Below are 144,179 nucleotides of genomic sequence, written 5' to 3' on the forward strand. Positions count from 1 at the left end.
TATGGATCTTACAATGATGAAATGCTTTGTTTAACTTGATATGACCTTGAAAACCTAGCAAGAGTATGTCAAAATGATCAATATGGGCATTGCTAATGATGGTATGGTTGCCATCCTTTGCTAGCATACCATGTGAGAGGATCATAAATACATTTTTCTCATAAGCATTGCAATCAAGGAGGAAATTTATAAGATGTTAATAGAGAAAGATGTAAGAGCAATTTGATCCATTCCATCCTCCTTGCTTATCATGAGTCTAAAATTGACAAGCTCAAGCAAAAAGAAAATTTCCATAGTTCCATCTTAAGATAATATTACACACATAAGGTTGAGAGTGCTTGTGCAAGTAGTTGTCTCATATTGAATGATGAACAATTATGTCTGTTGGAAGAGAGGGAGAGAGACAGAGTGGAGCGGAAGATGAGCCTCGGCTCATTGTTGTTCTTCTTCCATTATTCTTTCATCATACTAACTGAAAGAAATTTACACACATAGGTATGACTAATCGAGACTAACTGTGGTTAAGTCACTGACTACACCAACTTATTGAATGTCACACACATATACAACTATATCCAGCTAATGTCGCTCACATACATAAAGATAGACTGATTGAAGAGTAAAGGGAGCTTGATATTCTAACACTCCCCCTCAAGCTCAAACCATCTGATAAACTCCAAGTAGTTGTCTGAAGTATATAAAATTTTCTTTACCAAGAGACTTGGTAAATATGTCTGCTACCTGGTCTTCAGTCTTCACATGAATCAAGTCAATCTGCCCTGTAAGAACATTTCTCTGATGAAATAGTAGTGAACCTCAATATGTTTGAACCTAGCATGGTAGACAGGAATGCTAGCCAACATAACACTACTAAGGTTATCACAATGCAATCTCACTCTGCTTTCCAGCTGAATTCCCAAGTCTTTTAGCAATTCCATCAACCAAACTGCTTCACAAGCCGCTAAGGCAGCTCCTCTGTACTCAACTTCTATATTAAAAAATGCAACAATAGGTTGTTTCTTACTATGCCAATTGATCATACCATTGCCCAATCCAAATGCATAACCAGTGGTTGACCTCCTGTCATAGGCACAACGAGCCCAATCAGCATCACTAAACCCTATAAAGTCAAGGGATTTTCCATATGCATAAAACAGCCCATAATCTATAGTACCCTTTACATATCTCATGATCCTCCTGGCTGTATCTAAATGTGATTTGCAAGGCTTCTACATGAACTAACCAATCAACCCCACTGCATAACATAAGTCAGAATGGGTAATAGTCAAGTATATCAAGCTGCCCACCATTTGTTGATACATGGTCACATTCTCTATGTCATTCCCAACATCAATCTATAGCTTGACATTCTGATCAAGAGGTGTCTCCATAGGCTTGCATTCAGCCATACCATACTTCTGTAACATGTCATGAGCATACTGCTTCTATAGCAGCCATATACCTTGAGGCATAGAGACTACCTCAATCCCAAGAAAATACTTTAGTTCACCAAGGTCTTTGACTATGAATTCAACCTGTAAACATGAATTAATTTCAGCAATGCCCTCTTCATCATCTCCAGTGATGATAAGATCATCTACATAAACCACTAGAAACACATATCCATAACTTGTCTTCTTTGTGAACAGACTGTGATCTACATCACCCAATCTAAATCCATGTTGCTGTAAAATAACTGCTGATCCGAGCATTCCATGCTCTAGATGCCTATTTCAATCCATATAAATCCTTTTTCAACTTACATACATGTGTAGAAAAGTCCGGGTGAACATAACCTTCAAGCTGCTCCATATATACTTCCTCAACCAAATCACCATTCAAGAAAGCATTCTTGACGTCTATTTGCCATAATTTCCAGCCTTTGCATGCTGCCAAAGGAATAATATTTCTGATTGTTGACATTTTAGCCACCGGACTGAAAGTCTCCTTATAGTCAAGGCCATACTGCTGTGCATACCCTTTTGCAGCCAGCCTGGCCTTATAGCATTCTAATGAACCATCTAACTTGCACTTAACCATGTACACCCATTAGCAGCCAATGGGGACTTTGTCTTTAGGTGACTCAACCAATTCCCATGTCTCATTTTCAGCCAGGGGGATGCATACTCCTCATCCATGGCAGCACACCAGTTATCATCTATAACTGCATCATCAAACTTTGTAGGTTCTTTGTAACCTATAACACTAGCCATATATGCATAATGGCGGGCTGAATAACTAGTGTATGTAAACCTATCAACAGGTTTTCTAACTCTCTCAAATCTCTATAATTGTGGCTCACTTTGAGCTCGCCTCTCATGAGGCAGTACATAATGGCTTTGCCTTGCTCCAGGTGTCATAATAGCCGGAATGCCCAACTCACTATCCAAACTATCGTTGTTAGATGACTCATAACCTGATGTAAGTGGACCTATCACATCCTCAAGCATCTTTTATTTTCCCTTATCTAATCTCCCCCTCACTGACATATCCATGTCAGTGGATGTAGGAGTACGACTCCACAAGCATCCTGACAAAGGACTTACTATAGTAGGTAACCCATCACCTATAGGAGCACTCATAGATGTACTCGCTATAGGTGAAATTTCAGAATTACTAGTGCTGGCTGATTCATCAATAGCCAATGCAACAGCATTACCATACCATGATGACAACTCATCAAAAACAACATCTCTGCTAATCAATGTCTCATGTGTAGATGGTACATAACACTTGTAAGCTTTCTGGTCTTGTGCATAACCAAGGAACACACTCTTGATAGCTTTAGGATCCAATTTCTTCCTCTTTTCATCAAGAACATGCACATATGCAATGCTACCAAATACCTTCAAGTGTGAAATGTCAGGCTTATGACCATACAACTTCTCATATGAAGTTACATCATGGATCCCTACTATAGGGGTTTTATTCAGCATATAGACAACACTCACTACTGCTTTAGGCCAATAACCATTTGGAAAACTCTTCTCATTCAACATAGCTCTTGCCGATTCCATCAGTACCCTATTTTTCCTTTCTGTTGCTGCAGTGTATAGCTGCAAGTTAAATGTCTTATAATCCCATGTTTACCAAGGTACCTATCAAAGTAATTAGAGACATATTCTCCACCTCCATCTGATATAAGACATGAAATTTTACAACTCAACTCATTTTCAGCATGCTTCTTGAAGTCCTTGAATGCATCAAACACATCATCCTTATGTTTGAGTATGTAAAGCCAAGTATATCTGTTGAAATCATCAATGAAGGATACATAGTAACGAGCTCCACCAAATGAAGCATTATGAGATGGACCCCATACATCTGAATGTACCAACTACAAGGGTCACGAGCTATTCCGTACATGTCTCATAAATGGAAACCGTGTCTGCTTTCCAAACTGATGCATCACATACATGTCCAAAGTCATGATACTTGAATCTAGGCAGTCCAAGCACAATCTCCTTCTACTGCATAGATTTCAGCTTTTGTACATTCACATGGCCAATCCACTTATGCCATATCTCAACATCCTGTATAGCACCATCATCATGTGCAAACATGGCTGCTTTCAATTCTGAAATTGATGCATCAAGAGTAAACATTCTGCCATCTCTTCGGCCTCTAGCAATCAATTTACAGCCATTACCATATTCTTCAACAAAGCATCCATCTCTATTAAATCTCACTTGCACATTCTGTTCTGCCATCTATCCAACTGACAAAAGATTCTTGGTTATTGTAGGTACATGTAGTACATCATGCATGCTCTTTTTCTTGCCATCAAGCATCAACAAAGGTACAACTCCTTTATGCTGAATAGTATGTTGGGTGTCATCCCCAGTACAAACATGTCCATGTGAACCTGCAACCATCTCATCAAACCATTATCCATGGGTTGTCATATGATTTGAATCCCTTGAATGAATGTACCATCTCTCATCTCTATTCTGCCTAGATGCATTCTTAGACACATGTTGCATGGCAAACAACTTATCAACCTGCTCATCATGAGCACTGCTAGAAGATGCATAGTGCCCATGATGTTTGCCATTTACCTTCATATCTCCCTACTTCTTGTAACAATCATTTGCAATGTGTCCATATCTGCCTACAGTAATGACAATCCTTATCTCTGTTTGGCTGATCATTTGACTGCCATGAACCAAATCCACCAACACTACCATGGGGTGATCTCCCCCTACCTCTAAAGCCACCAGATCCACATTGGCCCTATGTATTTGTGACATGCCACGCATTCTGCTGATGCTATCCATAAGTGTTTCGAGTGTCTCCTCGACCTCGAAAAGAGACATGGTCTCTGCCACCTCTACCACACTGGCTAAAGTAAAGAACAGTGTCTCTGCTTTGAGATGTACTAGAACATGTATTCATCCCAAGCTTAACTTCCTCATGCAGCAGCAGAGCAATCAACTCATCCCAATCACAGGATTCAGCTCTCACAAAAATAGACGTATCAAATGCTTTATACTCTTTGCCAAGTCCATTCAATGTTACTATAATCATATCATCCTTGGACGCTGAAGATTCAATGGTGGCAAGCTAGTCCGCTATGTTCTTGATCTCTATAGTGTAGGCATGAATGCTTCTGTCATTCCTAGACAAGTTATTGAATTGTTGCATTAGCTGAATCTTTCTTGCACGTGTTACATTTCCATAATTCTTCATGAGTATGTCCCATGCATCCTTTGGGGAACTGAATCCAGTAATCTGTATAACCATAGCATCTGATATACATAAGGGAAACCAATGTAACACCTTGCGTGCTCTCTCAATCCATAGCTTATGAGCCCTTTTCTGATCATTTGTCGGATTGCTTTCATGCATTTCTGATTCAGCCTCATCACTTGTACATAAGTCCCAATAACCTCTGCCAACCAAAAAATTCTTCATACGGAACTTCCATAAAGCAAAAAAAAAAAACAACAACAACAACTTTCTCCCACAATTTGAGTGATATTTTCAGTGCCTTGAGCATTTTCCATAGTTGCAGCTTAGGTATTCAATTATGTATACAACCTGTAAGTATCTGATTCCTTTTCCTACAGTTTAGGACCAGATTTTTGCTATTCATGACAGTTTTTTGCAATTCAAGATAGTTTTCTTGACAATCTGTTTGCTATAAATTGTATTCCAACAATGAAAAAATATAGTCAATTGAGCATAAATCAAGCTCAAATCAGTTCAAAACACTCTATGGTAGTGGCAAAACATCCCAGCAACAAACTATGTCCATACAAGTATAAATGTTTGTAGTGTATGAAAGTAGCAGTACCAAATACAATCATCCCACTGTTATAATCAACAATATTTTCTATGTTAAAACAAGAGTATTCAAACCTTAAAACAACCCCAAAACATCTCATTCACTTGCCACTCTATGCAGGAGTTGATACATATCCAACCGGTCAGAATATATTGCATGTATGTCAAGTGAAGATGATAGGTATCCTTCCTACAGACAATAACCAGTCAATACCCTGGTATAACCAGCAACAAATCAGTCCAAACTTTGGACTTTCAGCACTCATAATATCCCAAAAAGCATCTACCACTCAAGTGGTATGATCCAAGCATTTGTCTCTAGCAAATAAGCATCACAAATACTTCAACCATGAAGATATATTGTTTCCAAATTCAGGGCAGCAACTAGTTCACTGCTTCCAGCCCTACAAATAAGCTCCAAAACTGAGCATTTAACACTCCAATATCATGCTCAAATGCATGATAATAATGGCATATACATTGTTAGGATGAAAGCCACCAATGCCCTAGAATCACCTCCTATTTACTACAGTAAACAGCCAGTCTGCATAGGTATGTGCTAAATATCTCAACATTTGTGAGGAATTTGAAAAAAAAATTCTTCTGCAAAGTTGTAGACCACATTGAAATGGTCGGGACTCGCGAGCTCTTTCTCCAAAAACTATTTTTGTAGCAAGATATAGCTTCCACAAAAAAACGGGTTGCATGCACAGTCTCCTTTGATGACGTTTTCTTTATATCTAATGTCTTGATGTCAAATGGCCACTACCAAGCCTTCACACTTTAGGCATTCAAGCTCTGATACCATGTTGGAAGAGAGGGAGAGAGACAGAATGGAGCGAAAGATGAGCCTCAGCTCATTGTTGTTCTTCTTCCATTATTCTTCCATCATACTAACTGAAAGAGACTTACACACGTAGGTATGACTAACCGAGACTAATTGTGGTTAAGTCACTGACTACGCCAACTTATTGAATGCCACACACATGTACAGCTGTATCCAGCTAATGTTGGTCACATACATAAAGATAGACTGACTGAAGAGTAACAGGAGCTTGATATTCTAACAATGTCAATTAGGACATTTAAGTACAACCTCACATACTATGAAGGTCAATAATCCTTGCAAGAAATTTGTATTTTCCATCAGGGCTTTGACATCACCCACTACTAGAAAAGGTTATTGCATGAAGAATAACTAAATGTAGCTAATCTAATATCATCACCTATCTCTACATCTTAGCATGGCATCCATTCAATCTAGATCCCCTAGTAGAATTTCAATACAATCATAGAAGAATTGTATTAAAATGCTCAAAGAATGTGGACATGGACAAAAAAGAAGAGGGATGGATGTTACAATCACCATGATGAGCTTTGGTAGGGTGTTAGTTCAAATCCTCAAAGAGGCCCTGAATGATCCTTAGACTTGAGTCTTTGATTCATCATAGTCCTAGCATAGCAAAGAACTACCTCATCATAGAAGATTAAGATTAAAAGGAATAAGCTATTAAGGAAGGAACTAGAGGAGGCCTAGAGGAAGAAGACCTCTGATACCAAAAAGAAAGAAGAACTTGAAAGAGTAGGAAAAGGCAAAAACAACATGAAAAAAGTAATGCATGATAGGTGGACAAGAGAAAGAGAAAGTGAGGCCATTGTAGGAGCAATCAAGCACTACACAAGAGGCTATCCAAGCCAATTGATAGAAAGTGTAGGAGGCTATGAGCACACCATTATAATCTTTTTTGAAGAAAAAAAGAAATAGGATTTCCACGAGTGGCTAGAAAGAGTCTAGGAGCAAGCAATTACAAGCATAGGTTAGGGCAAGGAAAAGCATATGAGGGGATGCCATTCTTTAGATATAGCTAGTCTTAGCAAATTTTGGACTTTCTAAAAGGCAAAGTAGCCATAATGAAGCATATGAGGGGGTGACATTGTTTGCATATAGCTAAACTCGAGAGATATTAGATTTAGTGCAAGGCCAAGTAGCCATGATGAAGCAACTACCTACAAAGGTGGAAGGCATGACAAAGTAATCAACATAATTTACCATATTAGCCTTCACAATCAAAAGATTCATTACTATAAAGATAACAACAAAATGACCCATGAACTTGCCCAAAGTGGATGTTCTTGCTTTTTTTTAATAAACTCTATCAATAATTATAAGAAAATAAGGACAAATAATTCAAGAAGAGGTAGGAATGATAAAGGTTTATTAGGGATGAGGAGACAACTTCACACCAACAAAATAGGACAAAAGCATCCCAAGAGATCCTTGAGGCAACTAATGAGATCAATCTCTTAGAGAAACCTTAGAGGAGTAAGAACAATTGCTCAAGGATGAGTAAGAAGAGATTGCATGCCTTAAGGATGAGTTGAAGAACCAATTAGCATTGGTGAAGCAAGCTATTAGAACTAGCTACAAATTTCTCAAGAAAAAAAGCCAAGACTACCATGCTCACTATTAGCTCAAAAAATCTCACATGCTGCCATGAATAGTTGAAGCATATATTGGATCTAGCTTGCACTATCACAAAAACACTCATCCATACCACCAAGTCCCTAGAAACTGAGTCTAGAAAGGTACAAGATAAGGGAAGATCGCTAATGTGAAACTTAGTCTCGAAATTGAATCAAGTAACTCTAAAAAGAGACTTATTGAAGGAGAAAGAGCCAATGACAATCCATTTCATGTTTATTCAATAGGATATGTTTTAAATGGCTATATAAATTGCCACCAAAGGAGGATGACTTGGAGAGCTTGAGGTAGAAAGTAGCCATAGTTGAAGCTACTTTGCATCATGAATTTGGCACCACACTATGTAGGATAGAGGTAGAATATGTCAAAGAGGATCATAATTGAACCTAAAAGATGAAAAGCTATATTGGGTAAAGATAAAAGGCATCAACATCATAGTGATAGAAAAAATAGGAGAGCCTTTTAGCTCTAATGTCAAACTATAGGACCTAGGGAAAAGCCTAATAGAGGTATTCAAACCACCAAGGATGGCTTCTCCATCATGATATTTGACGATAGATGAGACATAAAGCCAAAGGATAGATCCCAAGAGCAAAGTGAGCATTACATTTGCTAGAGATCCCCCAACCAATCTATTGTAATCAAATCAAAAAGTAGTCATATGTATTATTAGAATGTTCAAATCCTCAACCCAAGAAATGTCCAACAAGACTCCCTTGGAGATGGTTGAGTCATAGAAAACTAAAGAATTTCACATGCCCATTAAGGAGTTCAAATCAACATAAGTTAGGAGGGTTAACCTATCACCTTCAACTTTGTGATCTTTCAAAATCACAAGAAACTACTTCATGTATCCATCATTGATAGGCTCATCACTAAAACGAGATGATTTTGTCAAGGGTAGTGAAGAGAACTTTTTATAGATCCAACTATGAACTTAGAACAAAGGACTCTTAAGAGCCTAGTCAGCATGGAAGGGCAACATTTTGGACATGAATGGCCACACATGGTTTGGTTTTTGTGACACCATTACTAAAAGAGAAGGGTGATCTAACATGCTAGCCATATCTATGATGGCATGGAGCTTCATTTGACCTTGGTTTGACTTCTCAAATATTGCGAATGTTAACACTAAGGAACGTAACTCCACCTACTTTTTTCAACAAGGGGACTTGGTACCATCTTTTTCTACCTTTGTCTGAGCATTCCCAAAATGTCCAAATCCATCCTTCCTAGTAATATGTAATATCTACATCTATTAATGCATTTTCTAAGACAAAACCCCATGGTGTTTGAGAAATAGCTGCCAACCCTATTCTTTGGGAAGTGAATGTTGGAGTTGATTGAAGTGCAATGGCTATGCTTGTCTTTTGTTCTATATTCTTATTAAGATATAACTACATAGCTTGCCCATTACTTTCACCCTCCCTTCCATAATCCTTCCAATTAGGCGTGGCTACTCATAAAAGATTATCCAATAGTGAGGCTAGCATTGATCAAACCTTACGACTAATCTTTGAGATATAAAAGTCACAAAAAAGGTAGAAATGAAAAATGAAAATAATAAGAAAAAAAGAGAAATGAAAGTAATAAAAGAGAGAAAAAGCTCCATCGGTAGTAGATAGATGCACACAGTAATAGTGCACCAAGGGGCCCTCCACTTAGAAATGTCAAATAGCCTTAGTCGATGGGCTCCATCTCTAAACTCTAGACCTTTTTGCACATGACACAATTTAACAGTAGAACATCCTAGGCTCACTTGACAAAAATGTCACCTTCAATGTCATTACACATCCAACTTCTCGCTAATTTGGTCCATAGCTATAGAACATATCTAGGAAGTTTTGACTTGCCTAGTTCTAGACCTATCTCCTAAACACATCCAACTTCTCAGTACTTCAGTCCCTCCTTAAGTGTGGAACATACCTTTGAATTTTTTACTTGCCTAGTTTTAGACCTATCTCCCAAACACATTGCACAAGCACCCATGGTTAGCATATTGCATTAGGCACTATCCTCAAGAAGAGTATGGAATCTTGTCTTAGGTACCTCAAAAACACCTATTGACATTAAAATCCACCTCCTTTCCTTCAATATCTCCCAACCCAACCATTACCTCTTCATTCGTGTCCTACAACTAACTCCTTGATGCTACCTCATATGCTACACACATCAACATGCCGTGGAACTAGCACTCATCTAGAGAGTGGAATTCCAAATAGGAAAGGTATTAGAATGACTATGAAAATTTTTGGTCCAAATCACAAAGGATTGATCGAAGCAATCAAAGAGAGGTCGGAGTCAACAAAGACCAATCAATAACAATGAGAAGGAATCAAAGCCCGTTGTAGCTTAAAAGGATAATCCTACAGTTGCACATTATAATATCACCCAAAGTCATATTTTGTGTTTCAAAATTTCCATTCATATGTTCACATAAGGCATACAAAATGTGGATTTGCAAGAAATTCTATATATCTATACCAAAATTATCGTTATCATCATCACCTTGGACACACATACACAAAGAAAGTGATGGCTAAAGGTTCAAAAAAAAATTCCATACCATCTTCGATGCTCTCTTAGCCACCACCATCACCTCCTAGCCTTTTCCACTGATCTTGCTATCTTCACTTTATGGGTTAGCCTTCTCTACCTTGATTAGCTCTATTCTTTTGGCTACTATGGCCTACCCATCTATGAAAAGACCAAGGAGATCAAGGTTTTTTTATTCAAATTTTGAAGCATGTCAAATATTTGATGATTAACATGGCTCCATGTAGACATTCAAATATCACTACACCATCCTCAATCTCACAAAAAATACATTAGCACACCCATATGTAACTATGAGTCTAGAGATACCTCCATTGTTAATTCTTTAAATCCTTCCAATAATATTTAGGTTCATATGGGTTAAAGGTCGATTAGAAACACTTAGCATCATCTTAATGATAGCCTAATGAATAGGAATTATGGCATGTTTTTAAACTAAAATCTAGGCTCCTTGGTTAAATAAGGAAGGATACATCATGGGAATCAACTAGAGATTGGAATCTTAACATGAACATCTAGCCACTAAAGGTTCAAAGAATACATAAGTCAAATATAAATCTTAGATCAAACCTAAGGGCAAAGCTAAAAGAAGGAACCTTATTCAAAAAAAGGTAAGTCAATTGTTACAAGAATCTACATTGACTTAAAAAGATTAAGCTAAACTTAGATCTAGTTAAGAGAACACCAACTAAATCATTTATATTGATTGTTAGAGGTTCTTACAACATTACATGTTCGCCTCATATCACAACCTAATGGACACCCTATAAGGAACATGTCGATCTAGTTAAGAGAACACCAACTAAATCATGTATATTGATTGTTAGAAGATCTTACAACATTACACGTTACCCTCATATCACAACCTAATGAACACCCTATAAGGAACATGTTGATCAATTGATTCAAAAATTTATTAGTGAAAGTTCCAACCTTATCTAAAGAGTTAGGAACTTTGATAGATAACACCAAAGGACTTTAGATTTATTCTCTTAGCATAATTATTGAATTCTTGATCCAAAGTGGACCTTACAATACCCAAGAGACTTTAGATAATGCTGAAGGACTTTAGATTTATTCTCTTAGCATAATTATTCCATTCTTGATCCAAAGTGGACCTTATAATACCCAAGAGACATTATAGCTAGAATATCCAAGAATTGATATCTAACGCATAACTAGAGTAAAAACTAAACCCAACCTAGCAAACTAATAAATCAAGTAAGAATTCAAACTCTAGGTAGATAAAGTCTAAATATGATTAATCATCAAAGTATTGCATGTAATCTACATTAATGTATCCTAGAGATTCAAAATAGACTTCAAGACCCTAGGACTATCCCTACTGCTCATAAGAATGACAATAGATCAATGGTCAATTCTAGATCGATAGGTTGCTCAAGACCAATTGTTGTTCTTGACCTTAAAAAATTGATTATCAAACCCAAAAAGGAGACTCCATAGCAATGAATTAAAATTGATCCTTGGAACTAGTGTCAAGAATGGTTGTAATGTATTCTCTACCACAACTATGAAAAGTGTTAAGAATCTTTCTTTGAAGGTTTTCTTCTCAAGGTTTCATTAGAACTTGATTGCCATTATTCTTATTTTTAATACACTAATCAACATTTGTGTAGTCTAGCCACATAAGATAAATTAATTATAGCATTGTGTCTCACCAAGTGCTCCATCATGCCACTAAAAATTGAACAAGTTGTTAGCAAGAGTTATGAATGAACTACTCAAAGCATTGTGTGTCCAATGTAGTAGGTCTCCACGAGGGAAGGATTCACTCCTATGGCAGCTCAAGAAGTAAATCTCTAGTTATGGTTGTTGTAATCCCCTTACTAATCTAAGGATGTAGAGGGATGCCTCTATGATCCCAATACATCAAGCATTAGAAGGCACAATTCCAAATGAGGGTGGTGAATCTAAGAAGGGTTTGATATTAGCTACCAAGAGAGCAAGTTGTACAAAGTTTTTTGTTCAATAAAAATAATTTTATAAAAGAATCATCTTGTAAAGAGTGGTTTTGAAATTGTACTATGTTGAGAAATATATTTGCAAATTATCAATGTGTTTGATATTGATATGTTTGTGTAAAGGATGTGATATTTTGAGTGTTTGGACATTAATCTCAATGGCTCTATTGGTCCATCAAGAGAATACCATGGAGCATACAAATAATGTATTTGTACTACTGACTCCCTCTAACGCTATTCTCTGCTATGCCATGCATTTTAATCAATTGTATATACTAACACTTCTCTTTGAGCAATAGACTTTCATCATAATTAATAACTATGGTAGAGAATACATTACAACAAAGTATGGATGTACATATACCACATCCTTACGCACCTTGTATATTCTTTTTGTTATATTTTGATAGTAATGTGTGAATAGACTTAAATCTCCAAAGCAATTTTTTCTCTTTAAATCTTTTTCTCGCAACCTTGTATGTATACATATTTGCTTTAGCACTACTACTCAAATATTCGATCCTTCTCAACAACAATCAATTCTACAAGCAAGAGCCCTTACAATCTACTCTGTCTTCTTCCATGTAGCACAAGCTATTTTTGTGCATACTCTCCTCCATATATACCACTTTAGCATCAAGTACAATCAATGGATGACTGACAATAATGATGGATTGTGTGTATAACTATTGAGGACAAGCTGAATGGAAACAACTATCCACTGTGGACTTACCACTATGGGCTTACAAGGCTTACATGATGCATCATATAACAATTGCAAAGGAGCTTTGAAACATTGTGCATGGAATTTAAAAATGTCTTAGTGGAGTTTTAGAAGCCACGAGTACAACAAAAACAAGTATGGTTAATGATATTGCATGTCCTAGTTTTGCTTCAATTAAAGCACCACCCACCACTTACCCTAGAGCAGATTTATTGGGATAGCAAAATACAAAGGCTTATGCCTTGATTGCAATGTGCACCATTATCTCACATATGAGGCGGCTTGGGATATACATATACATTTGTACCAACGGAGAAATGTGGCCCAGATGCACAAGCAATTGAGTAAGGATATGAATAAAGGTGATTGTATGGACAAGAAATATCTAAATTTTGCTTTTTGTTTTTTTTATAAAGTTGCAAAGGGTATTTCCTTTATAGTTGCACAGAAGAACTAAACTAAACTAAACCAAGACGCATGGATGAGCTGTAAAATTATATGCTCTTAAGATTATTGGAGTTCAGACCATACCCTACATACAGTAGGTCAAAGCAGTGTGGGAATTATATCCCCTTAATTCAAAGCGGCATGGGAAGTCCTGAAGGTGAAGCTGAAATACTGGCAGAATGTGAATGCAAGAAGCTTTGAGACCTTCAGCATTAGCAAGCCCATTCATGGCATACACTCATGCTATGCTGCAAATACATCTGCATTGTAAACCATGTGATCCCGTATTGGAACTACAGACCAATAATCTCCTAGACTGGTACAACTATACTGCTCATAGTTATTTGTAAAACGCATATAGGGAATATACAGGCAGGTCTGAACAATAGGTGTGCAATCTCAGATCAGAGCTCAGGCTGGATGTCTTCACTACTGCAGTTACACTCCATCATAAGTGTAAAAGCCAGGGCATCTATATGTCTAGCTCTGCTGCATCTGGCCCAGCTGGTCTGAACAACAGGCACACAATCTCACATCAGGCTGCAAGTCCTCACTACCACACTTACACTTCATTAGTGTAAAAGCCAGGGCTTCTGTATGTTCTCTGACTGCTCTTAAAGTTGCTTCTGCGAGCATATGTGTCTGGCTCTGCTGCATCTGGCCCACACTGCCAACGCTGATGGTGGTGAGGGTATCTATGCCAACCACCCTCCCTGTCCCGATGTCGCCCGCCATGGCTCTCATTTTGAGATCCATACCTTTTGGAAGAGCTTGCGCGACTTCTTGCACGATTTTCTGCTTTTAGCTTTCGATCCTCTTCTTCCATATCATATTGGGACCTCTGCAGTTGTGATAAGATTAAAAATTGAACACAAGCTATGCATATAATTTGTAATGGCATTTGCTGCAGAAAAATGAAAACCAACCTTTCCTGTGTCTGATAAGATACCATAAGCTTCACCAATCATTTTGAACAACCTCTCAGCATCCCTGCAAACCTCCTCGCCCACCTTCACTACACTTGTATCACCTCCGTTCTCACGTGTCAAAAAATGTCCTGCCTGAGAACACACGCAAGTGAATTTTGAGCTTTCACAGCAATCCTCATTATCATATGCTTTGATCAAATCACTCTTTTTCTCTAATTCTAGCTATTTCAAACCTCTTAGAAGCATGTAATACAACTCCAAGAGACAAAAGCAAAAGCCTCAGATTCTCTCCCTAAGAGCTTTGGAGCCTAGGTACCTTATCTGGATGATGCTTAAGAGCTGCCCTACGATAAGCTTTCTTGATCTCATTAGCAGATGATGAGAAATCAACTCCCCTACAAGTAAAACAGATAATGCCTTGTTAGAGCTGTTAGTTCATGTGACCAAAGTCAGATCTATTAAACTTGGCACTTTCAACATCTTGATAAACTCCAGCCCTGAAAAATGAAAATCAATAACCTACTTAAAAACATTCCCAGGTTAGGCCTGAATATTCCCCAGATTTACCAATAAGAGAAAGATGCCAGTTTCTCACATCATTTATGAATCAGCCACAACATTCCCATCTTTGGCTGTGGCAAGAGCAGCTGCAAGCTCTGGTGATGGAGGTGTTAAAGCATGTCTTATAGCAGTCAAGACAAGCTGTGGATCTTTTCAGACATTCCTGACACCTGTTGCAATCGGGATGACATCCCTACCACCTCACTCAAGTCACAGCTGTTCCCCTCTTTCAGAACATGATGAGTTGTTTGTGACATTGACACGGACAGATTAAAAGTCACAGTACCCCTTCTTGATCCCCCTTCCTTCCACCTCTACCTTGCAGGTGTTTCTGCCACTGCACACACCCCCCACCCCTCCCCCCAAAAAAACAAATGGCCGACTATATTAATCACATGAGAAGTACAAGAGTCATAGCACAATAGCAAAAGAAACTGCCACATGCCAAGAAACTAAATCCTCCTGAGGGAGAAGGCCAACGTGCTGAACAAGATCCAACCGCCAATGGAGAAAACCCTTCAGCCTAGTAACATGACTTTGTACCCCAAAGGAAGAATCAAAGATGAAGGCATTCTTGGTAACCCAATTGTGCCACTAGCCCCAAAATCTAAGAAAATGAAACAATATCTTCATTTGTGGTGCACAAGAGTGGGATATTTTACCTTGCCGAAGACCCAATCAGAGGGATGCAACACACACACACACACACACACACACTCTCTCTCTCTCTCTCTCTCTCTCTCTCTCTCTCTCTCTCGTGAAGATAATTGAATTTAGTAGTAAATATTTACGTCAGACCATCAGGTCAGCAAAGAAGTAACAGACATTAACTCTCTCACTGGAAATATTTACGAGGCCTGCAGGCTATCAGAACCACCAGAAACCTATTACATGAATAGTACTAATAAATCACACAGCACATCTCCCATTGGAAGACCCCATGATTTAGTGCATCATCGTCATGTTTTGCTTGTGTTCCTAAGTTTCTCTTCTCTCTGTGTTTGCCGTACACACTTTGTTTTCCCCGAAAATCCTATTGTCTCTCTACATCATCGCATATCTTTTCCTGTTATCTACTATGGTGTCAAAGCGTAGGAGCTCAAAGAGCTAAAGATCCTATTCGTTAGAGAAGGCAAAGACAGGTTGGGGCTTCAACATCACCTTCTGATTTCCCCCTTCTGCTGGATCATTAGGAGCTCTAGTCTCTTAGTGATTTTTTGACATGGTATCAGAGCATACCTGTTATCTTGAAATGCTATCACAGCACAGGAGCTCAAAGAGCTAAAGACCTTGTTCATCGGAGAAAGCAAGGACACATTTCGGGTTCTGCATCACCTTCAAATTTCCCACTTCTGTTGCATCACCAACAGACAGAGATACCCTTCTTTCCTCTCCCTCAAACCCTCCCTTTTATAGGTTGACACTCCAGTGCTATGACTTCTCCCCAAGCAGATGGATAGACCATTGGGTGCTCCTCTTCTAACATCACCAAACTTCCCATAGATACTAGCTGACATGGATCTTTGCTCCCTACACTACTGAAGCATATTCATCTAACCCCAGGCACTCGTTGTGCCACCTCTACCTTCTAGCTCACAGAGTTTATTTGGCATCGGCTTTCCGATTTTTTATGCTCAAGGCAATAAGATGCATCTGATATACACTAAGCCCTATCAAGCAAAAAGAGGCTCGTCAAGCACCACGGCCTCCCCGCGACCACTACGATGCGCTATGAAGATCGCTTCTACTTCTTCTAAGGTTTCAAAAATGCCACCTCGACAACCCGTAGTTCTACATTCCGCTCCTCAAATAGAGAGTGATTGTTGGATACTATCCCTTTGGCAGTCCGCTCCTTCGAGTGATAGTGGTTGTTTGACACCTTCTGTTACTTCACTCCACAATCCACTCCATTGAGAGATAGTAACTATTGCCCACACCCTTGGCTCAAGATAAGCCTCATCTTTCCCCACCCTCAACTACTCATGTTCAAGAGGCCACCTCTGTAAGCTCTTTGATATCTTCGACACCCCAGATAACTTCTTCGGCTCGAACGGTGACACTTCCTTTGCCTCATTAGATGATTCCAAGTCCATCATCCATGAGTTTCTAGATTTCCTTTCTCTGACAGAGGGGGATATACTTTCTTTGCCCTCAGAGGGGGCTTCTACTTTTTCTTCGGATTCAAAAGGAGCCCCTCCATCTCCACCCTAAGAGAGGGCACCTACTCATCATGAAGTTCTTCACCCACCATTTACTCTTTCAGGATGGCAATCTTCAAGTAGTCATTTCTCTTATTGATTCCCAAGATCTTCAGATACTGCCTAGATCACGGTCTTACAAGTTCAACCGTGACTTGGTGACAAGGCCTTCGAATTCCTTCCAGCATGGAGATATGGAGCTAGTGGCTTCTCTCCCGAGGTGGAGTCAAATTCTACAGTTCATCTCGTCTACTATTCCTTACTACTAGTTACTTTTTAGGTGGAAATCTTGGATCTCCAAGATCCTCTACATCTTATTCTTCTCTCTCTCTTTGCTCCTCTTTCTTTCTCCCTTTTTGGGGACCAAGGGGGCGTGTTGAGAAGCCACTTCTTCAATTTCTCCACTTCAATTAGGGTTTCACACTAACCCCCCCAAAAAGGGTTGGTGTACACATTCTGATCATTTCGTGATTGGACGCCCACATAATTGTGCGCCACCCTAGATAACTTTGGCCTATAAATAGGCCATCACTTCATTCATTCTTCACCACCACACCACTTCAGTCATTCTTCGCCCCTCTTCTTCCATCACTCCAACACTCTTTTCTCTCTACTCCACTATTGCCTATATCCCTACTAGAGGGCATTGCAGTTTGTGGTCACCCTTCCTCTTCTTCTTCAAGCGCCTTGTTCTCATCAACAGGTTTGCATTTGGAGGTCTTCTACAGTTGGCAACCTCCCTCCATTGTTGTTGGCGACATCTCTCCCATCATCAAGCATCAATCGTCTGGATTTGGCAACAGCCTCCACCCATTAGGTGTCATATGTATCTTGTGTTTGGCACCTTGGAGGTGTTTTCTATAGCTGGCTACATCATTGCTACCTGGTGGCACTTTTGCAACTTGTGTTTGTTGTGATCAAGGGCACCAAGCCTCAATTTCCCACACTGGCATCAATCTTCACCAACTAGCGTCCTCATCCACCTTGCATTTTGCACATAGGTGTCTTCTACAATCTACATTTTCCATCATCACGCATCACCTCCACATCTGGCGACCTTCCCCTACACAGGCATCAACATTCAAGCTCTTGAAATTTGTGTTTTCAGGATTCTGGCCTCTAGGATTTGCGTTTGCTGCCCAAGCCATTTTCCTTGTGTCTCAGGACTGCACTTTGCTCCGTCGACAACTGGTGATCATCTTCCTCATCATCGACATCATCTAAGGACTGCGGTTCGCTCCCTCGATGGGTGTCTTTCACCTTCCATTGATTACTTCAATAGCCCACTACCCGAAGGACTACGTTTCCACTCCCTTCATTGTGTGAATTCCCAGAAGTGCTGCCACCTAAGTTAGATAGGACAGTGCAATCATCTTCTAAGCTTCAACTCTGCTATATCATCTTTTCTTCTCATAGCATGATTTGGTACATCATCATCATGTTTTTCTTATGTTTTTGAGTTTCTCTTCTCTCTCAATGTTTGCCATACACACTGCATTTCTCCCTGCAAAACCTACTATCTCTTTGCATCATCGCATATCTTGACAAAGCCAAAGATAGAGGAACACTATGTATGCAGATGCTCAATGTACTATGAGATCGAGGACACTTCCATTGCCTTTTTACTAAGGGATTCGGACCATTATCCAAGGTGATGGATTTCTCAAAACAAAGATATTTTGGGCTCTTCCTATTGCAACTACGCCAACATAGAGAAAACCTCCTATAAACTTAGGAGCAAGCACCTAGAGACACACAACAACACATGCTCACAAAGTTCTATAGAGCTTTGACCACTCCCTTTACCACAAAGCCCCTGACCACTCCATTTACCACAAAGCCCCCATCTAACCAACTATTGGCCCTGTCCTGGGGAGTCACATTGGATAAAGAGATATAGAGCTCGCCCTCCACTCCCAGCAGGGGTCTACACCCCTACAAGAGGCATCAACTACAAGTACAGAGGATATTACATCCTCATCGAGGAGCCTTACCTCATCGCTTCATCCTCTATAGGCTAGATAGACCCACGAGAGATATCTTGGGATGAGAGTATCCCTAGAGCAGTTCCAAATTGTATTTGGTATAGATATCATCTTGTACTCATCATCTATGTATTGTTTATTCTCCATATAGTTAGTCATAGTATTAGATGACAGCTATTTTTGGCTTGGAAAATCCCCTGACTCTTGGATGTAGCATTTTGGTCTCATAGACTGATTTGGCCTTTTGAAGGCATTATATATACATATACATATTGATATATATGTGCATGTATTACAGCAAGCTGTGACATTTCAGTCCCTCTCTCTCCCTTAAAGACTTTGATAATCCACACTAAATTCGGCATCTTTGTTAAAATTTAGGTATTCTTTAAGTAATATGAATTTTTAAATGCCATCTTAAACCCATCCTAGTCCCCTGCTTTTGGCCATCCCCCGTCCCTGTTCCTGTCACTGGTGAATATAATACCAGCTGCTGTGTGTATTGCTTGCAGAGTGGCACAGGCCAAGTTATAATCTTACAATGCAGATATTGCCTGTGTTAGCTACAAGCTCCCTGTACACATCTAAACTCCACCTTTTATTGTGAGATTGTTATGTATTGTCAGCTTGCTCTATATTCTTCACATGCTGCACCTCTGAACATCAGTGCATTGCTAGCAGACATTGTTTATTTGGAGAACCATTGGTACTTGCATACACCACAGGCTCAGCCATTTTTGCAACAGCTTGGCAACAGGAGACTAGTAACTTGCTGAATCTCGAGGGTTAGGTGACTGTCCCAATTACTTTTATTGGGAAAAGCACAACTTTCAGAGTCATTATGGTTTGCAGGGTTTACACAACTGATTTGTTTCAATTTGTTTTATATTGCCAATCTGAAGGATAAGTCAAACTCATTTAGATGTATTATTTTCTATCATACCAATGCTCGTTGATCTGGAACTGAGTATTTTCAAAACTTTTGACATCAGAAAGTGAAAGTCTTGTCCAATCTCTCAAAACCCAGCCTAATCACATGTTAGAATGGCCCCATGTTCCCTTTCTCCAGTTTCCATTATAACTTGATTCCAGGTTCACTTAACAAGGGACTACTGTGCCGACAGCTCTTAGAATGGTGTCTCTTTCCACTGCACGAATACCCAAAGCATTTAGTACTAGGGACTCGGGCACTTTCTTCCATATTACCCCTCAGATGGTTTGACATTACAGCCCCACCAGATTGGTTGTTCACACAACCATTATATTTGTGATGTACTTAGCTACACTTTACATATTTCCTTGTACTTTGTACATTGCTTCAGGGGGTTTTCCCTGAGGTGTTATTAATAGAATTTTATTTTCTTGGGAAAAAAAGAGCATTTAGTACTAATTTCTTTGTATGCTCTTCAAACTCGATACAAACCTGGATTTTTGTCTCTGTTTACACCATTTGAATATTAGGACCTAAAGAAATGATAACTATCATTTCAGGATATACAAACATAGCAACATTATGTTTAAAATGCCACCTATGAACATTAAACATCTGATTTTGCAAAATAATTACGTACAGCAATAAGTAATGATCTAGTGGATAGTCATTCTTTGCTTCCTCAATTGCCTTCACCAATCTACGACGGGCTTTCTTCATATCCTGTTCAAGAGTCTTCTTGTCACCTACTTTGTATGGAAGTTTTTCCTGCTTATCAAGCTGATAGCCTTCCAGAAGTGTGATTAGTCTTCTCAAGTCATTGCTTGCTCCATGAAAATCTCGAACCATCTCAAACAATGTTGCTCTTCTAGACAAGGCCTTTGTTTTCCAAACAATCATCAATCAATCAGCACTCACTCTCTCTCTCTCTCTCTCTCTCTCTCTCTCTCTCTCTCTCTCTCTCTCTCTCTGTGTGTGTGTGTGTGTGTGTGTGTGTGTGTGTGTGTGTGTAAAGGATATTGAATAAAAGAATGCTCAGATGTACAAAAGGCTGTCTGGCCAACATGAAAAAACCATATGCACAGCTAAAAGAAATAACTTTAAAAGCCACATGGCTACTAAAACAAACTTGGAACTTGTTGAAGCCCTTGAACTCTAAGAGAGTCCTACAGCATTATGCATAGCAACAATCGAAGTTGTGAGAATAGCCTCTAACCATGGAGCAACCACATCATCGATAATAACCCCTGCCAATACCATAGAAGCCACCTGCCACAATAATAAACCTCCGATAGACCAATATGCCCATGAATTCCAAAGGCCAATTCAAATATAAAAGCATTTCTGGTACGCTGCATGTGCCAAAGCCCAATCCAACACAAGAAATGAAACACATAAGAATGTTTCAGCTACAATGTCTCAACTTGCAGCAATCTTTGCAAGATCCATGCTTGATTGGTAAGTTCTCTATAAATGTCATAAAGTCCAAACACTAGAAATGAAAGCCCACATCTATCCAGCAGCTAGGTAAGAAACAAACAGATGAGATGCAATCTCCATACATGTAGTAGAAACGGCACAATGGTCACTAGCAATCTTGTGTTGCCACACTACATCACTAGTAAAGCGACTCCAATCAGAACTCTCCAAACAAAAACCTTACCTTCATACAAGATCTTTGACTTCCATACCTATACAATCCATCCTGCCAATTTGTACACCTATCTAAACCATCTCTATATGACCATACCTTACTAGCCTTCTTTCTAACCCATCTTTTATCCTTTACCATCCTATGACATAACATATTTGCTGAAAGCTGCAAAAAATCTTCAAGCTGGTAAAACCCTAATCACACCAAGCCACAAAGTCCTCAAATTCAAGAAGCAAAATATTGTGCCCACTTTTTCGTTCCATCCTAGACCACACCGACATGTGATTTTTGGGTTTGTGTGAGTACTCTTGAAAATGGTGAAAAGAGTAAAGCCTCACATGGTGAGAGAAAGAAAAATTTCCCAGTCTCTAGACTTAACATAACCACTCTATTCAGTTTCTTTCTGAACAAGGATTGTTCTCATCGCTATAACAATCCAAAGGCAACCAACACTTCAGCTCAAAAAGAATTGGCATTTTGTCTAGACTCGAGAGGATGCCAACAAGCAGAAGACAATAGGTCTTGCCAAGAAGGAACCAAGTGAGATAATAAAAATAAGTTTGAGTAGAATTCAAAACGTACCATCAAGAGGCCTAAACGTGTATAGCCATGAGAAATTTCCACCTCCTCAATAAAATCTTGAGCAATATTTGCCCCGGTTTGCTGCTTTGAACACAACCTCCAAAAGAGCAAATCTAAAGGCCACTATGTGTCTCTTGACATCCAAAAGAGCAACCCCACTCATACACTTTGGAGTGGTGACATGCTCCCAAGATACCCTGGTCTAACCAAGACAATCTCCCACATTTCTTCCATAGCATAAACCCACTAGGCTGCACAAATTCATCTAAAGATCTGAGTCATCGATAACGATGGCAATGAGGAGATAATATTAATCTCAACACTCTGCACGACTTTGGGAAACATGCAAATGAGCACTCTTGAGATTCCAATATACAAATGTATTCCTTACACTATTGAACATCTAGTCCAACAAATTTTTGGGCACCATTTCCACCCCAATGGGATGAATGAAATGTATCATCCATCTAGGGACAATTCTGCCCTACCATCCCATGTCAACCAAATCTCTTTATGTGGAGCTAATAAGAACAAACTATTGAGTATCAACATGCAATCCGGATGCCAACCCAAACAAAGCCCATGCAACCATAGCTATAACCCGATTAATTTCCTCAACTAAGAAATATGAAAGCGTCACAAGCAAGTGACAGAACAATCACTTCGTGTCACTAGAATGTGCCCTAAAAACTACAATAGTTGAGTCCTACAAAAAGGATTCGAGGGCTCACTTGTTGGGATATATCATGATCACCACACCTAGACTTTAGAGTCTAGACCCTAAGCGCACCCATCCACACCGAGATAGTAGCAGCTAACAATATGGAATGTATATCCTTACAATGGGAGCACAAAAGTGAGAAAGCTGTGATAGTAAAATAATAGCAAGCCGAGATTGCCAAAAATGAGACTATATCATGTGAAATTATACAATCCACATTCCTCCATGTATTGCAAAATAAACAAGTCACTAGCTGTAAGTGGTTATAGAATTTTAACCTCACTTGCATAAATGTACAATCTGGTTATGTACAATGTTTGCTCAACATTACCACATGTCTATGATCACATCAGCCAAATCTATGCTCTTCAACTGGAAGTTCAGGACATGTAACTGTGATACACATTAGTTCCGTCAAAACTCAAGAGCCATCCATCACATGAACCGATAGTCATGGTCAACAAGGCTCTCCAAAGCATCAAGCTCAAATGGTCCATACAATGGATCAAACAATTATGGTCAATGGAAGTTGTTCGAAGAAAATCATGACTCAAGAAAAAAACAATAATAGGACAAAATAAGTAAATTCATCATCAAACAAAACCTTACAGTTTTGCCAATTTTTCCAAAATGACCTTAGAAAAATTGAGTGAATCAAACACAATATTACCATCTTGAAAATTTGTGGCTTTGCAAGTATTTCATTGAATAATTCTTGTGATAATAAGAAAATAAATAAATAACACTTTGAGGCCTTGCTTTTTCATAGTGCAAGCAATTTGTGTCTCCAAGGAAAAAGAGTTGAGAACATACCCTCATGTCTCCCATCTTCATTCGAGCCATGGTTGATTGACAAATTGTTAATATGGAGTTTATGCCAAAGGATGATGAATGAGAGACAAAGCTCCACTCAACTCCCGTAATATTGTATTTTGGGAAAAAAAATTTGAGAAAAGAAAAAATGTCTATTAACAGCAACTTGAAGAAAATCCCCTAAGGTAAATTGCATAGTACAAAGAACCCTCAAGAGAATAACTACGTACATCGTACCTTCAATGCTTGTGTGAATAACCAATTTGGTGGATTAAAGTGCTAGACCATCTGAGGGGCTAGGTCAAAGAAGGTGACAAAAACCCCAAGCCTGCAAGAAAGCATCGTTCCTCATCATCCTCAAAGCCACCATGCAATCTCTTCCAACTCCTACACAGAGTATGGTTGATCTTTATTCAATCCTCACGAGTCTCTCCGCAATGGAGACGTACTAGAGTCTATAGCATGGCTACAACTCAAAGTCCAAATGTACTAGGCAATAATGCTAGCAGCCAGCTCCCATCTATGTTAGTGTGACATGTCCATCGGTCCATTGTATCTACGAGTAGTCTAGGGTAGGGATCCTAGGTAGATGTTCTTTAATGATGAGAAAGCAATGGTTTCCTTAATACTCCTTGTATACACATGTAGGGCCTACGTTTGTGACCCAAGCTACAACCTGCCAAGCCATAACCATGGTCTCTATTGTGCCATGAAAGACCATCCTAAGGGCTCTCCATACCTCCTAAGTTGTGGGACAATCCTACTGACAATGTCTCTACATCTCTAGCTCACCACATCTCACTTATGCTACTAGAACCCTGCCATGCCCAATCCATGTACCAACTACTAAGTTCCTATGAGCTACCAACCACAAGAGGATGAATATCTTCATCAATCTGAAGCTATCATCATCCAACCTTCTCCAAAGTCTAACAAAAAATGATATGAAATGCCATGTTTGTGGCATGTGCTAACGAGGAGCAATTGCTCATTGTGATGTGATCCTACTCATCGAATCCTCCTTCCTTGATTGCGTTGCCAAAGAAGGTCACATCGAATGGCCTATCAAGGAATAGGTCCCCTCCAAACCCACTCTCTTGGATCTCAAACAAGTGGTTGGGGCCAAGTCAATAAATCAACTCCTCTTACAATGCACTACTACTTTGATCCTCTATCTAAAGTACCCATAAGTTTTGTTTAGTCCAATTCCTCTCCTTCGAGGCAACCTTCCCCCATGGCAAAAGTGAAAACCGTTTCTCTACTAGTCACAATGATCCCAAGGAGGATGCTTGCAAGATACTTGACATAGCATGATGTTGCTGCCCCCATGGTCACCGCCTTACGGTATACAGCCCAACCATGAGGCTTGCAAGTACCATTATGATTATGGGCTGCCCAAGACAGCTCTCACTACCCATCAAGTGAGTTAGTGGTGATGGTCTGGATTCAGCCCTCATGTGACACAAACATGGCATCCCCTTTTTGTGAGACCAAGGCACTAGCTTCAAGGTCACCGCCCCTCAAGGCTACCCTTGCATGTAGAAGTGCCAGCCTTGCCCTAACCAAGAACATGCCATCAATCAAGAAGATAAAGGTTACAAGGCTTTGTTCATCAACCACACATGCTGCTATGCAACCAAATACTCGAGAACCGCAGACTATGAACCCCTTTACCGATCATATATCATGCAAAAACAACAAAGGACTCGCTCGCCAACACTTCATCTCCTCCTCCACCATGTAAGGCAAAGGTTTCGTTATAGCCTTGGGGCAACAAGTCCTCAATCTTCCTTCATGAATACCTTGGGTGGAAAGAGGAGGTTTTACATAGCTTGCCATGTAATCATGATACTACAGCTAGCACAACCTCCACATAAGGGTATCAAGAAAAGAAAAGAAACTATAACCACTTTGTTCCATGCTCTTCCCACATTTCTCCTGCTAGTATCATCCCATAGCACCCTATTCAAGAGTGGACTAAACCCATTGAGTATGAACCATCACAATCTCATGAGCCTATGGTTGTTATGTGCATGTCAACATGGCACATGGTAGAAAGCAAATTGTTGTTCGAAACAAAATCCCTCTTTGTTGCTCCTTCCATTGTGCAATTTCCAAATCTAAGTCACCTAGAAAACTTAGACCGCTATGACTATGTCAACAAAAATCTCTCTTTGTTGCTCCTTCTATTGTGCAATATCCAAATCTAAATCACCACTCAGACTGTTAAGACTATGTCAATGTCCATAAAGGAGGCTCTAGAGGCAAACCTATATCTACTAGTACACCTATTACATTATCTTCCGCTTCATTTGAGCATGTTATTGGTGCTAATCATTTGCAATTCACTCCTATCCCTCCCTCTTCACATGATAACATAGATTCTCTTTCTTTTGCTTTTAATAGCTTTCGATGGCTATCAATGCGTATCTAGAGCCCAACATTTCATCGAATCCTAAGACTACATGTATAAAATCTATTCAATTTCTCAAATGTTCTTCGAGGAAATTTGAGGTTTTTGTGTTTCACACATCCCAAAGAAGCAAACATGTGCAAGTACACCATTCGGTTGCTGTTTGAAACACGTTTGGCATAGAGATAGCTGAAATTTTGGGAATTTACAGCATTAAAATCCTGACATTGACTTTCTCTACACACATTTCGAGGTACAGCAATGTATTGCTGTTTTAAATGGTTATTGCACACTTTTCAAGGAATTTAGAGGTAAATTTCGCTTTAAGACAATTATGTAATTGCATTATCTATCTTGTATTGGAATTTTGATACTCATGTGATTACGTTTTGCACTTCAGCTTGGAAGTATTTGGTTGCAGTTTGTGCACTTTATTGCAGCAATGGCTCAACAAGGTCACAATGATCATAGCAACATTTTGGGTGTCCTTGGTCTCAGGAGGACAAATTGATGGCACCAATTACTCCTTGTGGAGTTTCAAGGTGCACAATCTACTGGTTGACAAGGTTCTTTGGGATTTTGTGATACCACCAATTCAACTAGAATTGGAGGGTTTACTCCTCAAACACCTCAAAGAGGGGCTAGAGGACAACAAGCTGCCTTAGCTCTGCTACCCATATCCCTCCTACAAAAGAACAAAGGGAATGGAACTCCAAAGATGCATAGACCTTATCTTTGATTGCTCTTTCAACCAACAAAGCAACAATACCTCATATTCGATCTTGTAAGACCTCAAAGGCAACTTGGGATATCCTTGAGCAACGCGAAATGAGGGCAGAGTCTCTTACTTAAGAAGAGAATTGGCAAATCCACACATGGAGAAGGGTCATGCTATGACAAATCACCTTACTTACATTCAAGATTTGAGAGAGCAGCCAACTGCTGAATATTGATGAGGTGATAAGCAATGAGGAGATGGTCAATAACACCCATAACTCTCTTCCAGAGTCGTATCTTGGTTTTCACACTTCATTGAATTTGTCTTTTTGAGGGGGGGCACAACAAGGCGTCACATTCATGGAGTTAACCGACCTCTTGTTGTAGCCAAGCACATCTCCTTATAGTAGTGACAAGTAATGCACACTTTGTCTTCTTGAGAAGGAAAGTCCATTCATACTCTATTATCCAAGTAGCCATGGAAGTACATATCATTTTTCTTCTGTTGCCCACAAAGCATGTCGTGTGATAGTATTTAAAGCCAAGTTAGTGAGAATAATTCTTGTCCACATGTATCCATCAAATTGTTGCTACCTTTGAGAAGACTTTTGCTCCTACATCCCACATGAGTAAAATTAGATGTGTTACTATTGTGGCTGCCCATAATGGATGGAAAGTGCATCAATTGGGCATTAAGACAGATCTTCTTAATGGCGGCTTGCATGAGGATATTTATCGAAAATAACCTCCAAAGTTTGTGGTTAAAGGCAAAGTGCACTTGGTTTGTAAGTTAGACAAGGCTTTGTATGGCTTGAAACAAGTTCCTTGTGCATAGTTTTCAAAGATAGATGCTTATTTGAACAGCAAAGTGTTCAAGAAAAGTCCTACTCCTACTCTATACATTAAGATTGAAGGGGAGGACTTGGTGATTATTCTTGATGTAGATGTTATGCTGCTCATTGAAATTAAAGAGGATAAAATTGTAGATATGAAGGCTGAATTAAAGAATACATTTGCTATGTCAAATATAGGCCTCTTACATTACTATTTGGGGATTCAATTCACCCAAAATCAGCATGGTATTGTCATGTCATAGTCACAATATGTGGGAAACCTTCTACACAAGTTTAACATGCAAGATCATAAACCTATGGGTACTCCTATGGAGCCAAGGCTAAAACATTCCATGCATGATGGTAGTGAGATGACTGATGATGGAATTTACGGCCAAGCTGTTGGATGTCTTACCTATCTTTACAACACACACCCTAGTACACAATTTGCAATATCTCAGATGAGCAGGCTTATTCATTGGCAAGCTGTTAAGCGAATATTCTGTTACTTGCAAGGTACTAAGACACATGCCTTGATATTTCCAAGGGGAGAGACTTACAACTTCAAGCTTACAACGATTCAAATTGGGCTACAAACTAGATACTCGGCAGTATACTAGTGGATATTGTTTCCTTTCGGGTCGTTCATGCATTTCATGGCTTAGTAAGAAACAATCTACAATGGCTACCTCATCTTGTGAGGCAAAGAACAAGGCAGCCTTCACAACAATAGTTGAATGTGTATGGTTGTGCATATCGCTAGCTGATCTATAGGCTTTGTTGGAGGGTCCTACATCCAACTCTCTCATACAATCAAAGTGCTATTGCAATAGCATGAAATCTTGTGTTTCATGCTCGCACAAAACACATTGAGGTTCACTACAACTATGTCAGGGAGAGATCTTATGCAAGAGAGATCAACTTGATATATGTTCTCACATATGAGCCTTGACTTACGTTTGCATCTACAGCAAGTCGCTTTTGTGTTTTCAACACTTTTCTTCATCAACCTCGACTCCAACTAGCGGTTACTACACTCCAAATCCATCTCCAATGGACAACACACGTCAACACCTGCCTCAACCTGCTTCCACAAGAGCCATTGGCTGTTGGACAACTCTGCCCTTGAGCATTCTATACATTCTCTCATTCATTTACAACATTGATTCATTCACTTCAAAGTTCTTTTCTATTTGTGTTTTTGTGTTTTGTGTTTTTGCATTTTGTGTTTTGCCTTTTGCATTCATCATATTACCTTCTGAGTTATTGTGTTTCAACCGTATTGGTACATTTTGTGTTTTCTTTGTGAAAACCCTAGCATATCTTTACATGCTATCAAAGTTGGTGCTCATTTAAAGGGTACCATGTGGCTATCATGGAGAGCTTTGTTTTGTGCAAGATACACCAACAACACATATCTAATTTCGCAATGGCTCAAACAACTCCATCTTCAAATCCTCTGATGCTTTTTCCAACTAATCCTTCAATGGAGGCCCCATGGAGGCATTATGGTCTTGATTTGGAGGATAAAGTCACTTGGTTAACATAACGGCCATCTCCCAAAATTGAGTATGAGCATGTTTTACATACCCTAATGGTGGTTGATTCTTCTTTGGATATTCCGACTAAGAGGTGTCAGATCTATCTTTATCATCAAATTCATCGTGGTTCTTGGCACCACACAATAACTGACATCAGGTTTCTCTTCCTCCTTCGGCTTTGACATCCATGGTTGAGAGAAGGCTCCTACCCTTTCTTAGTATTCTGCAGGTTTTGGCATTTGTCCTCGACACCGACCTCCCTTCCCTATTGTACCTCCCATTTGCATTGCATGATGATCATCTTTGTAAAAGGCTGCTTCCGCAAGTAAACAAATTCCCCATTAGGAACACTATCCAAGTGGCCCATACTGCATGTGCATTCTCATCATGTAGCATTAGCCTATGCATCTCATTGTGCACAATATCCCTAAGCGGATCCTAAGTTGTTTCCACCAACAATTCTTTTACCACCACACCTACATACTTCTTCATCCTGTTCTTCTTCAACACCCTTGAGTGGTCGAGATAGCTTGTCTATTTTGTGATGTGGTGGATCTAACCATCTCTTTCCATTCTCCCCCCAAGGCACAATTACTTGATAGGCCCCAAACCACACCTTTTCAAAAAAAAAAAGTTCAATGCACTTTCATCTGCCTTTACAAGTCCTAGTAGGCCACTAGGACTGGATAGATTCTTCCAAAAAGATGAAGATACAAGCTCAAAATCTCATATATGCACTAATTAGCCTATTTTTTATCTGGGCAATCGACTGGGAAACCTTTATCCAATGCATTGGCCTCTCTAGGGTGCTCACTCGAGCTACCCTGGTAAGATAACCATCACCTCTATAGTCTTGGTAGGCCACAAGCCAACTAATGTGCACCCTTTGTCCTAAGGGTAAACATGGGCTTGAACTTTTCTTCTAGTCCCTCCTTAGTTTCAATTTTGGGCTTGAGAGGGGGTGTTGAGCTAAAAATGCATTACAAACTGATTAGCTCTTTAAAACAGCCCCAAAGTATGTAAATTATCAAATGCTTCCTTAAATAGTACACAATCCTAGTCCCTCCTTGGTTTCAATTTTGGGCTTGAGATGGGGTATTGAGCTAAAAATGCATTACAAACTGATTAGCTCTTTAAAACAGCCCCAAAGTATGTAAATTATCAAATGCTTCCTTAAATAGTACACAATCCTAGAGAGTTTTGGTGTCTCATATACAAAACCCTAATTTGGGAGGATTCTTCTACATCTATAAATAGACAAGCTACCCACCATTCAGCCCATCCCTGTCTTGTAGGTTTTGGCCATCAACCCTTTTCCACTAGTTGTCCAACCCCCAACAACTACTACTACGTGGTCTATAGCTATCACCCAACCTCACACTGCTACCAATGATCATCTGCCATCATCTTCAGGTAGTTACAGTGATGTATTTACCAATTCCAACCCTAGTGACTATTGCATTCTTGTTTCCAACCTACTGCCCTTTCATTTCCAACATTGGCCTAATTTGCGGTTGCATCTACAACATGTCATTTTTATGTTTTCAGCACTTTTCTTCATTAGCCTCTACTCCAACTAATGGTTACTGCACTCCAGATTTGTCTCCGATGGACGACACACATCAACAACTCCCTCATTCCACTCCCACGATCCCCACTCCAAATTACTACTTACATAGTGGACCCAAAGACACTATCATCGATTGGTGTTAATTGCTAGAATTATTGCCTAGCATATATGGATTGCAAGGTGCGGTCATGCTATAGACCTTCAAGATGTATCCACAACAGAGACTCTTTCAAGGATTTAAATAGAGATCATCCACACTCTCCACAAGAGATGGAAGAGGATGCAAGGTGGCTCTAAGAGGGTGAGGAAGAGGAGAGAACCCTTCTTGTGGACCTATGACTCCAACACTTTCTTCCATATGGCCCCTCAAGTGGTCTAGCAATATAGCCCACTAGATTGGTTGTTCATGCAACCATTGTATTTGTGATATACTTAGACACTCTTGATAAAGTTCATTATACTTTGTATTTTTACCTCAAGGAGACTTCTCTAAGATGTTATTTATGAAAATTGCTTCTTTTTTTGAAAAAAAAAAGAGGAAAAGACAGTTGGTTTGGGGTTTGGAGTGTGGAGTTTGAACAATAAAGGTTGAGAGCTGAAGAATGCTGAATAACAATGAATGGATCACCAAAGACTGAGAAGAGAAACATGTGAAGCAAAAATCAGGCCGAAAAGTGCATGTAAAAATGAAGCATGAGTAAAAGTAGGGCAAATTCTTTTCCAAATATCTGTCCTAAAATGCATTTCCCTATTCCCACATTTCATGCCACTATGAGAGAAACAAAGGAAAAGTTAGACCTAAATTGCAGGGGGCAGATAACAAAGTAGTGTGGGTAGAGATGATTTAAGTTGGGAAGGCAAACAATGCAGAAAAAAAGGTTAAGAGACATACACAATAAGGAGAGAAGATAAGGTGGATGACCATTTAGGAAAAAACAAAGGAATCCAAGAAGGGGATGAAGAAGAAAAGGATATTCAAGAGAGGCACCCAACTTGGCTGAGTTCTACTAGCATACACAAGATGTAGCCCCATTGAGGGGATGACGTTTGGAGATCTAGAAGAAATCTCTTAGCTCTTACAATTGTCTACACAAGATGTTGCATGGCTAATGAGACTCAAAGGCATTCCATTCGGGACTGACCCAAAGCAAAGAAGATTTAAAGGAGAGCACTTCAGCTGGTCTTTCAAGGCATTTTTCTTTATTTGTCTAACCAAGGTAATAGATAACCAATTCAATTGTGAGTGGATATATCTTAATAGCACCCAATTAGCACACCCAAGAGAGTTTACTAGGTCAACCAACAGCCCGCAGGCTACCATAAACATGCATCATCTAACTCATCTACTGTCAAAATTTGTCTACTCCCTCATGTCAAAATAACAAGTATGCTATGATACCATGTCAAAATAAGTGACAGTGCAAAGAGACAATAGGATATGCGGGGAGTAACACAAAGTGTGTACGGCAAACACTAAGAGAGAAGAGAAACTCAAAAACACAAGAAGAACAAGTTGATGGTGCACGGAATCATGCTATGAGAAGAAAAGCTTATACAACAGAGCCGAAGCTCAAAAGATAATTACACTATCCTGTTTGGATCAAGTGGCAACACCTAAGGAAAATATACACAGTGAAGGGAGTGAAACACAATCCTCCAGGCAGTGGGCTATCGAAGTAATCATTAAAAGGTGATAGACAACTACCGAGGTATCATACCGCAATCCTCTGATGCCGTCGAAGATGTGGAAGATGATCACCAACTATTGAGGGAGCGAACCACAATCCTCTGATGCCGGGAAGTGACCTAGGCAACAAAACACAAATCCCACAATGTACCAGCTGTCAAGCACAAGGAGAGCAACCCAGATGCTGATGCCAAGTGGATAATGATGATGCCAAACGATGGAAGATGAGCCAACGGGCTGCAAAAACGCACGTCCTAGCAACCTCTGGCAAACGAGTGATGCTAGGTGATGGAGGAGCATGCTGCAAAAACGCAGGTCCTAGCAACTTCTGTGACAAACGAGTGACGCTAGGTGATGGAGAAGGAGCCAAACTGCAAACACGCAAGTCCCAACAGCACCTGTAATAGACGAATGATAAAATCACTGACACTAGGTAGTGTAGATTGCTGGCTGCCAAAGGCTAGGATGCTGATACCAAGCTGGAGATTATGCCGCCAAGCAAGGAGAAGACCTCCAAACTAAAAAACACAACTGAAGGTGAAGCCTGAAGGAGAAGGGTGCTAATGCCAAGCAAATGATGGTGACACCAGGTGGAAGATGCTCCAAACACAAGGCCTAATGATGGAATAAGGCACCTGAAGTAGAAGAGGAAGGGTGAAGGCAGCCACCACGAGCCACAAACTGCAATGTCTTGAAGGGGTGTGAGGGCAGTGGAAGGGGCTAGTGAGAGAAGTGAAGTGGTAGTGGTGAGCAAAGAAGGTGGTGAAGAATGATTGAAGAGAGAGTGGTAGTAAAGAATGAATGAAGTGACTGTCTATTTATAGGCATAAGCTATCCAGGGTGGCACACCACTATGTGGGCGGCCACTGAAAAAGTGGCCTAAATGTGGAAATCAGCCCTTTTTAGGGCTATCAATGTGAAACCCTAAATGAAGCGTGTGAACTGAAGAAGTGGTTTCTCAAAACCTCACCTCTCCTTTTGATAGTAAATAACTTAAATTCTCTTTGTAAACTCCAAGGAAAGTCATATGAGAATATCCATATAGTTCAATATGTTTTCAACTGCAAACATAACAAAGCACACTTTTGTATCAAACTTTGCATGAAAAGCATGAAAAGCACACAGACCTTGGGATACTGCGGGTCTAATGCAATTGCTCTGCTACAATCTGAAATAGCATCTGCAATATGACCTAGGGCTTGTGAAGCAGCAGCACGATTGCAGAAGCATACTGCACTAAAAGGCCAAGATTCCCCATTACGCGCCAAAGCAGCAGTGTAGTGTTCAACTGCTTCAGCATGTTTACTTGCCTGAAAAGCTTCATTTCCCGCACCCTGCATTGTTAAACAAAAGAAGCAAGCTATGAACAACAGCACTGAGTAGGAAAAGTGCAGAATGCAAACTTATAATCATATATAAAACCTTGTGGTGCAGCAGATCACTGATGACTGACATAAGCTGCCTAAAGGAGTCATTGCTTGAAAACCTGAAAATATTCCATAGCACAACAAATCACATCAAAACCACTCAGCTAAAGAACACATCTCCAAAACAACATATAGCTTTGGACAAATCCCTCCTCCCCAAAATTTTATTCTTTTTTTTTAATTTAAAAAAACGTGCCACTTGAATAGAAAAGGTATCTTATCTTTGTCCACGAACATGTAAACAAAATGCTTTTGTAAGCATCTTACAAATAGTATTCTATCAGATACAAACTCGCAGTTCCATCACTTCATTAGTACTAGGGTTAGAGGGAAACTCACATAACTATTTTCTTCGAATCATTCTGCTTGATAATTTCACTCTTTTTTCATTTTCTTTTTAATTTTGAGCACATGGGGGGTTAATCATGGCTACTGTAGGAGTAGTGACCAGATACCTAGGGGATGGTGATGTTGCTCTGGAATAGCCAATGTCGTCCCAGGCATGACAATGGCTATTTGGAGAATCACAATGTTATCTTGACATGGTGACATTGTCATGGGCTTGATTGTGAGGTCTAGAGGCTGGTTTGAGCACTCCTACTAAATCCTATGTTCTTCTTTCTGTTTTCTGTAGCATTCCAAAGAGATTTATCATGCCAAATCTTGTCAAAGCATTTTCTTTTGCATTTATTGGAAAGGATCTTGGCAAGATTGTGATCTCCCATGCAAAGGCCTTGAGGTGCTACATGTGTGATGGTGAAGATCTAATCTAGTGCGGGCTTTCCTAGCAATGCATGAAGAGAATCTAGCAAGATCATAGGTTCAAGCAAATTGGTCTTCTTGTGCATTCGTGCTTTCAGAACAGATGCCCAATCTGGTAATCTTGGCCTCAGCTTGTGAGAGTAGTTGAAGACAAGTTCTTGAATACTGCAAAAACACTAAGCATATGTATTGAAACAGCATATTGAAGACCCTGTAAGCAGCAATTTCCAAACAATTGTACCAAAAATTCAATAATGATAAAGAAATATCACAAGGAGCACCAAGCTTTGGGACCAATCTTTCTTTGTGTCAAGGCGTAAGAGCATTCTAGCTCCATTGTTTTATTTAGATTTATGTTTCTAACTTCAGCACTTGTTACAAGTTAATGGCTATTGCCCTTTGGTTTATAATTCCTCGGTTCCATTGTCAAGATGTCACGATCTTCCTTGAAGGGGTGAGTCCAGTCTTAAATTCAACAAAACAACAGCATTCAGTAGGGATGTCTCACACACAATGGAACAAGGATTAATGAAACCAGTCTATGACTCACATAAAGCGGTAGTTCCTCCAATTAACACCTGGTCTTTTCACACACACAAAAACATAGATCTCACTCCCTTAACTCACAACTAGACTAGCCCCGAAGACCAGCGCCCCTCTCGAATTTTAAATCAATTAAAAGATGGAAAGTTACAAAAACGAAATGTTCCAAAATACATAACCCGAGAATTGTTGGTTTTCATCTTTTCTGAGTAAATCCCAACTGCATAAGGACAGTATAGCATGACCAAAACAACATCCCTTTCAAGAAAGCATTTTCTGTGACCATAACTCAATGATTCATGTGCAGAATTGCAGTCTACAAATCTCTGAATTCACTGTTCTTACTGTCCAGCATGTCCAAAACAACATCCCTTTTAGGAAAGCATTTTCTGTGACCAAAACTCAATGATTCATGTGCAAAATTGCAGTTTGCAAATCTCTGAATTCACTGTTCTTACTGTCCAGCATTAAAATAGTTCCATAAGCAGCACTAAATCAGCGCTGAAAAACCTTGTTCCTGTGTAGCATGGTCATTACTTTAGTTCCTACATTGGAGAAGCCAACAGCTGATCCTGAACCTTGACAATGAGGTTCTTGCCTCAGCAGAAGTGCAAAGAAAACACAGAATTGTACCTTCGATGGAATCAACCCATCATGCAAAGCATTTCCTCTGAGAATAGAGAGAGAGTTGACCAAAGGGAGCAAGCTCTACCTCCGTACATGAGTCAGAGACAAAGAAGTACTCTCCATAGCTAATGAAACTGCAGCAATCTGCCCTCAACTCCTCAAAACTTCATTCTTAGATTTGCCCCTTATGCCTATTGCGTTTTTCTTTAATGCTCTCTCTCTCTTTTGGGAATTTGTGCCACATGGCATACATGTGACAATTTTTCCCGTTTAAACCTTCCGATCTAAAATTCTCCATGATCGGTGCAAAATTTGACCTCGGCTCAAACCAGAGAATTAATCCTCATGCAAAAACGAAGATAATGACGCGAACAGATTTTGGGGTCCAAAAATAGTAACTCTCTAAATTTTAGGGATGGTGACCCTTGCATTCCTCGAGTTGTTCTGAGCAACTTTTATCATTGCAACCACATCAAAAAGTGTAATGTGGCTCAATTACAGTGACTTTTATTCCGTGAGCATTTTCACATGTACATCTTCTGTCTTGGCTAGGATCATTATCCTGCACCATCTCTAGTGCTAAGCACATAGTCCCAAACCATTGGCATTCTATTCTTCAGTGCCCATTCAATATGGAACCGGTCCTAAGGCTCAGACAAACCATTAGTCCAATTTGTCCCAATGGCTACCTCTTCTAGCCATGCAAAGATCCTGGCTTATTCCAAGAGAAATCTAGGAGTAAAGAGCAACAGCAACTAAAAAAAAGAAAAATAAAATATTTATATAAGTAAATAAGCAAAGCAAGTGCAAAAAATATCACCACCTCGTGACAATTAATGTGGAGATTGAGATCTCGACAAGTTCTAACTTAGTAGACAGACACACATGAGCTGTCATTGGATTAAGAAAGCCATTGTTCACTTGCCCAAGCACCCTTTTAAAATCATGCTCATCAAGATGCAAAAGGATAATGCTAAAAAGTACAAATGTAACTCAAACAATGGTGTGTTAGAAGTGAATGCAACAATGAAAGCATATTCATATACTGAAATAGACTATTGAACACGAGGAAGAATAAAAAAGAACATTGGTAAAGAAGAAAACTCTAAAGAATGCTCGGAAAATGAAATCCATATACAAAGACATGAGACAATACAGAACCAATGCGAGCCACTAGCTGTGAAGGCACTGGCACCAGCTTCTCTCTCCACCAAGGACCTATGAATGACAGATGAATGATGATGGAGTGTGTATGAGGAGCCTGAATATATAGGCCGAAAGAATGCCATAAATGGCAGCAAGTCAGCCAACATAAAATCCCAAAATAGCCATCATAACAAGCCTATTAAAATGTCTAAATAATCAAGAAAATGTCTTGATACCCCAACCCATTGAATCGCATATACAAACTCAGACATAACTAACATATCTACTAACATGGTAACCATAATCATGTAAGCACCAAGAGAAGAAGTTGTCTTCTCTCACCACTCAACGATGGAAGGAAAAGCTATGAAGACCATCTCTCTGCATCATCTCAATGTCGAAGGAAAGGGAGCACCCACTCCAATCCTTGGAAGAAGATACTAAAGGATTGGGTGGGTAAGCAATTTGACCAGAATATCTACAAGATTATCTAATGAAGGCGCAAACTCCAAGCAAATGGTGCCCAGCTCCACTTCCTCTCTCATAAAGTGGTAGTACCCACCAACATGTTTTGTCTTTAGATTGATGATGGGATTACCATCTAGTATTATCACATTTTGGTTGTCACAAAAAATCACAAATGATATGCTACATGGAAACTATAGCTCTACCAACAAGCTCCTTAGATAGATGACCTATGGCACCATCATAGAGAGCCTAATACTTAGCCTCCACAATGAAGACAACAATTGTCTCTTATTTACAGCTTGACCAAATAATGGGAGTTGCATTGAGGGAGAAGTTGTAACCACCATGCAAATGGAGAGTATCATGATCTCTTGTCCAATTAGGGTCAATGTACCCTTGCAAAAACAAAACTTTACAAAAATGTTAGCCATAAGAATAGAACATCCTATAATTATACTTGGGTCATCATTGGTGAGATGCCCAAAAGAAATTAAAAGTTTACTCGATAGTCAAATTGACCAGAAAACTCAGATAACTAAGACTTTTACACTCAAATACTCACATTGCCTAGAAGCCCATATAATGAGTGGTTAAAAAGTGAAACCAAATGCTTATGATCAAAGAAACAAAGCATGAACTAATGAACCTTGTTGAGCTAACATATGCTTTACAACTGATTAGCATTTTTAAACAACCCCAAAATACACTTAATTAATGCAAAACACAAATTTGGTGCATAATTCGAGAGTTCCAATGGTTTCCTAAAACCCTAATTTTTTGGGGCATCCTTCAACATCTATAAATAGATAGGCTGCCCACCATTCAACATAATCCTTTTATGCAAGTTTCTCACTCTACCGTGCAAATTTCAACTATTAATCACTTACCATATGCTATCCAGCCATCATTGACTACAAGCCATCACTATCCAGCCCTAGGCAACCTACTTTCAGTCCATCTGCTACGTCATCATAGTACCTAATCAACCTACGTTTTTAGCATCTTGTGCCAAGTACAAGCTGTTGCCATCTCTCCCACCAAGCGACTGTTGCAGTACCTGCATCTTTGCTATCCAACAGGCTATCTACATCAGCAAATACCTCTTCTGTTGTCGCCTCAGTTCCCTAACACTCTAGTGATCAACGTTTGGTGTTTCCCACACTCCGACACTCCAACCGATCATGGCACTTGGGATTCGTCTCCAATGGACGTCACTCTGCAACATTGCACTACTTTGTACTTACATTCATTTACAACATTCATTCAATTCAGAGTTTCATCTCTTTTTGTTTGTCTATGCGTTTGAGTTTTGCATTTTGCATTTGGGATTTGAGTTTTGCTTTGTCTCTGTCAGAGTCTTTGTGTTTTAGTCTCGATCGTATATATTGCCTTTCCTCCATGCAAACTCTAGCATATCTTACATGGTATGAGAGTCGGTGCTCTTCTAAATAGTATCTTGCGATGATTGTGGAGGCTAGTCTTTGTGTGAGACTCACACGCGACTCAATTTTGACTCATAATGTCTCAAGCACCTTCTTCTTCCAATCCTACGATGCCCTATCAAGCTTCTCCATCATTGAAGGCTTTGAGAAGGCATTATGATATCGAGAAAAAGGTAGATAAACCTTCACCTTTACCATCTTCTTCTCGTTTTGGTCATCTTACAAATGAAGAGTTTGAGAAGTACTTGCGCATCACGTACAGTTCCGTTTGCAGAGTGCTACTACTCCATCTAGACTGATTGGTAAGACTAGCCATATCTTTGATCTTGAAGGGATCACGATATTTGTTGCCTCTAGTGATCCATCTCCTTTATCTCAGCTAGGCCTTATGCCAAGTTCATATATAACCCTTTTGAGTCATATAAGCCAAAACCCTCTCTTGTTTCTTCTTCTGTTATGCATTTTCAATATGTTAACTTTAATAGAGGAGCCTTTCAAAGCAGATACCCTTCATCAAGTATGTCTCTATCATTTGTTTCATTTGAGCAAGTAAACCACACTTCTCAACTCCCTCCCATTCCACCACTATATTCTCCACATTCTAATTTACTCACATCCTCATTCCAAATTCTTGGATTACATTCCACTTCTGCCCAAAGCACACTAGGAGTTGGATCTTCCATCTCCACTCCTAACACTTCTCTTTCTCCATCCCACCATCTACCTATTCTCCATTTACTCCATCTCTTGGTGCATTGTTAGAAGGAATGCACCCTTTAACATTGTACCTTCCACCTACCCCCTCTTTACCACTTCCTTTCACTTTGGAACGACTATGATGGGTATCTCTCTCACTACCCCCGAACATCACAAAATCCCCCCCCCCTTCCCACACGATCTTTCAGACACAAGGATATACATCCTCTACTTATGGACTCTCATCACATATCCCTTGGGTCACTCCTACACAAGGATTTCCATCCACTACTTATACTCCCTTGGCAAGATAACCATCGTCTTTGTAGTCTTGGAAGGCCACTAGGCAACCGACGTGCACCCTTTGTCCAATGCCCTAGCTATTTTGGGGTTGAATGCCCTGGGCTCAACATTGTCCACCTTTTCCTTTTAGGCTTAGTTTTGGGCCTAAGAGGGGGTGTTAAGCTAACACAAGCTTTACAGCTGATTAGCATTTTTAAACACCCCCAAAACACACTTAATTAATGAAAAATGCAAATTTGATATGCGATTCGAGAGAGTTTCAATGGTCCCCCAAAACCCTAATTTTTTGGAATACCCTTCAACATCTATAAATAGACAAGCTGCCCACCATTTACCATCATCCTTTTGTGGAAATTTCTCACTCTACCGTGCAAATTTCAGCCACCATCAGCCACCTGCTATTAGTTGTCTAGCCATCATCGACTACAGCCCATCACTACCAAGCCCTAGACAACATGTTTTCACCCATTGCCTTGTTGTTTGGAGGTCTCCATCTACTACGTCATCATAGCACTTGATCAACCTACGTTTTCAACATCTTGTACCATGCCACAAGCTACTACCATCACTTCCACCAAGCGACTGCTGTAGTACCTATATTTTAACTATCAAGAAAGTTGTCTACATCAACAAACACCTCTCCTATTATCGCCTCAGTTCCCTAATACTTTGATGATCAACAGGTGGTGTTTCCTGCACTCCAATTCTCCGATTGGTAGTCACAACACTTGGGATCCAAGATGTCACTCTCCGACACTGCATTGCTCTACCCTTGGACATTCTGTACACTCTTACATTCATTTACAGCATTCATTCAATTTAAAGTTTCTTCTCTCTGTGTTTGAGTTTTGAGTTTTTGTATTTTGTATTTAGGGTTTGAGTTTTGCTTGTCTCTATCTAAGTCTTTATGTTTCAGTCTTGGTCATACATGCTTTATTTCCTCCGTGCAAACCCTAGCATATCTTCACAAACCTATCTAATGAAGCTTTCCAGAAGCTAAATTGGGTAACTTCTAAAATTTCTTCATTTGCAATAAGCTCTCATGTCAAAAATTCCACCACAAGCTTTGTACTCTCCTATCTATCTCTCATCCAAGAAGCACTTTCTAGTTAGCTTAATCTAATCCAAGCACTAAAGAAAAAGATCAACTTGCTACTCAGAGTTTGCAAAAATTAGGGTTTCAAAACCCTGATTTTCAAAATTACAACAAATCAACGCTTTTACATATTGTTCAAGCACTTGGTGCTCATGGTTTTGTTTCAATAAATTCCTGTAAAGGGGGAGGAACCGGTTCCTCTCTCTCTCTCTCTCTCTCTCTCTCTCTCTCTCTCTCTCTCTCTCTCTCTCTCTCTCTCTCTCTCTAATTTTCATGGTGAAATTTGATCAAGTTGGTTAAGTTCAAAGTATTGTCATTCTCACATTCTTCCCAGCGCTTACATTGGTATCAAAGCAAAAACTTCTTCTTTGCAAGAACTTTTCTGGGTGACGATATTTGGGCTCAACTTTCTCACTATATCAAGAGACAAAGAGGAGAATTTTGGTAAACAACTGGAAGGCTCCCGACACTCTATATCTATATGCTTCTTTGATTATGAGAAGATACAAAGATATAAGGAGCTGGAAGCCAATCCAGCAATTCAAGCTTTGATGGAGAGAAGAGCTAAAGCAAAAACTGAAGCGAAGGTCTTTAAAGATTCCCTTACCAAGAAGGCTCTTGAGACAAATGGTATTATGGTTACGAAGGTCTATCTCAACATAAAAGGTATCAATGTTATTGATGCAACTAAGTCTATGAAAGGTAGCACATCACCTATCATTCGAGGATCCACCCAAGCAGTGACTTCAAAGTCTCATCATACACAAGTTGCTTCCTCTTGTCCCAAGAATCCCTCCATGGAGAAGAGCAAGGAGAAAGTCAAAGAACCAACCATTTCCATGATAGTTGAATCTCCAAATATGCTTTTAGCAAAGAAAAGCAATGCTAAAAGAGACATCAAGCCTCGAGACAAGAGCGTCAAGTTTGATGTTTTCTATGGTAAGAGAGATTCTCAAAAAGTTGTCTTTTACCAAACAGTTTGATGCTACTTTTGGTGGTGAAGATTATACAAAATATCAAAAATTAGAATGGTTAAAATGCATCTGAAGGATACCACTTTGAATTTGTGGCTCAAAGTTGCTCAAGAGAAAAAGGAACCCAAGTCTTGGAAAGAGTTTAAGGAGATGAAGTTTCTGCCTTCATCCTTTGAAGCCGATGTGCAACAAGAATGAGATGAGCTGAAACAAAGTCATGGAGACAATATTAAAACATATATCAACAGGTTTGCAACTGATTTCTCTTAAATTTACATCTCTTAATGAAGTTCCTTTCAGATGAGCTGAAACAAAGTCATGGAGACAATATTAAAACATATATCAACAAGTTTGCAACTGATTTCTCTTAAATTTACATCTCTTAATGAAGTTCCTTTGAATTGGAGATAAGAAAGTTTATCCATGGATTACATCCAACGGTATGGCGAGTTGTCAAGATGACAAAGCTTAATACTTTGAAAGCACAACCCAAAAGATGCGGCCTTAGAAGATGAAGATTGTTTTGCAGACACTTTACTTGACGAGTTACCACCAGAGACCAAAGGATCATCACATTGATCTCATTCCTGGGAGCTCACCTCCAAATAGGCCACCCTATCCTGTGAGTCCAACACAACAAGAGGAGATCGTGAAGCAAGTGAATGAGCTCTTGGAGAATGGTCCTAATAAAACCCAATTCCTCACCTTTTTGCTCTCCAGTCCTCTTAGTACACAAGAAAGATGGATCTTGGTGCATATATATGGACTACAAGGCCCTCAACAAAATTACAATTTAGAATAGGATTCCCGTTCCAAGAATTAATGATATCTTGGATAGATTAGAGTGGCTATCATCAGATTAGGATTGCTCCTTAAGATATTCATAAAACACCATTTAAGACAACTTTTGGTTTGTATGAGTTTCTTGTGCTACCATTTGGTCTCACCAATGCTAATGCAACCTTTAATAGAATGATGGAAAGAATCTTTAGAGCACAACGGAAGTCTACATATACTTTGTTTGATGATATTTTGATTCAATCAAAAGATGAAAAATAGCATAAGAAACGCTGGAAAAATAGTGCTTCAAAAACTCCACAAACGCAAACTTTATTTGAATGGCAAAAAGAGTGAATTTTTCCTAGAAGAGATTCACTACTTGAGTCATATTGTATCTAAAGATAGGATTCGGATGGATCCGGAAAAAATCAAGGCTATTGTAAAATGGCCAGAATTGACTAATGTTTATGACGTTTATGTTGAGCTAAAATACGAATTACAATTGATTAGCATTTTTAAACAACTCTCAAAACACACTTAATAAATGAAAAATGCAAATTTGGTGCGCGATTCGAGAGAGTTTCAATGGTCTCTCAAAACCCTAATTTTTTTAGGCACCCTTCATCATCTAAAAATAGACAAGCTACCCACCACTCAGCCTTATCCTTTTGTGCAAGTTTCTCACTCTACCATGCAAATTTCAGCCATCAACCATCTCTCATCTACTATCCAACCATCACCAACTGCAGTCCATCACTATCCAACCCTAGGTGGCCTGTTTTCAATAATCGTCTTGTTATTTGAAGGTTTCCATTTGCAACATCATCATAGCACCTAACCAACCTATGTTTTCAACATCTGGTGCCAAGCGACAAACTACTAACATCTCTCCCACCAAGCAACTCTTGTAGTATCTACATTTTTGTTATCCAACAAGCCGTCTATATTAGCAACCACCTCTCTTGTTGTCGCCTAATTTCCCTAACACTCTAGTGATCAACGTTTGGTGTTTCCCGCACTCTGACTAGTAATCACAGCACTTAGGATCCATCTCCGATGGGAGTCACTCTCTAATGCTACATTGCTCTGCCCTTGGGCATTCTATACACTCTTACATTCATTTACAACATTCATTCACTTCAGAGTTTCTTCTCTCTTTGTTTGTCTCTCTGTTTGAGTTTTGAGTTTTTGGGTTTTGCGTTTTACATTTACAGTTTAAGTTTTGCTTGTCTTTGTCTAAGTCTTTGTGTTTCAATCTTGGTTATACATGTTGTGTTTCCTCAGTGCAAACCCTAGCATATCTTCACATGGCCAGTGCTCTTCTAAAGAGTATCCTACAATGATTGTGGAGGCTAGTCTTTGTGTGAGATTCACAAGCGACTCAATTCTAACTCATAATATCTCAAGCACCTTCTTCTTCGGATCCTATGACACCCTATCAAGCTTCTCCATCATTTGAGACTCTGAGAAGGCATTATGGTCTCAAGGAGAAGATAGACACACCTTAACCTTTATCATCTTCTTCTTTTTGTTTTGGTCATCTTACAGATGAAGAGTTTGAGGAGTACTTGAGCATCATGTATGGTTCAGTTTACACTCCTCCAATGAGTGCTACTACTCTGTCTGGACCCATTGGTGAGACTAGCCATCTCTCTCATCTTGGAGGGACCACAACATTTGACGCTTGCTTATGGACTATCATCACACATCCCTTGGGTGACTCCTACATAGGGATTTTCATCCACTACTCTCTGCGTCCCTATCCCTCCATCTTCGGCTCCATAGACGATTACCATGCACGTACTCCATCTGCCCTTGCCCACATTTTAATCTGCTATGCACACTTCTCACGTACATGGTAGGCACTCTAGGATTACTTCCTAAGTATACTCCACTACATCTCCCTACCATCCCTATCCACCCTATCCCCATTACACACCTTCTCCATCTCTTAGCACTATCACTCCTGTTGCAACGGCCAAGAATACCTTCACGGATAAGACTCGTTTTAACAAGTATTTCACCACTTGGTCGAACTTCATGCAACAAGTGCTTGAATCTCAAGGACTTTGGGACCTTGTCATTGGTATCAAGAGTCTATGCCAAACCCTTGACTAGCTCACCCTAATCACATCCAACAATGAAAAGCCCATAATACCACAGCCAATGTTGAGTTAATGTAGGGCTTGCTTCCTGAGCTCCACTCTCAATTACAGCATTTTCCCCTCGCATTTAAGCGTTGGACTCATCTCATTGACCACTGTGCAGCTTGAGATCGCACTTCACGTACCAATCTTGATTTTGAGCTTCAAGAGATTTCCATTAAAAAGGAGATATTTGAAAGTCAAGTTAGCCGAATATCAATGGTTACTCTCTAAGTTTGCTACTACAAGCTCCTCAAAGTCAGACGACGATCAAGTCACGTTTATCTTCAACAAGTCGCTCAACAAATACTTCCATTTTATCCAGCGCATTATCTCGCTACCTAGATTACCGACCTTCTACGAGTGCAAGTGTCAATTCTTGCATTACGCGAGGCTGCATGATCAAGTCCACAAAAAGTCCTCCATACACATCCATTCAGAGGAGCGAGGCTTGGTTCTCTTTTCTTCAAGAGGGAAAACCAATAGTGGCAAGAACTCACACAGTGCGAAGGCAAGCCAAAACAAGGATGACACCACGTCCTCCGACGGAAACAAAGAAATAGATTTTACACACACTGCCAAAGGTCGAGCCATGTGGACGAGGAGTATCACATCAAGGCCCAAGGTCTTCCTCCTAGAAAACCACAACAAACTGCTATGACTGCCTCTACTCTGACTCGCTAATCCAATGGGGCTACACCTCCTGTTGCTACACCATCCACCCTTGCAACTACTGGATATGTAGCACACAAACAGGCTCAGCAATCTATCTCCTTCACTACTCCTAAAGGATTGGCTGATTGGTCTACTAGTCACTCACCTATTGCACTTTTACACATCCATTTCTAGAACATCCACTACACCTTCTAAGACCACTTCCCCACCTCGCCATACATGATGGTAGCCCCCTCACACTTAGCCTTTCTCTTTTTAGACTTCTACTACATACTTACATACTCATTGCATTGTAGTATGCCTTGCCCCTTCATGGTTCCATCTACTTGGAGTTTTGCTTTTCTATCAGTATGGAGGCTTCCTCTCTCGTGGCGAATCCTACATCTCTCTTGATGCTATTTCGCGACGACTTCTATTCTTGCTCTTCCAGTAGGAATACTTCATCATTTTCATCCACATGGTTCTCAACACCACATGAAGACCGACATCCTCGAGCTTCTCTTCTTTCTTCAACATCGACATCCATGATTAAGAGGGGATTCCTACCGTTCTTGGTATTCTACAAGTTTCAGTACTTATCTCAACATCAACCTTTCCCCCCTATCATTCCTTCCCTATGCATTGCATGATTTCATCATCTTTGTACTAGGGTGCTTGGGCAAGTGAACAATTTCCCCAAGGGACACTATCTAAGTGACACACCACACATGTTCCATGAGCATTCTTCAACATGTAGCATACTATACATCCCATTGTACAGAGCACCACTGGACAGATCCTGAGCTGTTTTCACTCGCAAATTACACCACCATTCTTCTTCACATGATACTTCATCATCTTTCCCTCGTCATCGACATCCTCGAGTGGTTGGGTAAGCTTGTATTGTTTTGTGATGTATTGCATGTACTATCTCTACTTCCATCTTCTGGGTTATCATTACTTAATCCGCCGCCACCCCCTAAATTTCACTTTCCATATTAAAAAAAAAGTGTTCCATGTGGTTTTATCTGCCTTTGTAGGGCTTGGTAGGCCACTGGGCATGCACCCTTCGTCCAATACCTTATCCTCTTTGCGGCAGTGACCACTTGGGCTCCCTTGGTAAGATAACCATCACCTCTATAGTCTTGGAAGGCCACTGGGCAACTCACATGCACTCTTTATCTAATGCCCTGACTGCTTTGGAGAGGGACGCCTTGGGGTAAACATTGCAGACCTTCCCTTTTAGACTCACTTTTGGGCTTGAGAGAGGGTGTTGAGCTAAAAAATTCTTTACAGCTAGTTAGCATTTTTAAGCAGTCCAAAAATACACTTTATTAATGAAAAATGCAAATTTGATACGCGGTTTGAGAGAGTTTCAACGGTTTCCCAAAACCCTAAATTTTTGGAGTTGCCGACCATTCAGCCTTATCCTTTTGTGTAAGTTTCTCACTCTACCATGCAAATTTCAACCATCAGCCACCTACCATCTGTTGTATAGCCATCACCGACTGCAACCCATCACTATCCAGCCCTAGACGGCTTGTTTTCAACCATCACCTTGTTGTTTGGAGGTCTCCATCTGTTGTGTTATCATAGGACCTAATCAACCTGCATTTTCAACATCTGGTGCCAAGTGACAAGTTGCTGTCATCTCTCCCACCAAGCGACTGCTGTAATACTTGCGTTTTTGCTGTCCTACAAGCCGTCTACATCAGCAAACACCTCTCCTACTGTCCCCTCAATTTCCTAACACTCTAGTGATCAGTGTTTGGTGTTTCATGCACTTCAATACTCTGACGAGTGGTCACAGCACTTGGGACCTGTCTTCGATAGATGTCACTCTCCGATATTGCATTGATCTGTCCTTGGGCATTCTGTGCTGGGTTTGACTTCCATCTACGCTCATAGAGAAGTGTCGATGATCTTCAATAGAACACTAGGGCACTTTTTACTCTCCATACAATAGCTTTTTTTCCCAGATTTATTCCTTTTATTTTATATGTCTATATTACACAGTTTGGACACTTATCGTGTTTTACACTCTTCAAGTGTAAACACCCCCTTACAACCCTAAGGTTTAAGGATTATACTTTATACTTGTATCTGTGGGAGCTTTCGCTCAACCACCAAGACCCACGGACCGCTTATTGTTCAAGCGTTCCAAGCCGAGCACTAATGGCTACCTCTCACATAGCCGACACACCATCCATATCTACGGGTGTAGTAAGCTTACCTCCATGCCGATTGAGTTACCTCCTCTCTCGCGCACTCCGGTAGCTCCACGATCCAAGTGCAAGCTTCAAGCAAGCTCCATCCCCGAGCTCCACGCTCCAAGTTCCATTGCTGCAAGCAAGACAAGAGAAGAGAAGAGAAGAGAAGAAGAGAGGAGAAGATGGAGAGTTTCTCCTCCCCGGTCCCTCACCCTCCCACACTCACTCCCTCACACTCTCACACTCCCTCTCTCAAGCACAAGCTCAAGCAAGCAAGAACAAAAAGAAGAAGAAGAAGAGGAGAGCTACTTTTGGCTACACACAAGAATGAGCTTCTCATTCACTTTTCAACTTTATATACAAAACCCTAAATCCCTTTTGGGCGGTCATCCCCTTTTCCCCTTTTTTACATGGCCGGCCATAGCCTAGGCCCTTTTTCCCATTGTCCTTCTATCTCCCTAGCTTCCTTTCCACCGCCCGTCTACATTTACAAATTGCACGGGTGAGAGCCCGGCGCTCCTTGAATTAAACCATGATGCGCTTGCGCTCTTTTACAAAAGTTTGGACTTGCGCATTTCCTTGTGCGCCTTTGTCTTCCGTTCCTCTTTGTCTTGGCCTTTGTCTTTGTCTTTTGCTTTAGCTTTTCCGGATTTTCCACCTTTGTTCATTTGAGGGTTAACATTACCCCCCTCCTAGACAAGTGCCAGTCCCATGGCACTCACCGTCGTAGGTAGCAAGCGTTTAGCATGCACCGAAGACGTGGGTGGCAAGGACGTTTGTGGTTGCCATAGCGGAGTGTTGGTAGTGGTGGGGAGAAAGGTCATTGGGGCACATTGGTGGGTTGAGTGGTAGGTGGTAGGGCAATGGGAGTTGGTGGTAGGGTTGTTCTTTGGGGGGGTTGCACTGATGGAGTACAAGTGGCTGTTTGTTGGGGATTCTGTATATGCGGATTCTTGGCAAGCTTACAAGGTGATAAGGATAGGAATTCAGAGTGGAGTGTTGATGAAGAGCAAACAACACCTTCGTTGGAGTCTTCAATACCTGCAATTGAAAACCTCTCATGTGGTCTCTCCCTAAGGGGTAGTACTAGTCTTTTTATCGTGCACAAGACATATTTTGATTAGTTTGGGAGACAAGTCGAACTCTAAGTAAGCTAAGAGTATTGTCCTGCACTTGAGGACCCAAACTGTGTATATACTTCAGTGCAGATATTATGTGAGTGCTCGTGCATACCTAGATATTACGTAGTTAAAAGACTGCGGGCTAGTTTTTCGTAACAATGTGTTGATGAAGCAAAGTTGTCCATGTTTAGAAGTACACGTGAAGGCATATGAGACATCCTTTGCATTGTGACTACACGACGTACCATAATTGAATACAAGGACACCGCACTTTCGGTAGCTGGAAGCTATTGGACTTGCTTGATGAGGACGGTGTACATTTCCTGGCTAATCGTGCGGTGCTTACCGCAATGGATTGCAATGGTATTAAGGCAGAGTGTAAGAGGGAATTATGCAAGTGGGTCAGGGTGACAGGTCTAACCATAGGCGAGACAAGCTCCCTAGGTATGTTCCGCCCTTGATATGCCCTGAACAATTGTGGGTAATGCTAAGGGCTAGGGGACTAGGGACGGAGCCAGTCGATCAAGGTCACTGGACTTACCTAATTTGAGGACCCCTAGGTGCTACGCTGTGATTGTGGGTGCTTTTTTTTTTCTTTTTTTCTTTTTTTTTCTTTTTTTTTTCGGACTTACCTGAGTACAACCATTGCAATATGTTGAGGCTATCAGCCTTTCAGTGGGTTGAAAAATGTCAAGCTTCGAAGGCACAAGAAATGGATATTACAATGATGATTGTGCCCTAGCCTCATTGTTAGAGAAGTAGTTATTAAGATGGGGAGATACACTTGAGATATTGCAAACCTCCTTGCGACACACGCGATGTTGGTACAATTGAGGTAACGACTGTCATGAGCCAACTATAGAGCTTGACGCAGAAAGAGAGTGTAGCCCATGAATATGCTTTGGGCCATGCAATGTGGGTGGTCGGCAAGGGTGGTTTTTGCTTTCGGCAGCGTGGCTTTGTCGCTGCTCTTTGTGGGGCCAATGGTCTAGCGGTGATCGGGCATTAAACACTTTCGCACAATGACCTGTATTAACCTGCATCCACTTGTCACTTCGTGAGAGTATATGCTCGCTTGTGTTAAGTGCATCGAACAAATGCAATCCTGATAAGATATAATTTTTCAGAATGCTATGATGCCTATTGGGATGCCTATTTCATTGCTTGTTAAGATCGCATAAATTAACGAGAAGTAACGGGAATGTGTACAAGTGGGGATCATGCCCCTTTACGCATCAAAAAACAAAATGTTTTGACCTGCTGACTTGTCGAGCTACTTGTACATCATAGGGATTTAGCCGACAAGTACGAGCTAGGGTGAGTCCGGCAGGCTAGGCGACCAGAGCGGTGCTAGTGCGGGGCTCCCGTGAGGCTGGGCAGGGAACATGTCGACCGGGATATGGATGGTGTAGTTCCGGGCCGCTACCGTTTTCAGAATGTCTTTAAACAATTCATTAAATTCTGCCCTATCCCTGGCCGCCTTTTCACTTCGTGAGCACCTGGTGCCCGAGCGTGCGTTGGGGGTCTGTGCAACTGGCGTAGCCACATTTTGTGTGCCTACCGGAGCGTCCGCTCCCCTGGCCTGCAGATTCTTCAGCCTTCGTCCGAGGCGATGTCGCTTGGGGCCGCGTCTCTTGGCGTACCTTTTAAGAGTGGGCATGTAGCGCATTGGCGGAGGGGCGTGTGCTGCATGTTCCCGTCGGCTGCGGAGAGCATCCTTACAAGCTAGCTGTCCTTGGTTTTCCATGTTTTCCTCACAGGGGGCCTGTAAGATGCAACTCAAGAATTAGGATTTGTCACATGATAAGACCATTCATATGCAAGGGATCATAGTGCAGATTATCAAGCGCATAGGACGAGAAGGGGAGGGGTGGGGCATGCAGTGCTTGTAGAAGGATGGCCCCCGCGATGTATATTTAGCCTCCTGGCATTAGCAGATCTTGGTTCACGCTGAGTTACCTCGACTGGCGGTCATGAATTTAGGCAGGGCTCCTCCTTGGAAGGATAGACCGGAAAGGGAAGAAGGTGTATAGAAAGGAACTATACCCTGTCTACACCATCAAAGTTGTTGGTCAAGGCTTCCTATGGCGGTAATGTGGGTTGCATGCCCTTCACTTGGAGGTGGGGATGGTCACACGGCTTTTAAATGCGTGATGAGAGGAGGACTTGAGAAGCTTAGCCTGTCAAACCCAACTCTTCTCCCTGCGCTTGACTATCATTGCTTGTGTGTGTTGATATTGTTTATACATAGTGACACAAAAATCAGTGTTTATTTATATACATATTTATGAATCCATGTCGCTTCACGAGGATAAGAACCAATTGTAGAACTCAGGGTTGTACTGGAGCGTGCCACATGCATCTAGCACTCGTGGCAGTTTACTTAGTACCGATAGATATTTTGCCACATCGAGCAACATGGAACCTTGTCCGAGTCTACTGGCAATGTGTAACTCCTCCTTAGTGAGAACCTTATCAATCAACGGGCTCTCTAGGCTAGTTCCAGCTAAGTCCGTACCCCAAATGCCAATTAGCACTCGAAGGAAAGTTGGTGCCACATAGGTTGGGTCTCTTTGAGACCGCCATTTGGCTAATCACTCCTCAGAGACTGTCATGATCCAAGCCCCTAGCTCGGCCATTGCAACGCGGTTCTCACACCAATGTTGTTCAATTTGACTTCGGCCCTTTGTTAGTCGCTTTAGTTGCTCTATGTCTACGAGATCAGAGCACTTCATTGAACGTGACAGTTAAGCGCAATTCATCGGCTTCCTCGTCAAAGATGAGTCGCATGCGTTCATGCAGAAGCCTATCGTAGTGCTCGTTAAGATGTTATTGCTCCTCCCAAGATAGAGGGAAGGACAAGTAATCTCCAAGCTACTCCTTGGGGATTGTGCCCACGTCCGCAAGGACGTAGACTCGTGCGAACACCTTGAGCTTAGCATTCAACTCAGATAAGCATTCTGTAACACTTCTATGTTCAACGAGGGCTTGCTCAGTTGCCATCTCATGCAAGGTTCTGGGAATTTGTCTAGGTTTTAGCCTAGCTGGGGGTTCAAGCCTAGATGAGCAAGATTGGTCAACGCTAGGATTGCTTATGCTCTCAGGGATTGTGCGTTTTTCCTAAGGTTTTGCTGCTATTTTGTCATGGTTCTTCTTGGATGTGACTGGTATAGATTTGTCACCCTGTTGTGACGACGTTGTATCCACTCTTGATTGATCGATGTGAGTTCTATTGTCAGTGGATTGAATGTTGAAAGCAACTGTTGATGGCAACGACTGCTTTGATTTTTCAAAGCACAAAGATATGACTGAGGTTTCACCGCTATCAGGAGAGACATCAATGGGTTCATTGGTGGATGGACTTGATGCTTCATTCCCCAGCTCTCCGTCACTCTTGGTCTCAATGCTCTTGGGGTCCACAACCACCTGTGATTGCTGTTGTCTTTGTTGTTTTCTCCTTTTTTCCTTGGTCAGTGAAGGTGCATCGCTCAACGACTCAGGACCCTGGACTAAATCAACCGTTGATGTGCTTGGTTGGGCCTCAGCATTCTCTTTCTCTAGTGTGTCCTTATGGGACATGGTCGTGGCCTACTGAATAGCCTTGCAAGGTTGTGAGAGCACAACTACCTCCCTTTTCGGAGAGTCTAGCTTTTCAGCCAACTCCCTTGTATTTAACTCCTCCAGCCTAGACTTTAGGCACTTTGAAAGTGCTGGAGTTGTCGAGGGATTTGGTTGCAACACCCTCTCCATAGGTAAACTACTAAGGACATGTTCCACAAGGAGCATTGTCACAGCTAAGGGCTGCGACTGCTGTGATCTCTGATTGGAAGTAGTAGCAGCTAGTTTAGTGGGCTGGCTACCCTTGGTGGATTGCGGTGTCAAGTCCCTAGGGCGATCGAAAGTGGCCGTGTTTTTTGTTGCCCTTTGAGCACTCATCTGTGTAGATCGAGCATAAGTTGATCCAATCACATTAGGTTGCTTATGCACATCCTTGGGTCGAGAGCTACAGATGGCATCATGTCCCACCTCTTAGACATTTGGAAGCTCAGATGGAGATAGAGATTGGAATTGAGCAGTTTCCCTTAACAACCGCTGTTGTGCTTCCTGTATCTGTTTGAAAAAAGAGGATGTAGGAGATCTAGGGCTCTTAGGTGGACTTGGCACTGGCTGAATGATTTGCTCGAGGCTATTAGACGATGATGCCATTTGATTTGTTGAGCGATCAGCCTTGCCTTGAGCAATGTTGTGTCTATGATGCTTGTTCTCCCCTTGGGAAATCAAAGGCTCTTTGGACACTAATGATTGTTCTGCATGCTCAATGGCTACATATGACGTCTGTCCATTTAGCATGCTAGACTGAGGCTCTTTCCTTTGAACAATCATGTCTGGTTTCTTGCCTCGAGACCTAGAGTTTCTCTTGGATTTCCTCCTGTGCTTCATTGCTTTTGATGTACCCTGGCCTTCAGCTGATAGAGGCGATTTAGCAAGGGATTTTGATACCCAAATCCATCAGTTACCTGCGTAGAACCCTTGCGCACATAGCAACGCTTTGGATATCCATCGTGGCGGTGTGCTGACCTTCCATCGATGCCTGCGTCTAATAGGCTTGGGCTTCTTTTGGGGTCTTCTACGATATTTGTAAGTCCAAAGGCCGTCCTTGGCATTGTCTCCTGACCTTTTTGTTTCTGGCATGGCCTCACTCACTGGTTCTCGTTGTTCGACATGTGCTTGTATTAACTCTTCCAACAAGTCCCCGCTCTCGTCAGCAGGCTTGACTGTCATGTCAGCACCCTGCTTGCCTTTCCCTCGAGGTTCGATGAGGTCACCCTTGCTAAAGGTCGTGACTATTCTCACACCCGGTAGTGTCAGGTGTATCCTCTGTGCTACATAGTCAGCCTCACACTTGGTCACCCTTTTAAAGGGTCTTCCTAGGAGGGTTTCTTTCCCGCAGCTAGCACTATTTGAAGAAACATGAAATAGGATAGACAAGCTTTCCGTTTCAATTGTCGCAAGAAATTTGCACTTCCCTATAAGTACTTGTGGGTGTCCCCCATAAGGGCTAAGAGTTGCACTAGTCGGTGTGAGCTCTGGTTGGCCTAGTAGGGTCCATGATTCATAGGTCAAGATATTAAGATCTGCTCCTTCATCAATCAAAGCATCGATAGTATGCTCTCTTTTCGTGGTGAGTTTAACCCTAAGATAAGCAGATGGTACTATGTCTTCATCTTCCGGGTCCTGGCTTCTAAATTTAAGCCTTCTGACAGATGCCCTTAAGCCCCCAACTACACGACCAGATGTGGATTCTCCACTGGTGCCTTGGATCATCAGTGTAGTGCTATTCAAGGAGCATCTATCGTCAGGACTGTCATATCTAGTCATTCTCGCGATTGTAGCTTGATGTTGTTGCTTTCCACTTTGACTAGATGCAGCCCGAATGCAACACATGTGTTTTAGCAGTGTGGCCTTTTTGCCCCTGTTGGCTAGATGGACCTATTGAGATTCTAGAGTCTTTGTTTGTCTTTGTTCGGGCACAGGCTTTTGGTTGCTCTTTTGCCAAGAAGAATCCATGCTCGTGTAGAGCTATTGCTACGCTAGGGTCCAATTTCGAGGACCTGTCACGACGCGCGTTTTCTCTCCAACCTACTTGGGGAAGGTGCAGAGGGGGTAGGGCCCGCTCTGCGGGGATCCTCTCCAACTGGTGGGGTTCTTGAGTGGTTTATCTGAGTGAGTTCCTTTATTGAATACAATCCTCAATTTATAACCACTCAACATGTGTGTCTTTTCATGTGCACGTGTGCTCAATCAGGCTTTCAGTTTCCTTAAGTATACTTCAAGTGCGAAAATTCAAGGTGAGTGCAGCAACCAATTTCTAAGCGTCTTACGCACTCTCGCGTTGTTTTGGGCCTGATAGGTTTGTTGGTCAATTTTCTGGTCGTCTTGGCGGGTTCAATTGCTTTCTAATATGTTGCAGCGTTCGTTTTTTGCCAATCAGGTTTTACAACTCAGCGGTTTGCGTCTAAGTCTCTGTGTCTTACAATTGCTTACCTCTGGCTGCTAAGCGGCTGTCGCTACGGTTTTTTTTCTATTACGTGTGTCAAAATCAAGTTCAAAGCACCCGAAGGATTTCGACAAGTTGCGCCACTGCATAGCTGCCGGGTCGGGTCAAATTTCTGACAGATTTGGCAGAAAATTACACTCCGACCAACTAGTCCGAATTGCAGGGTCTGAGTAGATCACTCGGACGGGCCAAATGGCTTGGAATCAAGGGCCAAATCTCCAGATCTGACTCGGACAATTTTTATTCGGACGAGCCGAATGACAGGTTCAGACAGGATAATTCGGACAGGCCGAACGGCAGTTGGCCGAGAGCCGAATCCCAGGTGTGGCCAAGGGCCGAATGTGCCACGTGGCAAAGAGCTTTGACTCGGACGGCTGAGTGGATTGACTCGGACAGTTGCCTCGAACAGTCTGACTAGGGTTTTGGGCCGAGTGGCCGAATGGTAAGGGGCCGAGGGCCGATTCTGAAACTCGGTCTAGAAGCGACCACTCGGACGGACCGAATACGACGCGACGGAAACAGCGCAATGTCGATCTTACTCGATTATTGTGATTTACTCAACCATTCCAAGCACAAACCTCCAGGTCCTATCTAGGATGATAGAGGAAGGGATTTATGTACCTGGTTAGCGCGGTAGGCTCGTCAATGGCTAGATCGAGACAGATCGTGCAATGGCTCTCTCTCTCTCTCTCTCTCTCTCTCTCTCTCTCTCTCTCTCTCTCTCTCTCCCTCTCTCTCTCTCAAACTGAAACAGTCACAAATGAGCTCTCCCTTGGCCTCTTGGCTCTTAAACCCCTTCCCGAGCATGGTGTTGGTGCCCCCAATCACTCACATGCCGATCTTAGGCATCACTAGCAAGCGTTTTACCAATTCTTGTACGATTTTTGCCATATTTTGCAACAGTAAACCCTGGTACTTGTTTTCTTTGTTTTTCCTTGTTTTCTCCTACTCTAATGCATCCAAATTACAAGGTAAATACCTACACTACTCCATCTGACACACAAATCTCAAAAAAACAAAAAACCTACTTACCAAGGAGATCGAATACCATCTTCAACGCCCTCATTTCCTATCTATCTCAAGCACCAGTTCGGAAAAACCCTTACTTTGATGCTCGATTCAAAGCGCGCAAGCGCTCAAGGCTTGAATCCGTTGATCCCGGCAACGGAACCAAAATGTGGGAACTTTCGCTCAATTACCAAGACCCACGGACTGCTTATTGTTCAAGCGTTCCAAGCCGAGCACTAATGGCTACCTCTCACATAGCCGACACGCCATCCATATCTACGGGTGTAGTGAGCTTATCTCCATGCCGATTGAGTTACCCCTCTCGCGCACTCCGGTAGCTCCACAATCCAAGTGCAAGCTTCAAGCAACCTCCATCCCCGAGCTCCACGCTCCAAGCTCCATTGCTGTGAGAAAGACAAGAGAAGAGAATAGAAGAGAAGAAGAGAGGAGAAGATAGAGAGCTTCTCCTCCCCGATCCCTCACTCTCCCACACTCACTCCCTCACACTCTCACACTCTCTCTCTCAAGCACAAGCTCAAGCAAGCAAGAACAAGAACAAGAACAAGAAGAGGAGAGCTACTTTTGGCCACACACAAGAATGAGCTTCTCATTCACTTTTCAACTTTATATACAAAACCCTAAATTCCTTTTGGGCAGTCATCCCCTTTTTTACATGGCCGGCCGTAGCCTAGGCCCTTTTTCCCATTGTCCTTCTATCTTCCTAGCTTCCTTTCCACCGCCCATCTACATTTACAAATTGCACGGGTGAGAGCCCGGCGCTCCTTGAATTAAACCATGATACGCTTGCGCTCTTTTACAAAAGTTTGGACTTGCGCTTTTCCTTGTGCGCCTTTGTCTTCCGTTCCTCTTTGTCTTAGCCTTTGTCTTTGTCTTCTGCTTTAGCTTTTCTGGATTTTCCACCTTTGTTCGTTTGAGGGTTAACAGTATCTACACTTAAGATTATTAAATTAGGTGTCGTAACATCACACTCACACTCTCTTCGCTATCAACTATACTTGCAACTGAGCTCGAGCTTCAATCATTGTGCATTCTCTCACCTCTCACATTTGGTATCAAAGCAACACTCAACTCAGCTCAACTTCTCACCGCTGCCAACTGAGCCATCCTCTCATAGCTCCATCTTTTTCCAACTCATCCATGGGTCTCCACTGCCCTCCTGACCAGCACCACCAAGACCGTCAACATCGCCAAGACTCCTCAACACCTCGACGCTACCCCATAGGCAACGCGTCTTTCCCACAAGCGCCCAGTTCACCAAGACTGCCGCTTGGGCAAGCCATGCCTTCGCCTACAATGCCCCCGATCTCTTTCGCCTCTGCTTTATGTGCCCCAAGCGCCACTAGTCTGCAATGAGCCGCCGCCACCTGAGCCAAATGCCGTCGTCAGTCTGATTGTACCCACCCGTTGATTGCACGACCTGCAAGATCTATCATACACCTGCCGCCCTGCCTGTTCCACCACCTGCAACATACTTCAACAGCTCTGCTACCAAGGGTTAGGTCCACCACCACAGATCTACTCAATCCATATCAAAGGAAACAAAATGCAAAATTTATCAATTTTTTTTTTAATTTAATTCTCTTGAAGGGGCTTTTGCCCAAATAGGCAATCTCTGTTCTAGCATATGTTTGGGACACCATTACTGCAAAGATTTTGTGAATTTTGGGTCAGACATTTGAGGCTTTTGCAATAAGCTCAGAGATTGGCAAATGTACATCTGTGACAGTCTGAAATAGACTAATTTTGTGCATTTTAGAACAAGAAATTTTGGGCCTTTTGCATTTTCAGTGCTACTAAGCATCTATTGTACCTTGGAGGGCGTGGATTTCAGACAGTTTTGACAAAGTGTGACTAAATTTACTAATTACAATAAAGTACTTGCTGTAATTTCTGAAAATTCTAAGATTTCCAAGTTGTTCCAGCTTGAGATATTGCTCTTTTACTCTTTGATCAGTGACATTTATCATGGCAGATCAAGGAGGTGATGTATTTACATATATATCCAAGGAGGATAGGTTGGATGGCAACAACTATTCCGTCTAGTTCTTTATGATGAAGAATGTGCTAATTGCAAAGAATCTTTGGGATTATGTCAACGATGAAGAAGTTAGGCCCGGTGTTGTGACTCCTGTTGCTGCTCTCGAAGAGGACGTGGACAACGAGCAACTCAATCTATTCAACCTGCTGCAGCTTAACCACTTTCCCAAAGATCAACAACACAAAATGCATGGGACACAAGATGCACAGGCTTTGTCGCTGATTGCATTGGCAATTCAACGGTCTGTCATCCCTCACATTTGGTCTGTACCTTCTTCATGAGAAGCATGGCTGATCTCAGAGCAGATGTTTGCCGGAAAGAACAAGACACACATCTCTTTCTTGAAGAAAGAGCTTGAGATTGTGAAGATGGATTAGGGTGATTTTATGGAAGACTTGCATGAGCACCTTATGAATATAGATGACTATTACTCAAATGCGCAATTGATATCTACTATCTTGAATTCATTGCCAACCTTGTACTTGGCTTTTCATACATACTTGCACCTCACCATGAGGATTTCTCCACAGCCACTTACTTTCCTTCAATTGGTTAGTTTGCTCTTAGAGAAAGAGCAAACAAGAAAGAATATTGATGTGGATGTCACAGCCTTTGAGCACTCTTTTATGGCACAGCAGAAGGGCATTGGAACCCAAGCTAAAAATGCTCCGCAGAGCTCTGGGACATCAAGTGCTTCACAGAGCAGCAAGAAATAGGCATACGCAAGCCAAGAAGAGTAAGTGCCACTATTGCAAAAAGCTAAGACACTACATCACTAAATATAGAAAGCGCATAGCCAAGGAGAAGGAGTCGAGGATGTCTGTTTCTAATGCACCTTCTATTGCTACTGAGTTTGCGTTCTTTGTTGCAAACAAGGACTATTGTCTTTACACATGCAGTTATGATTCTTCGTAGGCTGATAGAGCATTTAACTCTACTGAGGATACAAGCACATGGTTTTTCGACAATGGTGCTTCCAAGCACATCACATCTCACAGAGATTTGTTTGCTTTTGTTATTGCAGCCCCGGTTGGCAAGTCTGTACAATGTGCCAACAATGCATCACATCCTATTAGAGGCATTGGGTAGATTGTGTTGACAGCTACTGATGGCTCTATTCACCGCTTGCAAGATGCCTTGTTTGTGCCAAGCATAAAGAAGAATTTGTTGTCTATTTCTTCTTTGGCAAGGTGTGGTTTGCAGGTCACCTTTGATGATGACAAATGTAGGGTCAAAGATAAGGAGCACATGATTTTGGTTTTGATTGGTACTCCATGTCATGGGTCATATGAGTTGGATGCTTTTTTAATTGATTAGTCAGTCTATCTAGTATCCACTCACTCCTGCTATGTCACAGACGGAGTTATGGCATGCTCGCATGGGGTATGTAAACTATGGTAGCTTAATGCTTATGCAACATACATAGATACTTGATGGTTTACCTCTCTTGGAGAGATCCCCTGAGCATATATGCAAGGGATGTATTTTGGGAAAAATGCATAGTTTTTCATTTCCCACTGATGTTGCTTTTAGAGCAACTACTTGATTATAGATTCAGCACTCAGACGTATGTGGCCCTATGCAGGCAGAGTCATTGGGTGGCTATTACTATTTTGTCAATTTCATTAATGACTTTACTCGTTTTTGCTAGGTCTACTCTTTGGTAAAAAAGTCAAAAGTGTATGATGCATTTTTGGCTTTTGTAGCACTTGTTGAAAATCAATCTGGCTGCAACGTAAAGACTCTCCATTCGGACCAAAGGGAGGAATGCATGTCCTCTATGCTGAATTCTTTTTTGAAGCAGAAAGGCATTGTTCATCAATATACTACTGCTTATACTCCATAGCAGAATGGGATTGCAGAGGGGAAGAATCGATCACTCATGGAGATGGCTAGATGTATGCTGAAAGCAAAGAGCTTGCCACACAATTTTCCAATGGAAGCAGTTATGTGTACTTACCATGTCTTGAATAGGTGTCCCACCAAGGCATTAAAGAATGTCACGTCTTTTTAGGCTTGGAACAGCCAAAAACCTTCTGTTGGGCATTTTTGTACTTTTGGGTGTCTTGCATATGCACACATTTCTAAGGTACTCAAGAAGAAGTTGGATAACAAGACTGTTAAATGCATTTTGGTGGGGTACATCTGAAACCAGTCTTTCTCCTCGAATAGGGTGGTGAATAACCTGACTAAGCACTATTTACAGCATTTAATAAATTCATAAAATTGAAATGCTCACTTTACTATATAATCTTGGGCATTTGACACTCTGTTGGCCCCAAAACTAACGCCCCTTTCCGTATTTATTTAACTTAATTAAAGAAGAGGTTGATGTACAATGGGATTCTCCCAATCCCTTTCGGTATTCCAACTTTCCTTGCTGTCCAAAATGACCAACAAGTCTTCAACATGATTTGCCTCTTGATTCGAGCAGTCAATTGGCCTTCACCCACTTTGATGGAGATGGAAAATGTCCCAAATTCAATGATTTGCTCATCCCTCCACTTGAATTTGACTAAAAACAACTTCAATCCTGTTGAATCCAAGTCTTGGAGCTTCCAATTTTTGGCACACTTCCTGAGGTTGCTACTAAACCCTAATTCTTGTTGCAAATTAGGAATTACAGCAAAGAAATCTGAAATTTCTCAGCCTCTAGTGATCTCAATGTTGTAATCTTTGGAGCAAGGCTGTTGAAAGGCTGGGAGATGAGAGAGAATACTGAGGAGAGAGAAAATTCAGACTTTCTTCGCAAAGAATTGAAGAAAACATGTCATCTATTGCTGTTGCACTGTCTCAACAGCTTGTAGATGCAAAGAACTGAAAAAAATCAATCATTTACTGTTGCTGCTTTATCTCAACAGCTTGTAGATGTTGTCACCTACTATTGATTGATCTTCTCCTACCCCTAGCTGCCTCAAAAGGTCCTCCAATGGCTGCAAATCAAACCAACAACATCTCCTCTCTCTCTCTCTTATAAGCTGAATCCACTCAAACTCCTCTCTCCAACCTCCAATGGCGTTTTTCAATCTTGCATGGGCACTTTTGACAAGTGGCAACCTTCCCAAATGATTTTTCTAGCATTATCCGTAATTAAATATTAATTTTCAATCTTTAAATACTGAAAATTAATCTAATAATTATTTCAATGTCTTGAAAAATAATACAACTGGCCAAATTGGCTGAGCAACTTCCATTTCCGAGTATCTCTACGTCATCTTTGACTATCAAGTTAGCGTTAGGTATCATTAAACACTACTTCTCTAGTGTCACTAACTGACACTTGTAGCCAAATGAATGACCTAGGCCAACAACTAGTACAAGATACCACCAAGTACGTGTGCAACATAACTTATAGCAACTTTTTCCTTTGACATCTCGTGATTTCCTCGAGTCTCGAGCTCGTAAATTTACTCTAACCCCAATTACACCTCACATGTGCAACATTTACTTAACCATGTGGTTAAAAATTAATCCACGTGTTAAGTGAGGTTTCAAAAATACATGCCCTCATGATAACAGTAGTGAAAGCAAAGGATATAGATTATATGATCCTGTCTCTAAGAATATATTTGTCAATAGAGATATGGTTTTTGATGAAAAATCAAAATTATCCCTTACTGGTTTTAAGACATATCAAGCTACCAATGATATATTTAAAGGATTGTTGCCCATCTCTTTCAATGATACAACTAGAACTTCAACAAGTGAACTCAATGTTCAGTCAACTGCTCCATTGGGTAATTCAATAAATCAGCCCATGGTTGATCTAAATATTCAACAAGGTACTGAATTTGAAATTCAACAAGAGCTTGTACACAATCAAAAGGCTAGGCAGATACCCAGATGGTATTTCTAGACTATGAAAGATAGTCATTTGGATACTCCTATTGCTAGTCATACTAGAAGGCAAGCTCGTCTGCATGATGGTACACATACCATGGAGTTTATTATGGTAGCAAATACATTTGATGATGAGTAGCCTGAATGTTTTGGAAATGCACAACATAGTGTGCATTGGATGGCAGCAATACAAGCGTAGTTTAATTCCATTATAAAGAATCAAACATGGAATTTAGTGTCCTTGCCTGTTGGGAAGAAAGCCATTGGTACAAAATGGGTCTATAGGCTAAAAAGAAATGCAGATGTATCCATTGACAAATATAAGGCCAGGCTTGTAGCCAAGTGTTATGCACAAAAGAAAGGCATTGACTATGAGGAGGCATTTGCTCCTGCATCCCACATGACTATCATTAGGTCTATGGTTGCTATGGCTGCCCGTTATGGATGGACTGTGCATCAACTTGATAGAAAGACTGCATGGATACATTCAGCGGATATAACCAAGTGCAGATAGCAGAAGAAGACCAGTCCAAAACAACCTTCACCACAGAATGGGAGACCTACGCTTACCGAGTGATGCCCTTTGAACTATGCAATGCCCCTGCTACTTTCCAGCGAGTCATGATGGCCACATTCCAAAATCATCTGCACGACCTTATTTAGGTATATTTGGATGACTTCTGTGTCTATAGTTTGATCCGTGAACACTGGGGACATTTGGAACACTGTTTTGATCGATGTCGAGAGTATGGGATTTTCCTCAACCCCGACAAATGCATCTTTGAAGTCTCTTCTCGAGTTCTGTTGGACCACATTGTCTCTGCACAAGGGATATCAACAGACCCTACAAAGATCGAAAAGATCACAGCTCTGACAGCACCCACCAACCTCAAACAGTTGAGGGGATTTCTAGGCCATGTGGGTTACTACATAAGGTTCATAGCCCATTTTGCAACAAAGGCAACCTCCTTGCACAAGCTTCTGAGGAAAGATGCAGAGTTTGTTTGGACGGAAGAATGTGACAAAGCCTTCAGCACTCTGAAGCAGTGTCTGATTAAGGCACCCATTCTGCAACCTCCTGATTGGACGAAAGAGTTTCATGTACACACTGATGCATCAATTAAAGACTTAGATGCAGTTCTCTGCCAGAAGGGCTCCTCGAAGGTGGATCAACCCATCTATTACGCAAGCCGAAAAAACACTGATAGGGAACGGAACTATACAGTGACAGAGCTCGAGTGCTTGGCAATGGTGTTTGCCCTAGAGAAGTTCCGCCACTATCTCCTATCTACCCACTTTAAATTTTATGTGGATCATGAGGCCCTATCCTTCCTGATTAACAAAGCGGACGTGAAAGGACGAATGATGAGATGACTCCTTCTATTCCAAGAGTTCGACTTTGAGGTGATCACCAAACCTGGTCGTTTCCATGTCCTGGCTGATCATCTGTCGCGTATCCCACAAACTGCAGACGAGGAGCAGGATGATACAGACCTCCCTGATGCTTCCCTATTCTTGGTAGAAACTGTAACCCCCTGCTATGCAGACATTGCCAATCTGTTGGCAACCCAACAGTACCCTCCTGATATTTCTAGTCGAGAAAGGAAGAAGCTTATGTTAGAATCAACCCCGTACACCCTGTTAGGCGGTGCACTGTACAAGAAAGGCAAAGATAAAGTGCTCAGAAGATGTGTTGCAGGAGATGAGATTAAGATTGTTCTGAAGGCTTGCCATGACGAGCCATGTGAAGGCCACTTTGCAGGAGAAGCCACAGCCAGGAAGGCTTTGCTAGCAGGATACTGGTAGACGTCCATTCACAAGGATCCCTATGATTACTGTAAAAGATTTGATGCCTGTCAGAGAATGGGAAAACCCACGAAGACAAGTGTCATGCCACTGCAACCTATCCTTCCTTTGAAGCCTTTCGAGAAGTGGAGCATCGACTTCGTAGGCCCAATCGATCCTCCCATCAAAAGGAAGCAGAACCGATACATCCTCGTATGTACGGATTATGTCACAAAGTGATGTGAAGCTAAAGCCCTAAAGCGGGACGATGGTAACAGCGTGCCCTGTTCATGTACGAGAATATCATCACCCATTTTGGCAGTCCCTTAGAGCTGGTAAGTGACACAGGCACTTATTTCATTAATAAAGTCATGGAAGAGTTGACAGAGCTGTATAAGATCCGCCATCACAAGTCCACTCCTTACTACCCCAAAGCCAACTGCCAAGTCGAAATCACCAATCGCATCCTCTGCTCGATCCTGACAACAACAATTGCCGTACATCGTCGTGATTGGGATGATCGACTTACAGAGGCCCTCTGAGCGTACAAAACCTCCCATAAAGCACCAACAGGACAGACACCCTTCCAGCTGGTGTATGGTACGAAAGTTGTTTTCCCTATTGAACTGGAATTGCCCTCTTTGAGAGTGGCTATCAAAGAGCGTTTGGGGGACGATGATTCCCTGCAACGCCGTCTCTTGCACCTGGAATGTTTGGATGAAACTCGCAGGATGGCTCTACAGTACATGAAAGCCACGCAAGCTCGACGTAAGGCTTACCATGACAGCTTCATCAAGCACAAGGAGTTCAGGGAAGGTGATTTGGTCCTAGCCTATGATTCACGATTTGACAAGTTTCCTGGCAAGCTCCAATAGCGGTGGATGGACCCATATAAGGTACTTGCCGTCCATCCTAATGGCTCTGTCCAAGTGCAGACCGTTGATGCCTCTGATAATCCCCTTCTGATCAATGGATATCGCCTGAAGAAGTACTTCCCTCCTTGGGGATCTTGACAATCACGGTCACCTGATCCTTTCCCCTGTTGGCGTGGCACTCTCACTCTTGTGATGCTACTTCTAAGAGCCGTTCTTCAGCCACTCCTGATGAAGTGGACGCAACTCTCAGTCCCCTCAGCCCCATCTTCCAGCCCTGATCTCTTATACTTTATTTTCCACCAACGACAGTGGCGAGGTTGGTTCTGACATCTGGTCTTTCTACCATTCTTTTCCTAATGAAAAACAAAGAGAAAAAAAAAATCGGTTATGGGAAAAAAGGACTTAGGTTCCTGTCAAGCCAACCTATTCTTCGAGAAAAGGTGGAAACACCCTTGGACGAGAAGCTGGCTGTGAAAAAGGTGGCAACACCCAGCAGTGCAGAAAGTGGATTCATCAGTTGATATCCCCAGGATTCAGTTCCGAAGCTGCCTCCCTTGGTGTGAATACTGCTAGCATATCCAACGTTGCAGGAGCAGGAAGAGATGTGATGCAATCAAATACTTGGTGTGGTAAGTGTCATCAAGCAGGTCATTTAGCCACTGAATGTACACGAAAACCAACCATTCCTGGAGCTTTCTGTTCCTACTGTTTGCGGAAGAACCATATAGAGGATACTTGCTCTCTGAAGGAGATGCATGATAGGAGAAGAAAGCAAAAAGAGACAAGATTCAACTTACTGGAATCCAAAATGACAACACAGGATATTGGACCCAAGCCTAGAGAGTTTGGTCCTAATTTCAAATACAGAAGATTTCCCTCTCAAAGTTACAGAGAAAGACAGTCTGACGGTGGTCAGAGATCAAAAGTGGAGTGTTACAGATGCGGAGAAAAGCGATACATTTCACCAAATTGTCCAAATCCCAGAAGGTCAGTGGATTACAAGCCCTTATACAGTCGATGCAAAGGAGAAGACCAGACTACAAAAGACTGTCCAAGCCCAGTCCCAATGAAAAACAGTGCTTCTGATAGTCCGGCCAAGGCCCAAGAGCCTACCTGCAATTTAGTGAAATTGAAAGTTGCTGCCATCACGCGTGCAAAGAAGAAGGAATCACCTATCTAAAAAGAAAATAATCCTCTTGTCAGAACAGTGAAGTTCAATCTTCCACCAAAAGAACAGAACAGAACAGAGCTTAACAGTGCCGTACAGAGCACTAAGTGCTACAGAGAGTTATAGAGACAGTTCCAGAGACAGGACCAGAAGTCCATGAGATAAAAGAGGAGGAAGTACCACAGGTGGCAGAAGAAGTTCCTATGATACCCCTGTTGGAAGAACAAAGGAAAATGAAAATGGGACAACCGGTTAGAGAAGCCAGTGGATCCTATTAAGGAATACGATCTGGTCAGAGATCTAGATACCTTTAAACCAAACCTCACATTCTGACAATTGTTGATGTTGCCTCCCAGTTGCCGAAAAAGGTTCAAAAGTATACTGACAAGAAGACATGGATTAAGGATTGCTCCCTCAACAGCAACAAAGTCCAACAAAGCTTCAGAGCCTGTAAAAAAAGTGAACGTGGCTAACGCCTTCCTAGATCCTGGTACCCCAGAGACTGGCATGTGGATAGAAGGCTGCTTCATTGCAAATTCACTGATTAATGGTGGGTCATCAGTGAATATTATGACGGATGTGACAATGAAGGATCTAGGTCTACAAGGTGTGCAACCCACCCAATGATAGCTCATCAGACTCGCGGATCAGAGCAAAATCAAGCCTTTGGGCATTCTTCCATATGTGAAGACTACAGTAGCTGGAAAAGATTATCGACTAACCTATCTTGTGGTGAAGCCAAACTCTTATGGTAAATCCTACCCTCTGTTACTGGGCAAACCATGGCTTTTTTAAGCCAGAGCAAGGACGAATTGATTCAAAGAAACCTTGACCTTGGGTAGAGGACCCAATAAAGTGGTGCTGAAGCTATATGGTTCTCAAAACGGACATGGATCCACCTCCTTGGTATTATCTTCTGACTCCCCTAATGAGGCTACAGATGAAACATCAACAGACAAAGATGCTGTCAAACAGATCCTTCCCAAGAAAACAGTGGCACGTTCCTTAACAGTGGATACTATAAGCCGACTCCCAAAAGATGCAAAGCCATTATCAATGGGTGAATACTTCCTACCTGAACCAGGAACGATTTCCAAAATCACTTCTGGCAGTGAGATAGAAGCATCGATGTACTACTCTCCCTGTTACATGGCCATAGCAAAGCCCGAGACAGAGGCAGAAAATGAAACAGAGAATCTGTTCTTCTCTTACAGAGCTCCTACAGAGCCAGAGACAGAGACAGAGACAGAGCTAGAGACATAGCTAGAGACAAAAACAGAGACAAAAGAGGTTGGAGATGATATGGAAGAAGAAGGTTATGAAAGCAAGATGGAAGAGTCTATCCCAAACAGTAGGAACAGAAAGCTCCAAGAATGGTTGGTTTTCGTGTACATTCGGTGGCTAAATAGCCTGCTTGATGACACTTACCATACCAAGTATTTGATCGCATCACATCTCTTCTTGCTCCTGCAACGTTGGATATGCTAGCAGTATTCACTTTCAGCGTCTATAGCTGCTCTGTAATCACATCCATCAACTCCTCTTTTATATTTGCAACTGAGTTGGATAAATAATCCTTCAAGCTTTCTCCTCCTGAGGTACTGGCAGTAGGGTTTTGAGGAGTTTCTGTAATCACTGCATAAACAGATTGGGCTGGTCCAGAGGGATCTCTGTTCTGATTTTGATTCAGAGCTCTTGTTTGAACTGTTGGCTGTTGGCTCCAATTGGTAGGGTTCCACTGTGTCTGCTGATTTGGCATTGGAAAAATTGATTGGGACCATTGTTGTTGTGGTTGAACCATCATTTGAGGCATGGATTGTGGCCACTGTGGATTTGGTGCACTGTACTGTGATATTGAGGGCATCTGTTGGTAGGGGTAGGGAACTGTCCCTGGGACTGCATTTGGTGGGTACATCATTCCTAGCATCAAAGGAGGTAGGACTCCTCTTTCTGGATTCATCGCCAATCTAGCTTCCACTTCATCGTACAGTCTTGCACCTTCTGTTACAGCTTGCAATATGGCTGGTCTTTGCAGCTCCACAAACTTACGGACTTCTGGTTGTAATCCTCTAAAAAACACCCCCTTCTGAATGCCATCATCTAGATTATGATTAGTCTATCTCTTCAGGATGGATTCCATTCGTGAGACATAAGCTTCTACTCTTTCTCCAGAGGACTAACTTAGGTTCATAAATTCCTCTCGCATCCACTCTTCAAAACCTTCACGCGTGAATTTAGTGAGGAATGCCAACTTCAGCTCGTCCCATGTGCCAAAAGTTCCTGCTGCTTGTCTCTCATACCACTGAAACGTCGCACCCTTGAAAGGGGCGGGGAATATTGCTAGCCAATGCTCAGGGGTCCTGGCATTGTTAGCCACACATGCTACCATAAACTCTGCTATATGAAGATCGGGATCTTCATTGTACTCTCCCTTAAAAACTGGCAATGGAACTACATTCGTTGGCCTGTCATCAATATTTCCAGGACGGATCTGGCTTAAAAGTGAACCTCCAACAGGAGGAGGAAGGGCTTGATGTGCCATTGGGACTTCTGTAAAGAGTTTCGCAAGGGCGTTAAAGGCGGCTTCTACTGCGAGCTTATACTCAACTTTGATTTTTGCTTTCTCTCTTATCACGTACCTCTGGACTCGTTCTAACACTTGCCCCTTTATTGCGTCATTCATCAGGGGGTTGGCTCCACTATGTCGTTAGTGCTCCACAGAGGAATAACAGAAGACTTCAGTCTCTGGAGGACTCTCTTGCCAACATTTCTTCTACTTCTTCCTTTTCAACGTCTCTAAATTCTGCTTTCATGCCACTGCACAGAGGAAGGTTTCGGTTCTGAAGGTGTCCAAATGCATACGTCTAAGCATTTTGATGGTGCCATCATCATAGTAGTGCCAGCTTATAATGGTTTCAACAGTGTATGTTGTGAAAAACACTCTGTCTACCAACTTCTAGTGGATTGCTAATTGGACAAACATAAGATTATCAGTGCACCAAGCATTCCACGTATCTTGTTGTTGAGCATCCACGAACAAATTCCAACTCTTTTCCTTCTTGTCTTTGTGAACCTCTACAAACCAAGACTCCTGAAACTTCTTCACAATCTCCCACTTGATGATGTCTAGAAACTTCTCAATAAATGTCAAATCTTCCATGTATGGTCATTCTCTCACTTTCTGCTCTTCAGTTTATTCCCAAACAGTTTTGCCACCAAGATGCAAGTTTCTGTTGCTTCAACAGGAAGAGGAAACTGTCCATCACATAGAGCATGCATCATGATAGTGATATGTTTACGCCATTCTGGGATGAACTTCTTGTGGAGAGTGGCTTTGGGTATGAGAAATTCCAACTTTTCAGTGGAAGAAAAAACTTTACAAACATCCATTGAATTCCTCTCTTCTTGGCAATGCCATTTCCTTCATTTTCAACCTCTTCTAATGCTTGTTGATGGCAAGTTTCCCCGGCTGCGCACCAAAAACATGGAGCCCCAAGAGGAACACAAAGAAAAAGGGAATTCTCTTGCAAGAAAATCTATCTTGTAACATCAACAAGCTTTTTTATTAGGTTTTATATAATCACAATGAAGAAAAGAATACCAGACACAACAAATCTTCATGCAATATCATGTAGATCTCCCACGGATTTGATAGAATCAATCATATTCTTTAATATCTTCACAAAATCCATCAATAGAACAAAGAAAGCAAAGGAATACACCATCTTTGAATGGAAATACATCACATAGTATTCATCTTCAATATCTTCATAGTCTTCTCTCTCAATCTCTCATATACAATCACTCTGTTTTAGTAGAATTGGCTATCTCTGACTCTCTCTCTCTCTCTCTCTCTCTCTCTCTCTCTCTATCAATAATATATCATATCCTCACTACAATCTCTCATAATCACTCTCAATAATCTTTCTTAGGTTATGGATACCCTCCCAAGAGGTATGTCTGATATGAAGAGGCACCAGAGCCATTACAGTGTCTTTTCACAGCTCACCACTGTCACTTCACTCCAGTCTTTACTTGAGTCTTCAACAGCTACTTCTTTCACTTCTTTTAGCTCTTTTACACTTGTATTCACCTCTTTCCAAGGCTAGAAAACTTTCCCAAGCTACGCATACATTCTACAGAACACATACAAAAGCATACAGAACAGTCACAGTACAGTACCAAAACAGCTACAGTACCAGAACAGCTACAAAGACTGAAACTCTACAGAAGATCTACAGAAGGTTACAGAAGGTTATCAAAACCTCATAACTCATACTCAAAACCATTCCAAACTCTCAAAAACTATTCAATAAGCTTTCACAAGATCTCAATCTTCATCAATCATCAATCCATGCTTCATACAGAAGACAATCAGAACAAAACAGAAGCTATATAGAATGTATACAAAACCTATCAAAACATCACAAAACCTCATATCTCCACAAATAAAACATCATGAACTTCCAAAACATAATCAATATCATCCAAAACACTCTCAAACCACTTTCAAACCAATCAATCATCTCATAAAATCAACCATTCAGCTCTCAAAAACAATAAAAATCAACCAAAAAATAGATCATTTCAACACTCAACATGATGATCTTTTGATTACAAGGATACACGTTGATCAAATTTCAACATTCGAACAAAATTTACAGCAAACTTTTGAGATGTCAAATTTGGAACCTTTGCACTATTACTTGGACATTCACTTCATTCATAATGATAGAGGCATTGGATTATCACAGTCGAGATACACTGGTAAACTTCTTAAGAGGTTTGAATTACAAGATTACAAGCCAATTTGTACACCAATGGAGCCTGGATTGGAGCTGTCATTGCATGATAACAATGATTTGTTTGATATCCATAGATATGCTCCAACAGTTTGATGTCTTATTTACTTATGCAACACAAGGCCAAACATACAGTTTGCAATTTCAGCCCTGAGCAAATACAGGCATCAACCATGCATATCACATTGGCAAGCTGTCAAGCGTGTTTCCCATTACTTGCAGGGTATTAGGACGCTTGGATTGCTTTATGCCAAGGGAGGACCTTTATACTTACATGCTTATAGTGATTCTGATTGGGCTGGTGATTATGATTCTCGTCACTTCACTAGTGGTAATTGTTTCTTTCTTGGCTCATCTTGTATCTCTTGGCTTAGCAAGAAACAATCCATTGTTGCCACATTGTCACGTGAAGCTGAATACAAGGCAGCTTTCACTACCACAGTTGAATGCATATGGCTTAGACGCTTGTTCGCTGATTTAGATGTATCTGTCATGGAGCTACTCTTTTTTTCACTGACAGTCAGAGTGCCATTGCAGTGACACGTAACCCAGTATTTCATGCACGCATGAAACACATCGAGATTCACTATCACTTTGACAAAGAGAGCCTACATGTAGATGATATCAACCTTGTCTACTGTCCTGCCCACCAATAATGTGGCAAACATCTTCACCAAAGCTCTTCTGCGTGACAAATTTGAAGCATTTCACAATGCTTTAAATTTGATCTCCTTTGGTGGATGACCCTTGTATCTTGATCACTCTTCACTCCAAGGGGAGTTTATTAGGTTTGACTCACACCTACGCTTACAGAGAAGTATCAGTGATCTTCAATAGGACACTGGGGCACTTTTTACTCTTCATACAAGAGGTTTTTTTCCCAGATTCATTTCTTTTATTTTATATGCCTATGTTATACAATTTGAGCACTTATCATATTTTATACTCTTCAAGTATAAACACCCCTTTACAACCCTAAGATTTAAGGGTAGTACTTTGTACTTGCATCTTACACTTTAAATTATTGAATTGGGTGACGTGTCATTACACTCACACTCTCTTCATTGTCAACTATACTTGCAATTGAGCTCGAGCTTCGATCCTTCTGCATTCTCTCACCTCTCACATTCTGTACACTCTTACATTCATTTGCAACATTCATTCACTTCAGAGTTTCTTTTCTCTATGTTTATCTTTGTGTTTGAGTTTTAAGTTTTTGCGTTTTGTGTTTTGCATTTAGGGTTTAAGTTTTGCTTGTCTCTTTCTGTGTCTTTGTGCTTCAATCTTGGTTATACATGCTGTGTTTACTCAATGCAAGCCCTAGCATATCTCCACAGTTTGAAGTTTCGTTGTATTTTACTCTTATTATAGGAGACTCATTAAATGGTTTGCAACGGTTGCTGAAACATTACCTAATTAACCAAAAAAACACTGGCATTCCGATGGACCAAACTAGAGAAGAAAGCTTTTGAAGCTCTAAAGTTCTATATCAATAAAGGACATGTTTTGATTATATCTAATTTGGCGTAACCTTTCTTTGCGGAATGTGGTGCTTCAAGAGACTACATTGGTGCAATCTTAAACCAAGAAGGACATGCCATTGCTTATGCAAGCACAAGGTTGCAAAATGTAGAAAAAAATGCTACTACCTATGAAAAGGAGTTAATGGCTATCATTCAAGCTTTAAAAGAATGAAAACACTATCTTTTAGGTGGAGAATTTCTCAACAAGATGGACCATGATAGTTTGAGACATTTTTTCAACCAACCAAAGATTTTTGAAAAACATATTCGATGGGTCGATTATTTAGCTAAATAATATGTCAAATATTGTATATTCATGGAAAGCAAAACAAGGTAGGCGATTCCTTGTGAAAAAGATCTCAAATTCATGCAATGTCCATGATTTATCATACAGATTTTACTAATATGGAAAACATGTATACTTCTAATGAAGATTTTAAAATCATCTCGAACAGTTTATGACTTGATAAAAGGACAAACTCCTATGTATCAAAGATGGATTTCTTTTCATGAAAAAAAAGTTGTGCATTACTAAAGATTTTAAGCCTAAAGTAATGAAAGAATGTCATGCGGCTCCTTAGATGGCTCATCATGGTATTTTAGCCACAACCAAGACACTTGAAATGTATTTCTTTTAGCTAAGTCTTCAACGAGACAATTGTGTCTCAAAAAATTAAGTTTGATAGCCAAAAGCTGACAGGGCTTTTGCAACCATCATCAATTCCAAGCCAACCTTAGAAAAGCATTGCTATGGATTTTATTTTTGGCTTGTCAAAATCAACAAACGGCAATGATCGCATATAGACTATTACTAACAGTTTTAGCAAGCATACTCATTTCATTCCAATCAAAAAGACTATCAAGTCTCAATATATGGCTAGAATATTTATTCAACAACTATTTTTAAGTATCATGGGTTATGACAATCCATCATGGGTGATAGAGATCCATTAACCACTAGTCTCTACTAACGAGCTCTTTTTGAAAATTTGACTACAAAGCTTACTTTTTCCTCTTCTTATCATCCTCAAATAGATGGTCAAAGTGAAATAGTCAATCTCACAATATTGAATATACTGAAGTGTTATTGCTCTGAAGCCAACCAACAATGGAAAAAATATTTGCTTTGATAAAATACACCTATAACAACACAGTTCATACTTCTAGAAGTAAAGCACCATTTGAGCTCATATATAAAAAACCACTCTTACTATCTATTCTCAAAGCAAAGGAGGAGATATTTTATGCTAATGAGTTCGTGCATCACATGGATACAACTTTTGCCCAAGTTGGAGGAGCTATCCAAAGATCTTAAGAAAAACAAAAAAAGTAACAAATAAGCATAGAAAGCACTATTGAGAAACAATTTTGTCTTCATTAGCTATCTCAAATTCTTAACCATTTGAGATATTTTTAGAGTAAAAAATTTAAAAGTTTCTTTTTTTAGATAAGTGACATGTGGTATCTAGAAAAGGATATATGTCGAGTACCCAAGCTCCACACCTATATATTGGAGGCCTCTCTCTTTATTTGCAATAAGCTCTCATACTGAAATTTCAGCCACATGCTTTGTACTCTCCTATCTATCTCTCATTCAAAAAGCACTTTCTACTTAGCTTGATCTAATCTAAGCACTAAGGAATAAGATCAACTTGTTGCTCACAGTTTGCAGAAATTAGAGTTTCAAAACCCTAATTTTCAGAATTACAACAAATCAACTCTTTTGTATATGGTTTAGACACTTCGTGCCCATGGTTTTATTTCAATAAATTCATGTAAAGGGGGAGAGGTCAGCTTCTCTCTCTCTCTCTCTCTCTCTCTCTCTCTCTCTCTCTCTCTCTTCTAATTTTCATGGTGATAATTGATCAAGTTGGTTAAATTCAAAGTATTGTCATTTTCACGTTCTTTCTAGCACTTACACTTAATGGTTTTAAAAGAGAAAATTCGGAAGGTTACTCCACACAAACCTTCTCCAAATAGCCATTAAGAAAAGCACTTATGATATCAATCTGATGGATAGGCTAGACAAAATATGCTCCCAATGCTCACAAACGACAAAATGATACCACTTGTGCAATAAACACAAAGGTTTCTTCATAATCAATGGCATGCTTCTATCCAAATCCTTGTATCACAAGGCCAACCTTGTACTTATCCAAAGTAACGCAAGCTTTTAATTTAGTTTTAAATATCCACTTTGTCCTGGTGACCTTCTTGTAGCTCAGCAATCCACCAAAATCCAAGTTTCATTTCGATCGATACTCTCAAGCTCCTTTTCCATGGCCTCCAAGTTCCATCAAATTTCAATTTAGCTTTAGATATCCACTATCCTAGTAACCTTCTTGTGACCTGGGCAATCCACCAAAATCTAAGTTCCATTCCAATCGATGCTCTCAAGCTCCTTTTCTATAGCCTCTCGCCATTGGAAATGCTTTAGAGCCTCTTATCAACTTCTCGTCTCAAAGTGTACTAAGTAATATATTGTAGAAATGACGAAAATAAGACAATAGATATAATCCTAGTAGATCTTCTGAGCCTCTCTGAGTAGAATCCCATGGAAGGATTCTAAATCTCACATGGTCTACTAGTACCAACAAAATCCCTAGAAGGAAACCTAGGAGTCAAGACTCTACAAGCGAGTAAGGAGCAAAAGAAGACGAAGCTTGGACGCTACGATCTCAAGTAATGTTGGCTAAGAAACAAACTTAAAAGTCAATGCACAGAGCTACATAGTATCTCTCTCATCAAAGATAGTATCTCTTATCATAATGATACAGTTTGTTTTAGGATCAAACATCTAGTAAACTTTTGCTTAAAAAGAGTCACGTATAAATATCAAAAGCTCCTCTCAAGGCACAAGCTTTTTTATCTTGTCATCAAGAGTATACATATATACACAACTCCCAAAGCACTTTAGGTGAAAAATGATAAATCGAGTGCCATAAAAAGCCTCAAAGGGGATCTTACTAAGGGCCACAACAATCAAAGATCGATTGAGGATGTACACCAAAGTGTTAACATTCTCAATCCATAAGCACTTAGAAAGCTCTGTTGCAAACAATATAAAGTGAATCATGTTCATCACAATCTAATTCTTATACTCTATAACTCCATTCTAGGAAGGAAAGCTAGTAAAGTGAGTTGACGTTAAATATCTTGCTCATGTAAAAACTCAAAAAACTAGTGGAAAACAAACTTTCAATATCACGAGGACATGAAATTTTGAGATGCTTAAATCTTGCCGATAACATTTGATTAAGTTATTAATCAAATGTGCAAGGTTGTTTAGCACATGTAATTAACAGGCCAACGATCCCGAGGATGCAATGGATATTAAAGGCAAATGTTGTGATAAGTTATGCTAGTTAAGCTTTGGGAATCAGTTGATCAGTTTTGACCCTAGGACATTTGTTTGGCCAATAAGTGTCAATGGTGATACTAGGGGCTAGCACTAAATAAATAATGAATATGAATCTAAGGATATAGAAGTTGGAAATCACTCCGAGTTGCAAATGGCCTGGTCAATTTAATTATGGATAGACACATCTAATTTTGGGTAGGATCAAAAGAGATTAAATTAATTTTTAGAATTATTTAATTTTAAAAATTAATTAAATGACTAAATAATGCTGAAAATTAGGTTTATTGAAAAGTGAAAACTAATGCTCTCTTTGTAGGTGAGAGAAAAAGTTTCATGAAATTGTTGGAATAGCTAAGCGTAACAGAGTAGCTAATACTCAAATTAATTAAGTAGGACATAGTAGATTGTGAGATCACTTGAACACAATGGAAATACTTATGTGGTAGCTTATTCAAGAACAATGTGACCTAATCATCAAGGGACTAAGGTTGCCTCATAGTGGCAAACTTAACGAGTAAACATTGGTATTTTGCTAACTTGAGTTTAGAGTCATCCCAATATATAATTTTCAACGATTGGAGCTCATGGTCAAGATTGATATCATGGCTCCTATCTCGAGCTGCATAGCGATCAATCAAGTGTGCCACCGCTTAGATAAAATGTCAAAATGTTATAATTACAAGTGGAATTTTTGAAAAAGGCCTATACCTACTCAACCATGGCAAAAGCAATCAATCTTTGAAGTATAGCGAGAGTCTAGTTGGGGTTCAAACCCCTGCACTAAGTCCCACAAGTTCCAAGAGTTAAAAAAATACCTCATCAAACTAGACCATGTAGTGTAATTAGACCCGTCTCAACAAGCCTTGTCAATGAAAGCATTCTTTATAAATGTGAAAGAGTAAGAAATTTGAGGTGTCACATAAGAGAGGTAAGGCAAGAAGATAACAATAGGATTTTGGATATCGCAAGGCCCTAGCAAAAGGCACATTGAAATCTGAAACCCCTGCCCAATTATAGGTTGTGGCACTAGGATATAACCAAAAGGACCACTAGGTAATGCCATATGAGTAAATTGTGGTACTTACTACTAACTAGTCAACACTCCGGGACGGGAATGCTTGGGTAGGTAACGCATGCAAATAGTATCCGAAAGTGCTTGGTTTGGAGAACAAAAGCCCAATATTGTGCATCTCCATGACCTGATTTGTGCAAAAACAAAGGACCTATAAGAAAAGGATGTGTCTATGTTTGAGAATCCCCCAATCTCATGTGTGGCGTTACAAGTCGAAGTGTGTATGGAGATGTGAATGATGTTATCAATCATTTGTGTCATGCACAGCCATATCCTACATGCGAGCCTCAATCTAAGTCAAACACGGACACTAGGAGCTTAAGCCAATTTTAGTGTCACATCCATCCACACTAGCTATCCCAATTATCCAGCTCACTATATTTCTTTTTCAATGGTTGGAAGCAATGTTCACATTGTCCACATGGGATAACCAACTTTCCTCATGGCCAGCAACATCTCTCTTGCTTATTTTTCGCTTATTGCTGGTCGGCCAACATTTTAGGCCTCATCTTGGAGCAGTTGGCCAATTTTGATGGTTTGTGCCTATTTATAGCAGTCCCAATTAGTGGTAACACACATTGTCTCACATGTTTCAACACTCCATCAGTCAGTAATTTTCCTCCATCCTTTAATGCTTCTCTCCATCATCAACCTGATCTGATATCCTTACTAAAGCTTTGGGGTGCATGCAAGAACTAATCAATCCACATTGTATTTAGCATTCTCTTGGATTTCAATGCATCTTCCATTCTCGTCTTTCATTGTAGTCTTTCTCTTTTCTTCTCTCCTTAACTTTTGATTATTCATCTATTATGCACTCTCACAAATGAGGGTGTAAAGGAAGTTGTAGAAGCAATGGAGGTAAGGGTGCAATGGGTGGATTTAAAATTGTGGTATGCAAGTTTACACACTATGCAAGAGTAGATGCAAAACCTCAAACTTCCATTTCTCATAATGCTTCAAGGTAGAGATGAACTCGTGATTGTATCATACTCTGAACGGATCCCAAAACCCAGCAAGCAACCTCCAACAAAGTCACAAACTGCTGTAAATCACTGTAAACAGCAATGCAAGCTGCTTTGTCCCAAAAACACAAGGCTGAAACTGATGTAGACTGATCTCATGAAGTATGCAGCAGCAGCATCAACACAGAGCTGAAACTGATCTAGACTGATCTCATGAAGTATGCAGCAGCAGCATCAACACAGAGCTCAAACTGATGTAGACTGATCTCGTGAAGTACACAGCAGCATCAACACAGAAAGCAACTCCTAGAGGCAATGTATGATCAAGGCGCAGCTGCAGACAGCAAACGCAGCCTGCTGGAGATCGGCCAATAACACAACGTATAGCAATGTCTGAACAGCAAACACAACATGTACGAGTCACCAAGTGTAGAACAGCTCTAAGTAGGCAATAGTAGGTTGAAATCATAGTTGCCAAGGGTTTCTGAAATGGGAGGTATGAAATAGCTTTCATAGGAGTTTCCTAAAATTTTAGAAACAAGTTTCATTCGAGGTGGAAGAAAACTATTAGACTTTATACATATATAGTATGACTTATATAATGTAATTTGTCATAGTCCATGATCCTATACAACACATATGAAGATTCAACATAGCATCAATACTTACATGCATCGTGGTCCATTATCCATGACAATATTAGCTATAATAAAAGAAAAATCCATCAAAATATACATGCATCATGGACAACAACTCAAACAAAATTTTGCAATCAATGTCAATCTCCATGTCAATGTGTCAAATGAATCCATGACAAATGTTGATTACAAAATATTAAACACCTTTTTTGGGAAAGGGCTTTTTCAAAAGTTTAAATTTGGTGTTTCACAGGTTTTTGAAACGCCCAAGCATAGTTGTTTTCAGACACGTCTGAAATGAATTTCAGACGTCTGTAAACGTCTGAAAAACAAACGTCTGAAACCCCATATCAGACTTGACGTTTTTTTTAATTAAAAAATGTTGACGGCTTTACACAAAAGCATACAGAATGTGATCGCCTTTATCATGTATCATGTATCTTGATGACAGATGTATCACGTATCATGTCAATTCTTTTATTTTGAAATTAGCACATGTTTATCATGTTTATCATATCTTAAAGTTGTGTATTTTTCTCATATTTTGTTAAGAATATGTTAAAAATTTAGGGTCACGTATGATTCAGGTCTAGTGTCTGAATCATACTCGTTTCATACTTTCATACGCGTTTGCGTTTGACGTTTGATTCACGTATGGAAAAACTATGCGCCCAAGTATGAAACGGGTTTCTTGGCAAGTATGGTCGAAATTTGCAAATGCAACAGCAAACAAGGCTAAACAAGGCACCTAGGTAGTGGACAACACCATGAGCTGATATATCCCTCCACAAGGGGGTGGACCTAATGCAACAAGGCACCAATAGTAGAACCTACAAAATAAGGCTAGAAACAAGTGGTTGGACAACCTCCTATTTATAGATGTGGATCCTCCCAAAGTTTGGGCACTTGCTTATAGGACACAAAAACTTTGGTAATTTTTTAGTTTTTGGGGGGTGTTTTAAAGAGCTAATTAAGGTTTAAATTGTAATGCACCTTTTTTAGCCTTACATGCATGACTATCTTGGAATGCATGCACAAAGAATTCAAGCATGCATAAAGCCCTACTACTATAAGAACAATGAATGTTCAACAGATCTGAACACATTTAGTCATCTACAGCAAAGGTGACTTGCATGCAAAGGTTGAAGACTCAATTTAGCTCCCTGAGTGCTTAGAATCAAGGAGCAAATTAAGGATTACTGCTACTAGTCATTTGGAGCAACAAGTGGCTCCAAATTTTGTAGAGATTGTGCTTGATTTGCTAGGATTGGAAACTCAAATATATTCCTTGAGTTTGTGGCATGGCCTACCAATTTCTTGGGAATTTGATCTACCTCTTGGTTGTACAACAAAATTCTCGAATAACAAATTAAAAAAATATTACATAGAGCCAATTGGTATCAGTTGTCTCGTGCAAATGGTAAAGGGTTAATTTTGGTTCATTTCTATATTTGTTGCTTACTATAATTAGTACAAATCAAGGTTCCACCAATCTTTCTTGAAAAGGAAGGGCGGTTTCATGTGGAATAGTATTAGTGCAATTCACATGCACGATGGACATGTGGAAGCCTATGAGAGTAGAATTTTGCAAGATGCTTAAACGAATTGCAAGTTTATAAGAAAGAGATTTAAGCTGTCATTCATCTTTTTTATGTGTGGAAGCACTATTTGCTAGATGCTGATTTTGTTGTTCAAATTGATACCAAACTTTGATGCAATCAAGGAAGCTTTCCATATTTAAATAGGTATTAGGAGGATACGCAACAGGAATGCGATTTATCTCTAGCTGTTTGGGCGGGTCCAAAAAGAGCTGGAGCAAGTCCAAGACACTGAATGAATTGTGTTCAACATAGGTAAGGTAGTCAAGAACAATCCATTCAATCCATAGACTTGGTACGATACCGAACGTACACAGAAAAGTGTCAGATAAAATCTGTTGTTTCGTATGGTCATTAAAAAACACATAGAAATTTTAAGGGTTAGGCTAGTAGATAGTACTTGTTTTAACATACAAGTGGCTATCCATGAGATAAAGTGTCACAAGGCATTATCCATCCAATACTAATACAATTTACAAACCACAAATGTATTTGATTTAGTTTTCAATAATGAGTCATGAACTTCATGAGAGGTTGAGACAAAATGTAAATCCAAAACTCTAGTCCTAAGTAATTTCCAAGATCCAATTTCATTTATAAGATTGAAAACATATACAATGGATAAAAAAAAGAAGCTAATTGCAATGATAGATCATGATTCATTGATCATGGTATAGCAAGTCACAAGTGCCAAGTGACAAGTACAAAAAGTAATACATACAAAAAGAAATTGAAGGCTAAGACTCAAGGTGAGATGTGTGTAATGCAAAGGCTTCATGAAGAGGCTTAGACATTGTGATAGGGATAAAGAATATAGAGATATAGATAGAGGTAGGGAAAGAAAAAGAAGACGAGATAAAGGAAGAGGAAATAGAACTAGAGCTACATATAGGGGATGAGACACAAGAGGAAGAAGAGGATGGAGAGGTGGAGAGAAGTGGATGGAGGAGATCCAAGAGAGGAGTAGAGGAGCTTATAAGAGAGAGGTAGAAGAGGAGGAGGTGGTAAATGAGGTGCAAGTAAAGATTAGTAAGGATAAAGAGAAAAAGGGTAAAGCTAAAAATCAGTTTTTGAAAAAGACCAACTCTTTTTTTTTACAAAACAGGGCAGAAACTGGACAGATTGTATGCATCTGACGGGACTGGATGGATCATACTATATGGACAACCCTGAACATAGGCAAGTTCATCAGTGGCTAAGGTTCTGCGAAGCAACAATAAATTGATTAATGTATATGCTTGTGTGCAACATTTAATTAATACAATTTACATGAACGTTAATGTGAAACTATCATTAAAGTTTTGATTAATTTATTGAATTTTTTGGCATGGACCAAAGTTTTGGGCCAAGATACTTAAATTTAATAAATGAATGTCCAAATAATTACATTTCACTATTAAATTTAATTGCTAAAAAGCAAGCAAAATGCACAAAAAGCATGAAAACATTAGAAAGGCAAGAAAACGCAGCTTTCCTACCAGACATAGGCTTTATCAAAGCACTGGGCATAGTCTGGCACCTTGCAAGGGAGATTGTGGTTTTCTAGGCCTAGCAGCCTAATCTGCAACCTGATCTGAGGTTGACAATGCTGTCCAAGAGAAAATGATGCTATTCTAGGGCAAGCGATATTGTCTTGGGCAGTGGCAATGTTGTCCTAAACAGAGAGATGTTATGTTGGGCTTGATCATGTGGTCTAGAGGGTAGTTTGGACTTTGAGCACTCCTATTGGGTCTTGTGTTCTTCCTGTTGTGTATTGTGGCATTAGAGGCTAGTTTGAGCACATCTATTGGGTTATGTTCTTCCTATTGTGTTTTGTGGCATCCAGGAGAGATCTATTACAATCTTATGAGAGGGTTTTCTTCTACACCAATTGATAGGGATTTGGGCAAAGCTGTGATCTCCTGCACAAAGGCCTTTAGTGTTGGGTGCGTGGTGGTGAAGATCTTATCTCGTTCAAGCTTTCTTAGCAGTGCAAGAGAAGAGCTTGGAAGACCTTCGGTTTAGGTAGATTGGTTTTCTTGTTCTTTTTTGCTTTAATGACAAATATTCTCAGTTTTCGTGTTTTTGGTATTGGCAGGTGAGAGTCACTAGCCACAAATTCTGAAATACCGGACATCAATTAAGCAGATGTACTCAATTGGCCTTTTGAAGGTTGAGACTGATCCAGTGGCCAAGGCTTTCAAACAGTTGTATGAAAGCTGTCTTGTTGGGCATTGCCACACGATGTCATATACAAGTTTTTATCCCTGATTTCAGGACCTGGGTATGCTAGGGGTGGGAGTGATTGGCACCATTACTTCCTGGAACATATGGAAGCTCATCATAGACAGGTACAATGGGCAAATACTACTTTGGGCTGACCTCATCCATACCCTCCATGGTCGTTGGGCACCTCAACAAGCACAAAAGGGCACCTATTGGAGTATTTGGCCATCTGAAAACAAGGCCCATGCCTTCATGATTGGCCCAGAGTAATTCTATGGCACTAATAGATCATGGCAATTCAACCTACATATTATGTACTTTGCAGCTCGTTTTGTCTTTTGCACTTACCTAATGGAATATGTTTTTCTCTCCCTAAGGAGAAAACTGAGATAATTGGAAAACTGTTTTGTGAGAACTTACACGTTAGAAGAACAAGCTGTAATTGCATCATCCTGTTTCTGTAGCAAATCAAGTGATTCTTCCAGCCTTCCAAGATGAAAAAGGGCCCTGGCACTCAAATGACACCGCCAGATTTTGATATAGGGAGTAATACAGCCTAAAGGGGACTTCTGCACCTTGTGTAATTGCTTCTTGGCAACAATGTTGTGGTTTCTTTCTGCAGAGGACAAACTCTGCTCACACAGTTTCACAACATCCTCATGTCTTTGAAGCTGTGAGTTCATTAAAACCATAAGTTCAGCAAAATTTTCAAGATAAAGATAATACACCACCTTTCCAAATTGGATGTCAAATCAGCAATGACAAAAACACACATACCGAGAGTAGAACTTGTGCTTTCTGCTCTAACAGAACTTCTGAGTAAGGACTGATTATTAGTGCCTCATCAAGCAATCGCAGCGCAGTTGGTAAATCTGAAAGTTTACTTGAAAGTTCCACTGCTCTTTTGAAAAAGTTGTCTGCTTGCTGTTACAGAGTTAGAAACAAATTTTATTGAGTGAAAGACATGTCAAACAAGGTTCTCCAACCTCAGTAAAAGGTGGTGCACAAGCCTTGACCAAAGCATTTGACCAAACATTTATGAGAGCAAATAGAAATCATTAAGAGGGCAATGAATCAACTGAAGGTACTTTGCAATTTCTGTAGAATATGGTCCACCAGCCTTAACCAAAGTTTTCAATAAGAAACGCTTCATTTTTTGGGTGATGCTTCAAGGCATTCAGGCAATTTAGCATTCAGCATTTTGCACCACATAACAGCAATGCTGTTGGATCTGAATTTCACAGCTACGTGCAGGACACACAGATCTATAAATAGGCATGAAAAAGATAATAAAGTACTGAGATGAAGTAACCGACAACTTTAATAGGTTTCTGCTTAGTGGATATTCACATCATTTAAAAATTTTGTAATATTCCTGCCCCTGCAAGAAGTTGTGGTTTACCCTGGAAAACAATCGAGCGACATAATAATAAGAAAAGGAAGAACCAAAATCATAAAGACAAGGAATCCTAAAAAGTTTAAGCATAAAATAGAGAGAAGAGAATAAGGAAAAGGCTTCAGAACCAAGTCAGAAGGAAGGGAAAGATTCTATCCTATTGAGCGAAGCACAAAGACAATGGCTGTGATATCACATTGGGCAAGATTAAAACATAGTGACTATGTCCTTAGTCCATTGATGTCTCGCCATGGATAGACTTTACAAAGGACCTCTGAAATTCCCAGAAATACCCCATTGGTCTGCCAGGAATTGTGAGTCGATATCTAACTTTTGGAGAACCTCCTCCAAACTAACACCCACACTCATCAAGACTCCAAATGAAGCTTAGCTATTTGCATGATGTCTTGGCCTTGAGAACATCTTCTGGTCTTCTTCTGAATACTGGCAACAATTTGTTGCCTGCCTTCCTGAACATGTGCACATCTTGTTGCCAGTTGTCTACTGCTGCATTCATTGTGGGCTAGTTTGCCCCACGTGTTGCATGGCAGTGCCCGAAAGAACTGTTACATGTCTATGGCCATGGCTGGTTGCTAGCATAACAAAAGCAGTTTTTCACAAGTTCAGGTTGTTGACAATATTCAATTTTTCAACCACACACAAAATTAGAACAGTGGACAATATAGACACATTACAAGCACTGTAATGGACCCAAGGGCCACCTGGCAGCCACATGAAATCAGTAGCAGGCCCAAAATTGAGGTTCCCCAAGATAAGTGATCTCCACTAGCCAAAACCTATAAGAAGCCAGGCTGGGCATTCAAGGTTCTTAGTAGTCATGCCTTTTCATGTCTCTTCCCATGTCCATCTCTTGGTTGTGAGCCCTTTGGGTCAGACAAGGATAGTTGGAGCTCTAGCACCAGTCATGTCCATCATCTTTTCCATCCTTGGTATGCTTTTAAGGGCAGGCGGAGTTCATTGCAGTTGCATGGCAGATATTTTAGGACAAGTGGACAATAGGCTACTAGGCCGGCCACTCTAAGGCAGCCCACACATTCTCTAGGCCTACATTTTGCTCCTCCACCCTGGTGCCCGCTTGCTGCCCACTTCCCCTTTACGAAAAACAAGGGGAGAGAGACAGACAGACAGATGGTCCATGAGGCCATTTGTACAATGATGGCGTTCTGCTCTTCTTCTGTTGTGTACAATGAAAGTGACCTGTTTCTGACCTAGGGTGTGTCTACAAACAAGGCATTACTCACAGTTTGACCTTCAGGTTTGAGCTCCAATACAGTGCAGATCTGCAATTATTACCTTAGACAGTGCTTGTCACGTCTGCTATTCTGCGCAGCACTCACAAAGGTTGGGCTTTTATTATGGCTGATATGCAGGTGTCAAGTGGTATTGATGTGGCTTTTCTTGACCAGTATATCGGGCATGGGGATGAGAAAGAATCAATCGAGTCGGATGGTGACTCTTTGGCTGAGGATTCTGGTTAGTTGATGGAAGGGGATGAGATGGGAAAACACCGTAAGATGACAGTTGATGAACCCGTTTTGTGTGCTCCGAATTTGCCTCAGCAAGGTATTCGTGTTTCTTGCTCACAAGCTGATGAGTCTTTCTAGTTCATGCTTGCCACTACCAACAATCTTATGTTTGATTATGTTCATGCTAATGAGGGTAAAGCGAGCTCTTTACCGAAAGGGGATCATGTGGTTGCTGTCATGGGAACTGACCTAGTTTTACAGCAGATTACTGCCTTTCATGAGAGGGCAGCCATCCTTTATTTTACGGACAAGACTCCTTTGATTGCTCGGATTCGCGCTTGGCTACAATCCATGCTTGTGAGTGATGATGCACGTCATGATGATGTTCTTAAGTGCAAGCTCCTCTAGAGATTTATGATGGACCAAAGGGGTTTTTTGAGGTCCTTTTTCGTACTCCGGATGTTCATGCCCGCATTATGCAACGTATTCCTTTGTTTTTGGATGGTCAACTGGTCCATATGGTCCCATGGAAACCTATGGCTGAGTTCCGACAAGTTCTTAGGCAAGCATGCCCAATCTAGGTGGAGGTAGTTAATTTTCCTACACATCTTTGGAGACTTCTCCCTTTGGTTTTGAGATCCCTTGGCAAGGTGTTCATGGAGCCCCATTTGGCCTCCCGTAATAGAAACACGGCTTATACGATTTGGGACATTGGGAAACCTCAACCTCCCCATACCTATATTCTCCTTTGTAAAGCTAAACAAAGTAGTACTCTGCAACCCCCCCTTCTGCTGTGAATGCACTAGCAACTGTTTCTTTTAAAAAAGACATGTGGCCTTGGATGCATCCTTCATAGTTTGGATATACTCATCGCTCTCTTCAACATCCAGATACTTGGGCCAGACTTAATAGGATATACATTTGTCAAAGCGACTCTTTTCTTCCAACAGTGATTGATATGTGGGTGGAGCGACAACATGTCTTGTCAGATCACTATCCCTTGGTTTTGGAATTGACTCATAGTCCGGTTCATGCCTTTAAGGCTTTGCATGCTCGTTTGCCTCTGCATTTCAATCAATCTTTTTGCTGCAAAATCAGTTTTTGGAGTGTATCCAACAATTTGTTGCTTCTTTTAGCTCGAGGGTTCTATCTGGGGCATGGAAGCATGGGTTGTTTCTAGGGATAATGCACGTGCATTGTCCCGAAAGTATGGTATTCGGCATGCTTCTTTTCGAGCTGAATTTCAACATTCACAAACTTTGTTGGCTCACTCGTTGTCTCTGTATCAATTAGGGGATACTACTGATGGCTTGGTTACATGCATTGAATGGTTAAAATGTAGAGTTCAATCTCTTTAAAAGGAGTATGCTAAATACAAATTGCTGGCCCGGGCAGAAGCTTTACATGATAATAACTATCAATCTCATCAGCTATTTGCTCATTTATGCCAAAAATACTCTCGGAAAAATGTTGTGCATTTGTTGGATGAGCAAGGTGATATGGTTACGCATCGACTATTATAAATCTTTGTTGGTCCACAAGAGATTCTTTCTAATGCCGTTCTCTCTACTCGTTGATACATAAATCTTTGTTGGGTCCACAAGAGATTCTTTTTTATGCCATTCTCTTTGCTTGTTGATATATTTGTGATTTGATTAGTAATCAAGTTAAGCCTGAATGGGTTGATTTGATGGAGACTAATATCTGGGAGGCTGAAGTGAAGGATGTGCTGTCCCATTTACCACGTAGGAAAAGCCTTGGCTGGGATGGACTTCCTAATGAGTTGTTTTCAACCCATGTTGAGCAGCTTAAGGACCCATTAACTCACTTATGTCAGCAAGTCTGGAATTTTGGTTTGATGCCTTCAAATTGGAAGATTGTAGTGATTCGGTTGTTGCCCAAGGTTCCTTCTTCAACTTTCTTGAAACAATAGAGACCCATTTCTGTTATGGGTTCTTTGTATAAAATCTTTTCTAAAATCATTGCCAATAGATTACAGAAAGTATTTCTGAACTTGGTTCATCCACATCAATATGGTTTCATTAAGGGATGGAATATCATGCATAACATTTTGAATATTCAACTAGGGATTGATTATGCCTAAGCCTCTAGCCAACAAGTTGTCATGCTTCAGCTTGATCTTGAAAAGGCATTTAATCATATCAGCCAGTCTTTCTTGCAATGGGCTTTGGTCCTCATATGACTTCTCTTGTTGATATCATTCGTCAAGGGGCTGTGGCATGTATTGTACTTAACTTAATGGGGGAATCATTGATAAAATTGCCTTGTTGCATTTTCTCGACAAGGCTGTCCTCTCAATCCTTTGCTATTTGCCTTAATCACTCACCCAATGCTCTCTTTGTTGGATAAGTTGGTTGATCAAGGCGAGATTGTCGGGTTGTCTCTTCCTAGTGATGTCCAACTTTTGGATCAATCTTTGGCTGATGATTCCTTTAGGTTTCTCAAGGTTGATCGAACTAATGTGAATCGGACAATGGTTACGTAGAATCTCTTTGCTTTAGCTTTGAGGCTTTATATTAATGCTCAAAAATCTATACTGATTTCTTGTACAGAAAGTGATTCGCAAGCTTTGGATTGGCAAGAAGCTATGATTTCTAAAGGAGATATTACCCGACACTTGGGTTATCCCATTGGTGTGGATGTAGCTCCTCGCACCTTGCTTGATTGGATGTCATTCCGTATACATGATCAGTTTATGTACTTGAAATCTCAAGGTTGTTGACCTCTTCATGTGAGACTTAAAGTTGCTCAATGCATCATGATCAATATGGTCTTGTTTTTTCTGCCCTCACTTCCTTGGACTAAGAAGTCTCTTTTGAAACTGGTATCCACTTCATGTTGTGAAAAAAGAAATGAAATCGTTTGAGCCAGGTATATATTTCCTAGCATGTGACTACTCCTAAAAGGATGGGGAGAGCAACTTTATTGGATGTTAATTTCCATATGGTTGCTTTGAGATTGGCACTTTTGCACGCTTTACGTGGTCATCCTGGACAAATATTGCAAAATTTTTCATTGAAAAGATTGGTATCTTGCATGGTCACACGATTATTCAAGTTTCTTGGTGGCATGTGTTGAATTCCACAAGGCCTATTAAGGTCTCCCAATCTTTTCTCCTTTCTCATTTGATTGCATCCTAGCAAGAGATTTTGCATTTCGCAGTTTGGCACCCTTCTGATCTTCGTAAGGAGGAGAATTCACTGCAAGGAGAAGTGTTGGCTACCTCCAGGTTGTTGGACTGGCTTGATAAAGACTCGCAACGAGAAAAGTTTAATCAGATGGCTTGCTCAAGGTTGCAAGCAATCCATGATGGTGTCATTCCTTGGCAACCTCGTCTTTATTCTTTATGGTGCATTCGTTAGTACTTTCAAGTGCCTCATGGCTATCATGACATTTGGTCGTCCTTACAAAAGCAACTTCTAAGGTACTCTCCATTGCTTGCTTTACAACCCTCGTCTCCTTGGCAGGATTGGATGTTTGTGCTACCTGATGATTTCGAGAACAGGTCAACTAATTAGATCTATCATCGGATGGTTGAGGTCAAGAGATGGGTCACTAGAAAGGCCAATAAAATATAGCATATTCGAAACAGCAAAAAAAAGTGGCAAGAAAGACTTCTCCAACTCTAGAAGTCTAAGATTCCTTATCAAGGTAAAGTTTTCATATGAAGGTTGCTTATTGGGGTCTTCCACCTAGGGATGTGTTGTGTGCTCGCAAGATCTCCCGTGATCGCTGGGTATTTTGTACTACATGCAATGAGACATTGCTTCATCTCTTCGTCTCTTGCCCTGTTGCTCAACAAATTTGGAGTTTTGTTTCCCATGTGTGGTCCCCACTAACTCAGCAACGGGTATCAGCTTGTTTGTGGATTACGAGAAGGATGCCTTCTATGTCCACCTTGCAATTAGATCACTCCTTTTCCATTTCCCTAGTTGGAAAGCTCTATTGCATATTTGGCATACTCAAAATGCCTTCATTTTTTATTCTACCTCAGATATCCATGGTCATGTGGCCCGTGTTCCTGTTTTATTGTTATAGCAAATCTCCTCTATGGTTTCAACTAACCTCGTTCTTCCTAACATTGCTACTTCCTTGGTTGGATATTGTTTGCTTCACTCCGGCTATGCTTTCTGTGTGATATTTGTATGTTATGGTCTTAGAGGCCTTTCGGCTTGATTTGTGTTTGTTCTGTTTTTCTTAGTTGACCTAATGGTCTGATGTAAATATTTCCATTTAATTCAATTATCTTCACGAAAAAAAGAGATGGTCCCAATTCTTCAATCGTCACCTTGTTGGAAGACCAACATCCTATTTTCACACATTTTGACAAAGCAAAGACCTATGCATTTGCTGCAAGAAGGTGTGTGGTCCTAGGTTGACTACTGTGCAGCCCTACAGGTACAAATGAGACCATCAAGATTGTCACGACTTCTACAAACGACTCCATTGCAACAACTTCAAATAGACTTAATGTGCAGAGAAAGAGAGAGACACAGAGAGAGAGAGAGAGATTCATGTTATGGGGAGAGAGAGAGAGAGAGAGAAGAGAAACGTCGGGAGCGTGCAGCCATGTCATCGCCTGTGCGCCTAGCCCTACCACCGCCTGTTTGACCTACGGATCACTACCCCTGCAGTCGCCTGGACTTGCGCGCCCTGTCAAACTGCACTGTCGACGCCTGACATTTGCCCGCCTGCTCCGCCTGTGGTCGTTGGCTCTGCGTCAACGTGCAGCGCCCTTTCAAACTGCCCTGTCGCCGCCTAACCTATGTCTGACCCGTTGACGTCTGCCCCGTCGACGCCTAATCTATGCAGCGTACTCCGCCTGTGGTCGCCTGCTCTGTGTCAGCGTACAGGGCTGAGGCAGCCACGTTGACGCCTCACCTGTGCCTAACCCGCTACCCTGCGCACCCTCGTTTCCGCCCCTACTGCAAGCAAGGGCCATCCGACTCAGACGGACCATACGCGAGGCAGAGAACACGCCCCAACCCTAATCGTTTCTACTCAGCGCTTCCTGCCTGCCCTGCGCCCCCTGTGCTCCTGTGGAGCTGGGACGCGAGAGAGAGAGAGAGAGAGAGAGAGAGAGAGAGAGAGAGTGAGAGAGAGTGAGTGAAAGCGAGAAAGAGAGAGACAAGAGTGAAGTATGGCTGGTCTAGATATGGCTTTTCTCGACCAAACGGTGGCAGCCCTTGGTCCGAATTCTGATGCAGAGGAACCAAAGGATATGGTTCCTTGCACAGAGGAGATGCCTCCTACTCCTGACTTTCAGCCTGCGGGCGAGCAAATGCTCCAAGCATGCTTCGGAAGAGACAATGGGTCATCAGGACCGCTCTTATGCGCAAGTTGCCTCTGATTCTCTGGATTCGCAGGATATTGACTGGGAGCATTTGCTGGAGTTTGCCAACACTCTGCTTGGCGATTATGTCCAACATAATCATGAAGCTGTTTCAAACTCTGGATCTGAGGATGTTCTTGAAGCCATGGTGGACCTGAAAAATGTCTTGCGCTCTTTTTCCGTGTTTTATGACCGTATTGTTATACTCTTCTTCACTGGCAGGATCCCAGTGCTTTCCCATATTCGCCAGTGGCTGCACCATTTACTACAAGGGAAGTGTGTTGAGGAGATTTTTGTTGGGCCCCGAGGCTTCTATGAGGTGCTGTTGAAATCAGAGAAGCATCGAGCGGATCTCCTCTCTAAATTGCCATTGTTCTTTGATAGCCGTTTGGTCCATGTTGTGCCATGGCGCCCTATGGCAAACTTTCAGCGCCTGCTTCAACGTGAATGCCCGGTGTGGGTTGAAGTGGAAAATTTCCCAGCCGTCTATTGGCCTTTGTTAAAGGATGCCATGGCCGTTGTGAGAACTGTGCCGGTCCCCCCAAGCCTAAGGGCCATGAATCGTAACCGTTTGTGTATGTTATGGGACACTGCTAGGAAAAGGCTTGCATGGCTTCAGATTAATTGTTCTGACATGCATCCTTTGCACTTTCGTTTGAAATGGGGCAACTTTGCAAGTCACTGCTTTTCATGTGGAAAATTGGGACATTTTATGGCCGAATGCCCAGAGAAGCAACCGTCTTCAAACAAGGAGCATATTATGCTCCCTATGGAAGACATGGTGCTTGATGCTCCACAGGATGCAACCAAGCCACCTAAAGTTTTGGATAAAGGTAAACAACCTATTTCGGGATTGGATTCCCATGGCAATGATTGGGTTGAGGCACGTCCAAAAAAATGTTAAAAGTTTGATGCTGGTTTGGCGGATACTGGGCCTAATGTCTCACAAGATTCCATGCGCACCTATATGCGCAGGAAATAAATGTTGTCCTCAGAGCACCCTGTGCGTACTATGGCTCCTTCCGCTCCCCGTAATCAATCTACTCGGAAAGCATATATAGACGGTCCCAAGGGCCCACCTGCTAAGCTGGCATTTGATACGAGAGGGAATGTGATTACACCATGGGATCGTCATTATCCCCGTTCCATCCCCAAGACAGTGGATATTCCGTCTACCTCCAAAGCTGGCCGTCAAAACTCTTTTGCCGTGTTAGCTGATTTTTTGAATAACGGTGTTCTTGACATTCTAGCAGATAAGGTTAAATCGAGGCAAGCGGTGCCTCGCTCCTAATTTTCTTTTTGAATACACATGAAGTTAGCCACGTGGAATGTGTACGGCATTTGTTCTCGCCATAAGCAACATGCCATGTGGACCGTATTGCATGAGAATTAGTGGGATGTCTTGTGTGTGGTTGAGCACAAGAGCCATGGTGAAGCAAGAAAAGTTGTGGATTGCCATGGATTTCGCTTATTTTATGCAAGGACTCATGCAAGGCATTATTCAGGTGTGCTTATGATTGTGCATGAGAAATATCAGCCTGTTCTTATTAAAAATGATGTACATGGCCACTTTGTGGTAGTTGAAGTTTTATTTGAAGGAGAGATCTTATGGTTGCTGGGCCTCTATGCTCCGAATGACCCTTTATCACGCCGAGATCTTTGGCATTCTTTAAAGACCTCCTTGTCACTTGGCAGACGGGGTTTTTTTATGGGGGATTTTAATATGTGTGTGGATTCTTCACAGTCCACTTCCGAGCATTCGGTGATGGACGCGCCGAAAAGTCGGGTGTGAAATGCGTTTGCGCTTGTGGTACTTAAGCAAGATCTATGGTCTTGGCTCCACCCTTCTTCTACAAGGTTTACTTTCTATTTGGCGCAGTATGCAACTACATGGTCGCGGTTGGACCGAATGTACATTATACAGGATGATGATTTTCTTCCTGAGATGCTGGAAATGACAGTCTTGCAGCAATATGCCTTGTCAGACCATTTCCCTCTCCAGCTTGAAATGCTTGCACAACCCATTGCACATTTTAAGCAATTGCTAGATAGACTCCCTTTACATTTCAACTCGTCTTATTTGAAGCACTCAATCTTTCGAGGCTATATGCAGCAATTGATTGATAGATTTTTATTAGACTTCGCCACTGAGGGCGTTGCTTCCTTTGAACGATTGCTCTCAAATGTGCAGCGGGTTGCTCGGCAATATGGGATTCACCATGCCTTTCTGCTGTCACTGGCGATGCGCTTGGCCGATCTTATTAAAGAGTTTCAGTTAAAATCTTATTAGCAGGCCAAATTGCAAAATTTGACTGAGAATTTGCAAGATAGTGCTTGTCAAACTCATAAGTTCTTTTGTGCTCTGCATGCCTCTCCTACTCGAGAAAATATGACTAGACTCCAGAATTCAGAAGGTCGAATGGTCACTAGCCTTCAGACTATTGTCACTATGTACCGGAATTATTTTCTAGATTTTTTTGGTTCTTCTCAGTCACCTTCTGACCAGGTTACGCAGGCACGTTCAGTCTTCTATGATCTGGTCCGACATCAAGTTCCACTTGATATGCAAACTGCGTTGGAGATAGATATTTGTGAGGAGGAGGTTATGGAGGTTTTGTTACGCCTGTCCAAGGATAAAAGTCCTGGTTGGGATGGTCTCACCAATGAATTCTTTGAGAGTTCGGCTACCCAACTAGTGAAGCCATTGATGGCTATGTTTCAGCAGGTTTGGGAAACAGGGTCCATGCCTTCCTCCTGGAAAGGTCTTATCAAACTGCTTCCAAAGGTCCCTTCGCCGTCAATGTTGCAACATTGGAGACCAATCTCTTTGATGGGTTCAACGTATAAAATCTTTTCCAAAGTGCTGGCGAATCGGCTCCACAAGCATCTTCCGGCCGTTGTGCATCCTCTTCAATATGGTTTCATCAAGGGTCGCAATATTCTACATAATAGCTTAAATGTGCAAATGGCTATTGACTATGCAAGGCACTCTAGTCAAGAAGTGGTCTTGATTCAATTGGATCTGAAAAAGGCTTTTGACTATTTAGACTGGTCTTTCATTGCAGAACTTATGTCTACTATGGGCTTTGATACTTGGATATCCCGCTTGATCTACACCATTAGTGCTGCGGCTTCTTTGCGAGTGATGCTAAACGGTGGTGTTACAGAGCCCTTTGTCCTTGCACGCTCTTTGAGACAGGGTTGCTCGTTGAGTCCTCTCTTCTTTGCCTTGGCAACTCATCTAGTTCTTTCGATGTTAGCTTCCATGGCAACTTCTACTCAGTTGGCCAAATTGTCTCTTCCTTTTGGTCAACACTTCATTAGTCAATCTTTGGCGGATGATAGCTTTATGATTTTGCAAGCGGACAAGGATAATATTCGCAAGGCATTAGATGTTTGGAAGCTCTTTGACCATGCTTCTGGTCTTCGTATCAATGCTTTCAAATCAGCCATTCTCAGTTGCACGGAGTCCGATTTACAGTCATTGGGCTGGCAAGGACAGGTGGTTTCCCGTGGTTCCATTGTCAGGCATCTTGGGTACCCGTTGGGTGTTGATGTTCGGCCAAAACAACTACTACAGTGGATTTCACAGAAACTAGCAACTAAGTTTCTGTATTGGAAGTCGCAAGCTTGGCCCTTCCATGTTCGCCTCAAAGTGACTCAGACAATTATGCTACCAATGCTCACTTATTTCTTACCATTGCTGCCTTGGACTCCTACTACCTTGAATGCTCTCTCACTCGGCCCATTCGTTTCATGTTACGGAAGAAGGATTCACTGTATGCAGGTATTTCATGGATTTCGTGGTCACATACATGTACTCCCAAATGCCTGGGTGATGGGGCTATTTTGGATGCCGAAACTCATATGCAACCTTCGTTGGTCTCTTTTTCGTGCCATGTGTGTGGAGCAGCACACGTGGGCTGTTATAGCCCGTTATTTTCTTGAGGACCGCGGGCTTCTGCATGGTAATACACAAATTCGGAGTTCCTGGTGGCATGTTCTTAATGCAGACTCTCGATTTTCGAGTCCTTCCTTATCCTTGCTTGTTCATTTGGTTGGCTCCTGGCAATTGGTTCTTCAGAAGGCGCATTGATATCCAGCGGAGGAAGGCTTACATACTACCTCTTTTCAACTGGAATTGTTGGCAACCTCAAGATTACTTTCATGGGACGGCAAACATGAGCTCAGACCAAAATTTAACCGTATGGCCCGTTTGGGTTTGACTTCAGTTGCAGATGCCACCCTTGCCAGTCACAATGTCTTCATATCGTTTCGTACGGCTAGGAGGCTTTTCAGAATCCCTCGTGGCTACCGTGATTTGTGGGAACACCTTTTGTTAGTGCTCCAAAGCAGACAACCCTTTCCTGCCCTTGCTGTGGTTCGTCCTTGGCAGGACTGGGTCCTTGCAGGTCGGTTGAATTTGGAAAAGGCCTCAGCCAACCAGGTGTACCATCTTCTGATTAAAGATCATCAATGGCTGGTTACTAAAGCTAATACTGTATGGGGGTTGCGCAAATCTTAGTCATGGTGGAAGGCAACTGTGATGGAGGGCTGGTTGAACAAGACACCTTTCAAATGCAAGGTCTTTCTTTGGAGGGTAATAATTGGTCGTCTTCCACTTGCCTCGGCCCTTTCCAAGCGTCGAATCGCTAACGGCAATTGTTTCTTCTGCACCACTACTATGAAATCGGCCCGCCATCAATTTATTTCTTGCCCTCTCGCAAAGAAGATCCAGTCGCTTTTGTCAGCGGTTTAGCGAGCTGTGGTCGGTTTCACACTAAGCCCTTTCGATTGGGTTTTTATACGCCCAAAATACCTCGCACCGGCTCAGTTGCATATGAAGATCTTGTTCCACTTTCTTAGATACTGGGGATGCTGGCACAATTGGACCACTCGGAATGCCTTTCTTTTGGATTCGGCCTCTAATGGTCCGGGTCACATTGCCAGGCTTAAAGGCCTCTTGCTTTGGCAGATAGATCTCATTCGACACTCTGACTTGCTCCCTCGGGAAGACTTACTTCCCTGGCATATGGCAATTTCCTCTGTGTCTTTGCCATGATTTTTGTAACTCTTTCCTGGTTTTGTACTGACAGTTTACACATATTGGCTTAGAGCCAGCGTGTATCTTGTACTCATGTAAACCCGTACCTTTTTTTCATAATTAATACAATTACCTTTTACAAAAAAAAAAATTCATGTTATGGAATTGATTCAGCCTATCCGATTCATGTTACGGAAAAAAAAATCTCGCCCTCTTCTATATCACACCTTGATCACCTCTCATCATCTTTCCAAAACCTTGGATTACACTCCACATCTCCATCACACACCCTAGGGGTTGGATCTTCCATCTCCGCTCCTAACACCTTTTCCTTCTCCAACCCATTCTCTACCTCTTTGCACCATGGTACTTCGTTATGGGGAATGCCACCCTTTAATACAATGCCTCTCAACTTTCAGCAAAGGAGCACACCCATAACTCCTAGGTCGACTGTGATGGGCGTTCCCCTCACTATCCCCAGCTTCACATCTCACATGAACACTCAAACACAAGGGTTTCCATCCTCAACTTATGGTGCGTCTTCACACTCTCCTTGGGTTACACCTACGCAAGGATTTCCCCTCTTCTGCTTCCCGTGTTCCCATCCCGCCTCCTTGGGTTCTTCATGTGGCTACCATGCCCATGCCTAGTCAACCCATCCCTACCTATAGATCCACCTTCCACACTACCCGCATGCCTAGTAGGCACTCTAGGGCCCATTCCCAAGTGTACTCCACTCCCCCATCCTACTCCCACTACACTTTTTCGCACTATCCATCTCCGAGCACTACGACTCCTGTTGCAACGGCCAAGAATGCTTTCACAAATAAGACACGTATTAATGGGTCAAATTTCACCACTTGGTCTAATTTCATGCAATGAGTGCTTGAGTCTGAGGGTCTTTGGGACCTCGTCATTAGTCTAGAGCCTATGCCGGACCCTCAACTAGCTCACCTTGATTACATCCATCAATGGAGAGCCCACAATGCCACAGCCAATGTTGAGCTGATGCAAGGATTGTTTCCTGAGTTTCACTCTCAATTGCAGCACTTCCCACTCGCGTTAGAGCACCACTTGGTCTAATTTCATGCAATGAGTGCTTGAGTCTGAGGGTCTTTGGGACCTCGTCATTAGTCTAGAGCCTATGCCGGACCCTCAACTAGCTCACCTTGATTACATCCATCAATGGAGAGCCCGCAATGCCACAACCAATGTTGAGCTGATGCAAGGATTGTTTCCTGAGTTTCACTCTCAATTGCAGCACTTCCCACTCACGTCAAAGCGTTGAAACCACCTTCTCGACCGCTATGTGCCTCATGATCGTACTCGGCACATCAACCTCGACTTTGAGCTTCAAGAGTTCTCTATTAAGGAAGGGGATGATCTGAAAGTCAAGCTAGCTGATTATAGGCGGTTACTTGCCAAGTTCACTACTACTAACTCTCCAAAGTCAGATGACGATCAGGTTACATTCTTCTTGAACAAGTTGCCCAAAAAATACTTCAATTTCATTCAACGCATCATCTCCCAACCTTGATTGCCAACCTTCTACGAGTTTGAGTGCTAGTTCTTGCATTACGCGAGGCTACATGGTTAAGTCCACAAGAAATCCTCATCACAGCCTTATTCAAAGCAAAGGGGGTTGGTTATCTCTTCTTCAGGAGGGAAAACCACCAGTGGCAAGAACTCGCAAGATGCGAAGGCAAGCCAATCAAAGGATGACTCCTCATACTCAGATGGAACCAAAGAATCTAAACCTATCTGGCAACAACTCCCTAAGAAAAACCGGTTTTGCACACACTGCCAAAGAGCAGGCCATGTGGACGAGGAGTGTCGCTCCAAGGCCCAAGGTCTTCCACCTAAAAAGCCTTTGCAGACCGCTGCGACTACACAATCCACTAGGGCTATGCCTCCCGCTCCTACTTCATTTGCTCCTTCAACGTCCATTGTTGCTGCTAAACATGTGGCTCGAGTACAACCTCAGCAGCCCACCTCTTTCACTACCCCTAAGAGACTGGTTGATCGGTCTACAGGTTCCGATCCCATTGCACTTCATGCATCTATCTCACCTTCCTCCCCACCTCGTCAGCATTTCCTTGGCAGAGCCCTGCCACTGGACATATGCGATGGTAGCCACCTTCTTAGACTAGCATGTCTCTAGGTCCTTTCGGATACCCTAAGTCTGTCTAGCATTCATTTTTCGCACTCTTAGAGTTGGGCCCATAGGATTCATTGTCCTTAGCTTTTCCATTCTTTTGACTTCCGCTGCATTTACTCACACATATACACATTCATTGCATTTATTTTGAGTTAGATTTCCTTTTTGTTATGTTTTTCTTTGGAGCATCTCACCACTAACCTCTGTGTTCGCAAATTCTCATCTCTTTTGTAGGGTTTCGTCTTTCAGTATAGGGCTAACTTGCAGATTGCTTTGATCCTACCTGGGCTAGAGACATGGGAATGCGCACCATTCCTTTCATGGTTTCATCATCCTAGGAGTGCTTGCTCTTCTTCCAACATGGTGGTTTCCCCTCCCAAGGTGGATCATGCAACATCTCTCTCGATGCTATCATGGCAATGACTTCTACCTTATTCTTCTAGCGGGGTGCTTTAACCACTTCATCCCCTTCATCTTCTTTTATTCCTTATGGTTCTCAGCACCATATGAAGACCGACATTAGGCTCCTCTTCCTTCTTCGACATCTACATCCAAATCGAGGGGGGGTTTCTACCCTTCTTGGTATTCTACAGGCTTCAACACTTTGTCTTCAACATCCGCTTCTCCCCCCTGTTGTACATTACCCTTTGCATTGCATAATTTCATCATCTTTGTACTAAAGCGCTTGGGCAAGTGAACAATTTTTCCATAAGGAACACTGTCCAAGTGGCACCTGCTGCATGAGCATTCTTCAGCATGTAGTATACTTTGCATCTCATTATGCAAAGCACCACTTGAGAGGATCCTAAGCTGTTTTCATCGGCGGCTGTTGTTACCCCACCACCATCCTCCATCACATGGATACCACATCATCTATTTTTTCTTGATATCAACACCTTGAGTGGATGGGTTAGCTCATTCTGTTTTGCGATGTGTTGGGTATACCCTCCCTACTCCCGTCTTCTAGGTTACTATTACTCAATCGGCCGCATCCCATAAAATTTACCTCACTTATTCCTTCTTTTTTTTTTAAAGTTCCATGTAGTTCCATCCACCTTTGTAGAGCTTGGTAGATAGGCCACTGAGCACCAACGTGCACCCTTTGTCCGATGCCCTGTCCTCTCTGGGGTGACTACTTGGATTCCCTTAGTAAGATAGCCATCGCCTCTGTAGTCTTGGTAGGCCACTGGGCAACCGATGTGCACCCTTTGTCCGATGCCCTGGCTGCTTTAGGGTGGGACGCCTTAGGATAAATAAACATCATAGTGGTTGGCCTAACCTTTCAACTCAATTTTGGGCTTAAGGAGAGGTGTTGAGCTAAAACATGCATTACTTGCTGATTAGCCTCTTAAACAGCTCCAAAACACACTAAAAAATACTCTTTTAGAGTAAAACCCTAAAACGAGGAGCGGTTTAAGAGAGTTCAGTGAAAACCCTAAAACGGGGAGTGGTTCGAGAGAGTTCGGTGGAAACCCTAATTTTTGGGGCGCCCTTCCACATCTATAAATAGACAAGCTGCCCCCATTCAGCCTTATTCCATCTGTGCAAGTTTCTCACTCCACGTGCAGATTTCAGACATCAGCCTCCTCCCATGTGGCTATCCAACCCTCAAGACTGCTGCCACTCCATCCGTGTTTACTCTTGTTGCTGGCGCCTTCATCCATGCTAACGTCAGCTACTAGCGACATCATCATCTACTGCGATCTGATCATCCAATCATCGCCAACCACATCAGAGACTATTTCAGTCTGCTGTTCACAGGAGACTGTGTGCAGTTTCCAACCTCTAATCAATGGTACACTGCTGCATTTACCAGTTTTCAACCTCCAGACTGTTGCGTTTTGATAACTAGCCTGCTGCCATTCACTATTCAACACTCCTACACTCTGATTGGTGGTCACAAACTTAGGATCCATCTTCGGTGGACGTCACACTCCGACATTGCTTTGCCCTTGAGCACACTGTACACTCTTACATTCATTTACAGCATTCATTCGCTTTAGAGTTGTGTTCTCTCTCTCTCTTTTTCTGTTTGTGTTTGAGTTTCTATGTTTGAGTTTTGAGTTTTGTGTTTAGGTTTTGAGTTTTTGAGTTTTGCGTTTAGGATTTGAGTTTTTGAGTTTTGCGTTTAAGGTTTGAGTTTTGAGTTTTGCGTTTAGGGTTTGAGTTTTGCCCTCTATGTCTGTGTTTGTCTCTTTGTGTTTATGTCATGGTTGTATACTCTGTGTGTCCTCAGTGCAAACCCTAGCAGTTTTCTTCACACTGCTGTGGTGGTCAAGAGTGATTGCTTGCCTCTTCTAGATATGATCACGAGTTGTTCTACTCCAAACATTGTCATGCTTAGGTGGATGGGGTTCATAAAATCCATGAATCCTGAGTTCAAGCACATAGCAGGTAAAGACAACCTAATAGTCGATATGCTTTCACAAGCGAGATATGATGATATGGATTCTTCTTACACAAATGATGTTGATGATCGGGCTGATCTTTTAGCCATGCATGCTGATCATACTTGTCATGTATTTGCTTTGGAGAGCTTTGATGAGTCTTTGTATACAGGACAGTATTTGTAGATTGGCCACTATTTGAGTTAAAATACTCACAAGAAGCAAGTGGCTTATTTGAAATACTCTCTTAAACCAATCCAATAATAAATAAAAGAGAGATGATCTCGATTGATTAAGACTACAACAAGCAATAGATCAAAACCTTCAAAAGGTATATTAATGTAAGATTCATAATGTACCAACTTTGAGATCATCATGCCCGTGATCACAATCTTTTGTATACCAATCACGATTATGGTCACCAATATCATCAAGATGATCATAATCATCATAGTCCGTCACCAACAATGTCATCATCTAGAAGCTTCCCCTTAACCTCCTACAAGGTAAGTTATCTCTAGTTCCAGTCCAAGCCATCTATCTTCAATTCTTGTCGTATTATCTTGACTTTGATCTAGTCTTGTACCAAGATCGTCTTGTATCAAGAATCTAGCCTTATTGTAAACACCATTGCATCAATCTTATATCAAAAAGTATATTATTGTAATTCCTCTTCTTGCGATAAAGAATGGAGTTCTTCTTCAAGTTAATTCCTTATAAGTTGTGAGACAACAATTCTTGTCCTTGCCAAGTTCTTTTCACCCTCATAACAGTTGACGTTGTTCTAGTTTCCCTCACTATGAGAACAATAGATTGAAATCACATGTACATGTCATAGGATACTTCTCATAAAAGGCACAATTGGTTATATTAGAACTGTTTGGGTATATATCCACTACTCTTTCATCTTAAATGGGACACTTTTACAAGCCATTGCTTTTCTTGTGGAAAATTACGTCATTTTATGATTGAGTGTCCAAAATACTTGGATGTCAAGGTTGCTCCTATCGCTACTCAGATACGATGGTTGAGGGTCTTGATGATGATGAGGCCCTTGTGCATAGAAATATGGATAAAGGAAAACAGCATATCCAAGCCTTGGATCGATCTTAACCTGCTTAGATTGACGTTCATTCATAAAAAGGGAAAAAGGTACATGTTGAGTCGCCAACTACCATGCATGCGAATTCTCAAATCCATTAAGTACATATATGAGATGAAAGAATAAGCCTTCTTCTAAACATATTGTTTCTAAAGTGATTCCCTTTGGTCAATGGAGATCAAGAAACGCTAAGTATCTACTAATCATCCAGGAATCCATCAGTCCCTCTTTCCTTTGAAAGGCAAGGTGATCACTTCCTGTAATCATCACTATCCAAGATCAGCTCTTAAGACTGAAAATAATCTCTCTACTTCTAAGTCTCACCCTTAAGAATTGAAAGTATTTGTAGTGCTAGCTGATTTTCTAGATCATGGGATATTTGAGATGTTGGCAAAGAGAGTTAAATCAAGGCAAGATCAATCTCAAATACGATTTTCCTTATGTTAATTGTAAATATAGGAAAGAATATGAGAATGACAATTCTTTGAACTAACCAACTCGATTCACTATGTAGATTAGAAAAGAGAGAGAGAGAGAGAGAGAGAGAGAGTTGTCACCATGTTCAAAAACCCAATCGAAAGGGGTTTTTGTGCGACCAAAATACCCCACACCGCCACACTTGCATATGAAGATCTTGTTTCACTTCTTCAGATTCTAGGGATGCTGGCACAATTGGACCACTCGGAATGCATTTCTTTTTGATTCCGCCTCTAATGTACCGAAACACATTGCCCAGCTTAAAGGTCTCTTGCATTGGCAAATAGATCTCATTCGGCTCTCGGACTTGCTCCCTCGGGAGGACTTGCTTACCTGGCATATGGCAATTTCCTCTGGGTCTTTGCCATCACTTGTGTAACTTTTGTGTGGCTTAGTACTGGGATCTTACACGTTGGCTTAGAGCCCTCGTGTATCTTGTAATCGTGAAAACTTGTACTCTCTTTTCGTAATTAATACAATTATCTTTTACGAAAAAAAAAGAGTTGTCACCATGTTGAGAGGGAAACCGACCCCTCCCCCTTTATAGGAATTTATTGGAACAAACCACAGACACTAAGTATCTAAACCATATACAAAAGGACTGACTACAATTCTGAAAATTAAGATTTTTGAAACCCTGATTTCTGCAAACTTCGAGCAACAAGTTGATCTTCTTCCTTAGTGTTTGGATTAGATCAAGCTAAGCAGAAAGTGCTTCTTGGATAAGAGACTCATAGGAGAGTACAAAGCATGTGGCTCAAATTTCAGCATGAGAGCTTATAAATGAAGAGAAAGACCTTCGATATATAGGTGTGGAGCTTGGATACTCAAAAGTGGAAAGTAGAGGTTACAAATGACAAGTGTTCACTGAAAATGGCAAATGTAAGGACACTTGTCTCTCCAAAAAGATACATGTCCTATTCTAGATACCGCATATCACTTTTCTAGAGAAAAAAGCTGTTAAGAATTTGAATAGTTGTTAAAGACAAAGTTGTTTCTTTTAAAATTCCGAAGCCTTTGATGCAAACAAATTTTACATTTGAGCAACTTCCAAAAATAGTAACCTCCTAAATTTTAGGAGTCATCAAATTTAGATTCTAGAGAGCTTCATTATATAGGTTCACTAGTTCGTGGTTTGTTTCTTTTATCATGAGCATCTGGTTTTACTTTCCAAAACCACTCATTATATGTGTTTCTGGTCAATCTAACTATCTGAGTATAAAAGTCTTAGTCATTCTGAGCTTTCTTGTCAATCTGACCACCCAACTACAATTTTAATTTCTCTTGGGCATCTCATCAATGACGACCCAAGTATAATTATAAGGTGTTTTGGCTATTGATCACCCTTAAATAGAAAAATAAACATTTAAGCATATTTTAAAACACTCACGTAATACAAATTACCTTTCAAAGTACATGAGCATCAAATTCATTTGAATCATGTCTTGGTAGCAATTTATATACTCAAAGTTGATTACATCCCTCCCTCTTGAAATTCATCTTGTCCTCAAGTCCTTGCTTGTAGTATTTCTAATCCTACAACTTCTTCATAAGCTGCAAGTATTTCTCGATAGTCTTTAAAATACTCTTCTAGAATCTATTTAGAATCTAAATGAGAGTAATTTTAAATTTTAGAAAAAATATTCTAAAAATATTTCTCGATCATATAAAAGACTATCTGCTCTAGTTAAAGTATTTCTAAAAATATTCTAAAAATATTTCTTCCTTATTTCTTAATCATATAAAAGACTATCTGCTCTAGTTAAAGTATCTCCTCCTATTTATCTACTTCAAATAGATCCTCTATTATAGGTTCCAATGATAGAGGCTCTTCATAAGGCTTCAAAAGATAGATGTGAAAAGCATTGTGAATTCTCCAATGCTCTGAAAGTTGTAATCTATAACAAACATCACTAATCTTTTTAGTGATTTAAAATAGCCCATAATTTCTTGTTGAGAGCTTAGTAACTTGGGATCAAGGCTTGTTAGACCTTCTTAGATGAGCTTTGTCAAATTTCAACCACACCCAACCTTCTTATAAAATCAAGTGCCTTCAATGTTTATTTGTTTCTTTCTTGTGTTTTTCTTGAGATCTTTGAATAGCTCGTTTAACTTCAACAAAAGTTGTATCCATATCACGCACAAACTCATCAACATGAAATATCTCCTTCTTTGTTTTGAGAATAGATAGTAAGAGTGGTTTTTCATATATAATCTCAAATGATGCTTTACTTATGAGAGTATAAACTGTATTGTTATAAACATATTCTACCAAAGGTAAATACTTTTTCCATTGTTGATTGGCTTCATGATAATAGTATTTCAATATATGCAATATTGTGAGATTGGCTATCTCACTTTGACCATCTATTTATAAGGATGATAAAAATAAATAAATTAAGCTTTGTATCCAAATTTTTAAAAAGAGCTTACCAAATGAGACTGGTGGTTCATGGATCTCTATCACCCACGATAGATTGTTGTAACCCATGATACTTTTAAGATTTATTGAATAAGTTGTTTGCTAAACCTGTCAATAATAGTCCATATGTCATCATTGCCCTTTACTAATTTTCGCAAGCCAAAAATAAAATCCATAGCTATGCTTTTCCAAGGTTAGCTCGGAATTGGTAATGGTTGCAAAAGCCCTACAGACTTTTGGCTATCAAACTTAATCTTTTGGTATACAAAACATTCTTTGACAAATTGTTCAATGTCTCATCAAAGACTTAGCCAAAAGACATACATTTCAAGTGCCTTGGTTGTGGATAAAATACCACGATAAGCCATATAAGAAGCCACATGACATTCTTCTATTACTTTAGGCTTGAAACTTTTAGTGACGCGTAATTTGTACTCCATCAAAAGAAATCAATCTTTGATAGCATAAGAGTTCACCCTTTTATCAAGTTGTAAACTCTTCCAAATGATTTTAATATCTTCATCAGAAGTATACATATCTCTCATACTAGTAAAATCTAAATGATAAATCATAGACACTGCATGAATCTGAGGTCTTCTTGATAAGACATTAACTATTTTATTTTGCTTACCATAAATATGCAGTATTTGAAAGTTAAATTAGGCTAAATAATTAGCCCATCGAATATACTTTCTCAAAAATCTTTGGTTGGTTGAGAAAATATCTCAAACTATCATGATTCATCTTGATGAGAAATTCTCCACCTAAAAGATAATACCTCCAGTCTTTTAAAGCTTGAATGACGGCCATTAACTCCTTTTCATAGGTAGTAGCATTCTTTTCTACATTTTACAACCTTCTACTTGCAAAAGCAACTGCATATCCTGCTTGATTTAAGGCTGCATCAATGAGTCTCTTGAAGCATCACATTCAACAAAGAATGGTTTTGACAAATTAGGTGTAATCAAAATAGATCCTTTGTTTATTATATGGAAATTTGGAGCTTCAAAAGCTTTCTTTTCTAGTTTGGTCTATCGGAATGCCACTACTTTCTTGGTTAAATCATCCAATATTCTAGCAACCACTGCAAACCATTTAATGAAACCCTTATAATAAGAGTATAATCCCAAGAAACTTCGAACTTCATGAACATTAGTCAATTCTCACCATTGTAGAATAGCCTCGACTTTTTATGGATCCATCTGAATTCCATCTTTGAATACAGTATGGCCCAAGTAGTGAATCTCTTCTAGGAAAAATTCACTCTTCTTGCCATTCACATAAAGTTTGTGTTTGAGGAGTTCTTGAAACACTAATTTCAAGTGTTCCTTATGCTCTTCTTTATCTTTTGAATGAACTAAAATATCATCAAACAAAGTTATCTGTAAACTTCTAATGTGCTCTAAAGATCTTTCCATCATTCTACTAAACGTTGCACGGGCATTGGTAAGACCAAATGGTAGCACAAGAAACTCATACAAATCAAAAGTTGTCTTGAATGTTATTTTATAAATATCTTGAGAAGCAATCCTTATCTAATTGTAGTCACTCTTTAATAACAGACAAAGTGTCATTGCAATGGCATGAAACACAGTGTTTCATACACACACAAAACACATTGAGATACAATATCACTTTGTCAAAGAGAGACTACATACAAGGGATATCAGCCGTGTCTATTGTCCTACCAACAAGAATGTAGCAAACATCTTCACCAAAGCTCTTTCTTGCAACAAACTTGAAGCATTCCACAATGCTTTAAATCTGATCTCCTTTGGTGGACGACCCTTGTATGGTAAGCACCTATCACTCCAAGGGGGTTTGTTGGGTTTTACTTACGCCTACACTCACATAGAAGTATCAGTGATCTACGTGTAGAAGATTGGGACACTTTTTACTCTGTAAGAAAGAAGAGGTTTTTTTTCTCCAATCACTTTAATTTTCATTTGTGTATTTACGTTACACATTTTGGTCACTCGCCCCATAATACACATATCTATGTGTAAACGCACTTTAAGTCACTTTCACAACCCTAAAGTCTAAGGGTTGTACTTTGTACTTTGTACTTTACACTTCACATTCTATTATGCAAACTGTCGTGCTGTAACTACTCTCTCCATCTATCTATCAATCATGTTCACTTCTCTTCCATTGTTGTACTTCACTATTACACAAAAGCAACATCAAATTGTCTGGTAAAAGACACAGCTTTCTAAGAATCTCTCCTACCATAAAAAACGTCAAACTTGACGCTCTTCTCTCTCGGCTTCAAGTCTCATTTAGCATTATTTTCCTTTGCTAAAAGCATCTTTGGAGATTCAACTACCATGGAAATGGCCAGTTCTTTGACTTTCTCCTTGTCCTTCTCCATGGAGGGATTCTTGAAATAAGAGAAAGTAGCTTGTATATGATTATTGATAAGACTTTGAAATCACCACTTAGGTGGACCCTCGAATAATAGGTGATGTGTTATCTTTCATAGACTTAGTTGCATCAATAACATTGATACCTTTCATGCTGAGGTAGGCCTTCACAACCATAATACGATCTATCTCAAGAGCCTTCTTGGTAAGAAAATCTTCAAAGACCTTCACTTCAACCCGTGCTTTAGCTTTTCTCTCCACCAAAGCTTGAAAATCTCGATCAGCTTTCAACTCCTTGTATCTTTGTATCTTCTCATAATTAGAGAAGCATACAAATACAAAGTGTCGAGATTCTTCCAATCATTAAACAAAATCCTCTTTGCCTCTTGACATGGTAAGAAAGTTGGATCCAAAGATCTTGTCACCCAAAAAAGTTATTGCAAAGAAAAAGTCCTTGCTCTGCTACCAATGTAAACGCGGGGAAAAAACATGAGAATGATAATTCTTTAAACTAACTCGATAAATTTTCACCATGTAGATTAGAAAAGACATGAGAATGACAATTCTTTGAACTAACTCGATAAATTTTCATCGTGTAGATTAGAAAAGAGAGACAGAGAGACAGAGACAGAGAGAGTTGTCACCACGTTGAGAGAGAAACCAACCCCTTCCGCTTTATAGGAATTTATTGGAACAAACCACAGGTACTAAGTATCTAAACCATATATAAAAGGACTGACTACAATTCTGAAAATTAGGATTTTTAAAACCCTAATTTCCACAAACTCCGAGCAACAAGCTGATCTTCTTCCTTAGTGTCTAGATTAGATCAAGCTGAGTAGAAAGTGCTTCTTGGATAAGAGACTGATAGGAGAGTACAAAGCATATGGCTAAAATTTCAGCATGAAAGCTTATTCTAAATGAAGAGAGAGACCTCCAATATATAGGTGTGGGACTTGGATACTCAAAAGTAGAAAACAGAGATTATAAATGACAAGTGTAAGAACATTTATCTCTTCAAATGACACATGTCCTATTCTAGATATCACAAGTCACTTTTCTAAAGAAAAAATCTTCTAAACCTTCTACTCTTAAAATCTCTCAAATGGTTAAGAATTTAACATAGCTACAGAAAACAAAATTGTTCCTTGGCAAATTCCCAAGCTTTTGACGCGAATAAAATTTCCATTTAAGCAACTTTCAAAAATAGTAACCTCCTAAATTTTAAAAGTCGCCAAATTTAGATTCTAGAGAGCTTCATTATATAGATTCACTAGTTCATGGTTTGTTTCTTTTATCATGACCATATGGTTTTACTTTCTAAAACCACTCATTATATGTATTTCTAGTCAATCTCACTATCTGAATATAAAAGTCTTAGTCATTCTAAACTTTTTTGTCAATCTGGCCACTCGACTACACTTTTAATTTCTCTTGGCCATCTCGTTAATAATGACCCAAGTATAATTATAGGGTGTTTTGGCCATTGGCCACCCTTAAATAGAAAAATGAACATTTAATCATATTTTGAAACACTCACGTAATACAAATCGCCTCTCAAAGTACATGAGCATCAAATTCATTTGAATCGTAGAGTCAATATGTCTTAGTAGCAACTTATATACAAAAGATTGATCACATAATATATAAATATCATCACTTGGAATGTTCGTGGGATTTGCTCTCGCAGTAAGCAACATGATATATTGCGTATTTTCCATGAGAATAGTTGAAATGTATTATATGCTATTGAGCATAAAAGTCATAGTGTAGCAAGTAGAATTTTGGATTGCTATCGGTTTTGTTTGTTTTGTGTTGAGAGCACTACAATGCATTGCTTTGGTGTCCTCATGGTTATTTACAAGAAATTTCAACCAAGTGCTTATAAAGAATGATGTGTTTAGGTATTTTTTGTAATTGAAATTATATTTAAAAGTAAGGTTCTATGGCTGGCTAGGTTTTATACATTCCTTACACCATCATGACTTACGGAATCGCCTAAAAGCATATTTGTCTCTTCATAGACTGGACTTGCTAATGGGTGACTTCAATATGTATGTTGACCCTTTGTAGTCTACATTTGAGCACTACATGATGGATGCACCAAAGGGTCATGCTTGGGATGATTTTGCATTGGTTGCTTTTAAACTAGATCTCTGGCCTTGGCTCTGCCCATCAACCTCGGGATTTACTTTTCATTCAACCCAATACATGGTGACATGGTCTCAATTGGATCGTATATACGTTATGCAAGATTATGCTTTTTTGCCAAAGATTCTAGAGATAAGAGCATTGAAACAATATACTTTATCAAATCTCTTTCCTTTGCAATTTGGCATGCTTAGACAGCCCATTACCCCCTTTGCACAATTTATGAGCAGACTTCCTTCCCGCTTTAATTCCTCCTATTTGAACCATGTAGTCTTCCACGATTACATGGGACAACTGCTTGACAATGTGTATGGCACTTTGCCTATCACAACAAACTATGATTCAACAATCTTTAAGGTAGTTGTAAATGCTCAAGAGCCATAAAGCTTCTTGGAAATATGAAGTAGAGCTTCAATTTAGCTTCAAGAGATGAAGCTCAAACTGGTCTTGCTTCTTGCTAAAGCAAGAAACAAGACCATTTACAACTGAAACAATATCACGAAATGAACTTTCTTGCATCAATATCACATCTTTCTTTTTGCAAAAAAAAAGTTGTCCAATTATATTGCTATAGAAAAAATATCACATTAGTGCACTTCATACTAGAGCATCAAGAGAAAGGCTCTCAACAATGCTAGAGCTACATCACATAACTACAAGGCCTCTCGAGGCGGCCTAGGCAAGATAAGGGAAAGAAGCCAAGGCAAGGGAGCGTAGCTCCAACGGCTCCAAACAGCATATGCAACTATACTGCATGGAAACATGTTTTCTATGTGTTTGCAATGCAAGAATGCTTCATTCCTGGGTAACACATTTCTTTGAATGTGGATTTTGCAAAGCTCAAAGAAGAATTTTTCTTTGGGAAAGAAACACCCTAAGGGATGCACAAAGATGATAAGCTGTACTAGTAGCAACTTGCAAATGGAGAACTGCACTGAACTTTTCTCATTTTCAATACAAGTTTACAATTACTACAAGTTCTCAGGTTTCAACACCACTGGCTAGTACAAAACTATATGCAAGGTTTAACATACATCAAGTTTCATTAAAGGAACTTGTAAGAGTTTGTATCAAGTAAGACATGCCATTTTAAGGATACGTGATTGAAAGTACCTGACATTTCCTGATCCCCTCCACAGCTTCGGTCCTGAGTTTAGGATCGAATTTCTCAACTGCCTTGTCGTCTAAGAGTGTAGAGAAGATGTTGAAAGCTGATTTGGTTTCACCAAGTGAAAGGTGACAGCTACAAAAAGGAATTGTGAAGTATCAAAAAAATGATTGGCAATCCTTTAACATGGAGATCCACTCTTCCTGAGTTATATAACCAAACAAAAAACTGACCTGGCAGCACGCAACTGTACACGAAGAAAACTAGAATCTAAAACCATGGCTTGAACACAATCAGCAAGGGCCTCCCGAATTCTGCCAACAGCCATTCTTGTGGCTGCACGATTACTGTAACACAACATGCAGGCTCTAATACAGCTCTGTGAAGTTTCGCTTTGGGAGACACTCCTGGCACCACGCGAATAGCACTCCTCAGCTTTGGAAAAATCTCCATCTGCATATGCCTGGTTCCCCCTGCTTAGGGACAAGATCCAATGCTTTAATCTGCAAATGCAGAAAAGAAACAAACAATCATGTTTAAAGAAAAAGGTAAAAATGAGTAGCCCCAACCTCAATCGCCATCGCTCACATATTTGCTCTGCTTTCAACACACTTGCACTTGCTGTTTTGGAATCAAGACAATGAGAAGGTGAGTCCGAATTTGCTGGGCTTACAAAGTTGTGTTCTTCCACAGTTTTCTGCTTGTTAATATTTAGGTGATCATGATTGATCTCCACCACCAAACTTGTTTTGGTCTTTGTTGAGTTGGAGGAATCAAACACAAATTCCTGACATGGAACATTCTGCATCGCAGGCAGCCTGCCTGAATCTGCAGCTTTACAAGCATCTTGCCTTGCTATGTTCCTTAAAACAGAAGGCTTCTGTGATTTACCAGCTAACATTGCTCTCTGTAGCTTTCGAGCTTGTCTACAAAGTTTTGAGGATGACATTATTGAAGGTGACTTGGCAGAAAAGGTAAAGGTCCCAAAGTGTTTGGTTCCTTGACCATCTGCAGCAGATTTGCTGTGACAAACACTTTGTTGTTGCTTATTTTCCTCAGTATGAGACCGCCAAGTCTGATCTAACTCACTTTTCTCCTCTTGCTTGGAAGTTAAATATTCTGAAGTAACAAAAGCAATCTGACATCGGCCAGAAGAACCTGATTCATTCTTAAAGGAAGCATTTTCTTCTTCCTCACTTATGCTCAATCTAGCACCTGCAGCTCTGAGCTCTTGGACATCTGGGTATTCAAATCCACGCATGCACCATTTACCAGTCTCTTTTGTCATGCTTGCAGAAGGAAGATCTTCCTGACACAGAGAGGTGTCTTCCAGGTTCACCCCATTAGAGCCGCCTTTTGAAATTTGTGAATTTTCCTTGTTGCGGAATGAAAAGTTAATTGAAACATCAGCCTTCATTTTCATCATATCAGCATTCAACCTTCTTTGACATTCAGAACTGGTCTTTTGTTTTAACACAGACCGCCTGCTAGATTTTGGCAAATTCAGGGATCTCTGGGGCTTTTTCTTCACATTCATTGATTTGTCAGGTGCTCCTAAATTGCTTCCTTGAAACACAAAACAATGACCTAGAGAAGATGACAGGCCTGAGTCAACCGGATCTGAAAACTCTTTTGTCATGGAAGGCAGTCTTTCTGCATTGCCAGGACTTGAATTGGAACTACATTCTGCAAACAGCACCCGTGAGCAAGTAGTAAAGGGCCCGATACAAGCGAGATTTATAGAACCCACTCCATTGCAATTCTCAATCTTCAAAGTTACAGAGTCGCTAGAACTTTGGGGCTGTTTATGGAGACCACTGTATTTAGCTTCTTTGATAGCATGATCAACTTTGGGAAACAACTTCTTGAGCTTTGCATCCCCCAAACATGGCCTTATAGCACCAGCTCCATCATCAGCAACAAAACAATCTATTTGCCTTGTAGTGAATACAAAATTAGAGTTTCTCGACAAACCAAAGACAAATGGTGGTTGCGTATTCTGACTGTCAATGCTTGATCCTGGGCTGATGATGGTATCAGTCATCTGCACTTCTTTACTGTCAGTGTTTGAAATCTGCTCTTCACTCTTCATTGCCACTTCAGGTTTTTGCACTTGTCTAATGGAGTCCAAAAACTGCCGAACAGAATTCTCAATATCACATTCTCTACTGTAATCTACCCTACCTGCAACTGCTGTCTTTTCTGCTTCCCCGCACCTTGATAATGGCCCACTTTCTTCTATTTTTGAAGTAGAATTACTGTTGATCTCTGGAAAAAGTTCTGATATTTTACAATCACTTGTCCCTGCTAATTTAAAAGATGTTCTCCATTCCGCACTACTATTTATGTAGCACTTATCAGTCTGGAAAAAGGGCATCTGCCCTTTGCAGTCGTCTTGACCAGATTCAGCTGGCATTCCCTCGCCTATCCTATGATTTGGGGTAGGTTGAGTCTTAAAGTGATAAATACCAGCTTTAGACTCCAAACATGAACCTGTGCTGCAAGTGGCAAAATCTAGGCATTTTTGTGAAAGAGAACTATCCTGACGTGAAGCCTGCATTGGAAGGTCAAGGCTTCCATCAGCTGGCAACAAATTTCCAGTGAAATCAGTTGCTCTCTGGATCTCAAGGCCTCTTCCCTTTATGGAACTTCGGAATTTTTTGGACTTGCCTTTGTGTCCTCCACCAGTGTAACCAGTCTTCCAGACTGATGCCTTTGCATTCACACCGGTTCTACTTGGACCAGATGCACCAAACACAAAAATATTGTTTTGTTCTTTAAGGAGACCTGCACAATTTGAATCCATAGCTGCAGAAGCAAGAGAGGGAAAACCATGGATCACCCGATCTGGGGTCTGCTCTACAGACACAAAAGCATTGTTATCATCAGAAGTAATAACACATTGACCAGCTGCTGCTTGCTGTTGAAAAATATCAGGGGAGATTGTTGAGGCCACAGATGTGCATGAATGCAAAGATGCTGAATGGAAGGGTGAGACTTGTGGCACAGTTAGACACTGAGTTTCTGACTTCCTGTCAGCTTCTACATGCTTATCACAACTTGAAGTCAAATGATTAGCGATCCGTCTACACATTCCATTAACTGTCCTTTCCTGCTCCTCAGAGTCAACATGTGTTTTTGCAGAAGCCTGAAATATCAGTCTTTTGCTACCTTCCTCAAACTTTCCATGCAACCCATTGTTCATAGCTTGCCCCTGACTCAATTTTGATTTTGGAATATCCAAACCATCCAACCCCTTCAAACAATTTGATCTACTTGAATCAGCATTTGAGTACGAAGGGTATTCTGAGTCCAGTGAACAAATTGATGAACTGATCAGGGCTCGCTCTTCTGTCTCTGAAACATGTGTTTTCCAGCAAACACTCCGCTGTGCCACATTCTTTGTTGCAGATGCACCTCTTTGATTCTTATCAGGACCCCATGCTGTGTTTGCAACTTTCTCTCCAATTTTTTTAGGAGCAACCAACCCAGATGGTAATGAAGGCGATGATGTCAGAGAACCGGACAAACAAGAATTGATGTAAGTCGAATCATGCCAACAAGACGATCTTGGAGAATTTCCCCATAAGTAAGATGAGGGGTTGTTAATATAGAAAGGGCCAGGCTGCTGGATGATGCCTTCAAATATTGAGGGCCCTTCACTTTCCCTGACTTCCAGCAGAACTGACATGATCTGGCTTCACCCTACAACTTGAGCATCCAACATACAGCTTTTTGGTACTCTACATTCCTTACTTATCAGAGATGCTGACTATCTCTGATAATTATCTGTGGACTAAATCTTATGCAGTATTCAGCATCTGAATTGGCTGGCCTGCGATAATCAACTCCAGCCATTTCAAGGATTAAGCTCAGAACAGTCAAACCCACAGCCGCTACAGATACCATCTGCTTAAAGTTGTCACTGAGAAAGAACAGAGCCGTTATCCAATATCAACATATTTGTACCTTTTTCTTAGAAATGAACTGCTTTGATACCATGGCTGCTTCGACATTCATCTTTCTGTAATATAAAAATGTAAGCGCATTACCATAAAATTCCAGGAATGAGTCTATGGTATACATTTTGAACTTCTTGTTTGCTTTTTCCATTGGGCATATCAATGATTGGATGAGTTCATCTACCCATCCGCAACCATCAGGCAGGCCTTTTAAAGTATAGAAAGCATCCTTCAAAGAGTTAGCTCCTCTATGGTTTGTGCTTGCAATTCCTCCACTGTAACAATGTGCTTACAATTCGTAACCGGATGATAAATGCAGAGGCAGCTCTGCTAGAAGCTAACGGCTAGAGCAGCTCCTATCTAGAAAAAGGATCTCTTAAACCATGCAAAGCATTGATTCTCTCGAAGTATACAAAGCATTGACCCTCCATGTTTTGTGCTTCTTATTCCTCCGCTGTAGTGGATTGTTGTGATCGACAATGAAGGACCAAAAAACTATTAGAGCTGTGCAATGAATCTCATGTATTGGCAAGCTACATACAATAGAAAAAGAGAAAGCATGCAACGTCAGCCCTAACTGTACAGAAAGACAAGGAATGCATGCTTACGCCTTCGCAGCTCGTCGACCGCCATCACCATCACCATCACCATCGCCATCGCCATCGACCACGAAACCGCATATCAACTTTTGTGGCCCATTTTATGAAGCCTGTAGGTGTATTATAATGGGAACTGCGAGTTATTCGAGTGTAGCCTAAAATCCCTCCAAATTTTGAAGTTAAAAAGGTTTGTTTTGTATCTCCAGAATCCTGCCGAAAAACGGCTTTTTAATATATTGGTGTCGAGGCTAAAACCCATAATAGGGTAGGCTACACCAGGGTTCGGGAAAAGGTGGGTCCGCTTCATCTTAGAACTTGTTCGTCTTGACAAAAATCCTTCTCAATTCTTTGAAAGAAATAAATCCTCTTCAATTTTCTCAAAATATAGTTATGTTTGTTAAATTTATGTATAAGATACTCTCTCAATAGGGGATACTTCCTTCTCAGATGATGATGAAAAGGATTTACTTCCTCTTTCTCAATAAAAATTTCCCGAACCTTGGGCTACAGGGACCAGTCATAGAACACTTAGGTTGGTTACACACCCAATGGTGGACGCCCACTTTGCAAGTTCTAACCAATCAAAATATTTCTTTAGAGGTTAGGCATCCACAGTCCTTTACACACTGGAGAAGACATGACCTGTTGTTTACCTGTTAAACAAATGAACTTATCGCCCACTTTTGGATGGGTAGTCTCCCCTGCCTAGTTTTGTAAAGTGATGGACAAGGGTACACTTATCTTGTATTTATAACAGATCAAAACTTTTATAAATATAACGGTTTTTACTTTTTTGCAAACTATGTCTTTTCGTTGTGTAAAGGCTTTGTGCCCATATCTGCACCACCCAGTTTCAAAAATTACACACCCACACTCTGGGCAGGGATTGGACGTCTGCCATTTGCTGTGTTACCAACCTTAAACTTACTCCATGACACTCTCTCTTTTTTATGAAAATTTTTTAGCCCTCTAGCTTCAAATATGTTCACAATATGAATGTGAAATTGCAAATTAGTTATTTGCTCTCATGATGAACCATGGCATTGCGCTAAATGTTAAACGTGAAATCACATTATACCAAATGAGCCTTCCAATAAAGAACACAGCATGGTGAAACATACTACACAATGGGTCCAGTGGCCCAGTTTAAATGGCATCAATGGATCGTGTGATAGATTAGGCATGTCCACTATCTCTTTTAACGAATCAAAATACTTATAAATTCCATGTTACACGCTTCATGCAAGGCCTTGCAGCAAGCTTCTACCCTTCTTCCTGAGCTTGCCAACCTCCATCCCCACGCAGTCCCATTTAATTTGACCTTCTCTCTCCCCCTCTCTCCTCTTGGCTCCTATCACATGCTAGCCTAATAGGCATTTTTTCATTTCTTCCTCCCCTTGCTTCTCTCCTACCCCAGTAATTATGAGCGCCAAGTTCGGAATTATACTTGCCAATCACATTGTAAGTGAATATTTGTAGTCCGCTCTACACTTTCAATGTTGCAATTCAAATCATGGCAAGCATGCAATGAGTTCACTTCATTATGTCTTTGCAAAATTCAATAGTAACAGCATGCTTGGCTACTTCAATGTGCTAATCCTATTCTTTTTGTTTTCTATGACGATGCAATCATCAATGATCCTTGCAATTCTAATTATTGTACATTACCATCCTCCAATCTTTGGCTTCATTACAAAACCTTCTTTTTTCTACCACGTACATGTCGTTTTCTAACTGAATATGCCACCCGCACTCTTTTCACATTTGTCTAAACTGCTTCGTTGTTTCTAGCTCAATGAAATATTCCTGCCTCCCTCCTCCAAGTTTGCAATCATCAATTCCCTATCGAGTAAAAGGTTGCAATTGCTTTGACGTACCTTGCCATTGGATGCTCCTACAAGGTGGTTTCAGAGTAGTTCTATTGTGGAGTGTCCACAATCTCCAACATTATGGATGGAGTCATTGAAGCCTTTCTTTCCTTCCAAAACCAATTTATCAAGTGGCCTTCCAGGACGGAAGAGATGGTTGTTTTGAAAGCAAGCATGAAGCAACATCAGGGATTGCCTAATTGTCGTGGTGCAATTGATTGCGCCCACATTTGCATCGACAGACCACCAACCCATGAGTTGTCCACCACTTGGTTTGATCACAAAGGGAAGTACTCCATGATATTACAAGGCTGTGTGGATTTCAACCTATGAGAAGGCACTTGAACCTTGTAACTATATAATGCTTCAAAAGGGCACAGTACAACTAAACAAAACTTGTTTCATTGATCTAGGCTATAACATCACGGAGTACATTATAGGGGACAATGGGTACTACGAACTACCTTGGTTGCTCATTCCTTTTCAGGCACCTCTATCACCCTCACAAATATGCTACAACCACCTGCTGTCATTGACACGAATGGTTGTGGAATGTGCCTTTGGCCACTTGAACAATGCATGGCATGCTCTCAACAAGACCACCCCTACATCTACAAGGTTCCTAAATTGATTGCCATCTATTGCATTTTACACAATATGGCAATAGATCACAGCTTTTGCATGCCAAATGATTTTGTTGACCATGCTTTAGAAGCTTATCATGTGGACCAACATGACCGTGATGATGTTTATGCCGCAATCAACAAAGAGGCCATTGCTGTGTACTTGGATGAGCTTCATGCCACTCATGAGTGGCATGAGCTTCATCTCGCTCTTGCTCCTGTGGACTAGCACTCACATTGGCCCATCCTAAAATTCATGATCGTGTATTTTCATCTCCCTTCTTAAATTGGGTGCATTCTTCAAATACATTTTTTATTCATACGACTCTTATATTCCAATCGTACATATTTCCTTGTGTTGTTAAATTGTATTCTATTGTGCAAAACCATTGAGTATGCCTTTTGCATTAAAACCTACAACATTGCATTGTAATGTAAAGAACTAATGTTTTGCATTTAGCAAAGACAACTAACATACAATTTGAATGACATTATCTTCAAGTTCCAAGCATGAAAGATGACTCAAATTGCAAACCACATACAATTTCTTTTACTCCAAAAGAGAACCCATGTCACAATAAAATAGGGCAACATGTGCACTTGCACATGCACTACCAAATATGTAACTCTAGAGTTGAAGACAAGAGGGATGCATGTGAAAGATCATATTCCATTTATTGACGCTTGTTCATCTACACATCAAGGGTGTCATGTAAGAGATTGCTCCATGAAACTTGTCATCTGTTCTAGTGCCCTTTGCACACCTTGCACTTGCTCCCTGGTGGACTCAACAAGACAATTTGAATGACAATGAGATCTTGCACATGTGTTCCCTAACCCCATGACTATTATTGTTGGCCTTAATCAGTGGTCTTGATAAGATTCTTGTTGATCTCATGGAAGGTCTTCTTTATCAAGTTCGTCCTTGTCTCTTGGCGATCCCCTTTCTTTGCTATGCAGTTCATATCCTTCACTACATTGCCAATAGTAGCATTGCAGAATCTCCTTTCCATTGCTATTGAGTGTGTCTACAAAGTAAAAGGTAATGTCCACATGTACAATTCAACCACACACACACACACACACACACACACAAGGTACATTCTCAACAAGAGCATCCTTATCAAACCTTTATTGGATGATATTGAAGAGGTCCTCATTGAGTGCCTTTGGAAGGCCCTTCTCCTCCCTCTCCATGATGTGAGGAGGTGTTTTGGTAACTTGGGTTAGTTGAGACCATAACATGTCTAAAGTGATTTCCATCATGCATATTTCAACATTGTGTGAATCCATGTATCAACCAAACACCCATAATGATTCAAAAAAGTAGGCAAGATTAACACCTCACATTGTAAGAGTAGTACCACAAAGTGTAGCGCTACTTTCCTTAAGACAAGAGCACATCCTTATGCTCATAAATTACAATAACTTTATTTCCCTCTAAATGAACTTGTATTATGATATTTAGGTAGAAAAATGTTTGCATATGAATTATCTAGTTAACAAATGAATATTAATTCAATCATGTTAACTACAAGGTACCTACATGATAATTCAAGCATATCAACTAAAGCCTAGTAAGCAAATAGTAGTTCGACCATGTTAACTAGACACACAATAAGTAGGGGCTATGTTAGTCAAGCATATTAACTATAATAATATTTGCATAAGAACTATCTAGTTAACAAATGAATATTTATTCAACCATGTTAACTAAAAGTGTATTAACTACAAGGTACCTACATGATAATTCAAGCATATCAACTAAAGCCTAGTAAGCAAATAGTAGTTCGACCATGTTAACTAAACGCACGATAAGTAGGGGCTATGTTGGTCAAGCATATTAACTATAATCTACTAAGTAGGAGTGTTGAATAAAAGGTTCTAACTTGTCATCCAAATGATGTATCCATAGCAAACCATTTAATTTAGATGACATAGAAGCAACAAACATCTTCTACTCCTCAAGAAACCTAAGATGACTAACAAGCATCTTGGGTCCATCATGGCCTAACGTAATATCCATGTGCATTCATCATTTAGATCTTATTCATAATCACTTTGAAATACACATATATTTTATAGCAAACCATCATTAGTCATAATTATATTCATAATCAAATAGTTCATATGGATAATCACTTTGAAATATACTTAATGCACAATAAGTAGGAGCTGCACTCGTTAATAGTCCAAGCATATTAACTATAAGCTACTAAGTAGGAGTGTTGACTAAAAGCTTCTTACTTTTGTACCAAATGATGCACACATAGCAAACTAGTTAATTTATATGCCAAGGGAGATTGATAACTTAGTCATTTAGGACCCACGAGTGGCAAACATATTGTGCTCCTCAAAAAACCTAGAATGTTGCACCAAAAGAAACTAAGTGAAGGCAATGTTGATTAAAAGCTTGTAACTTGACAACCAAATGATGCTCACAAAAACAAAATGGTGCATGAAAGTACTAACAATGACGAACAACCATCTTGGATTTGTCATGGCCTAACATAATATCCATATGCATTCATCATGTAGATCATATTCATACTCACTTTGATCAATACATTCATTTTTTTAGCAAACCATTTAAATAAGACAATAAGATTTATGCAAATGAATTATTGACAACATCATTTTGGACCCACAAGTGGCAAACGTCTTCTACTCCGTAGGAATCCAAAATCTCACACCAAAACAAATTGAAGGGAGTGTTCAGTGTTCACTAAAAGCTTCTAACATGACAACCAAATAATGCTCACATAAGCAAAATGATGCATACATAAGCTACAAAAAAAAGACAAACAAGCATTTTGGGTCCATCATGGCATTACACAATATCCATATGCATTTATAATGTAGATCATATTCATAATCACTTGGAAATGTTCATTCATATTTATAGCAAACCATTTTATTTAGATGGCAATGCTCATGTAAACCTCAAAGCAAACATCTTCTACTTCAAGAAACCCAAAAGCTTGTACCAAAACAAACCAAGTGAAGCGAGTGTTGACTAAAATCTTCTAACTTGACAACCAAATATTGTGCATATAAGCAAAACGATGCATGCATAAGCTGCAAAAATGACGAACTAGCATCTTGGGTCCACCATGGCCCACAATCAACTATTCATATGCATTCATCCTTTAGAGCATATTTAGAATTGCTTTGATATATACATTATTTATTATTGAAAACCATTTACTTTAAATAATAAAGCTCATGCAAAGGGAGTATTGAGAACTTTATGATTTTTGGATGCATAAGAGGCAAACGTCTTGTACTCCTTGAGAAACTCAACATCTCCTAAAGATGGCACACACTCATTCTTCATGAAAGCAAAAACGATGCATACATAAGCCACAATCACAATGATCAAGCATCTAAAATTCATATTGTGCAACCAAGCTTCTATAATCCAACCCAACAATTGCAAGGCTATCTCATTTGTGTAGTTTGATAGTTAATTACAATATGTATTATTGCAATTGAGTAGAGTAATGTCTACATACCTTAAAGCAATTGTGGCTAACACTGCACTCACAGTGTCCTCCCCTTTTGTCTATCAACAATCATGCCTCTTTCCAGAACCAACAAAGAGCCTATGAACACAAAACAAATCAATTGCAAGTGTGTTAAGATAACAAACAACAAAAATCCTACTACAAGTGTGTTAATGATCAATAGCAAGAACGCCATGCTAAATTTGAATGATGCATGCATGTTGTGACCCTCTCTCGAACTATTGCCCAAATGGTTTAAGATGTGGTCATGGCAAAGCTCATGATGTGCTCGTGAAAGTAGCCGCCGCTGCTACCAATTCGTCAACCATCGTGGACCAAAGAACTAGTAGTGATTGGAGAAGAAGAACTAGAGGAAGAAGAATACAAAGAAGGATTGATGGAAATAAAAGGACAAATTACATTGCTACCAGTGTCATCTATGAAGACCTCTTCTCCCTCAAACATATGAAGTAGAAAAAGAGAGAATGGCATCAAGAGAGGGTCTTTGCATGCATGATTACCATGTTTAAAGAAGCTATGCAAAAAAAAGGGTAAAGGAGTGGGGAGGAGGGGGGATGAAATCCCAATCTCAAGATTGACGATGACATGTTTGATGGGAGATAATGGCTAAGTGGTGTAGTTTACAAACAATACCCAAAATGGGTATTGTTTATTTCCCATGGATGCATTTCGTATTGCCTCAATGATGCCAACCAAGTTGTGGGTGAATGTGAAAAAGATGCATGTTTCACACATTGACTAGGCCCATGCAAAAGGCATGTATAATTCCCATGTTGTGAATTGTAGACAAGGTTAGAGCTATGCTATGCTTGATTTCATAACCAAAAGGTAGAGCCCAAGTGGAAACACACAAGCGAAAATAAGAGCAAAGCAAGAGCTATGGCGTATGGAGCAAGAGAGCAAGAGAGAAGGACACCGTATGTGGAAACTCCAACAATCACAACGTGTGACCCACCTTCCTTTATTCGATAATCACTAAAAGAATAAAGAAAATAGTAATAGTGATAGGTGTCCACCACTTACAATGTACATGTGTGTGGGTATTATCAGCGTAATGAATACAAGGGCGATTAGACACAAGCACCTTTACCTCCAACAACCTCCCACTTAAAGGTGAATGTGCTCCTAGTGAGGAGAAAATAAGAAAAAATTGTCAAATTACAAATGTACATAAAGTACAATTGGACGATGAATAAATGTCATCTCATCCAACACCCATCAACTTCCTAAGGAATTCAAAATGCTCCATTGAGAGACTTTTAGTGAGTAGATCTACAAGATTATGGTCAGTTCAGCTCAATGGACTTGTCCTCAATGACCTCTCAGATAAAGTGGTAACACACCTCGATGTGCTTTGTCTTCTCATGGAAGACCAGCCAAGTGAATAGCATTCATAGAATTCAAATGCAGTGTAGGGACTACATTATTAATACCAAGGTCAATTGCCATCAGAAGGCCTATAATCAAAGAGTCTCCTTGTTCTAAGCCTCTATGGTCACAATATACTCTACCTCAGTAGTAGCGGATAGAGCCGTGTATTTCTACACCCTACACATCCAAGAAACAACACCTCCAGCAAAGGTGAAGACATAGCTAGAGGTGAACTTATTACTATGTGCATGTCTTACATAATCAAAGTCACTGTACTCCACAACTCTTGTATCCTGGCCACCATAACATATGCACGTATTTGCAATGCCCTTAAGGTACCTCATGATACCCTTCATGGCATCCCAATGCCACCTACCAGGTGTAGCTATATAGTATGCTACAACTCCCACTGCAAACGCTATGTCATGACAAGTGGCTATCATGGCATACATCAAACTACTCACAGTGGATGTAAAGGGATATTAGCTATCTTGGCCTTCTACTCATTAGATTGTGGACAATCAGTCTAACTAACCTTCATATGAGAAGGTAAAGGATAGCCAATAGACTTAATATTTTACACATAAAATCGCTCAAGGACCTTTTGGATGTACTCCTTCTACAATAAGTAAAGAAGTCCTTTAGAGAGATCGTGCTTGTGTGATGCACATCCCAAGAATATGTGAAGCATGTCCCATGTCGTTTATCTCAAAGCTCTTCTTGAGCTAATTTTTCAAGGCATCTAGTTCATCATGAGCGCTCTTAGCAATCAACATATCATCAACATAGAGTACCAAAATCATAAGGTTGCTATCACATGTCTTCTTCGTATATATACACGGATCCATGTTACTACGGGTATATCTCTATGAATGCATGAAAGTATCAAACTTGTGGTCCCATTTCCTAGGTATCTGCTTAAGGCCATAAAGGCTCTTTTGTAACTTGCGCACTAGGTGTTTCCTACCTTTTTCTTTAAAGCCCTTAGGTTATTGCATATAAATCTCATCATGCAAGTCTCTATGTAAGAAATTTGTATTGACATTCAATTGATAGAGGTCTAGAATTAGTTGTGTAACCAAATCCAATACCAAATGTAGGGTTGTTATCTTGGTGACAAGAGAGAAGACATCATTGAAGTCAACAACATGCTCTTGCTTAAAGCCCTTAGCAATCAATCTCACCTTATGGGTTGGCTTGGGGTGTCAAGGGGTACTTTTCAACTTGTATACCCACTTGTAGGCAAAGCACATTTTTCACTAAGCAAAGGAATCAAAATCCATATATGATTTTTTTGCAGTGAGTCATATTTTGACTGCGTGGCCCTATCCCAAGAGTGACTATCACCTTTGCACATAGCCTCATCATAGGTAAGAGGCTCACTAGCATTTATCACTATAATATAATCCATAGAGGCCGCAAACTGATCAGGCTCATATCTATCTCTAGTAGACCATCACAAAAGGCTATGGGACCAATATTTCCTATCTAACATCATGGTCTTGAGCCATTGGAGCATTAATTGCTACAAGCTGTCTAGCTAGCTCTATAGTAATAGGAGGCTTCTCTTGAAATATCATCCTATGTACCTCAATGTCCTACTTGGGGCTACTTATGCATTTTCTCCTCATGGAAAACAACATCATGGCTGTGAATGACCTTCTAAGCCTATGGATCCCATAGGCAATAGCCCAATCTCACCTACATCCCCATAACAAAAAAAGATGTATTTCATGGACTTACGATCCAACTTATTGCACTTGTCCCTAAGAACATGGTAGAAAGCCTTACAACCAAAGACATGCAAATGGGTATATGATGGATATTTTCTAAACCATACCTCCTTTGCAACGTGATAGTTAAGGTTAATGCATGGGGATTGATTAATCAAATGTATGACTGTAGTAATTTCCTCATCTCAAAAGTGTTGTGGTAAGGCTACATGGCTACGGACTCGCTCTTGAATCATCATATTTACGTGCTCAGCCATACTATTCTAAGGTGGGGTGTACATGGTGATCAATTGATACTTGATACCCCTCTCATCATAAAATTGCTCAAAGGCTATAGATACATTCTCACCCCCATTGTCAAATCGTAGACTTTTCAATCTATACCCAAACTAGTTCTCAAAGAAAAAGCAAGCCAACACTGAAAGGTAGCCAAGACTTCTTATTTCTACTTTATGGGGTATGCCTAGACCTTATGCAAGTAATCATCAATGAAATTAATGAAATACTTCACACCATCTAAAGACCTTGTATGGCATAGGTCCACAAACATTAGAATGAATAAGAGCCGAAGGTTCACACATGCACGTAATGCTAGACTTCTTATGCAAATTACAAGTCTACTTGCCATAAAGATAATGATCACAAGAATTAAAACACAAATGGATAAGCATTTTCATTTCTTTTAATGATACGTGTCTAAGGAGATGATGCCCAAACGATACATGTAGTATGGTAGCCATTGCCAGAACATGGTCGATAGGCCCATATACAAGTAAGGGATAAAGAGTGCTAGATTTGGTACCTCATGTCATGACAAGATTTCCACAAGTAAGCTTCCACGAGGAATCACCAAAAGGTAAAACATATCTTGCATCATCCAAATGTCTAATGGAAAGCAAGCTTTTGGTCAAAGCCAAAACATAGTGTACGTCATGCAAAGTAAACATATTGCCTAAAGGAAACTATAGCTAGACATCTCTGATACCAACAATATCCAAGGCCAGGTCATTACTTAATCTTACAGATCCTATCATTCTGCGATAGAAAGGGAAAGGGCAAGAAGAGTGCTTTTTTACCAAGCTTACATTTCCTTGCTATAGTCACATTGTCCCCTCAAAACTCATGATGTTGATGCAATTCAATTCATGTTGCCACCTCCTTAACCAACCTTGTGACTACTTAAGGTGTGGGGCTAACTCCTTGTTGTAGTCGACTCACAAGCTTCTCTACACTAGGTCTTGCACCATGGAACTTTCTGCCAATGAATGCATGTCGTTTTGTACTCTATAGTTAAGCATTGGCCAAATCACTGACACATGCATTGTATAAGCTGATAGATCCTTTGAATCCCTCCCTGTCCAATCAACTTACATGCATTGACTTTGCTAAGTTCTTGGTTGGCATATGAGCAATGTCCTCGACCACCTAGACAAATACTAGCACAAGTGGATATGGAGTGTGAGAAAATAATTGCATTGCACATCACATCTTACTATTATAGATTAGTCTTACTCCGGCAAAGTGTTGCTTCCAATGTGGATATTTGAAATGCCACCAACTAAGCCAACAATCCATTACTGGAATATTGCAATTCAAAACTTTTCCTAAGGCCCACTAAGCCCGAATGAGTTGGTATTGCACACTTGCATCGTCTTCCATGGCTGCACATCTCCATATGCAGCACAAATGCTTATGCTCATCTTGAGAACTCTTGTGCAATACGCTCCACGTGGAAATGCCGTCGCGCTACCACGCTGCACTATATATTTTGTACTGTACATTGAAACACTCAATTAGTTGTCGCATATAAAATATAGATACGACAAACCCTAAACACATCATCACCTTTGGACTACATCCCCTCGAGAATTCCCACTCCTCGGTTGAGACCTCCATTCCTTCACGAGACGCTGCGGTCAAAGCTCCATGCAACCATCGTGTTGACATAAACCACGGCATCTTCTCCATGCCCTCGGGATATCGAATCAGTTGTTGATGGTGTGTACTACGTCGAAATTTAGATTGCACTTCCTCTCGATCTTGCATAGCTTGCAGGTACCTGGCGAGCCACGTCTCCATAGAGGCATGTTGTAACATACAAAAGCGATTCACTTTCTCCTCCATTGCAGCATCCATTCTTTTTTCTACCCCATTTCCAACCACCACATCTTCGGTCAGTCTATCATCGTCCTTTAGAGACCATAGCATATTGTTGTCTGGATCCACTGTTGGTAGCCATTGTGAAATATGCACTAGTGCCTCTCAGACACCAACCAACCTTCAGCCATGCTATCTTCTGGCCGAGCTCATTGTCGCACAAAGTCTTTCAGGGTTTTCATGAAGTGCTCCAAGAAGAACATCCATCGTGTATGGATAAGTCCAGCAATCTCCACTTCATCTACAAGATGTACAAGAAGGTGGATTTGTATCATGAGCATGCTGGTAGGCAGGTATTTCTCAAAGGGACAAACCATCTCCAATGCTCCCTGCCTTGCAAATTCAATAGAGGATGTCTTAATCTCCTTCTGTGAGATCCATTACACAAAAAACGAAAACTTGTAAATGGCCTTGCATATTTTTGGAGTAAGGTATCTTGCGATCGCGATCGGTAGTACAAACTGCCACAAATGAGAAAGCATTATAAACAATGACTACACTCTAAACAGTAAAATGCGTAGGCCACTTACAATCCATTCGTAGTACAAACCTGACATATCTTATGCCAATCATGGGATTTGAGGTCTGATAATTGGTCATCTTTAGAAAGCACAAACCTGAGAGAACGCATTATACTCATCGGAGTGTGGATAGACTTGACTATTTGCTTCACAATGTACTCTTCTTTAGTGGACAAAACCCAAGGAGCATGAGGTAGCTGCACGCGGCCATCAGCACTCGACTGCGGCCAAAGCACCTCCATCTTGCCTACCTCCTTCAAATCCATTCGTGTCCCTATAGTGTCTCTCTTTCCTATGATGTGGTCCCATAGCAAGCTACCCACGTTCTTGAAAATATGCATGGGATCCAACAAGTGGTTGATCTGTAAGTGGGTCCAATATGGCAACTCGTAGAAAACTAAGAACCGTTGCATTTCGTTTGGATGTGACTCCACATGGACCATTTTCATCTCGTACCAGCTTTGGGCATTCATACATGTTGGAGGTCGTCCAAGAAAACCTTCCCTGGGTTCATGACCCTCTGGCAAGAAAGGTGTGTGTCCTTGATATACCATCTTCTTCATGGTTTGTGACCTTTGGGAGTCCACACAATGGACATGCATGATAACCTAAGCTTACCATACCTGTCCCAACACCTCTATCTAGTAAATACAAACTTGAACAAGCTATGATAGATATTACCAACGAGAACGTAAGCCTATTTACATGAGCACTCTCCGAATCTCAGAAAGTCATGCATCGTCCACATGAGAATGGCTTGAATATTGGCACATCGTCAACCATCGCGCTTGCTCATATCTTGCACGGTGACCCCCTTCCCCCACAAAATCTTAAGCTCATCTACTAATGGACGAAGATACACATCCATATTTTTTACTTTGTAGCGATTAGGGACGAGCAAGCTAAGCATGAGATGTCCTTTCTTCGTAGAAAGCCATGGAGGGATGTTAGTTGACAAAGACTATAGGCCACACACTGTAAGAAGTTGAGCGTAGATCGAATGGGTTTACGCCATCCATTGCAAGACCGAGCCGAAGATTCCTTGGCTCTCGGGCAAGGCCTGGGAAGGTAGAGTCAATGTGGCTCCATGTGCATGAATCCGCTGATATTCATTGAACTTCATCTATGGACCTATTCTGCGCATGCCACATTGTCAAGCTCGCCATGCCGGACATAGAAACATGTGGTTTATGCGGGGGATAAGCGGAAAGTGTCTAATAACTTTTTGAGGGATGGTTTGCCCTTGCAAATCCTGTCGATACCTGTGAGAACCACACTTTGGACATGTCTCCATAGTCTTGTATTCTCCTCGAAACAGTATGCAATCGTTGATACATGCATGGATGCTGTTGTCCATGCCAAGCTTTCGTAAAACATATCGTGCATCATCATGAGACTCAGGCATGGTATTTGCAAGTGGTAATATATAATACTTCAGTAACCTGAAAAAAATCATAAAACACATTGAAAAAGCACAAATGTTTTTAATGGTAGTGCCGAAAAGAAATCAATGAAGTGTACATACAAGGTACTTGATCCACTCAGTCACACTTGCATTGCTCCACCCGTATTTTGCATGCACACTAGGGAGTGCAAGCAGTGTCTTCAAGCGAGATACTCGGCACCCATCATATAATGGTATAGATGCTTCCTCTCTAAGTGGATTAGAAGTCTCGACATCCATGGGAATCAATGCATCGATCATTGCCTCCATCTCAGGCTCCAAGATTGTAGGTAAGTCTTGAAGGCTGTCTGTCTCCTTTGGTATTGATGGTATAGATTGGATAGTATCTTCCAAGTGGTGGATTGGCTCAGGCACTCCATCCATCACACGCCCACGAACTCTTCTAATTGGCCACAAAGGGTGCACTCCTCCTTGGGACGAGACGTCATCTCCCTGGATAGAAAATTCGCCAGCCACACCCAATATTTTTGTATATGGTATTCAATTAGCTTATGAGTATAATGCATGATTGATATTAACTTTTCTTACCGTTTGTTGAAAATCCAAGATCGCTTGATCAATGATCTTAGATTGAAACTCACCGAAGCGTCGTATGTGTTCTATAGACAATTGACATTTTCGTCTAATTGCCAGCTTACACTGAGAGCAAGGACATGGGACACACTAATTAAGATACGCCTCATGATCTTGAAAATCAAGACCTTCATCGTTTTCCATTTTGTCTATGTTATGACAAACAATTTGTTTTTGTTATCATTCTTTTTTTCTTTCTTAAATTGTTTGAGAAGGGATTTCTTCTCTTGCAACTCAACAAAAATTAACGTATGTAAAGTCTCCACCCACCCACCCACAAATTAATGTATGTTAGAGTGTTTCCCGTCTTGTGGTGTTGCATTGGACCTCACCATCACTCTCTCTTTGTTTTTTATCCATTCATTATCTTCTCTCCTTCCATCTCTCTCTCTTTTTCTCTTTCTTTATTATGATGTATGTTTATTCTCTCACTCTCGTTCCTTCTTCATTTTTCTCTTCCTCCCCCTCTCTCATTTTCTTTAACAAAACATATCGCGCTCTTTGCAACAACAACAACAACAACTACTACTATACTACAACAACAACAACAACAACTACTACTACTACTACTATTACTACTACTATAATAACAACAACAACAACAATAACAAACAAGAAAACCACGACTACGACTTCGACCACGACTACCACTACCACTACCACTATAATAAACAAGAAAATAAGAAAAAACAACAACAACAACAATAACTACTACTACTACTACTACAATAACAATAAACAAGAAAAGAAGAAAAAACTACTACTACTACAACAACAATAAATAAGAAAACAACAACCTCTCCCTCCCTCTCTCTCTCCCTCTCTTTCTCTCTTTCCCTATTTTGTTTAATGTTTTCTTTCCTTTTCTCTCTTCCTCTCCGTCTCCCTCCCTCACCCTCACCCTCACCCTCTCTCTCTCTTTCCCTATTATATTTAATGTTCTCTCCCTCTCTCTCTCTCTCGTTCTTTCTTCCCTTTTCTCTTTTCCTCTCCCTCTCTCATTTCTTCTCCCTCCCTCACCCTCTCTCTCTCTCTTTCCCTATTATGTTTAATCCCTCTCTTTCTCTCTTTCCCTATTATGTTTAATGTTTTTTTTCTCTCATTTCCTCTCTCACCCTCACCCTCACCCTCTCCCTCTTTTTCTCTCTTTCCCTATTATGTTTCCTCTCCCTCTCCCTCTCTTTCTCTCTTTCCCTATTATATTTAATGTTTTTTCCCTCTCTCTCTCTCTCTCTCTCTCTCTCTCTCTCTCTCTCTCTCGTTCCTTCTTTCCTTTTCTCTCTTCCTCTCCCTCCCTCACCCTCACCCTCTCTTTTTCTCTTTCCCTATTATATTTAATGTTTTTTCTCTCTTTCTCTTCCTCTCTCTTTCCCTATCATGCTTAATGTTTTTTCTCTCTCCTCTCCCTATCTCATTTCCTTTTCTCTTTTCCTCTCCCTCTCTCATTTCCTCTCCCTCCCTCTCCCTCTCACTCTCTTTCCCTATTATGTTTAATGTTTTTTCCCTCTTTCTCTCGTTCCTTCTATCCTTTTCTCTCTTCCTCTCCCTCTCTCATTTCCTCTCCCGCCCTCACCCTCTCCCTCTCTTTCTCTCTTTCTCTATTATGTTTAATGTTTCCCTCTCTTTCTCTCTTTCCCTATTATGTTTAATGCTTCCCTCTCTTCCTTTCCCTCTCTTTCTCTCTTTCCCTATTATGTTTAATGGTTCCCTCTCTTCCTCTCCCTCCCTCTCCATCTCTCATTTCCTCTCCCTCCCTCTCTTTCTCTCTCATTTCCTCTCCCTCTCTCAATATACATGAATTTTAACAAAAACAAGTAAAAGAGAAAGAGAAAACACAAAAACAAAGCAAAAAGGAACAATGCACTTACCGTAAAGGCTCAAAGATGGATTCGGCGGCTCCTCTTCGCCCTCCGTACACTTCCTCCTCTTCTTCGTGAACGGCGGCGACAGTAGTGAGAAGCTTTCCTTCTCCCTCTTTCTCTCTTTCTCTCCCTCTCCCTCTCAAATGTAAGATGTTCGCTCTCTCTTTCGTGTATGCGCGCAAAATAATGCGCTCGGGTTTCGGCCCGCGTTTTTTTCATCTAAGCACCGTCGCTAATAGCGACACAAATAGCAACGCTGCTATTTTGCGTCAGAAACTGTTGTTGCTATACCTCCATATCCTTGTAGTGTCATGTACCCTACATCTTAAACCCAAATAACTAACATAGATGCGAGCGCTAGTGACCCCTTTCTCGATGACAAAACGATCCTAATCTACACATACTTGCACTCTCTCTTTATCCACTTAGAAAAATTTCATATAACTAACATATTATTATACTATCATATTAATTATTATACTGATTAATTAATATTACTATACTCACATATCGATTTATATGAAATAAATAATACTAATATATTAATTAATTAATATTAATATACTAAGATATCACTTCATACTAATTGATTATGATATTAATATATTAAAGTATACTAATTCTTATAAATAAATATATAAATATATAACTCATTAATATAAAGTAAGTATTATTAATAAAATAATTAATTGATTAACTAAATAAAATACTATCAATATAAAGTAAGTGATATTAAGTAAGTGATTAATTATAATAAAATAATTGATATTTAAAAATTATTAATATTGATAGATAATAATAAATAAATTAATTAACTAATTAATATGCATTAATTAATTGATAAGCTAATTAATATCAATTGATTGATTAAGTAATAATCCAATTGATATTGTTTAATTGATAATCTAGTTTACTAAATATTAGTTGATTTATATATGTATTGGTTAATTTTAATATTAATTAATAAGTTAATTAACAATTTTATATCAATTAATAAACCAATTCATATTAATTTATTTATGTTAGTATTAATGTAAAATAATAATAATTAATTTTTATTACTATCTTTGATAATTAATACTAATTAATATAACTAACTATTTAACTAAATAAAATAATTATAATAAACTAATTGATAACTTGCTAGAATATCACTAAACTAATTAAATCATAATCTAACTAACTAATTACTAAAATTAAAAAATGACTGATATATGTATTAATTAATTTCACTATGAATCAATAAATTGATTGATATTTATTATTGAAATATACATTAATGTATACTAATTATTATTAATAGCTCTTAATATCCTTGATAATTATTAGTAATTAATATAAAGTAGGTGCTATTAATAAACTAAATTAAATACTAATTAATATAACAAATTATTAACTAAATAAAAGATTATAAATGAAGCGTAAGTGATATTAAGGACTTAATTAATTATAATAAACTTATTGATATTCATAAACGATTAATATTGATAGAAAAAATAAATTAATTAATAATTGAGTTGATATGTATTAACTAATGAACAAGCTATTTTATACTAGTTATCCAACTAATCAATAATCTAATTAACACTATTTAATTGATAAACTAGTTAATATCAATTAATTAAATATAAATTCATTTATACATATATTATGTAATTTTAATATTAATTAACACGTTAATATCAATCAATTAACTAATTGATATTGATTCTCCAAATATTAATTAATTTGTACTAGTATTAATGTATACTTATTATTATTAATTATTTTTAATATCATAAATAATTAATACTAATTAATATAAAGTAAGCGATATTCATAAACTAATTCAAATACTAGTCAATATTACTAATTGTTTAATTGAATATAATATTGTCAATATAAAGTAAATAATATTAAATAATTAATTAATTATAATAAACTAATCGATATTCATAAACTATTAATATTGATAGATAATAAAAAATTAATTAATGAACTAGTTGATATACATTAGTTAATTTATTAATAATTTAATTAATTTTATTGAATTGATAATGTAGTAAACTAATTAGTATTGATTAATTAATTGATACTGATTAACTAAAAAAGCAAACGTTCTATTCAGAGAGAGAGAGAGAGAGAGAGAGAGAGAGAGAGAGAGAGAGCTTGTGTGTGTGTGTGTGTGTGTGGTGGGAGGGGGTACTAATAATTAACAATTACTACAATAAATTGGTATTTAGATAGTATAAAACTAACAATACAATTAAATAATAAGTAATAAAAGTAGAATTAAATCATATTAATAAATAAATGATATTAAAAAGTAAAGTAAAATAATGAATTAATGCAAATAATTACTAATAATAAACATTGATTAAACACTATAATCTAATTAATACTAATAAATGCTAATAAGTAGTACTAATAAATACTAATAATCAAGTACTGGTTTATTAATTTTGGTAATTGATTAATAGTAATAATCAATATAATTTTTTTAATACTAACTAAAGTAATTAAAAAATAGTAATCTAATTAACATCAACTAAGAAACTTAATATATTATTAATATTAACACATTATAAACTAGCTATTAAGAAATTAGATTCAAGTAATATATTATTAATATTATTACATATTACTTATGTAATTAATATATTATTTTTCAATTGACTCATGATTTAATTCTAATACATTTATTAATGTATATATTAACTAACCACACACATGCGCTCGCGAAGAGAGAGCTATATGTGTATTTTCTCCCGTCAGGAATGTGTTGTTGGTATCCTTTTTTTCAAGGAAGATTGATTCCACAAGTCCCCTATCCCACACAAAGGAGGTTACATGGATTTTTTTTCATTGAATAAGGAGCTATTGGGCCCCTTCTTGGAGGAAAAAAGTTTATATGGGTCCATCAAGAGTAGAAGCATGGGACATGTGGAATTTCTCTTCGCTCAAAAGGGGGTTGCCAGCAACCCCCACTCAAGTTTTTCTCTCTACCTCTCTCTCCTTCGAGAGATGAAGGAATGGCATGGTGGATTTTTTTTTTCGCTTAAGCAGAGGCTGCTGACGATAGACTTGTGGCTTTTATTTTTTCCCATTCAAGAAGGGGCTATCGGCAACCCCTTCTTGGGCGAAAAGTAAAGCCATAAGTGGACTTGTGGCTTTATTTTTTTCCCAAGAAGGGGCTGTTGACAACCCCTTCTTGGTGAGAAAAAATAGTACATATCGCATGCTCTCTGTCTCTTCGGCTCTCTCTCTCTCTCATCACTCTTTTCCCCATTTTCTCTATTTTTAGACGTCATTTTACTTTTCACCCAAAGAGGGTTGTTGATGACCCCTTTTTGGGTGAAATTAAAGCCACAAGTGGACTTCTCCAAAATTTCTCTACCCAAGAAAGGGCTGCTGATAACCCCTTCTTGGGCAAAAAATAAAGCCACAAGTGGACTTATGGCTTTATTTTTCACTCGACAAGGGGCTGTTGCGATGACCCTTTCTTAATGATAAAAAATAGTACATATTGCAAACTCTCTCTCTCTCTCTCTCTCCCCAAGAAGGGGTCGCCTGGCAGTGATGTGTGTGTGTGTGTGTGTGTGTGTGTGTGTGTGTGTGTGTGTGAGAGAGAGAGAGAGAATATGATATGTGCAATTTTACTCTCACCAAGAATGGGTCGTCTCAGGAGCCCCTTATCACGCCTGGGACTTGTGACTTTAATTTTTGCTTGATAAGAGGCTACCAACGATCCCTTCTTTGGTGAGGAAAATTTATACATATCATATGCTCTCTCTCTCTCTCTTTCTCTCTCTCTCCAAGAAGGGGTCGCCTGGCAGTGATGTGTGTGTGTGTGTGTGTGTGTGAGAATATGATATGTGCAATTTTACTCTCACCAAGAATGGGTCGTCTCAGGAGCCCCTTATCAGGCCTGGGACTTGTGACTTTAATTTTTGCTTGATAAGAGGCTACCAACGATCCCTTCTTTGGTGAGGAAAAATTATACATATCGTATTCTCTCTCTCTCTCTCTCTCTCTCTCTCTCTCCAAGAAGGGGTCACCTGGCAGTGATGAGAGAGAGAGAGAGAGAGAGAGAGAGAGAGAATATGACATGTGCAATTTTACTCTCACCAAGAATGGGTCATCTCAGGAGCCCCTTATCAGGCCTAGGACTTGTGACTTTAATTTTTGCTTGATAAGCGGCTACCAACGATCCCTTCTTTGGTGAGGAAAAATTATACATATCGTATGCTCTCTCTCTCTCCAAGAAGGGGTCGTCTGGTAGTGATGAGAGAGAGAGAGAGAGAGAGAGAGAGAGAGAGAGAGAGAGAGAGAGAGAGAGAGAGAGAGAGAGAGAGAGAGAGAGAGAGAGAGAGAGAGAGAGAGAGAGAGAGAGAGAGAGAGAATATGATATATGCAATTTTACTCTCACCAAGAATGGGTCGTCTCAGGAGCCCCTTATTAGGCTTGGGACTTGTGACTTTAATTTTTGCTTGATAAGAGGCTACCAATGATAGCTTCTTTGGTGAGGAAAAATTATACATATCATATTCTCTCTCTCTCTCTCTCTCTCTCTCTGTGTTCCATTTTCTCTCTTCTTTGCCTATAAATGGATCCATCCTCTATCTACATTGCTAATCGTTTCCATGACTCTCAGTATGTGGCTCTCTCTCTATCTCTCCCTCACTCTCTCCCCTTTCTCTCTTCTCTATCTATAAAATGACTCCCCTTGCAATTCAAGCTCTTGATTTCTGTCTCCTACTCTCAGTATAATTCTCTCTCTCTCTCTCTCTCTCTCTCTCTCTCTCTCTCTCTCCCTCTCACCCTCTCTTTCTCTCTCACCTTTCTATCCCAGGATTCCCCCCTCTCTCTTTCACACACACACAAACACACACATACACACACACTCTCTCTCACCTTTGAATCCCAAGCTTTTCCTCTCTCTCTCTCTCTTCCTTTCCTCTCTCTCTCTCTATCTATCTCCGTCTCTGTCTCTGTCTCTGTCTCTCTCTCTCTCTCTCCCAATCTGTGCCCCCTCCCCCTCTCTCTCTCTCATTCTTGGTCTCTCTCTATAGTAGGAGAGTTCATATTTGGATTTGTACTTACCCAGCTACTATGTTTATGTATATCACAAATTGTATTTGATGGTAGGAAATCAAGGAAGCAATATATTTGCAAGAAGTAAATATAAACCTTGCTCCCTGGACAAGTGGAAGTTCTTGTCACCATTGTGTATTGGAGAGGTGTGAAAGCCTGTGGCATAGGCAATATTGAGATTAACTTCGAGGAAAACACAATGGTGCAATTGTCAATGGAATTGACAGTAAGTAGACCCTCTCTTGATTTTTGTTATGGCTGCTTTATCTCCCCCTCTTACCTTATTATGGATCGTTGTTTGCAGGAAAGCGGGTGACGATCGACGAACATGTCTTCCAAGGACTCTAAGACTTGCCTTCCCAACCTAGAGTAGGACATGCTATTTTATCACCAGTAGCATGCAATCACAAGGGGGGAGTTGCCCTCCAAGAGAGAGGGGAAGAGCAACACAAAGGCATATATTGACATCCGTTGAGCTACATGTAGCCATTGCACTTGCTGGGAAAGGAGTGACATTAGGAGAAGATGGACACACTTTGACAACGCAGGTGAAGAAGGCCAAGAGAAAGCTTTGTAGTATCAGAGAGTGATACCTACGAGGAGAGTGATGACCATCAAAGCATCAAGTCCTTTGATGCATAATAGGGGCATGGCTACACGCAAAGCAAGAAGAAGCGAATGCAAAGAACAAAAAAGTATTGCAAGACAGAGGCCGGGGATACGATTTGGCAATATAGCTTTCACAGTCACTTGCAATAAACGTATTATGCAAGGTTGCATTGAAGACCAATTGGAAACATTGATTGTGAGTCTTTATAAGAGATAGTGACATTATATTATCTATGGTTTTTATTTCTTTACATTGATATGGATATTACTTCATTGTTTCATATAGATGCGGACATCCACCCCTCTGCCACCCATCCCATTATGTCATTTAGTTTCCATGCCTACGATAATACAAGTTACATAAAGGTACAAGCAACTCTCAAATACATTTTTTGGCAATATGTATGTTATGAAAATGGGTATATTCATAATATTATTGGAGACTTTAAGGCACTAGTCCAAGGAGGTTGATGATACAATTAGAAATGAATGGGACGTTTGAGGAAAAAATCAATGGCATTGATCATGCCTTTTTGTCAAATCACATGTTTTATGTTTGGGATGGTAACCATCGGCTCATTGTATGGATGAATGAGATATGCACATATGAGTGGCTGGTCCTAAACTATAAGACCTTAATATTTTCCAATGTATTTGTTGCCTACGTGGTTGTTAACATATTTGATTCTTTATAAGAGCCTTTCTAGATAACGCAAGGCAAGATGTGCATATTGATTGTCGCCTTGTGAAAGTGACAAGCATGGTAGAGGGGGAGATTTTGTGAGCTATATCTCATATAAACAACTATGTAGTGGTCCATTTTCTCATATGCTGCTTGAAATGCCTTTGTGTACTAAACGTCACCTAGATGAATAAATATGCATGAGATCTAATATAGAATGTATATAGGCTAGCACAAAAGGGGGTTGTCCATACCTTATATCCAAACCTTGTTTGTAAAGCAAGGATGCTAGGGCAAGCTGACCACACAACTATTTTTGATAAATTAAATGATGGTGCAAAGGCATGGGTACAAGAATATAGAAAGCTCGTGCCCATTCCTACTGCGTTGGTATAAGGCACCATTGATTGCACTTGCCCAGATTTAGTCGATGCCATGCATCTTGTTGATCGTGTGCTTGAGGACATAGGGATGTTACTTTTTCTTTCCACAACACACTCCATGCTAGAGCTCGTCAAGTAGGTTGTGGAGGATGGATGCCACTAGATTGAGTCAAGGTTGAAGTATTGGGCCTTACGCATGGCACAGGTTGTTCGTTGTGAGACACCTGTTTGTGTCATTATTTGGAGATAGAGAGATGAGAGTTTTAAAGTCATGCTAGATTATGTTTATGTATCACACTTGTTGACTCCATTCAATGAATTCAATTACTAAAATTAGTATTTTGTACTTTAAATGCAAGTATATGTGATATATATTCTAGCATACATGCATTCAAACCTCACTTACAATGGAATTATCCCTTTTTGAAGCTCACAAAATATGACATTGTTTACTTCAAAGTGAAGAAAGCGAAAAATGAGGCATCAAGAGGAAAAGCACAAGGCAGAAAAAAGGAAAAGGTGCCCTATAAGAGAGTGAGCCCAGAAGAAATCTAAAAGCATGGGAACAACCATAAGGAGTACAAGATGCAACCATGGAAGCCACAAGAAGCTAAAAGCAAGAAGGCACATCTTTAAATATAAAGGCGCAGCCAAAACCTCTGTAAAAGAGCACTATGTAAATTGTAAAGGTAGAAGGGCAGTAGGAAGGAAGCTAGGAAGATAGGAGAACAATGGAAAAAAGGGCCTGGCCATGTAAAAAGGGGATGACCGCCCAAGGGAAATAGGGTTTTGTATATAAAGTTCAAAAAGTAAATGAGAGCTCATTCTTTGGCGTGTGGCAAAGTGGACTCTTCTTCTCTTCTCTTCTCTTCTCTTGCTTGCTTGTGAGTGCTTGAGAGGGAGGGAGTGAGAGTGAGTGAGGGAGAGAGTGTGTGAGGTGAGAGATCTTGGAGATGAAGCCCTCCACCATCTCTTCTTCTTCTCTTCTCTCGTCTCGTGCGTGGCTATGGAGGATGGAGCTTGAAGAAAGAGGCTTGAGGATGCTTGAGCATGCATCACGAATTGTGGAGCTATCACAGTGCTTGAGAGAGGAAGCAACTCAATCAGGCATTAAGGTAAGCTCACTACACTCGTAGAGAGGGATAGCGCTTCAGCTATGTGACAGAGGTAGCCATTAGTGCTTGCTTGAAACGCTTAACCAATAAGCGGTCCGTGGGTCTTGGCAGTCGCCTCTACATTTTGGTTTCGTTGCCTGAACCAATAGATTCAAGCTTGAGCCCTTACACGCTTCAAATTGAGCATCAAAATAAGGGTTTTATCCCCTAAATGGAGTTGGAGATAGATAGGAGGTTTTGGGTTGTTAATCCGTGCTACAAATGAGTATTTTTGGTTTTTGATAATTGGGTGAGTAGGAGAAATCATCCCAGTACTTGGCTTTCGATTCTTGTTGCATTCAGAGTAAGTGTTATAGAATCCGAGATACACACTCGACTTTCTTATGTACTTAAAATATATATGGCGAATGTTATGTTGCACAGAGGGAGAATAGATGAGGGAAAAGAATGATGTAGAGAGAGAGAGGTAGAGAAATTGGCAACACATGGTGCGCAGATCGGACGCTGTATGCTCGCGTAGTGAATGCCGGAAGGTCTCCAAGAACAATGAACTCTACTTTTTGCACAAGTTACAAGGTAAAAAGCATGAACGACAAGAGCAAGAGACCAATTGGGTGCAATCTCTCCCCATGCCTTGTGTGAGCGCTTCACAAAGCATGTATTTTATGTATATTCATCTTCATGCTCAATAATAGCCCAATTTACAAAAATATAACAAGCTTTTAGCTTTTGAGTTTGCTTTTACAAAAAATAAAAATAAAGCTAATGGACGGTGACCAAAGAGTCAGGCACGCCCAATACAATGTCCAAATAGAAATAACATAACCGTGCGCCCATGCGCACGCATACAAAATAATAATAAATAATTGATGCCTCAATAAATAGACATGACAAAATATAGGTGTGGCGCCTATCGGAATATAATCCATAGCATTCACAATCGTTAGTAAAATAATACAATTAAACCGACAAAAGTGAATACCTAGCAGTCTTCAGCTACATAAATAAATCAACTGGTTAGAAATAAATCCTAACCTTAATTTATTACGAGTGCGCACTCAAAACTCATAAACGTTTATTAATTTAATATGTATTTTGCGGAATCACCCGCTATGGAATCACCCATGTATACACTAAATTAATGAAACACCCGAAAAGGACAGGCGTCCCTATCAACTTCTCGCACAAAGAATCCACTTTGTGTATGAGCCCCGGTCATCAAAGTTTACGGAATCCACTGTAAAACCTCACGGAATCCACCGTGGCACGGAATCCACCGTGAAATATGCCTCCTAGCATCATACCCCTGGGGTTGGATAGCAATTGACCTCAATTGCTATTAGCTCAATGTGGAGCTAACAAAGTGGGGAAAGCATTTAAGCCTCTAGCGTGCATCCATTGTGCTTCCTCTACAGGATGGTTCTTAAATTTAACTAGATATCTAGAATACCTTTGGCCAGTTCTAGTGGTCATAAAGTCAGTGTCTATGATAGCTTCTGGTTCAAGTATTTCAGTCTCTTCGTCTAATAAAGGTGGGTTTTCATAAACAGGGTGTACATGTAATTGGCCTCTAAATGGTCTCAATAAACTAATGTGAAATATGTTGTGAATTTTCCAATGAGATGGTAATTCTAACTTGAATGCATTATCATTAATTTTATGAATGATCCTAAATGGTCCATAGAATCTGGGGGCTAATTTCACAATTGGATGTCTATCTACACTTTGCAGTCTACGTTTTTCTATTCTCAACCAAACATAATCATCAACTTTGAAATTCATTGCTTGTCTTTTCTTGTTGGCTTGTTTAGTATATGATTGCTGGGCTTTGGCAATCATATCTTTAACCTAATAAAAAATAGTGTTATGCATACTAGCAATATCATCAGCACTCTGAATTCTATTTGACAAAGATGCAACAAGTGTAGATAACCTATATCCATAAATGACTTCAAACGGTGCTTTCTTTGTAGATGTGTGTGGTGTATCGTTATATGGAAACTGTAATAAATGCAAATGTGTGTCCCATGTCTGTGGTTTAGAGATAGTATATACACATAAAAGATCTAGAATTGTGCTGTTAGTGGCTTCTGTTTGTCCATTAGTTTCTGGAGGAAATGAGATGAGAAATCAATCTTTGTGTCTATGTTAGCAAATAGAGTAATCCAAAAGTTGTTACAAAATCTAGAATCACGATCTGAAATAATAACTTTTGGCAATCCATGGTTAGTAAAAACAGTTTTCAAAAACAATTGTGCTGCTTGTGATGCTGTTAAAGTTTTATTACATGGAATGAAATATGTTTGTTTACTAACTCTATCTACGACTGTCCAAATCATATCATGGTTAGATTTAGTATTAGGTAAACTAGTAATGAAATCTATAGAAATTTGTTCCCAATGTTTAGATGGAATAGACAAAGGCATAAGTAATCCATACTGTTTACCATGATGTCTCTTAACTCTTTGACAAATCAAACATTCAGAAACAAAGTTAGATACATCAGCATCCATATGCGGCCAATAAAAATCTTTAGTTAACATACGTAAGGTAGATATGATACCTCTATGACCTTGATACGGGGGACAATGAATTTCATTCAAAACAAAAATTCGGAATGGAATTGTAACACACAATCTCTTTTCATAAAACATAAATCCATCATTATATGACAATGAATCAATAGGAATGAAATTATTTTGAACTAATTTATTCCAATCAGTATGAAAAGTAATATCCAGATGATATGTATCTTTCATAGCAATCAAAGAATCAAAAGATATGACAGAAATATTATGAATGGCAGGTCTTCTACTCAATGCATCAGCCACTACATTTTCTTTTCCGGGTTGGTATTGAATGATAGGTTGAAAACTTTGAATAAAGGAGGCCCATTTGATATGTCGGTCAGAGATTTGGGGTTGGCTAAGTAAATGTCTAATACTTTGCTGATCAATCTTAATCATAAATTCTGAACCCATTAAGTAGTGTTTCCACTGTCTTAATCTAATAGTTCTTTGTCATATGTGGAATATTTCAGTTCAGAGGGTTTCAGCTTACAACTAGAATAGGCTATAGGATGATTGTCTTGCATAAGTACAGCTTCTATTCCGGATCCACTAGCATCGGCCACTACTAGAAAGAATGGTCTATTAAAGTCAGGCAACTGTAGAACAGGGGCATGGGTTAATGCATGTTTCAGTAAGTCAAAGGATTTCTGTTGATTTTCGGACCATTGATAAACAATTCCTTTCTTCAGAAGTTTGGTTAATGGTAAAGCAAGTAATGAAAAAATTCGTACAAACTTCCTATAGAAACTAGCAAGACCAAGGAATGAGCGTAACTCATGCACGTTTTTAGGTACAGGCCAATTCAATATTGCATCAATTTTCTTAGGATCAACTTTAATTCCGTCAGATGATACAATATGACCTAAATACTCAATTTTTGTTTTAAAGAATTCACTCTTTTTAGGATTTGCATACAGTTGATTTTCTTTCAATAACTGAAAAACCAATGACAAATGCTCATAATGTTCTTTCTCATTTTGACTAAACACCAAAATATCATCAAAGAAGACAATTACACAATACTGATATTTCAGAAATATACGGTTCATCATTCTACTAAACGTAGCAGGTGCATTAGTCAATCCAAATGGCATCACTAAAATTTTGTAATGACCAAACTGTGTTCTAAATGCAGTTTTGAATATGTCAGACTTATCTAGTCTCACCTGATGATAACCAGACTTAAGGTCTATTTTACTAAATATAGCAGATCCTTGCAGTTTGTCCATAAGGTCATCAACTCTAGGAATAGGATACCTATTCTTTATAGTGATCTTATTTGAAGCTCGATAGTCAATGCACATATGATAGGTATTATTCTTTTTCTTGACTAACAGAACAGGTGCACCGAATGGAGAACTGCTAGGTCGAATCAATCCTCTATTTAGTAATTCTTCAACTTGACTCTGGATTTCTTTTTGCTCTATCTGGTTATGCCTATATGGTGCTTTGCAAGGTGGTTGTGTGCCAGGGATCAAATCTATCTTATGGTCTTCTGGACGTGAAGGAGGTAAACCAGGTGGTAGGTCTTCTGCAAAACAGTCTTTAAAATGTGCAAGAAATTCTTTATGCCTAGGATGCATATGACTTTCTTTTACTTGTAATTCATTCACCCAAATAAGATAAGATTTACTACTCTTGTGTAATGCACGTTTAGCTTGAGCATGCGAAGCAGTGGAAAGACATTAGATACATGCATACCATATAATGTAATAGTTTTTCCTTGAAAATTAATATTCATTGAGTGTGTGGAATAGTCTATATCTGGGTTATGCTGGTGATGCCAAGGCATACCTAAAACAATGTCACTCGACTGTAATGGAACAATTAGAAAATTTCTTCTTTTAGTGTATTGACTAATTTGAATCTCTAAGTCTTGCACTTCCTGTGTACCATTATACCTAGTGCCTAAAAATGCAGTTTTGATACGATAATGCGTAGGTACAGTCTGTAACTTCAATTCTTTTACTAATTTTGCTGAAATAAAATCATGAGTACTACCGTCATCATGCAAAATAGTCTTTTCCTTTCCATGCACCAAACATTTCATAGTCAATAAAGAATGTGGAGTAGGCATACCTGGTAAAGTATCGGAAGCAGTAGTAGTGTCATCCTCATCTTTAGTGAAATCAGGCATATCTTCATGTTCGTCTTCGTCCATTGCTCCAAGGTAGTTGATATTGACAGATGGCTTCTTTGAATGACAATTTGCTGCTAGATGTCCAGGCTGGTGGCATTTATAGCATACTATTGGCTTGGCTTTGGTTACATTATTTGCAATGGCAAGAAGTCTAGGTACATTAGAATTTGGCTGTGGAATAGGCTTAGGGTTTTGATTGAGATTGGATGGTAATGCAGGTGGTTTTGCCCAATTTTTGCGGAAAGATGATGAAGAAAGACGACATGGATTAAATCTTCTAAAATTGGAATTGAATTGTTTAGATCCATAGTTACCATTGGCTTGGAATTGTTGTGGACGTCTGTCTCTACCTCGTAGCTTATCTTGAGTGTTGTGAGCTAGTGAAATGGCATCTTCAAGAGTAGCAGGCTTGAACATGTTAACTTCAGCGTAGTAATGCCCAAGGAGTCCAGACATATACTTGCGCTTGTATGTCGCCTCTGGTACATCTTCAAGCATGCGTAGCTGGAGTAATGCATTTCAAAAACGCTCTGTATACTGAGGTATAGGCTCACGATCCCGTTGCTGGAGAAGATCCCATTGCTTAATGGCTTTCTCATGAAATTGTGGTGGAAGGAAATTCTGCATGAACTTCTTCTTGAAATCCTCCCAAGTAGTAGGACAATCTATGCTCTTGCGTACTACAGTCCACCAAAGAGATGCTCTATCTACTAAATGATTAGTGACACACTTGATTTTATCTTTTTCTGCATAGGTTTCCTCATGGAAATAGTCATCAAACTGACTAATGAATGCTAGAACAGTTTTTCCTTCTCGTATGCCATTGAAAGTACGGAATTTGAAACTTCTTTTACTTATCTTTGATTCCTTGCGGAATGGTTTGAGCTTCGAGAGTTGCGTCGATGGTACGTCGAATCAGATCTTCAGCTTGAGGTTCTTCTTTGTCAGTAGACGCTCTTTGTAAATTTTCCAGTTGAGCTTGCAATGCTTGCCTAGCCCTTCGTTCTTCTTCGAATTGCATCATGATTAAGTCCAGCTTTTGCTCCATCGTAGGCTCAGGTAGGTCGCCTTCAGCCATAAGGTCATCCATATGTGGTTCTGTCATCCTGCAAAACTCAAAAGACATTTCTCACTCAAAATCAAGTTAGCGGGATGAGCGTAGCTCAAGTTCGGGAATACAAGGCTTATGTGTTTTTGGGTATATCTTTCTCAATCTTCGAAAAATCTGCGATTTATCCTTCTTCCTATGCTGAAAATGCTTCAGCAAACCTGCGTATGGGTAGAATACCTTCCAACAAACAACTTTGCAGTTTGGAGTTTCTGCGCAGGAACAGTCCTTTTAGGAGTTTTAAGCACAAGTCAGTTCTGACTCCAGTTGACTAGTCTGACTTGCAGAGTTGCAGACTTATGTGACTTGCAGAGTTGCAGACTTGCAGAACTTAGTCGATTTATGGAACTTGTAGAACTTGATCAGAAAATACTTGCAGAACTTGATTTTGTTGGGTGTGACCTGGAGTTTGTGACTTGCAGAAGTGATTTGCCTTAGATGACTTAGCTTAATTGATTAAGCTTAAGCTTAATGAAGATAAAACGGCACAGATCGTGGGGGGGCCGTTTTTGTGCTGTCACGGAAATTTCGGAGGTCCTGAGAGACCTCGCGGACCAATTTTGAAGCTTTTAAAGCTTCTTAAAGCTTTTAAGCTTCACTATTAAGCTTTTGAAAAGAATTAGCTATGGAAATTATGAAGCTTATCTCTGGTTGTCCACGACTTGATGAAGGAGATGTAAAAGTGGTCCTCTGCCTTTGTAGCCCGGTCCTTCGCGATCCAATGACAGAAAAAGGGGTTCTTGATCGCCAGAAGTCTGCCTGTATCGATGGTTCGCGTCGAGATTGACCGTAGAGCCCGATCGTTCCAGGAGCTCCGCCTTCGCACGA

General features: G+C 40.1%; 1 protein-coding gene across 1 annotated transcript; it reads right to left on the minus strand.

Annotated features, from left to right (window-relative positions):
* Positions 1–13,394: 13,394 nt before the first annotated feature.
* Positions 13,395–114,111, minus strand: LOC148019795 (uncharacterized). Its single transcript, XM_087699970.1, has 12 exons — positions 113,981–114,111; positions 109,980–113,826; positions 109,644–109,883; positions 109,416–109,545; positions 82,740–82,886; positions 82,383–82,633; positions 34,035–34,098; positions 33,740–33,946; positions 20,722–20,960; positions 14,723–14,801; positions 14,404–14,538; positions 13,395–14,318 (listed from the first exon to the last, which is right to left on the minus strand). The coding sequence occupies exons 2-12, from the start codon at positions 113,099–113,101 to the stop codon at positions 14,040–14,042; spliced, it is 4,893 nt and encodes a 1,630-aa protein (XP_087556096.1). The 5' UTR covers positions 113,102–113,826; positions 113,981–114,111; the 3' UTR covers positions 13,395–14,039.
* Between the last annotated feature and the right edge of the window lie 30,068 nt (positions 114,112–144,179).

This window comes from Lygodium microphyllum, chromosome 19 (genome assembly GCF_053477565.2).
Source record: "Lygodium microphyllum isolate KBCC chromosome 19, Lygodium_microphyllum_v1.1.10, whole genome shotgun sequence".
NCBI classification, from domain to species: domain Eukaryota; kingdom Viridiplantae; phylum Streptophyta; class Polypodiopsida; order Schizaeales; family Lygodiaceae; genus Lygodium; species Lygodium microphyllum.

What these genes read in the sequence shown, in the direction of transcription:
- LOC148019795 (XM_087699970.1), bottom strand. Translation starts at nt 113,101, where the DNA reads ATGTCAGTTCTGCTGGAAGTCAGGGAAAGTGAAGGGCCCTCAATATTT. An exon ending in GTGATCTGCTGCACCACAAG is followed by an intron (nt 33,947 to 34,034) that starts GTTTTATATATG and finishes TTAACAATGCAG; the next exon opens with GGTGCGGGAAATGAAGCTTT. An exon ending in TCTTATCAGACACAGGAAAG is followed by an intron (nt 14,319 to 14,403) that starts GTTGGTTTTCAT and finishes TCACAACTGCAG; the next exon opens with AGGTCCCAATATGATATGGA.